This window comes from Thermobia domestica, chromosome 6, assembly GCF_964235325.1.
Source record: "Thermobia domestica chromosome 6, izTheDome1.hap1.1, whole genome shotgun sequence".
Lineage (NCBI taxonomy): Eukaryota > Metazoa > Arthropoda > Insecta > Zygentoma > Lepismatidae > Thermobia > Thermobia domestica.
The window spans coordinates 132,795,145-132,939,323 of record NC_137459.1 but is presented as its reverse complement, the minus strand read 5'-3'; the positions used below and the strand labels follow the sequence as shown (position 1 = coordinate 132,939,323).

General features: G+C 36.6%; 2 protein-coding genes across 2 annotated transcripts; one reads left to right on the top strand and one right to left on the bottom strand.

Moving 5' to 3' along the window:
- The first annotated feature begins 52,193 nt into the window (after window positions 1-52,193).
- LOC145688219 (uncharacterized) lies at window positions 52,194-109,250 on the top strand. Its single transcript, XM_081762124.1, has 6 exons — window positions 52,194-52,336; window positions 57,051-57,163; window positions 79,506-79,543; window positions 86,294-86,364; window positions 105,957-106,069; window positions 107,925-109,250. Exons 1-6 carry the CDS (start codon window positions 52,209-52,211, stop codon window positions 107,930-107,932), a joined length of 471 nt encoding a protein of 156 aa, XP_081618250.1. The 5' UTR covers window positions 52,194-52,208; the 3' UTR covers window positions 107,933-109,250.
- Window positions 109,251-122,303: 13,053 nt separating this feature from the next.
- Window positions 122,304-122,702, bottom strand: LOC145687306 (uncharacterized). The gene has a single exon (XM_081760769.1). It carries the CDS (start codon window positions 122,700-122,702, stop codon window positions 122,304-122,306), a length of 399 nt encoding a protein of 132 aa, XP_081616895.1.
- Between the last annotated feature and the right edge of the window lie 21,477 nt (window positions 122,703-144,179).

Below are 144,179 nucleotides of genomic sequence, written 5' to 3'. Positions count from 1 at the left end.
ATCGTTATACGCAGTTGTTTCCAAAAATTTGGACCTGTAGTAACTAAACGGCAAATAATTGATGGTTGTGTTAATTAAGGCTTTTTATCACGATGAGAAAATCTACAACATAACACGGTTTCAATCATTTTCACCGAAATCCAGAATAGATTATTAGTATCTTCGACTGTTTTCAAGAAAGTGGCCAAACGGTCAGTGATTGGTGGTTGCGCCCATTGAGACTTTTTCTCAGGATCAGAATATCTATAATATATTACGGCTTCAATCATTTTCACCGAAATCCAGAATATCAGTATTTTCGATTGCTTTCAGAAAGTGGTCCTGTACTAGCCAAACGGTCAGTGATTTGTGATTTTCTCCATTGAGACTTTTTCTCAGGATCACAATATCTAAAACATCACGGTTTTAAGCAATTTCATCGAGCCCAAAACACCGTTGACTTATTCTCGTCTCGAAAATGTGACCCTGTAGCGGCCAAATGGTCAGCGACTGGTGGTTACGCTTATTAAGATTTTTTCTCAGGAACACAATATTTGCAACTCATGCAATTCCACCGAAATACAATTTCCTTAAGAATTGTGTAAGGTCGTCTTCAATAGAGTTGAGGTTCTGGCCTGGAATGGGTTTTATCATTTCACTTTGACGGTAGAACCTAGGGTGGGGGAGGAGTCGGATATATAAAAATAAATAAAACTAAATAATTCTTGATCAACAAGATCGATCTTGGTCAAATATGTCACATAGATGAGGTTCGGGCCTGATATAGTTTTTGTCATTTCACTTCGAAGGTGTAACATAGGGAGATATTTAAATATGATCGACAATTACACATATTAGTGTCGAATCCATAATTTTCGGGGTCGCTGACATGACCAGTGACTCTTCCGATGCCGGTTGCTTCCAAATTCAGTCCCGCAACTTGCAGGCGAGAGCACAAGAGATATACGAAAACTGATCAAAAATAACACATACTAGTGTCGAATCCAATTACAGATTTTTCATGGGTACCAAGTTTATCCTTTAACACCCGATGAGAAAAATTTCACCCTCGAAGTAAACTACATCTTATGGAATTTTTTCGGGACAAGCGAGTTATGTCATATTGCAAGGTTACTACTGAAATGATAATTAACGAATTATGAATACACTCGTCTTAGTTATTTTTGAGGAAATTGTAAAAAAAAAAAAAAAAAAAAAAAAACTCTTGAGAAGAACCAGTCCTTCTGAATTTTTTCGGGACAAACGAGTTATACAGTATTGTTATATTACATTATTGAAACATTTCTTTACGAAATATACGTTGACTGGCATGGCCTCTACTTGAGTACATGTAAAATCGTGACGAACAGATCGACAAATATCGAAAACCTATTTTCGATAATATGATACTTAAATTCATTGAAATCATAATATGATAGTTAATTTCGAATTCAATTTCAATTCAATAATCTTTACGTTAGAGAGTCAGACAGAGAAAAATCCTGTTTTTTCCTCCCCTATGACCACCCATCTTAAACCTCTACATACCATTGTTCGTCTCACAAAATTTCGGTGCTCCAAAAACATTCATATAATAATAATAATAATAATAATAATAATAATAATAATAATAATAATAATCCTAAATATGCCATCCTTACATAATGTAAGGATATCTTAGTTACTTAGTTTAAATCTTAAATATCTTAGTTTAAAATGCTTTCTTAGTAATTATTTGAGCAACCATGTAGGAGGGGGTACGACGTTTTATTTTGCCCCTCTCATTTCAGTACCCTTCCAACAGAAAGTAATTTCTGATAAGCAGGGCAGACAAAATGAATAAGAAATATATTTACAGCATCCTCTCCCCTTTCATGTTTGGAATATCACGTAACATTTTTTATTCTACCAAAGATGGCTCTGTGCGGTTAGGGGTAGGTAACTAAAGAAATACCTAATATATAGCGCCCCTTGATTGTAATATGACCGCTTTTTTATTTGTACGAGGGAGCCCCTACACAATCAAGGGTGACGAAAAGAATAGGAAAAGTGTCTATTGATTGCAGTGGCGGATCCAGCACGAACTCCTGGGGGAGGGGCGGGGAAGTGAAACATTCTTTTGATGATGTGAAGCTGTCACAAATTACCACTTAACTAAACTAAACAATAGTGGGGTGAACCGGACCCAGTCAGTTTAAATTCATGTAAAAGTTTAATTTTTGGCTTCATATTTAAGTTTTGGTTTCAAATAAGAATTTTAGTCCAAGTGGTCAATGATCAAATCTCGTGGGGCTCTTCAGTATAGGCTAATACGGCCCCCTTATGAGAAAAGACAAAAATATTTACATGTTTATAACTTTCGAATTTTTCGTCTATTTTAAATAAATATTTTGCTTCGTATTAAAGTGTTGGTTCCAAATGACAATTTCAGTCCGAGTGGACAATGATCAAATCTCGGGGGGGGATCTTCAGTATAGGGGGCTACGGCTCCCCTATGGTAAAAGGCAAAAATATGAAAATGCTTATAACTTTCGAATTTTTCGTCTATTTTAAAGAAATTATTGGCTTCATATTAAAGTCTTGGCTTCAAATGACAATTTCAGTCCGTGTGGTCAATGATCAAATCTCGGAGGGCTCTTCGGTGTAGGGGTTTCGGCTTCTTTATGGGACAAGATTCACGTAGTTGATATTACAAAATTGTTTTGTATACATGAATGGAAACTTGCATCATTTGGTTAATTTTACCTCATATTTTGTAGATTCAAATTCCAAGCAATAGTTACTTCGCAAAGCTAAAAGAAGGCACTTACTAGTTTCATTAAAATGTAATGTCTTTTATGAGAAGTTGTCACGGAGCAGACGAACGAACAGGCACCCAAACGTTGGTTGAGTCGTACGGTTGAAACTCGTTAAGCGCGCTTCAATTATTATTATTATTATTAATAATAATAATAATAATAATATAATAATAAAGCATTCACCGTTTGTGCAGGGGTCCGTGGCTCGATTCCACTTCGCGCCAAGTGAAATTTGAGGTGGACAAATACCGTGTGCATGGGTATGTGTTTTCTTGAGATTTTCCATTTTTCTCCCACTTTCTTCATTTCACCATTTCATTCATCATCATTCTGCCTTAGCGTAGGTGCATAATCGTCCAACGTTAAACTAGATATTGCTTTTAATTTCAATAATAATAATAATAATAATAATTAATTCAACTGAAAGGACTGTAATTTATGTTGACAGCAATTTTTATCATAAATATACAACTATTATAAAAACAATGCTTTGAGTAGAAAGACAATCCTTTCCAAGTGTTAACGAATGCGCACGAGCTAAGACATGTCTCGAGAAAGAGACGAGACGCGCTTTGTGACATCCAAGATAAGGCGAGGCAAATGTTTTGCACACGAGATAGCTTGTAAAATGTCTCGTCTTGTCTGGAATGTCTCGAAAACAAAAGTCTAAGTTTTAAAATTATTTTTCAAGATCTATTCTCTCAGAAGTAGTTCTCTGCCTTAAAATTAATAACGGCATTTGTGATTTAAAAAAGATAAACAATGCCTAAAGTTAATAGTTAACTTTTCGAAAAGAAGCTTCATTAAGGGTGAACCTGGGAGATGTCCACAAACTTCGGGAGATGATTCGTGACATCAAAAGGAGACAAATGGTCTTCTTGCATTGTTCGAATTCAGATTCGTTGTCGAGATACAGGGTTGCCAACTGGTCGTGTTTGAGAAACTCACTGGGAATAAATTCAACTCCAAAAATAAACTACTACTCATATATTTTTCAGGTCAATTGACTTATACCATGTTGTAAGGTTAAAAATTTATTTATGAAGTGTGTACAAAATTCGCCAGAGACTTTTCTGAGAAAATCGTCGAGAAAAAGTCACCTCCAAGAATAAACAACCCTCGAAAATTTTTCTAAGAGAAATATCTGATACTGCAATATAGGGTTGTTAATTAAATATCGATTAATGAAAAATAAACAAAATTGTTAAAACCATTTTTGAGAAAATAGCTTTTTTCGATTTTCGGCTGTTGGTAAACCACACTTATTTTGGGTGGTAGGAAAAAAATCGAAAAGCTCCTGTAGGAATACTATGTAAACCCTAAGTTTAAAATTTGGTGTAGATAAGTTGAACGGTATGGCCTCTAGGCGAGTGCATAGAAAAGCGTACCGAACGGACGGACCAGTAGGACAAGTGTCATCACATTTTCGGTATGTAGACGCCATGAAACATGTAAATCCGTTGAAATCTGAATTTGATATATTATTTTCACAATCACTATATTTTCTTCTCTTTCGTCGCTCGAAAAAGAAAAGCCTGAGTTTACCACAAAAAGTTACAGAGTTTACCAAAAAATATTCAATTACAGGGCCACCGCACTAAACTTTTTCAATTCAATTTCTTAACTGTGTTAGGCCTCAGTTGTTACTGGAGTGTGTATTTGGATAATACGAATAAAATCATCGTATTATTCAAATACATCGAATGTCAGATTATCGAATAAAAAACTTCGATTGAAGAAAATCCACACTACAAAACTAACTCACACTTTGAGCACATTTTCATTAGACATATAATAGACCAATTAATGCAATCATTGTTTATGAAATATGAAAAAAAATCAAATGAGTCATTTTTTTACAAAGTCGTTCAAAAAGAACACGTCAGGAGTAACCTACAATTCTTGTGAATTGTTTCGAACAATGAGTTAAGATATACTTTCGGTTATTAATGACATATTTATTTGCGAAATTTGAACAAAATCGCCTGTCGTTCGAGAAAATTGTCGGGGAAATAACCTTGACCCCCAAAATAAACTATCCGCTGTAATTGTTTTTCATAGAAATGACTTATACTAAAATATAGGGTTATTAATGAAATACTTATTTCTGAATAATCAATAAAATTGTCCGAGTAATTTTTGAGAAAATCGTGAGGGCAAAATAACTCCCCGAATAAACTATATCTTGAGGATTCTTTCAGGTAAGCGAGTTATTCCATATTATTAGGTTTTTAATAAAATATTTATTTTTGAGTACGAACAAAATTGCTTGACTCATTTTTGAGAAAACCGTGGAGGAAAAACACCCCCAAGAGTAAAATACCCCTTGCATATTTTTCAGAACAAACGAGTTTTGCCACATTGTTCGGTTATTAACGAAATATTTATTTTTGAAATATGAATAAACTCTTTTAAGTCGTTTCTGAGAAAATCGCCCAGACAACACACTCCACCAAGAATAAACTACTACTTGCATTTTTAGGACAAACGAGTTATGCCATATTGTTAAGTTATTAATGAAATCTTTATTTATGAAATATGAACGAAAACACTTGAGTCCATTTTGAGAAAATCACTGAGAAAAAACTCAGCCCCTTAGTATAAACTACCCCTTGTAGATTTTTCTCAGATAAATGCCTTATACCACAAAATAGGGTTGCTAATTAAATATTGATTTATAAAAAAAGAAAGAAAACAAGATCGTTAGAGCCAGTTATGAGAAAATATCTTTTTTCTATTTTCATCGTACAAGAAACTACCCTTGTTTTGGGAGTACGGGGGAAATTTTTAAAAAAACTATAGGAAATACTATGAAAATCTTAAACTAAAATTTGATGCAGATAAGTTGAACGGTATGGCCTCTAGGCGAGTGCACAGAAATGTGTAGCGAACGGACGGACGAACTGATAGACATGTATCGAAAACTAACTTTTTTGGTGTTAGGGGCTATAATACGTGTAAATCCGTTGAAATCTCAAATTTGATTTTTTTTTCCAACACCATACTTTCTTCTCTCATTTGTCACTTCAAAGTAAAGGGAACTCAGAGACACTTACTTTTACACATAGACATTTATTGATTTAAAACTGTTTTAGTTTGTGTCATTTCACTTCCATTTGAAAGGTTTTACCATGACTTACGGCATACCAATGACGAGACGGAAGTTTTCAGGAAGTACATGCATTCAGAAGTCTAGACTGCATTACACCTATCAACCTGTTTTTACTTCTGCAATTGTTGACAGTTGTAATTTCGTCCAAACGCTACATGAAATAATTCTTGGTTGACGTCATTGTGTTACTATTTTAGTATTGTTCTCTTCAGACTTGGTTGAAGTTTTGTCTAAACGGTTATACATTTTTTCTTATTTCATCGTTACACATAAGAATAAAATGTTGTGGTGAGTAAATAGATTCGAACCTACGAACATTGAGTTTTTATTCTTCCAACACTTTGCCAATGGATCAAGCTTTGTCTTCACGTTAACGCACGGTTACAGGGTTTATTACGATTTAAATAAAATGGCTGGTTGTTAGTTTCCTGCTCACATATTTCGATAAAAAAAATTCATTCCTCCGTAGGTACGTCGAGCAATGTTTAAATACACATTTTAGGAGAGTGAATTTTGGTGTATAAAATAATTTCATGCCAGATAAAAGCTGGATAAGTTTTGATAACATGTTTCATATGTAGTTCTCAATAATAGGATTGTTGTTCGGGATGACGTTCCAAGGTTCAACATTGACTAGCAGTTTTTGCTATTTATATACTTTCTAACAATATTGGCAGTGGACAAAAGTTAGCCCGTGTTGAAGCCTTTTGCTCCTAATTTAGTTATTTTACTTTATTATTTAACGAATATATTGAAAATTGTCAGCAGACACGTATGCAGTAATTTATTTCGGGAGGGGTCCGACTTCAATATTAGGATAAATTATAATAAAATTTTAAAAGATAATCCCCAAAATTAGGCTAAATTTACAGAAAAGTTGGGATTTCAGAGGGGGTTTGGACCCCCTGGACCCACCCCTAAATGCGTCCTTGTTTGTCAGTAACGTTTCCTCATTTTGAAACCCTCAAAAACTTCGGATAGACTATATAAAGGAAAACGAGTTATTTTCGATGAAATATCACTTCAAGGAGACGAACCAGTTTTATTGCACATGGTGGTATCCCACGCTCACAAGGGCAAGAATTCCTTTCCATTGGTACTCTGCCATTGTGCTCTATCGAAAGGTTAGGTTTGTAAAATATTACTCCTACGAACAAGCATGACTGGCAGATATGAATACTGAACAGAACTCCACAGAAATACATGCTGAACTTACGTTTATAGCTACCCTTTGGTGATTTGCCGTCAAGGTCAATCGAGTGGTAATTCAGTTCCGTCTTTGTTCTTAAGCCATGTTCGTATTACTTCGAACAGTTTTGATAATGAAAAGCATGCCTCTTAATATAACAGACTTCTTTCGCGTAAGAAATCGAAACCTAGTTGGTCAGAGCACGAATTAGGTTGTTCGAGCTCAGTACGAGTAAGGGTTTTTATTACTATTGTTTTTATCTTTTTTATGTGAGGAAAAATCAAATTGTGACATCGCGATATCAAATGTATTTGGTTAGGAAGCTTTGTCTTAGCTAAACTTTATACATCAGTAACTGTCGAAATTATTTGACTAACCGATCACTTACTGAACATTTCAAACACGTCAAACCAGTGGCATAACATGAAGGTTAACCTCTCCTCCGCAGTCCTTAGTTATGCGTCCGTACTTTCAGGAGCGGACCAAGGGCCAGGCAACTGCCCGGGGCGCCAGAGAAAGAGGGGCGCCAAAACAAGCCTCAAAAAGTAAATTTTATAATGTGTTTTCTACTGACGTTTTTGGTTTATATTCTTGTAAAGTAGTGGCAATTACATGATCTTTTTCCATTTCACTATGGAAGAAGAGAGTTTCATAGTAATAAGGGGGCTGTATCGAAAAATGTAGAGATGGCATGTAGAATAAAGACTGCCGGGAAGTAAGTATTGTTTGTTTGTTTGCTTGAGTTTAGCGTTCCACGGTTATGTCTTAATGGCCAAGGGAGATGTGGATACTAATTATAGTGGAATCCGAACCACTTTTATCGTTCAACAGTAATCCACCGGGAATTGGACCCGGTACCACAGAAGGCGGGCGTGCTAGCCACTAGACCAGGGTAGGCGGAGTTCGTATTGTTTATAGCGGGCCATATTCTTTGTGAAGTTTTCCTAGGTAATGGATTTCTTTTTGAAAAATGGTTTTAAAATATTAAAAACACTATGATAAAATGTAAAATATAGGCTAGTACTAGAGGGAGAACGCCAAAAAGTCACTTTGCCCGTGTGAAAATTTAGCCTTCTCCTCCCCTGCGTACTTTCTGTATAGTTTTTGGCCTTGCAGCTTGTGCGGTCCCCACGCCACAGGGTTGCGGGGCGCTATTTACGCCTATGCTTCGAACGTAATTCAATAACTGCTTAAGAAATTCTACCATCAGCGTGGAAACGGGAATATATATTTTTCTAATAGTCAAATAGAACTTTCACTCAGAATGCCAGATGCAATTTTTTAAAGTGGGCTCTGGCTAAGTAGAAGGAAGATCTGTTTCCTAAGTAAGTTCCTTTCAGAAAGTTTGCTATTTCTTTAACGGTGATGTAAATAAAGATACTCATCATTATTAGCCCGATACCAAACCATCCTGGACAAATCCCTCTAGAACAATGATCGGCAAAAGTTTATTGTGCCTAATTTTATAAGCGACTCAAGGGTGAAACACTTGTTAACGAAAGGAATGCTGTGTATATGCTGCCTTGTTTCTGACAAAATATAAAGTGCTTTGTAATCTTTAGACACTTTTCCTATTCTTTCTGTCACCCTTGGTTGTGTAGGGCAGCCTCGAACAAATAAAGAAGAGGTAATATTACAGTTAAGGGGCGCTATAAATATATTAGGTATTTCTTTTGTTACCTAACCATAACAGCCTAGGGTCGTCTTCAGTATAATAAAAAATGCTACGTGATATTCCATTCATGAAGGAGGAAAGGATTCTCTAAATATATTTCTTATTCATTTTGTCTACCCTGCTTCTCAGAAGTTATATACTTTCTGTTGGAGAGCGCTGAAAAGAGAGGGGGAAAATAAAATGTCGTGCTCCCTCATACATTTTAAATTTTGTAACGTGGTTGCTCAAATTATTACTAAAGAAAGCACTTTAAAGTAAGATGTCTAAAGTTAGTACATTATGTAAGGGTGGCATATTCAGGAATAATAATAATAATAATAATAATAATAATAATAATAATAATAATAATACATATGAATGTCTTTGGAGAGCCGTAATTATGTGACATGAATCATTATATGTAGAGCTTTAAGATGAGTGGTCATAGGGGAAGAAAAAACAGGATTTTTCTCTCTCTGCCCTCTAACGTTAAGATTATGTGCTGAAGGTAAGAAGCATCATCATTCTACAATAGGTTGCTTTTACGTAGAATATCAATTACTTGAGTTCTCCTCCTTCGGGCAACTTACCTTATGTAGTAAATTCAAAAACAATTTCAATTTAAGACAAATATTTATAGGGAAAATTAAACATTTAATAGGGAAATCTGTTATCAACATATCCAAACACGTAGATAGAAGACTATGTGGTAAGAAACATTTTGAAACTATAAAATTCTCCAAATTAGAATTAACATTTACTGGAAAATATTCGTTATGCATCAGTGAGCATGTAGTGAGCAGTGAGCACAGGGGAAATAATTACGAAACTGTTTGCAAACAAAAATTAGACACACTAATGCAAATGCGACGACATTTTGTCTTTTTTTGGTATCGTCATGAGTTTTACACATGTTACAATTTGATTCTTTCCCAAATAAAAAATAAATAAAATAACCTTAGTGATAAAAATGACAAAAGTACTTCCACGGTGTTCGAACCCACTACCTTCGGCATACAGACTCGTTGCTTTAACTAACTGAACTATGCACTTTCTTACGTAAACTGAACCTCTTCTACAGTAAAGACAATTTTTCATTTCGTCTTTTCCATAGGTAATTTCCACTATTTGCTCTATCTATACGTTAATATTTAGAATAGATTCATATATTTGGAGTTCCCTGATAATGCATGTAATAAGACATATTAGAACTATTTCGTTAAAATTTTCGTTTGTAGATCTAATCCACGCTTCTCTCAATGGCATAGATGTCGCTGCTTCGTGTTGAACTGAAGAATTCCCTCGCGTTCTTGAAAATTTCCCACTTTAGCAGAGTTGGTAATTCTCGAGATTTCTGTCGATTTAATGTTTTTTGCTTCTAATTTATTTATTTTAAGCTAATATCTAACACAAATATTAAAAACGGGTTTGTTATTAACCTGTCCTGCTGGGGAAACCTTCCAAAATTTTGAACATATAAAGAAAACGGAGATATTTTCAAAAAACTTCAAAATAAAGAGACGCGTCATTTATTTTGCTCATAGTAGTACATGTGAGTGGGCCCCCAAGAAAGTAATTTCCCGGTGGGTCCTTTGGTTGCAGTACGGCGCTTGTAGCCTGTGTTTCTTCTACTGATTTTTGTGATATGACAGTAGTTTCGCACACAGTAATACTGGACTCAACTACAACCTGAAGTCTTGATATCCAATTTTCACATTTATCCTTTCTTTATATTGTTTCGCTGTGTACACGGTCTACATGAATTCCCAAGGATTCTACTTGACTATTCAGCGTACCAATTCTGATTCCACACTTATTTTGTCTGTGATTAACCGCAATTAAATTGTCCTCAAAATCATTCATACAGTTTGAAAACTTCTCATTTTGTTCTTCCGTAACATTTAATTTTTCAACAGACAAATTCTACATTACATTTTTTTATTTCGAATTGTATCTGTTCTGTGTATTTCGCAAAATTCTCTTCGCATGAACGTTTCACCTTACCTACTTCAACTTGCAATTTTTCCTCAAAGTCGGAACGTAAGTCCTCCATCTCTTCCGTAACTTTCTTACTAATGGAAGTGAAACCTATTTCATTTTCTTCCGTAATTTTATCTAACATATTGTGTAACTCCAGATTAGATTTGATAATATTTTCTTGAAATAACTTTAATTTTTCTTTCAACTCTGCGTTGGACTTTTCAAAATTCTCTTTCAACTCCGCATTAGACTTTTCAAAATTCTCTTTCAACTCTGTATTAGACTTTTCAAATTTCCTGTCTACAGTCACTGACAAATCCTTCATTGCCTGAAGCAATGTTTGTAAACTTTCAGTTTGAGACATGTTGACAATTTAAAAACACACAATAATGAAAAAATAACACTAATAATTCAAATACCGTTAATGCATACAAAATCAACTCAATAACCACCCTACACAGAGGTACACGCAAACGTAATCTTAAGTAACTAAATGTTACATCTGTCCCGTTCAAGGGTACCATTCTCTAGCGGTCTTAGGTTTATTTTTCATCGGACATAACTTGCTATTCCTAACATTGAGAGAGAGAGAGAGAGAGAGAGAGAGAGACAGAGAGAGAGAGAGAGATGCAAGGGCTCGGAAAAAACCGGCTTTTTGGGAAAAAACTCGTTTTTTTCTGCTTCGCTTTTTTGTTTGGGAAATTTTAGGCTTTTTTCAAAATTCTGCTTTAAATTGATAAAGCAGACTTTGTTTCGCTTCTCTATAACACAAAAAGTCATTTAATTAGTGGTTGATGCCGATAATAATATAAAACCTCGAAAATAAACTATGAATTTCGAAAAGATATTTCAAACAATTTTTCTTCAACATATTTACGTTATGAATTCCAAAGGATTAACCAATGTATATAACAAGAATTTTTTAACCTCCTATATACAAAAGTAAGCAGGGTTGGCAAGAACCATGGTTGTTTTTGAAAATGTCAAAAACCTGTTTTTGGGGGAAGATTAAACAAGGTTTTTTTTTTTTTGGTTTAAACCAGGATTTTTGATTTAGATATTTTGCTTTATGTATTTATATTACATATTCACAGAAATAAGTTTGTTTCGCCTTGGTGTTATTATGCAACAGTGGGATAACGCTGGAAGAGGTCCCATCAGCTTAAAGAAATCCGGTCAGTAATTTTTTTAAATTGAGAAACTCCCACCCTAGCCATCGGGAAAATCCCGTCATTACTTTAACCCTTTCCGGATCCATGGTACAATATGTCCCATACGCGTTTTTCATGGTACATTGCGTTATTTCTCTTCTATTTGAGCTTTTTCGTCCGGTTTTTTTTTGTGTGTTCCAAGTCCAGAGGCCTTGTAGAAGACATTACGTATGGTTTCAGACCGTCCTTCGTCCAGACATAGGAGGTGATGACGTCATAAGTCAAAAATTTCTTTTCTCATTTTCTAAGCCTATGTTCAATATTTTTTGGCGGGCTTATTTTTCTACGTAGAAGATTGAAATTTTGCACAAATATTCAGTCCACTGAGTAGTATTTACCAGATTTTTTGTTCCGATGTCAGTGCTAAAATAGGGGGAACCAGAGGGGCAAAGGGGAAGAAAAAGGGATTTTTTACCCCAAAAATCCTGTTTTTCGTCAGTTTCCCGCCTTACATACATGATAGGACCACGTGAGTCATACCGTCTGAAAGGCAGTTCCATTCTAAAGAGAACGACGGTCGAATTATTATCCTAGGGTAATTAGGGATGTCTCAGGGAATTTTTAAAAAATATACTTCTATATAGGGAAAAAGTGGGGCATGGTAGGGAAATTTTTCTGGCGGGCCTATTTTTTCACGTAGAAGATTGAAATTTTGCACAAACATTCAGTCTACCGAGTAGTATTTACCAGATTTTTTGTTCCGATGTCAGTGTTAAAACAGGGGGGGGACAAGAGGGGCAAATAGTTAAAAAAGGGAAATTTTTACCCCAAAAATCACGTTTTTCGTCATTTTCCCGCCTCACATACATGATAGGACCAGGTGAGTCATACCGCCTGAAAGGCAGTTCCATTCTGAAGAGAACGACGGTCGAATTATTATTCTAGGGTAATTAGGGCCGTCTCAGTGAATTTTTATCCAAATATACTTCTGTATAGGGTAAAAGTGAGGCATGGTAGGGAAATTTTTCTGGCGGGCCTATTTTTTCACGTAGAAGATTGAAATTTTGCACAAACATTCAGTCCACCGAGTAGTATTTACCAGAAGTTTTTTTTCCGATTTCTGCGTAAAAACAGGGGGGTCCAGAGGGGCAGAAGTTTAGACCAAAAAATCCTTTTTTGGGAATTTTCCCCCTTTACATACATGATAGAGACATGTGAGTCATACCGTCTGAAAGGCAGTTCTGTTCTGAAGAGAATGATGGGTGAAACATGACCCTAGGGTAATTAGGGATGTCTCAGGAAATTTTTTCCCTGACATCATGGTGTTTTGCTGTCGTTTTCGGCATGGTGGGAATTCCTGATAAAATTTCTCCCGCCCTTACTATTCAAGATAGAAACTTGAAATTTAGTACACACATTTAGTTTACCAAGTACTATTCATCAGATTTTTTGTAGGTCTCTACGTTCACACAGGGTTTGGGGGCAGGGGGGCCCAAAGTTGGACAAAAAAAATTTCCATCAAAATTTTCCCTTTGACATCAATTTTCCCTCTCCTGGTATATGGTATGGGCATGGAAGTGATACCATTTGAAAGCCTGCTCTATTCTGAAGAGAATGAGGTATGAACCATGATCCTAGGATAAATAGTGACGATGCAGTAGCTGCTTGACTGAAAGTCTAAAAAATTGCCCAAAATGCCAGGATCCGGAGAGGGTTAAATGTAAAACAATAACGGGAAAATCCTGTTATTGCTTTGCATGTAAAATTTAAAGGTCAACGTATCATAATCAGTACGCTAAAACTGAGGTATTAAATTACAAATTTAGTATGTAGATATCATTGAAAGTCCAATCCAAGCTAATGTTGGAAGCTACGTAGGCAATCGATAAATTTTGCCAATTTCTATCAATATATTTAATCAACCTTGGCTTCTTTATTAAACAGCAGGCATTCAGGCGAGCAGAAATATACAATTTGGTTTCGTTTCGTATGTTTAGGCTTAACATCCTTACGTAATACCGAGGTTATCAAGAAGACTTTCGCTTAAAGTGACATCCGAACCTCTACTTGGTTTACGCATGAAAGAAGGGTTTGGTTCGACCAAGAATTGAACATGGGACACCTTGATTAAAAGGTGAAAAGGAAATAAAACTATTGCAGATGGTTTGGTATCTGGAAATGTCACCATGAAGTTCACACGATTCACATTTTTCGTTCTTTTTATTTTTTTGGTTTAAACCAGTTATTAAAAAAAAGCTGCTGTAAACCAGGAAACCATAAAAGTAAACACTTCTTTTTAAAAATACACAAAAAACTAGCAAAATAGTATGCAGTATTTGTACTTCAAAATATTCCATACCCTCTTTTTGAAACAAAATAAAATTAAATTAAAACATAAGAGAAATACTTAGATTTATATGATACACTTAAAGGCTTCACATCTAGAGCTTTTGGTTCTGTATATTCTTGAAATTCTACAGTTAAGTTTTATATAACCACCATCACGGCTTACGCAATCCACAAGTTTTCTGAATTTTTAACAAGAGGGATTCAACATATCATTACGAAACTCGCCCCCCTACCAAAAAAAAGACCGGAATATAATTAAGCTAAATATAACTGCACAACAAACATGACTCAGTGGATAGCTTTTGCGCTTCTATCTGGAAGTCAGGGATTCAACCCAGCATTCGACCATTCTGACAAAGCTTTTCTTCATTCTATCTGTGAATGTAGAAATAGTGCATGTACTGTGAGTTGGCCGACTTCCTTCCTTATTGTTTTTAAATCGTTATTATTACTAATTACCAGCATTAATAGTTTTGCGAAGGTTAGGGGGGCGGTCTTTCGGACTGAAGCCTGTTCTCCAAAGTTACGGAATGTTTTCTTTAAAAGAAATAAATAAACTGATCTGGATGAAAAAAATATACAAAATGTAGCACCACAACTAAATGAAACACTCGTTTATTTTAATCCCTCACAAAGGTATAAAATTCTGAGCTTGTTAAAATGTATCATCTTTACTTTTCTTCTGATTGTTACAAAAATGAAATAGACCACCCAAATTTATTAGAGTAATGCAAAATGGTATAAAAATACCGAGCTTGTTATAATGGGCCATCTTCCCTTTTTTTTGTGGTTAGTACAAAACTAAAAGGGGCTTTTTCTGCTTGCTATAAAAGTGAATAGGTCACACAAATTTATTCCTTCGTTTATTTGATTAGTACGAAAGGATATAAAATTATCCTTCTTCGTTCCTTCGTTTATTTGAATAGCACAAAAGTTATAGAAATTCTGAGCTTATTCCTTCGTTTGTTTGAGTAGCAGAATATGGTCTTTCTTTGTTTTTCTCTGGTTCGTACAGAAAGTAGAATTTGAGTAGCACAAAATGTACATAATTAGACCTTCTCCGCTTTTTACATTGCTAATACAAAAGTAAAGAAGCAAACAAAATTTATTCATTCTTCAATTTTTTCTACTTGGTACAAAATTGAATAGGTCACTCAAATTTAATAGCACAAAAAGGTACAAATTGACCTTCTTTGCTTAAGCCACTCAAGTTTATTCTTTCGTTTGTTTGAGTTAGTTACAATGGACAAAACTAAATAGGCCACCCAAATTTATTCCTTCGCTTATTTGATTAGTACAAAATGTTAGTTCTTTTCTTTTTCTGCTTGCTACAAAACTAAATAGGCCACACAAATTTATCCATTTGAGTATTACAAAATGATATAAAATTTTGAGTCTGGTTAGTACAAATTTATTCCTTTGTTTTTTTTTTAAATAGTACTACATGGTCAAGAAATTCGAGAAGGCTGCGAACAGTTCGAGTTTCAGGACTAATAATTTTTAATATGCTGGTGGTCGTCATCGAAGTAGATGGAAGCAGCGAGAGCTGAGTCCATAGTCTATCCAGGTTAAAATCCGACGCATGAACTCTCAATTCCTGCCTCAAATAATCTCTTGAGAGATGCTCACAACATACAGTTTCTTCACAAAGCATCTTCTCGAGTTATATGAATTGTTTGAGACCTGGATGATTGAAACGACGCTGTACTTCATTCAACAAATAGTCAATGATTTCGATGTAGAATACTTTTTCGAAGAACTGATACAGGTTCTAGGGTAACTGCTATAGAATGATTATCAGTCTGCTCCAACCTAATTGGTGTTCTCATTAATCTTGATGAAGTGGGCAATTTTAAGTGTAGTCTGTCTGCATTTTCTTTTGCTTCCTTATATAGATGTTTTCAAATGCACTGTTCGTTCGTAGGTTTCTCATAATATTCTCTAGAATCACTTTGTTTTTTTTAGCTCTAGAACCAGAAGCTTCAGAATTTTGAAGCACTTTTGCCAATTATTCGCAAGGTAGAAAAGCACATATACTGGGGGACGTAAAACTTAAAGATTTCATTTCATTTTTTCACATATGCTGACTATCAGAAAAAATATCATTCCGAATTTGTTCATTCTTTTCAAATACCCTTTTAGCATTACTTTTTTTTACCATCATCTGGACCACTTATATTACTGATGACTTTTTTCAACGTGATTTGAATTCATTTGTAGTAGATTGAAATCTGATTAAAGATTTTCATCTAACACAGCAGCGAGTAGGGCAAAGATGCAGCAAATGTTTAGGATGACGCTCGTTGTTAGTTTTACAGGATTCAAGAACAATGTCAGCATTTGTTGTCTCTCGTTTTGCAGAATCCAGGTTAATGATACAAACGTCTTTCACTATGGCCGGTACGCCACACAAAGATGAGCATTTTCGTGCTACTTGCTGAAGTGAAAGATCTAATGCATGATTACTGCAATGAATGCATACAGCTTTTGGATGTTGTGAAAATTATCTTCTGCACACCATTCGCTCGTCCTGACATATTAGCTGCACCATCTTAACACTGGCCGCGGATATTTTCTGCATTAGGTTAAGTCTCGTTAGAATATCTTTCATCGCGAATTCTAATGTTTCCGATTTTGTGCCATGTGGGGTCATCATTTCCATAAATATTTTTTTTGGGTTTGATGAGTCAGAGTCAACACAGTGCACACAGAGACAACTGATCCTTCTTTGAAATATCACTGGTGGAGTCGGCTATGATTGCATAAAATTGAGACTCTTTAACTTCTTCTAAAAAGTCTGTCTGTATTGCATGTGTCATAATCTTCAAAATTTCATTATTTCAATCAGCACTAAGCCAGTTATCCAGTCGATTAATCCATTGGCTCAGAACAGGCACATCCATTTTGCTTTCATCCAGGAGCGACATCAAATTACCCGTATGTCCACTGATTGCTTGACCGCTGTGAGCTAAATATCTAAGACTACTAATTATTACAAGCAGGGACTGTCTTCCTTATTCTTGTTGTTTACGAACTGGGTCGGAAAGCAGACCTGAAATAGGTGTTCTGTTTCTGCACTCATATCTTAAACAAACGGAACGACAAGGGACTTCGCATTTTTCATGTGTTCTGAATTATTAATCCTACCTCATATATTTTTACTCCTCACTATAAAACTTACTGCACTCTGCATATTGTTTGTAAGAACATTAATTTCACTTTATAGAAAATGTATTTAAATGTATTTAAATGTCCTGCACTAAGCCAGTTATCCCGTCGATTAATCCATTGGCTCAGAACAGGCACATCCATTTTGCTTTCATCCAGGAGTGACATCAAATTACCCGTATGTCCACTGATTGCTTGACCGCTGTGAGCTAAATATCTAAGACTACTAATTATTACAAGCAGCGACTGTCTTCCTTATTTTTGTTGTTTACGAACTGGGTCGGAAAGCAGAGCTGAAATAGGTGTTCTGTTTCTGCACTCATATCTTAAACAAACGGAACGACAAGGGACTTCGCATTTTTCATGTGTTCTGAATTATTAATCCTACCTCATACATTTTTACTCCTCACTATAAAACTTACTGCACTCTGCATATTGTTTGTAAGAACATTAATTTCACTTTATAGAAAATGTATTTAAATGTCCTGTTACTTATTTAAACTATTATATTTTTAAACTTTAAAATCTCGCTCAATGACTCGTTTCACATTGCAGACTTACGATTACTTAAACAACAATTTTTTAAAGAATTTACAGAGTTTTGAGAATGTAGACTAATGGAAATAAGAATTTTTAATTTTTTTCCCCTAAATCTTTCTAACATGGGATCAGAAAAAGCGCCCGGTCCCATGTCTCCAAGACAAAAATGAATCTGGAATAGAGAATTTTTTTTACATTAGCAAAATATAGTTCATATAATCACTGTTGTGTGATGTTTTTACAGTTGGAAAGTGAGGGGGCAAAACGAGTATTTTGTACCCTCTAAAAGTTTTAGGGGGGCAGCTGCCCCCTTACCCTCCGGTTCCGGCGCCCCTGATCACAAACTTAAATGCCATTTTTCTGCTTCATTGTCAGATGTGGTCATTGGTTTATTTCAAGTTTTCTCTTGACCTTATAAATAAATGTTCAACAATTCAAAAGCTACACAGTATTATTATTATTATTATTATTATTATTATTATTATTATTATTATTATTACTAATATATATATAATTATACTGTGTCATTTTTCTGAACTAACATTTTATCCATTTCATCTATTTTTGTATAATTAGTTGTATGTTGTTAATTCTATTTGAATGCGCCCTATGCTTGTAAACACATTTTTTTTTCCTTCGGGGCACCTGTGGCTGTAATGCAGTTTGTTTCCAATAAACATATTTCAAACATTATTATTATTATTATTATTATTATTATTATTATTATTATTATTATTATTATTATTATTATTACTATTATTATTATTCGTGCAGTTTTACTGTACGGATCCATAGTATAAATAGTACTAGTAATAGTAGTATTAGTAGGAACGGGTTGGAAGCCCTGCAGGAGTTTGTTCGGTTCTGTACTCTACATAAAATGGGCAAATTAAAGAGTTTTCCAATTTTTTGTACATTTTACAATCTGTGGATCCGTACAGTAAACCTGCACCTTATTATTATTATTATTATTATTATTATTATTATTATTATTATTATTATTATTATTATTATTACTATTATTATTATTATTATTATTATTATTATTATTATTATTATTATTATTATTATTATTATTTATTGGTCGGTGTTTAATAGAAAAGATCGTAATTTTGATGAAGCTGTACGATCTTTGTGGTTTTACAAATTTCCAACCTTGCTGCAAATATAGTTTATACGGATACCACAAGATGTCAATGTTTTACATATACGATGCTGTATGTATCTTTGCACCAGAAAGAACTTTTTATGCGAACACGTTCGCAAACATGAAGTGGGGTAAGTTATTTAAATAATGGTTTCTCCAAAATTTTATATTATCTCATACTATTATGAGAATTATGCTAATTGAAAAATTAGTGTGCAGAGTAAGTGTTGATTGGCTTTTCCTCATATTGCCTGCTTGAAAGTTTTAACACGCATACTTTCCAGAGCTTGTCTCTACAAGTCTCTGAAGCGTTACCTGATAAGAGGTGACGAGTTTTGATTTTCCTTCCTTTTCCACATCCTCGGCCTTTTGCTTTGTCATCCCGTGGCGTACCGTTTCGTCAGACTGATCCAGCCAAGGGCGACTGGTACAACAGGTTTGGCAAGTGAACTGCTGCACCTTGACTACTATCCGAACGGGTAGTCAAACCTACTATATCTAATATATCATTTCATCACCGCACTTTACATTACATTCACCTTTGCTGCCGTATTCACACCATTGGGCAGCCGCCCACGGACGGACCTTTTCATGGCAGACTCAGGCTCAGTCGGAGGTCATAAGAACAAGGGAAAACACCATGGACTACCACAAGTTTTTAGCGGACCCTCCGAGAGCTCTACGAAGGTGAAACTGCGTAAGGATCAATCTTCAGCTCGTTCTAAGAACACAACCAAGCATCATCTCCAACGAACGGACTCAGTAGGATCGATTGACTCAGCAGCATCTGTAATCTCTCATTCCTCCATCCGATCAAGATCACCGCAAACATCTGACAAGAATGATAGCTACGCCACCGGTCTTCAGCATTCTCCTCCTGCAAAGAAGCACCACCTGGATTCAGAAACAGACTCAGATTCAGGACCAATGGATATCGGAGCCACCGGATCCCACACCGACAATCAGCAGCCAGCTTCAACTCACTCGATGCTTCTCACAAACTTCGATCCAAAATTCAACACACCAAAGATGGTAGCTGTCCAACTTCGGAGATACCTGCCAGGGGCATCCATTGCACACATCATCCACATCAGAAATGGCATTATATTGAAGACAACAGATCCATCACTGTTCAGCACGATCAGGAACAAGGTACCGATCGACACTTTTGGCAAAAACGCGAAGTTGGAAGCACTCAACACACCTCGAAGGAAGCAACCTCCACCTTCACGACGCCCAGTCCTTCTTTCCGTAGTCATACGCGGAGTAGATCCGTCGTATACAGATGAGGAGATACAGGAAGAACTGACCCTGGACGGACACACGATCACCAAAGTAATTAGGATTCGCAACGACCGGGGCCCTACTTACATGGTTCGTGTGCTCACCTCACACCAAGAGACTATTAACGAACTGTTAGCATCCAGAGCATCCATCTATAACCACACACACCGAGTAGAGCCTTCACGGTCTACCCCACCTATGCCAGTACGCTGCGAACGCTGCCAGTTATATAATTCACACCACACGGTAGACTGCAAGAATACAAGTAAGTGTGGATACTGTGCCGGACCTCACAATACCCGAGCCTGTACTAATCTTCAACAATCTCCGAAATGCGCTACTTGTAATGAGCAACATCCAACGTACAGCTATAGATGTAAAGCGAAACCAGAACCTGATCAGGAACATCCTGAATTGATCGTCCCACTGCGGCCTCCGGCCCAGGCACATGATCCTCCGCATCCGCTCAACACTCCTGTTAATCTAGATCAACTCCTTACATTCTTAACACTAGCGTTACAAAACATCCATCCGTTTATCAGACCTCACATCTTACAACAAATTATACTTGCGGCCAAAACTACATTCCATGTTACTTTCACTGCTACTTATTCTGGTAATACTGTGCACTTCCATAAATCTCATGCTTCATCCATCGATTAAATTTCTTTGTGTTATGGCTCTAGTCTTCATGTTTCTCAATATACGCTCCCTTCCAAAAAAACAAACTTTTATTTGAGCATCTTCTTCTAGAACACCACGTCACGGCCTTCTTACTTAATGAAACCTTTCTGACTTCGTCTCATGCCTGCCGTTTACCACATTATACAATGATCCATGCAGAAAACACTCTTCCAGCACTACGAGCTAACGGAGGAGTAACCATTGGTTTCTCGCCTTCTTTACCATTTCGGCAGCATCACTACAACACAACGCCCTTACCAGAATACCTTCTTGCCACAGTTTATTTTAAAAATATCGTCGTTACGCTGGCCACTATATACATTAGACGAGGGCACCCCCTTCCGTATCAATTTGTGCAACACATCTCGAATACCTATCGTTCGTATATCATCATGGCCGATTTTAATATGCACAGTCGCACCAATCAGGAAAAAACAAATCTTCAGAATTTCACCACAGCTAACACCACAGGCATTATTGTTCATCTCCCTCAAGCTACTAGCCCAATTTCCGATACCACACCCGACATCGTTATAGTTTCTAATAATCTCATAACTCACTGCACCGTCGAAGTTCTTGACCTTCTCGGAAGTGACCACGCACCTATCAAATTAACATATCAATCACGTTCACTGAATACTGCACGTTCACTACCACCACGGACTAGTTTACGCTTTGATAAAGCTAATTGGGAACAATACCGCTTACACATTTCCCGTCACACCCTTCATCTCACGGACCCTACTACTGAAGAAGAGTTAGATGCTACAGTCGACAGAATCACCACTGTCATTCAAGATGCAAGTAACACATGCATCCCAACTTCTACAACTACTTCATTTACACCTCATCTTCCTCCGCAATATCTCACTCTGATCAAGCGCTCACGCCAGTCTTACAGGGAATTTCTCCAAACACGCAATCCGGAAGCATTACGTCATCATAGACAACTCCAGCGTATGGTCCATAATTATATTAAGGCCTACAAGCTTCGGTGCTGGGTAAAGGCTTGCAATAATCTTTCTGACACTACTCATCCCAGCAAATATTGGAAACGATTCAATATACTATGTGGAAAATCTTCCACACCAAAGTATCCTCTCTTGCTAGGTGACACTCCCGCATCTACTGATACTGCAAAAGCAAATGCTTTCGCCAACCATTTACAAACTATATTCACACCTACCATGTCAGACAACGCTCCCCATGTGGTCGACAGGCTTAACACTTCCTCACCACAACTTCAACCGAATATTCACCATGCACTACCTGCCAATTCACCCATAACAATGCCGATTACCATACAAGAGATCACTCAAGTCGTTCACAACAAACGAAATACAGCCGCTTGCTTAGACAATATAACGTATCGACACATTAAAGAATGTCCTGGCAGTCGGTTGGTCTTACTTGCGCATATCTATACTTTCATATTCCGCACTGGATACTTTCCAGTCTCTTGGAAGACATCAAAAACTCTAATGTTCCTTAAACCTAATAAACCGCCACAGGATGTAGCTTCTTACCGTCCCATACAATTAACTTCTACATTTAGCAAAATCCTGGAACGCATATTAGTTAAACGTTTACATCAGTATTTGACCAATCGCAATCTTATTCCTTTCACACAAGCAGGTTTCCGACCCTCATTCTCTATAAACGATCAGCTCCTCCGACTTACGTCACTCATCACTCAGCAATATAATTCATTTCAACCTTCCTGTCTGGTGCTATTCGATCTAGAAAAAGCCTTTGATAAAGTGTGGCATACTGGGCTCATATACAAACTCCATGCATTAAAGCTGCCAATAATATATATTCGTTTCATTTACAGTTTCATCTCCAACCGCCTCGCATACATCTCTGTGAACAACAGCCTGTCACACCCTATTTTTCTACTCTCAGGCGTACCACAAGGTTCGGCCTTGTCCCCATTACTTTACTTACTTTATGTTGCCGAAATGCCTAGGCTTCCCGATAGGATCCATCTATTTCAGTATGCCGATGATACCGCCTTCCTTGCTTTATGTAACACCATTCAACAAATAAACCATGTCTTACAGATTGCAATTAACCGCTTTACCTCCTGGTGTACTCTTTGGAAACTTACCATAAATTCGGCTAAAACCCAAGCTATTGTCTTTCTCCCGCCACGTCGAAGATCAAAAGTACGTCGAAATCCTCGCCATCTCTCACTTCATGTAGATCATGAACCTATTCGACTCAGTAACAGTCACCTATCTCGGAATTACTTACGATCGTCACTTAACATGGAACAAACACCTTGCAACTATCACGGCGAAAGCATATAATAGACTCAATTTACTGAAACGTTTAACTGGCACGACATGGGGACTTAACGCACAGACAATCTTAAATACATACAAAGTTTTCTTACGGCCAACTTTAACATATGGATTCACTGCATGGATAGCTGCATCAGCTAAATTCTACCAGAAACTTTTGATCCTCGAAAGACACGCTTTCCGCATAGCCTTCCGTGTCCAATTACCTAGCCCCACCCAGGAACTATACCAACGCATAACTTTCCCCACGTTACAGTATTACCTCGAAAAACTACGTCTCACTTACATCAACAAACGCTTCCAAACCCAGCACCCTTTACTTCATGATACTATGCGATACCTTGCTTTGAATCACACACCACAACGTTATTACCATACCACCTTGACTCTACTTTTTACACTCTATCAGTACATTTTACCTCCGAGAGATCCTTCGCTCTTACTCATTTCTGACTACATTATTGAGGCACATCTTCCGCTCATTCACACATCATATCATGCACAGTAACTACCTTTGTTTACTCACTTGGGCTCCCCCTGTTTCTCATCATCGCCTAGAGATGCCCCTAGGCAGAAGATAGTTTCATTTGTCTGACTAACAAAACCCACGTGTTGTCCTGTGTTCGCACCTCGCCTCATTCTTCATCCTCATTACAAACATATCAAAATTTCAGTAATCATCTATATTATTTTGTTCTACTTATCTTGTATATCCTTATATAAATTTTTCTCTATTATATTTTTATTCATATTATATATTTTCCATTTACGTTCAGTTATTTGTTATTGTTATCACTCGCTATATATATGTATGTTTTTTTCCTTTCATAATGGTAAGGATCAAAGTTCCTTACGTCCTTTTGTTATTTAGTTAATGTAAGACGCAATAATAAATAATTTCAATAAAGCGCATAGACCACCAACTGTACCTCGCACCTATAATCCTTTTCGTCACTCACCTCACAGAGGGCATAACCCTCTTATAGGTTGCTAGCCGCTTTGGCTAGCCGGTAAAAAAAATAAAAAAAATAAAAAAAATAAAAAAATAATAATAAAAAAGTTTTAACACGTTCGTAGATGTCTCTCGACAGAGAATCCTGATTATTATACTAATTTTCATTTATATGTACGTTCTTACTTCTTGGCTAGCTTACACACACACACAAACAAACAAAAGAAAAAAAGCTTTGTTGGAGTTTTAAGAAGCCCCGTGTTTCTTATTCTGTATTGTATAGCCCCAATGGAAAGACATTCGGTGTAGGGGAAACTGTTGTACCTTGAGAATAGTGTACCTTGGAACACTCGCATGTTTCTGAGCCCCTGTACTATCTAGTGGTGATTCAATGAACTATATGATGCTTTGTCATTGTCAGACAGTGCCATCGTGGTTTTCGTTGTGCTGAGAAGCGTGTGTGATTTACGAAAGTGAAAAACTTTTTTTCAGGGATAAAACGAACTATTTTAAAATTGAAATATTGTTTTTTAGTTTCATTACTGTTTTTTGTTTGTATCATCTGTAATAATCTATTAGTTCAGGGGGATTTGGTGAGTATTTTCGTGACTTGTTTTTCTACTCTGGATGTAGCGTTGCCATTATGGCGCCATTTTAGCAATTGTCTACAGCCTCTTGTACCATGAAACAGAAACATATCGTGTACCTTGGAACATGTTCCAAGGTACATGAACTCATTGTCAAGTGTATTTTTGAACATTCTTTTATTATTGTTGCAGGAATCGAAATGCCAAGAAGCAAGACAGAAAAGGAAAGGCCTGCCATTAACCCAATTTCAATTAAAAATGCACTCAAAGCAGTCACTGCCGAGCCTGGGGATCGTATTTCAATGCGTGAAGCTTGCAGAGTTTACCAAGTGTCTTTAGCTACTTTATCCTGACATCTGAAATCTTTTAGACAGGGCAAGAAACATTTGAGTATAGTGTGAAATATGATGTTCACAGTGTGTTTAGTGAGGACGAAGGGGAGAGACTAACTACATACATAACAACTGTGGCCAATGACCACATCGATAACCATGAAATGCACTTATCTGTCGAGGCTATTGAAATGGCTGCTGAAGCTGGAGTTGCCATGCTGACTCCCCATGCGCATATTCCAGGAAAACTACAGTCGCTGGATTTGGCTGTTTACGATCCTTTTAAATGTTTTATAACCAAGCTGTGGAAGATTGGTTACATAATAATCCGGGGAAACATTTTGATATTTATTTTGTGGCCGAAGTGTTGGGAACTATCCACGCGTGCCTTCAGCACATCAAATATCACCAGTGGTTTTCGTTATTCATGGATTTATCCTATAAATAAAATCATTTTCTTGGAGTTAGGATTTTTACCAACTTCACTACCAGACCACCGGCAGGATTGTCATATAAGTGATACAGGTGAAAAGGCCAACACTCCGGTGCAAGAACGAAACAAAAGAACGGTGCAAGCTTAGATTTCTGCTGAGGATTTGAATTTGCCTTCTACATCAGTCCTTCCAAAGGAAGTACAACAACCACACCCGAAAGGACAAAGTACAAAATGACGAAGAAAGGGTGGTAAAAGTAGGATAGTAACAGACATCTGAAAAGCAAGAATTGGAAAATAGAAAAGAGCACAAACTACACGGAAAGGAAATAAGAAGCAAGAAGAGCAAAGAAAAGGAAAGAGAAAGCAAGCAGAAAAGTTAGTTTCGAAACGTCTGATGAAGAATCTGAAGGGAACACAAGCCTGCATGAAGATAATGATAGTGATGTTATGCTTGCAGAACTGATGGACACGTTGAATTAGACGAGATCATTGAAGCACATAATCTCAATCCGGATGACTATGTGTTGGTGCATTTTAAGAAAAAAAAACGAAGCATTGAATTTTATGCAGGAAAGATTTGTAAAGTGAAATAAAATTACAACGAATTTAAAATTAAGTTCTTGAAGTGTATTCTAGGTACTGCAAATAAATTTTATGAAGACTCTGCAGGATAGTTTGATATGAATGAATACATATGATATTATAGTGAAACTGCCACGACCTGTGAGGCCAATAGGCTCCAATAAAGTGTCTGAACAATTGTGGCTTCAAGTGAATTTGGTTCTTATGATGTAGTGTAATGGATCGCGTAGGCCAAGATCGTTTCCACGAATAAGTCAATATTTCCTAATTTAGTAATTAATTCCTTATGTTATTTTCTGATAGGCCTACGTCTACTTAACGTGCAAAGAATTAGAACAAAATGTGTACAACACATGTTTAATTTTGTAATTGTTTTAAGAGCCATTGCCCTTTGTTTTCTTTGGGATTTCTAAGAGTAGACTGACAAATAGAATATTGTTATAGTCTTCTTTTCATATTTCAGTTATTGCTACGTTTATGAGTTTTTCAATAAATAAATAAATAAATAAATAAATAAATAAGGTTAACCTACCGATTAAAATTAGGTTCAATATGAAGGTAAAAGCCTATTAAGAGTAAGTATCAAAATTTTTCATTCTCTTTCACACGCTTTTGTATATCAAGAACAACAAATCTCTATATATCAAATAAATCATAGAATAATTATTTGTAATTTTATTTCTGCGAATTACCATATTACAAGTATACGTTTTAAGGCTGTGTTCCAAGGTACAAGAGGCTGTGTTCCAAGGTACATGAGTATTTGTACCATGGAACACTTTCTTGGGAATTTTTCAAAACTTTAAATCATAACGAAAAATAGAAATAAGAACTTAAATAATGACACAATTTCATTCAGAAAACTTCCAAGTTTAAATGCACTGCAATAGAATTGCAGAAATAACTGTTGGTAATATTATATCTTGAAAAACGCAAAAAGTGTTCCATGGTACAACAGTCTCCCCTATATGTTGTAGCATACTTTAGTAATGCATATCCTCATTATTGTTCCATTCAAAAGAAAAGAAATTACCAAAAGCAGGTCTCTCTCCACGGGGGGCCCGGTCCCCCTAATGTTTAGGTAGCCCAATGAAATTTTAACGGTAGGCTTGCGAATGAACTATGTTTAGATCGAGACCTCCTTACATTCTTCGGCTGTCTACCGGCCTAATTAAAACAAACAGTTTATGCGAGTATTTACTTAGGGTTATTTACAGTGCTCGAGAATTTCTCTTATGACAGCCAGGTCTGCTGGGTTTAACATATGGGTTCCTTTTGAAAAATGAGTTTAAATATTAAAATCACTGAAATGTAAAATATAGGCTAGGACTAAGGGGCGGCAAAAGGTCACTTTGTCCAGGTGAAAATCTTGCCGTAGTTCGCCTTTTAGAGACTGACGAATCTTCTTCCGCCTGGGTTGTGCACTGTTTCCATTTCGAGATTTTCATGAAAATAGCCAAGCAACACTTCATGTACTATCAGTGGATTAAACATTACCCTTGGCATTAAATCGATATTTAATATATATATATATATATATATATATATATATATATATATATATATATATATATATATATATATATATATATATATATATACAGACTGTTCCATAATTCGTGTTATTTTCTACAGCGCTGGGAGAAGGTGAAGTTTATACACTATTAATGTCAAATTTGGCACTCTGATTGAGAAATATCTGAATTTTTCGAATTTCTAAAGAAAATAAGAGAAAATTGCCGTTTAGCCCCCCTTTTAGGGGTGTAAACACGAAAGTTCATTTTCCTTATGGGAGATTCAATGTTAAATTTTAGAAGCAGTTTTCTCCAATAATTATTCGTGAAGATTTTGGAGCTTATGAGTTGTATTTGTTACAAAATGCAAAAACACTCATTCACAAAGCTAGTAAAGCCATCTCAAACATTATTTTGCGAAGGTCCCCCTTTTGGGGGGCAAGGGGCGTAAAAAGGTGGTGGGTTATATGTTACCAAAATCCCAAAATTTATTTTCGGAATGCCAATAAGCGTCAGATTAATCACAAATGTCACATAATTAATGCTCCAATGTCCATACATGTAAGAGTGACTGATAATGGGGCTACAGCCCCCTTTAAAAATAAAAAAAATCACCATAAATATCCTTAGTAGGGACATACGAAAAGAGGGTATTTTTGTTAATTAATGTGAAATTTGGCGTCACTGTATCAAATGAGTATGCGTTTTTCAAATCTGGAATGTTATTTTGATAACGCACCGCCTTAGGGGGGCACAGGGGGCGAAGCAATCGATGATGGATCTTTATAAAAATTCAAAATTTTGTTCCGGAAATACCAGTGAGCGTCAGATTTTTCACCACTGTCACAGAATTAATATTCTAATGCCCGTTTGATGTGCCAGTGACTTATATGGGGCTATAGCCCCCTTTCAAAAATAAAAAAAAAACATCATAAATATCCTTAGTAGGGACATACGAGAAGAAGGTATTTTTTTAAAATTAATGTAAAATTAGGCGTTATTGTATCAAAAGAGTGTGCGTTTTTCAAATCTGGAATGTTATTTTGATAACGCGCCGCCTTAGGGGCGCACAGAGGGCGAAGCATTTGATGATGGATCTTTAAAAATTCAAAATTTTGTTCCGGAAATACCAGTGAGCGTCAGATTTTTCCCCACTGTCACAGAATTAATGTTCTAATGCTCCTTTGATGTGCCAGTGACTTATATGGGGCTATAGCCCCTTTTCAAAAATAAAAAAATCACATAAATATCCTTAGTAGGGACATACGAGAAGAAGGCATTTTTTAAAAAAATTAATGTAAAATTAGGCGTTATTGTATCAAAAGAGTATGCGTTTTTCAAATCTGGAATGTTATTTTGATAACGCACCGCCTGAGGGGGGCACAGGGGGCGAAGCATTTGATGATGGATCTTTATAAAAATTCAAAATTTTGTTCCGGAAATGCCATTGAGCGTCAGATTTTTCACCACTGTCACAGAATTAATATTCTAATGCTCCTTTGATGTGCCTGTGACTTATATGGGGCTATAGCTCCCTTTCAAAAATAAAAAAAAAATCATAAATATTCTTAGTAGTGACGTACGAGAAAAGGGTATTTTTTTATTTAATGTAAAATTAGGTCTCATTGTATCAAAAGAGTATGCGTGTTTCGAATTTGGAATGTTATTTTGATAACGCACCGCCTTAGGGGGGCACAGGGGGCGAAACTTAAAATAATGGATGTTTATAAAAATTCCAAATTTTATTCTGGAAGTGTGAGTGAGTATTAGATTAATGACAAATGCCAGAATTAATATTCCGATGCTCCATATTTATACAAGGAAAAGAGTTTCGTTGGATTGGATTGCATTTGATTTGGGTTTAGCGTCCCGTTGAGCAGGGAAGCTATATGAGACGTAGGCTTTAGGTGGGATCCGATCCACACGAGCTCCCACTGGAACTCGAACCCGAGTCTTCCATGCTAAAGGTGTGAAATACGTTTCGTGCCTAGTGGGAAGTATGCACTACTCTTATGAAGGATTACATGGTAATGATGCTTTGTGTTAATTTTATCTGATGTTTTCAATTTGAGGTATACATTTCTTATATATAAGTTCCAGTAGCCATTCCTTGAGTCAATCCATTCTAAGTGATCAAGCATGTGCACCTCGACCATCTCCAAAAAATCTATTTTTTTCATGAATGTTTATCCTATATCAGGGTACTTCAAAACCACAATTGCAACATCCCGTGGCGACGCAGCGGCTTCCGCCATTTTTGCGTTTTCTCGGTTTTAGGCGTTTAGGTTGTCTGGAATATCTCAGCATGTATTTGTACTACCAAATTGAAAACTGCTGGACGTCTCCAACTCGTGAAGAGCTAAAACTATGATTTCTTAACATTTTTGCCCAAAGTCACTTGAAGGGGGTGAAATCAGGGCCTACAACAGCAACATTTTTGGATATTGAAAACATGTTTGGGATGAGGAAACAACTGACTTTGAGGTCTGAATTTATGTGTGCATGTAGTATGTGGTCAAAAGTTAATACACAAAAATTTACAGACCTGTAACTACTCCCAAAGGCCTGAAAAAAAATCGTAAAATGGATGAATAATGCCAATGTGGCATGTCTCACTACCCTATATCTCCAATGGGCCTGGATTAAAAATCTGAAATTTTGGGAATAGTGAGTCCTTTAGTATACCATAACACACAACAAAGCTCGTTTTGTGTTTTTGAGTAGAAGGGGGTCAAAGTATTAAGTAATGACGTCATACTCTAGGAGGTTTTTCGTTCACAAATGAAAAAAAAAATGAAATTTTGAGTTTTACGTCCCACGGTTATGCCGGTTAGACTAAAGGAGACGGTGATGATGAGAGATGAATGAAATGGTGGAATGAAGAAAGTGGGAGGAAACGGGAGAACCCCGAGAAAACCCACGCACACGGTGTTTGTCCACCACAAAGTTCACTTGGCGGGAGCAGGGTTTGAACCCGAGACCCCAAGCACCAGAGGTGAACGCTCTACCACTGAGCCACCGCGGCCCCACGTTCACAAATGAGTAGTGGAAATGGAAAAGGCTGAAAGTGCCAAAAATGGAAATTCGTTGTTGTGAAGTAAAATAAAGTAGGATGAATGGTTAATCCAGTCAAGGCTTTCAAGCTCATTTCTTTCCTCTAGTTTTAACATTGTCTTACCACACCCACAGCAACACTGGTGGAGAGTGCCACTGGAGGAGGAGAGGAAAGTCAAAATGCACCCTTGGCAAAAAAAAAAAAATCCATGAGTAGCCACTCCTTGCTCTTGCTGCTTGCTATATCAATGATATTCAATCCTGTTTATTCTTGTTTTAACTGTCAAATCATGCAGTAGACTGTTGCCCTTCCGTTTCATCTACATTCCGCAGTCAGTGTTTACAGCGGGTAAGTGTTCACTGACTTGACATAGCAGACAACCCATGCAAAATCTCTCTAGACCAATGAGAAATCATGCTACATTTCGTTTACGACGTCACCCTCTTGATGTCATCTTTATGAATGTACGTACTCTCATTGGCCACGAGCGATGAAAATTAATTCTAATATTGTACCGGGTGTGTATGCAGCAGTTACCGGTCAGCTTTTGCTAATGGCACGGTTCAGCAAATGGAAATAAGAAATAAATTTGTGTTTCATGTGATCGTTACTTCGAAGTTATTACAGTTATCTTAAATCTAATTACACCGCATTTCTTATAGCATATAATTCCCTTCCGATTTAACTTTTCAGAATAAGATTGAAAATGGTGGACAACAAGATGGCGAGTAGTAGAAAATGGATCGATCTGGCTCATATTAGACCATATTAAGCCAACTCAGGAGCCCCTGGGAAATCGAGCACCTTGAACCGTCAACCCACGGTCTTTTACGACCTCCATTTTAGGAGTGTATTTGTTCCCTTTTATAAACACTTTTTCAACCCCTTAGCAGAGACTACGAACACATAGCAGAAAGGATAATCTTTTATGAGTACATTTTAAGGGGTGGACTCGTTCCCTTTTATGATGACTTTTTCCACCCCTATTTAAACAGAGCAGAACTAGTAAAAGAGTGTGGCTTATTTTCTACCCCTTACTGAACATAGCAGAAATTACATAAGACTACGAACACATAGCAGAGCAGATAATACATAAGACTACGTAACATAGCAGAGATGTATTCGTTCTCTTTTATGATCACTTTTTCAACCCCTATTTGAACATTTTACCATAGCAGATAACATGGAGACTATGAACACATAGCAGAGCAGATAATACATAAAACTATTTAACATAGCAGGACTGTACCCGCTTCAACCCCTTTTTGAACATAGCAGATAATACATAAGACTACGTAACATAGCAGGGATGTATTCATTTTCTTTTATGAGCATTTTAGGGATGTATTCGTTCTCTTTTATGTCCACTTTTTCCACCCCTTATTTTACCATAGCAGAGAATACATAAGATTCATTCCCTTTTTCAACCCCTATTTTAGCAGACAATGAATACCTATGTAACATAGCAAAGGGGGTGTACCGAACACACAACTGTATTCGTTCCACCCCTATTTGAACATAGCAGATAATACATTAAGACTACGTACTTTTTCCACCCCTTATTTTACCATAGCAGAGAATACATGGAGACTACGAACACATAGTAGAGCAGATAATCTTTAAGAGGTGTACTCGTATGATCACTTTTTTCCACCCCTATTTGAACATAGCAGATGATACATAAGACTATGTAACATAGCAGAGGTGTACTCGCTCCAACCCATATTTTAACATAATAGAAATTACGAACACATAGCAGAGCAGATAATACATAAGATTCATTTCCTTTTATGAGCATATTTTCCTACCCCTATTTTAACATAGCAGAAATTACATAGAAGAGCAGAGAATACATAAGATTCATTCCCTTTTATGAGCATTTTTAGGGGTGTATTCGTTCTCTTTTAAGACCACTTTTTCCACACCTTATTTTACCATAGCAGAAATTACACCGAGACTACGAACAAACAGCAGAGCAGAGAATACATAAGATTCATTCCCTTTTATGAGTACATTTTAAGGGGTGTACTCGTTCTCTTTTATGATCAGTTTTCGAATCCCTATTTTACCACAGTAGAAATTACATAAGACTACGAACACATAGCAGAGCAGAGACACGCATGCGCAGAATCATTTACATTTCCGATTCGATACGCCCTTTGAACCGATTTGAATGAAACTCGGCATATGGGGGTTTTCGGACATGCTGATTACGAATATCATATTTATTTTTACCTTGGTCTTATAGCTCATGTGGGATACGCCCTTTGTATGACACTTACAACCCAATCACTCGTAAACGTAGCAACATATTGAGGTGGTGTTTCCGCATTTAGTAATTGGTCACCAGCAACTACATGTTCCAAAAATACTAACCATCAAGGTCAAAGGTCAAATATTTAAACGCGAATAACTCTTAAACAGAGCAACGTATTGAGGTGCTGTTTCCAAATCTAGTAATACGTCATCAACTACTACATGTTCCAAAAGTACTGACTATCGAGATCAAAGGTCAAATATTTAAGCTTTAATGACTTTAAACAAAGCCTGTGTGACCTATTCAGTTTTGTACCAAGCAGAGAGAAGTGAAGAATGAATAAATATGACTGGCTTACTTCGAGAAAGGAAGCAAAAATATACCATTTTAACTAGCTTAGAATTTTAAATCATCTTGTACTATTTAAACAAACGAAAGAATAAATGTGAATGTCCTATTCAATTTTGTACCAACGAGAATTGCAATTTTATCTAGCTCAGAATTTTATATCATTTTGTACTACTCAAATAAACAAAAAAACCGAAGAAGGATCATTTTAACTAACTCAGACTTTTATACCATTTTGTACTACTCCAATAAACGAAGAATTAGAGTATTTAGTTTTGTGCCAACCAGAAAAAAAGAAGTGAAGAATGAATAAAATTTAGGTGAATTATTTTCTTTTGTACCAACTGGAAAAGAGAAGCAGAGCTACTTTAACTAGCTTAGAATTTTATATAATTATGTACTGTTTAAACAAACGAAAATTGACCATTTTAACTAGCTCAGAATTTATGTAACTTTTGAACTACTGAAATGTTTTATTTTTGTATCAATCAGAAAAAAACAAAGGACATTTTCGTGCTGTTCAAGTAAACGAAAGAATAATTTCGATGTTCTACTTTTTATACCAACGAGAAAAAAAGAACTATTTGAATATTTTATATCATCTTGTACTATTTAAATATACGAAAGAATAAATTTAAGTGACCTATTCAATTTTGTACCAGTGAGAAATGCCATTTTAACTGGCTCAGAATTTTATACCTGGGATAAATTTGAATGGTCTATTTAGTTTTGTACCACCGAGAAAAACAAAGAAATAACTTTTGAACAAACAAAGAATATTGTACCATTTTGGAGTATTCAAATAAACAAAGGAATAAATTTGAGTGACTTATAATTTGTGTCAACTCTAAAAAGGATCATTTATCTAACTCAAAATCAATTAAACGAAGTAATGCATTTGAGTTAGCTATTTAATTTGAAAAACCGAAGCAGGATCATCTTACCTAGCTGATTATTTTATACCATTTTCTATTATTTCAACAAACAAACGAATAAATTTATATTAACCAGAAAAAAGCAAAAAAGGACCATTTTAACTAGCTGCGAATTTTGTATCATTTTAAACTAGTCTAATAAACGAAGGCATAAATATGAGTGAGCTATTTAATTTGTAGCAACCAGAGAAAAAACGAAGAAGGTCCATTTTAACTAGTTCAATATTTCTGTACAATTTTCAACTACCCAAATAAACGAAAGAATAAATTTGGAGAATCTATTTTATTTTTGTACCAATCAGAAGAAAATCAAAGGGCAATTTTATACTTTTTTGTACCATTAAAAAACTGAGGATAACTTGGGTAGTCTAAGTTTTTGTACTCATTCAAAGAACCATTTTAAGTAGCTCAGCTTTTTCATACCTAATGTTGGCATTTAAATATGGGTGTCCTAACCATTTATATCAGGCTTAGATTTTTAAGCCTCTTTTTTGTAATATTTGTACCAAACAGAAAAAAAGCTACACAGATAAACAAAGGAATAAATTTGTAATAACCACAAAAAAGCTCAGCTCAGCTTGATATACCACTTGAGTATCATGTATCATCTTTACTTTTCTTCTGATTGTTACAAAAATGAAATAGACCACCCAAATTTATTAGAGTAATGCAAAATGGTATAAAAATACCGAGCTTGTTATAATGGGCCATCTTCCCTTTTTTCGTGGTTAGTACAAAACTAAAAGGGGCTTTTTCTGCTTGCTATAAAAGTGAATAGGTCACACAAATATATTCCTTCGTTTATTTGATTAGTACGAAAGGATATAAAATTATCCTTCTTTGTTCCTTCGTTTATTTGAATAGCACAAAAGTTATAGAAATTCTGAGCTTATTCCTTCGTTTGTTTGAGTAGCAGAATATGGTCTTTCTTTGTTTTTCTCTGGTTCGTACAGAAAGTAGAATTTGAGTAGCACAAAATGTACATAATTAGACCTCCTCCGCTTTTTACATTGCTAATACAAAAGTAAAGAAGCAAACAAAATTTATTCATTCTTCAATTTTTTCTACTTGGTACAAAATTGAATAGGTCACTCAAATTTAATAGCACAAAAAGGTACAAATTGACCTTCTTTGCTTAAGCCACTCAAGTTTATTCTTTCGTTTGTTTGAGTTAGTTACAATGGACAAAACTAAATAGGCTACCCAAATTTATTCCTTCGCTTATTTGATTAGTACAAAATGTTGGTTCTTTTCTTTTTCTGCTTGCTACAAAACGAAATAGGGCACACAAATTTATCTATTTGAGTATTACAAAATGATATAAAATTTTGAGTCTGGTTAGTACATATTTATTCCTTTGTTTTTTAAATAGTACAACATGGTCAAGAAATTGGGTAGACCACTCAAATGTGTAGCACAAAAAGTTATAAAATGCTGAGCTAGTTAAAAAGGTCTTTCTTCGCTTTTTTGGTTAGCACAAAAATTATTAGTTAGTTAAGTGGTATTTCCTTGCTTTTTTCGGTTAGGTAGAAATTTTACAAAAAGGTATAAAATGATCCTTCTCGGCTTTTCTCTCGTTGGTACAAAAGGAAATAGGACACCCGTTTTAAATGGCACAAAAAGTATAGAATGCTGATCCTTTTCTGCTTTGTACAAAATTAAATAATGCATCCAAATATATTTCTTCGTTTATTTGAGTATTAAAAATGATATAAAATTTTGAGTCCATGTTCGCTTTCTCAAATTTAGCCCTTGGTTTGTTTAAATAGTAAAACATGGCCTGGAAATGAGATTTCTCGTTGGTACAAAATTCAATAAGCCACTCAAATGGTATATCAAGCTGAGCTTCGCTTTTTTGTGGTTATTACAAATTTATTCCTTTGTTTCTCTGTGTAGCTTTTTTTCTGTTTGGTACAAATAATACAAAAAAGGCATAAGAATCTAAGCCTGGTTAGGACACCCATATTTAAATGCCAACATTAGGTATGAAAAAGCTGAGCTACTTAAAATGGTTCTTCGAATGAGTACAAAAACTTAGACTACTCAAGTTATCCTCAGATTTTTAATGGTACAAAAAAGTATAAAATTGCCCTTCTTTGATTTTCTTCTGATTGGTACAAAATAAAATAGATTATCCAAATTTATTCTTTCATTTATTTGGGTAGTTCAAAATTGTACAGAAATATTGAACTAGTTAAAATGGACCTTCTTCGGTTTTTTCCCTGGTTGCTACAAATTAAATAGCTCACTCATATTTATGCCTTCGTTTATTAGACTAGTTTAAAATGATATAAAATTCGCAGCTAGTTAAAATGGTCCTTTTTTGCTTTTTTCTGGTTAATATAAATTTATTCGTTTGTTTGTTGAAATAATAGAAAATGGTATAAAATAATCAGCTAGGTAAGATGATCCTGCTTCGGTTTTTCAAATTAAATAGCTAACTCAAATGCATTACTTCGTTTAATTGATTTTGAGTTAGATAAAATGATCCTTTTTAGAGTTGACACAAATTATAAGTCACTCAAATTTATTCCTTTGTTTATTTGAATACTCCAAAATGGTACAATATTCTTAGTTTGTTAAAAATGTATTTCTTTGTCTTTCTCGGTGGTACAAAACTAAATAGACCAATCAAATTTATCCCAGGTATAAAATTCTGAGCCAGTTAAAATGGCATTTCTCATTGGTACAAAATTGAATAGGTCACTTAAATTTATTCTTTCGTATATTTAAATAGTACAAGATGATATAAAATATTCAGCTAGTTCTTTTTTCTCGTTGGTATAAAGAAGTAGAACATCGAAATTATTCTTTCGTTCACTTGAATAGCACGAAAAGGTTCTTAGTTTTTTTCTGATTGATACAAAATTAGAATATTTCAGTAGTTCAAAAGTTACATAAATTCTGAGCTAGTTAAAATGGTCAATTTTCGTTTGTTTAAACAGTACATAATTATATAAAATTCTGAGCTAGTTAAAGTAGCTCTGCTTCTCTTTTCCAGTTGGTACAAAAGGAAATAATCCACCTAAATTTTATTCATTCTTCACTTCTATTTTTTCTGGTTGGTACAAAACTAAATACTCTATTCCTTCGTTTATTGGAGTAGTACAAAATGGTATAAAAGTCTGAGTTAGTTAAAATGATCCTTCTTCGGTTTTTTTGTTCATTTGAGTAGTACAAAATGATATAAAATTCTGAGCTAGATAAAATGGCATTTCTCGTTGGTAGAAAATTGAAAAGGTCATTCAAATTTATCCTTTCGTTTGTTTAAATAGTACAAGATGATTTAAAATTCTAAGCTAGTTAAAATGGTATATCTTTGTTTCCTTTCTCGAAGCAAGCCAGTCATGTTTATTCATTCTTCACTTCTCTCTGCTTGGTACAAAACTGAATAGGTCACACAGGCTTTGTTTAAAGTCATTAAAGCTTAAATATTTGACCTTTGATCTCGATAGTCAGTACTTTTGGAACGTGTAGTAGTTGATGACGTATTACTAGATTTGGAAACAGCACCTCAATACGTTGCTCTGTTTAAGAGTAATTCGCGTTTAAATATTTGGCCTTTGACCTCGATGGTCAGTATTTTTGGAACATGTAGTTGCTGGTGACCAATTTCTAAATGTGGAAACACAATCTCAATATGTTGCTTCGTTTACGAGTGATCGGGTTTTAAGTGTCATACAAAGGGCGCATCTCACATGAGCTATAAGACACAGGTAAAAATAAATATGATATTCGTAATCAGCATGTCCGAAAACCCCCATATGCCGAGTTTCATTCAAATCGGTTCAAAGGGCGTATCGAATCGGAAATGTAAATGATTTTGCGCATGAGTGTCTCTGCTCTGCTATGTGTTCGTAGTCTTATGTAATTTCTGCTATGGTAAAATAAGGGGTGGAAAAAGTGGTCATAAAAGAGAACGAATACACCCCTAAAAATGCTCATAAAAGGGAATGAATCTTATGTATTCTCTGCTCTTCTATGTAATTTCTGCTATGTTAAAATAGGGGTAGGAAAATATGCTCATAAAAGGAAATGAATCTTATGTATTATCTGCTCTGCTATGTGTTCGTAATTTCTGTTATGTTAAAATAGGGGTTGGAACGAGTACACTGCTGCTATGTTACATAGTCTTATGTATCATTTGCTATGTTCAAATAGGGGTGGAAAAAAGTGATCATACGAGTCCACCTCTTAAAGATTATCTGCTCTACTATGTGTTCGTAGTCTCCATGTATTCTCTGCTATGGTAAAATAAGGGGTGGAAAAAGTACGTAGTCTTAATGTATTATCTGCTATGTTCAAATAGGGGTGGAACGAATTCAGTGTGTGTTCGGTACACCCCGTTTGCTATGTTACATAGGTATTCATTGTCTGCTAAAATAGGGGTTGAAAAAGGGAATGAATCTTATGTATTCTCTGCTATGGTAAAATAAGGGGTGGAAAAAGTGGTCATAAAAGAGAAAGAATACACCCCTAAAAATGCTCATAAAAGGAAATGAATACATCCCTGCTATGTTACGTAGTCTTATGTATTATCTGCTATGTTCAAATAGGGGTTGAAACGAGTACAGCCCTGCTATGTTAAATAGTCTTATGTATTATCTGCTATGTTAAAAAATGGGGTTGAAACAAGTGCATCCCTGCTATGTTACGTAGTCTTATGTATTATCTGCTCTGCTATGTGTTCATAGTCTCCATGTTATCTGCTATGGTAAAATGTTCAAATAGGGATTGAAAAAGTGATCATAAAAGAGAACGAATACATCTCTGCTATGTTACGTAGTCTTATGTATTATCTGCTCTGCTATGTGTTCGTAGTCTTATGTAATTTCTGCTATGTTCAATTAGGGGTGGAAAATAAGCCATACTCTTTTACTAGTTCTGTTCTGTTTAAATAGGGGTGGAAAAAGTGATCATAAAAGGGAACGAGTCCTCCCCTTAAAATGTACTCATAAAAGATTATCCTTTCTGCTATGTGTTCGTAGTCTCTGCTAAGGGGTTGAAAAAGTGTTTATAAAAGGGAACAAATACACCCCTAAAATGGAGGTCGTAGAAGACCGTGGGTTGACGGTTCAAGGTGCTCGATTTCCCAGGGGCTCCTGAGTTGGCTTAATGTGGCCTAATATGAGCCAGATCGATCCATTTTCTACTACTATGGCGCCGTTATGACATGTACTATGAAGATCCCCCTAGGCTTATCGTGTCCCTACAACTGTGAATTAGTGTTATTTACACTCGCTTCATTTTATAAAGGGTAGTAAGGACTTTTCGATCACCCTGTACATGTTATGGCATAAAATGCTGGAAGTTATTTGCAGACTTGTGGCAATAGTATCATTTTATTCAGCCCTCAATAAGTAAATAGTTGGACAATTTTCTTCCAGTTAAGTGGAGGAAATTGCCCTTCATCCCGTAGGATCACGTACCCTGATCTGAAGTATAAGTTGGAACACGAAGCATCGTAATATGATCAAATTTAAATATTCATCCACAGAGAATTCAACCCGGAACAATGTACGATTAGTATGGTTGAAGATAGATCTTCTCAGAAAAATAACTTTTTACAACATACCTATAAACACTTGTGTTTTGGGGGTGATTTGTAGCTAAATAAAACGTAGTAACATAGTGGATCCCAAAATAACATACGTACTATATATAAGCCTAAGCGAAATACATTTTCATTATAGTATTAATGGGATCTAGGGCCTCATTCTGTGATGGTGTTCACAAAATTGACGGATCGCAACACATCCAAAACAATGCAAATACTGCAAATTACTATCACAAGCAGTGGCGTCAGAAGCATTTTTCAGCTGGGGGGGGGGCAAACTGCTGTCTTGAAAATAGACACGGGAATGAAACATAGATAAGGTAATACGAATATATGTTCGTCATGTAACAATAATTTTATTTGGTTGGATACTACTACTACTACTACTACCACTACTACTACCACTACTACTACTACTACTACTACTACTAATAATAATAATAATAATAATAATACAATACAGCTGTAAACAGTTTCGTGGTAGTAAAATTTTCATTTATTAGAAGCGTCTTGGTTTAGAAAATACATCTTTAGATTAATTAATCTAGTGTCAGTTTTCTGCTGGATTTGGTCTGATGCAGAAATTTTCAAGCACTGAAATGACCATTAAAAACATATAAAATTGTAAAAATTGTACTGCTTACAATGTTTATAAGTACAATTTTTACTATTTTATATACCGGTACATATTTTTTACTGTATTGGAAATGACTCCGCGGACACTATTAAAGAATCTTAAAGCTACTTAAATCGCTTGGAAACGAGGAAATTAAAATTATATTTTTAAAAATCCAGATCTGTTGTTGCAGTACACTGTAATATTAGAAATTCCTATTTAGAACTAAAAATTTTTAGTACTTTTTAGAACATTATAAAACAGGCTACATAATCAAGTAAAAAATAACAATATATATTTTTTTTCTACTTACGTGCCAGAAATGGAAAACTGGAATTTTCACTAAAGACTTCATGAAATTTATATAGAAAATTCAATTACACTAATTATCCAGAGTTACCTGTATTTTTTTTACTACCCTTACCTCAGTATATCCTGTTTGTTATTACATTCACCTCTCCTCCTAATGTAATTATATTCACTTCACTTCACACTAATAAAGTACTACACAATTAATAAGGAATAATTCAAATTTATATTGAATTTTAGGTGCTATTTTGTAATATAAAGAATTGGTTATTTAACGCTTAACACTTTCACTTACTTGATTCTAAATTTATTTCTTTTCAAAATTGACCAAAAGTGGCTTTCCTTTCGCTTGTCTTTGATATGAATTATCTTGCAATGGTGTTTAAATATCGGATTGAAATCTGGTCATTATACACATACAACAGCAGATGAGACAATCTTTTCTACGTCATGGAAGTCCTTAAATATATATTTAGACGACGCAAAGAGCTGAATGATCTTTTGCAAGATGCTGAAGAAGCTGTCAAAGTGAGAACGAGACTCTCTAGACGAACAATTTGGTCGAGAAGGCTGCGAACAGTTCAAGTTTCAGGACTAATAATTTTTAATATGCTGGTGGTCGTCATCGAAGTAGATGGAAGCAGCGAGAGCTGAGCCCATAATCTATCCAGGTTAAAATCCGACGCATGAACTCTCAATTCCTGCCTCAAATAATCTCTTGAGAGATGCTCACAACATACAGTTTCTTCACAAAGCATCTTCTCGAGTTATATGAATTGCTTGAGACCTGGATGATTGAAACGACGCTGTAATTCATTCAACAAATAGTCAATGATTTCGATGTAGAATACTTTTTCGAAGAACTGATACAGGTTCTAGGGTAACTGCTATAGAATGATTATCAGTCTGCTAATTGGTGTTCTCTTTAATCTTGATGAAGTGGGCAATTTTAAGTGTAGTCTGTCTGCATTTTCTTTTGCTTCCTTATATAGATGTTTTCAAATGCACTGTTCGTTCGTAGGTTTCTCATAATATTCTCTAGAATCACTGTTGTTTTTTTTAGCTCTAGAACCAGAAGCTTCAGAATTTTGAAGCACTTTTGCCAATTCGCAAGGTACAAAAGCACATATACTGGGGGACATAAAACTTAAAGATTTCATTTCATTTTTTCACATATGCTGACTATCAGAAAAAATATCATTCCGAATTTGTTCATTCTTTCCAAATACCCTTTTAGCATTACTTTTTTTTTTTTACCATCATCTGGACCACTTGTATTACTGATGACTTTTTTCAACGTGATTTGAATTCATTTGTAGTAGATTGAAATCTGATTAAAGATTTTCATCTAACACAGCAGTAAGTAGGACAAAGAGGCAGCAAATGTTTAGGATGACGCTTGTTGTTAGTTTTACAGGATTCAAGAACAATGTCAGCATTTGTTGTCTCTCGTTTTGCAGAATCCAGGTTAATGATACAAACGTCTTTCACTATGGCCGGTACGCCACACAAAGATGAGCATTTTCGTGCTACTTGCTGAAGTGAAAGATCTAATGCATGATTAGTGCAATGAATGCATACAGCTTTTGGATGTTGTGAAAATTATCTTCTGCACACCATTCGCTCGTCCTGACATATTAGCTGCACCATCTTAACACTGGCCGCGGATATTTTCTGCATTAGGTTAAGTCTCGTTAGAATATCTTTCATCGCGAATTCTAATGTTTCCGATTTTGTGCCATGTGGGGTCATCATTCCCATAAATATTTTTTTTGGGTTTGATGAGTCAGAGTCAACACAGTGCACACAGAGACAACTGATCCTTCTTTGAAATATCACTGGTGGAGTCGGCTATGATTGCATAATATTGAGACTCTTTAACTTCTTCTAAAAAGTCTGTCTGTATTGCATGTGTCATAATCATCAAAATTTCATTATTTCAATCAGCACTAAGCCAGTTATCCAGTCGATTAATCCATTGGCTCAGAACAGGCACATCCATTTTGCTTTCATCCAGGAGCGACATCAAATTACCCGTATGTCCACTGATTGCTTGACCGCTGTGAGCTAAATATCTAAGACTACTAATTATTACAAGCAGGGACTGTCTTCCTTATTCTTGTTGTTTACGAACTGGGTCGGAAAGCAGAGCTGAAATAGGTGTTCTGTTTCTGCACTCATATCTTAAACAAACGGAACGACAAGGCACTTCGCATTTTTCATGTGTTCTGAATTATTAATCCTACCTCATACATTTTTACTCCTCACTATAAAACTTACTGCACTCTGCATATTGTTTGTAAGAACATTAATTTCACTTTATAGAAAATGTATTTAAATGTCCTGTTACTTATTTAAACTATTATATTTTTAAACTTTAAAATCTCGCTCAATGACTCGTTTCACATTGCAGACTTACGATTACTTAAACAACAATTTTTTAAAGAATTTACAGAGTTTCGAGAATGTGGACTAAAGGAAATAAGAATTTTTAATTTTTTTCCTAAATGTTTCTAACATGGGATCAGAAAAAGCGCCCGGTCCCATGTCTCCAAGACAAAGATGAATCTGGAATAGAGAATTTTTTCACATTAGCAAAATATAGTTCATATAATCACTGTTGTGTGATGTTTTTACAGTTTGAAAGTGAGGGGGCAAAACGAGTATTTTGTACCCTCTAAAAGTTTTAGGGGGGCAGCTGCCCCCTTACCCTCCGGTTCCGGCGCCCCTGATCACAAACTTAAATGCCATTTTTCTGCTTCATTGTCAGATGTGGTCATTGGTTTATTTCAAGTTTTCTCTTGACCTTATAAATAAATGTTCAACAATTCAAAAGTTACACAGTATTATTATTATTATTATTACTAATATATATATATATATATATATATATATATATATATATATATATATATATATATATATTTGTATATTACTAATATATTATACTGTGGCATTTTTCTGAACTAACATTTTATCCATTTCATCTATTTTTGTATAATCAGTTGTATGTTGTTAATTCTATTTGAATGCGCCCTATGCTTGTAAACACATTTTTTTTCCTTCGGGGCACCTGTGGCTGTAATGCAGTTTGTTTCCAATAAACATATTTCAAACATTATTATTATTATTATTATTATTATTATTATTATTATTATTATTATTATTATTATTATTATTATTATTATTATTCGTGCAGTTTTACTGTACGGATCCATAGTATAAATAGTACTAGTAATAGTAGTATTAGTAGGAACGGGTTGGAAGCCCTGCAGGAGTTTGTTCGGTTCTGTACTCTACATAAAATGGGCAAATTAAAGAGTTTTCCAATTTTTTGTACATTTTACAATCTGTGGATCCGTGCAGTAAACCTGCACCTTATTATTATTATTATTATTATTATTATTATTATTATTATTATTATTATTATTATTATTATTATTATTATTATTATTATTATTATTATTTATTGGTTGGTGTTTAATAGAAAGGATCGTAATTTTTATGAAGCTGTACGATCTTTGTGGTTTTACAAATTTCCAACCTTGCTGCAAATATAGTTCATACGGATACCACGAGATGTCAATGTTTTACATATACGATGCTGTATGTATCTTTGCACCAGAAAGAACTTTTGATGCGAGCACGTTCCCAAACATGAAGTGGGGTAAGTTATTTAAATAATGGTTTCTCCAAAATTTTATATTATCTCATACTATTATGAGAATTATGCTAATTGAAAAATTAGTGTGCAGAGTAAGTGATGAGTGGCTTTTCCTCATATTGCCTGCTTGAAAGTTTTAACACGTTCGTAGATGTCTCTCGACAGAGAATCCTGATTATTATACTAATTTTCATTTATATGTGCGTTCTTACTTCTTGGCTAGCTTACACACACAAACAAACAAACAAACAAACAAACAAAAGAAAAAAAAGCTTTGTTGGAGTTTTAAGAAGCCCCGTGTTTCTTATTCTGTATTGTATAGCCCCAATGGAAAGGCATTTGGTGTATATGTTGTAGCATACTTTAGTAATGCATATCCTCATTATTGTTCCATTCAAAGGAAAAGAAATTACCAAAAGCAGGTCTCTCTCCACGGGGGCCCGGTCCCCCCTAATGTTTTTGGTAGCCCAATGAAATTTTCACGGTAGGCTTGCGAATGAACTATGTTTAGATCGAGACCTCCTTACATTCTTCGGCTGTCTACCGGTCTAATTAAAACAAACAGTTTATGCGAGTATTTACTTAGGGTTATTTACAGTGCTCGAGAATTTCTCTTATGACAGCCAGGTCTGCTGGGTTTAACATATGGGTTCCTTTTGAAAAATGAGTTTAAATATTAAAATCACTGAAATGTAAAATATAGGCTAGGACTAAGGGTCGGCAAAAGGTCACTTTGTCCAGGTGAAAATCTTGCCGTAGTTCGCCTTTTAGAGACTGACGAATCTTCTTCCGCCTGGATTGTGCACTGTTTCCATCTCGAGATTTTCATGAAAATAGCCAAGCAACACTTTATGTACTATCAGTGGATTAAACATTACCCTTGGCATTAAATCGATATTTTATATATATATATATATATATATATATATATATATATATATATATATATATATATATATACAGGGGCGGATCCAGGATATGATCAAGGGAGGGGCTAAACCATATTTTGCCGTTTTATCCAGTGTAAAGCAGGATTGAGGTCCATTTTATCCAGTGTATATCTAAGCGTCAAGGGAGGGGCTATAGCCCCCCCCTTGGATCCGCCACTGTATATATATATATATATATATATATATATATATATATATATATATATATATATATAATAGAAAACTCTTGTTTGTAGCTGCGGCGAATTTCAAACTTGCAAAAAATCTAATATAAATAAAATAAAGAGTTTGTTTGTTTATCTGTGTGCTGCGTGGGGACCAGACGAGTGGACCGAGAGTTACCAAATTTTGGTCAAGTGTACCTTTGTCCAGGCCCCACACCGAGGCGAAGCGTTTTTGTCAAAATGCGAACCAGGGGGCGCGTTTACCAGGACATGCAGAAGTAGTAGAAAATGATCTATATTAGCGTCGAATTCATAGTTTTCGCGGCCGCTGAGAACATTGGTAAATGTCCGATCGCATTAACTCTCAAATTCACCTTATTCGGTTGCTGGCCGGGGGTCACCGTAGGGGGCGAATGCCGAGTTATGCATTAGTGTCAAATCCATAGTTTTCGCTGTCGCTGAGTTCAGTGGTGACACTTCCATTAGCGATGACTTCCAATCTCAGCTACCATTGTATGTAGGCATGTAAAAGTAACCCTAAATGACCGATATTAGTGTCAAATCCATAGATTTCGCGGTCGCTGAAATGAGTGGTGATACTCCCACAGGTGTTGACTTCCAAATACAGCCCACATGTGAAGAATGGGTATATTCAGCTAGTGAATAAATGAAGTAAACTTTAAAATAGATATTTTTCCACAGGTCCCCAAAAGTTGTTTTCTCCCTTCCACTTCTGGGCGCCAGTTTCGTCTTTAAATTATACAGTGTGCCCCAAACGAAATGCAACCCAAACTTTGATCAAGTATATTTTTTGAAGTAAGAATGTTAAGAGACATGATTTTTGTGACGAAAGATAGCGTTATCTATGGAAATATTTTGAGAATAAAACCAGTGATATAAATCTTAACGTTGAATTTTAGTAATTGTTTAAATGATCAGAAGCATAATTCGTTAATTTGCAAATTCCTTATAATCAACGAGGAACAGGAAAAATAATTTCGTGCTAGTTGATTATACGGATCCATACATAAATTCATGAAATATATACTTCTTCCGGCAAAAGTGCACTTTGAACAGATCATTTATAGAAACCCTTACATAACCTAACCTATTACATAGAAACAACAGTGATTCTTTTTCTCCAATGCTACATCCTGAGACAAAAGATTACTATTTCTGCTCAAAGTGTACCTACTGATACACTTTAGAAGGTGCACAAACACCAACCAACCTGTCCTAGAAATCCACTAAAAAAACGTAAATGCTACCTAACAGAGTCGGGCGAGGAGGGTCCGAGCAATAGCGAGGGTATGAGTCTATAGGGGCAAGCGCATCAGCGACGGTAATACGCTTAATCGAGGATTGGGGAAAACTACTGGGCAAGTCTTTACTTTGACTCCAACTGTGACTTTAATCGGTTCTTATAGGTTTAGTAACATTGTGGCCCTTGTACTTATAGTATAATTCTTAACTTCGTATAGTAACATTGTGGCCCTTGTACTTATAGTATAATTCTTAACATCGTATAGTAACATTGTGGCCCTTGTACTTATAGTATAATTCTTAACAGAAGTCACAGTTGGAGTCAAAGTAAAAATTTGCCAACTACTGCTTTCATAATACAGAGATGTGTGATTGGTATCTTCAGTTACCCTTTCAACTTACAAATCTGAAGGAAAAAAAAAACTTGTATCCTGAGTCACCTTCTCTTTATATATACTGTGATCAATGATTATATAAAGGAGAATGTATGCAACATGTTACATTTCGATTTTTGTTTTCTACGTACAAATCTGTGTCGGACGTAACAATGCAACGTACTTCGATTTTACACTTACTGGTCTATTACAATGTTATTACTAATCTATTCTGTAAATTTTAGAAATTGTCAATCCGTCATTACTTACCTTATGGGCGAATAAGTGCATACGAGGTTTGAATTTCAGTAATGTATTTTCACATACATAAGCACCTCACAGATAAGAACACACCATGGTTTTATTATTTACACAATACTCTATTTAAATATTATTACAAATTTCTTCTGTAAATTCTACAAATTTGTAGATCCATATAATCAATGTGTACCAAGAATTAATCGCGGTAAATTTTAATGTAATTGTTTAGTGCGCATTAATATTTATCGGATGGGACAAAACGGTATCTTGTTTGGCAGCGTTGAAAGTTCTAAAGGGTACCTTTTACGTATTCAGAAAAAGCATAATTTAGAAATAAAATAGCGTATTCTGGCGACAATTTTCAAAGATACTACCACAGGTGTAAGTCATGCTCGAACATATTGGGCAATGTGATTTACCAATAAAATAATAAATTGATTTTTTGCAATAATAATAATAAATAAAAATAAGCAATAAATAAAAATAAGTACTCACCTGCAGCTGGCAGCCCGTACCGGCTTGAAGAAAGAAAGGAGGCACTTTACAGAAAGTATTCAAAGTGGCTCCCACGTTCTTCCAGACATAATTTTACGCGCGTTATCATGTTCCGTGAAACTTCCCGAAGGATATCCCTACTAATTGCTTCCGCCTCTGTTTTATCGTTGTTTTTTATTTATTTATTTTTTTTAATTGTTCTATCGTACTCGGGTTTTCGTATACCTTTCCCTTCAAGAAACCCTACAGAAAGAAGTTTAGCGATACTAGATCTGGAGAGCGGGCTGCTCACAAGTTTTGTGGAAATTATTTGATCAAATAACTCTTGTAACATTTCTGAAGTTTCATTAGAAGTATGACACATAGCCCCGTCTTCCCGGAACCAGCAGTGAAACAATGACAGTAACTCACTCGTGCTTCAGTATCAGTTTCCTTTAGTTCTTGTACAGCACGAATTCTATATGGGTGAATTTTCAACTTCTGCATGGCTCTGTGAGCAGTAGTTTTAGGTAAGCCGGATCAGGCTGCAAGTTCTCGAACATACTTTCTTGGAAGAATTTTTCATTTGTAACTCTGCAGTGTGAAGGGTTTCTGCAGTTAGTACTGTAGGTGTTCCTGGGAGAGGCTTGTCACGCAGAGAACCAGAAAATTCGGTAAGTACCTGACCCGAATCAAAATTCCACTGCGAATAAAGCTCTATGTATTTATTCCTGCCAGTACGGGTTGCCAGTTGCAGGTGAGTCGTCAACGCAGGAAGACAACATGCAATTTTTGCCCCATCCGATAAATATTGATGCGTGCTAAACGTTTTCAATGAGAATTACAGTTATTAATTCCTTTTTCTGTTTCTTCCAATTGATTATAAGAAATTAGCAAATTTTTGAATTACAGTTCTGGTCATTTAACCCTTTTGGTATCCCGGCTTTTTGGGGTATATTTTAGACTTTCAGTCAAGCAGCTACTGCATCGTTACTATTTATCCTAGGATCATGGTTCATACCTCATTCTCTTCAGAACAGGGCTGGCTTTCAAATGGTTTCACTTGCATGCCCACACCATATACCAGAAGCGGGGTGATCGTAGCCATCTAAAAACAATCTGATAAATAGTACTTGGTATACTGAATGTGTGTGCCAAATTTCAAGTTTCTAATTTGAATAGTAAGGGCGAGAGAATTTGTACCAAAAATTCCCACAATGCCCCAAATTACCATAAAACACTATGATCTCAGGGAAAAAAAATTCCTGAGACATCCCTAATTACCCAAGGACTATAATTCGCCAATCATTCTCTTCAGAATAGAACTGTCTTTCAGGCGGTACCATTCACATGTCTCCATCATGTATCTAAGGCGAGAAATTCCTGAAAAAATGGATTTTGGGGGCAAAATTTCCCTTTTTTTTCAACTTTTGCCCCTCAGAACCCCCCTGTTTTTACGCAGAAATAGGAAAAAACTTCTGGTAAATACTACTACGTGGACTGAATGTTTGTGGAAAATTTCAATCTTCTACGTGAAAAAATAGGCCCGCTAGAAAAAATTTCCCTACCATTCCCCACTTTTACCCTATACAGAAGTATATTTGGATAAAAATTCACTGAGACGGCCCTAATTACCCTAGGATAATAATTCGACCGTCGTTCTCTTCAGAATGGAACTGCCTTTCAGACGGTATGACTCACGTGGTCCTATCATGTATGTAAGGCGGGAAAATTACGAAAAACGGGATTTTGTGATTTTTTTTACCCCTTTGCCCCTTTGGTTCCCCCCCTGTTTTAGCACTGACATCGGAACAAAAAATCTGGTAAATACTACTCGGTGGACTGAATGTTTGTGCAAAATTTCAATCTTCTACGTAGAAAAATAAGCCTGCCACAAAATATTGAACATAGGCTTAGAAAATGAGAAAATAAATTTTTGACTTATGACGTCATCACCTCTTATGTATGGACGCAGGACGGTCTGAAACCCTACGTAATGTCTTTTACAAGGCCTCTGGACTTGGAAAAAAAAAAAATCACTCGGACGAAAAAGCTCAAATAGAAGAGAAATAACGCAATGTACCATGAAACACCCGTATGGTACAAATTGTACCATGGGATCCCAAAGGGGTTAAAAAATGACTAAAATTCAACGTTAGTATTTGTCTCATTGGTTTTATTCTCAGAATACCGCCACACACAACCCCAACTTTTGTCACAAAAATCATGTCTCTATCATTCATTCTTAAATATACTCGTTCAAAGTTTGGGTTGCATTTCTTTTGGGACACACTACAAATACTGGTGTAAAACATTTACCGTAGTATACAGGTTAACCTTCTAAGATAACAGGAGTTGAAGGTACAATAAGTAAAATTTTCAAGAAATCACTAAATTTGGTGTACATATAGATCTTTACAAGATCTAATCGCATACGAAACTATTTTTTTGATTTTCTGGTGGAGGAGAATGGAGGTCAAAAATTAGGATTTTTTGTTTCTAAGACCGCCTACCTCATATTCTACTCATGGTCTACCTCATACCTACCTCATACCTCATTGGTCTTCCACCCTTTTTATTCAGCTTCTGAATTAATACGCAGCAACAATGGGTGCTTACAGTTAGTGGAAAATCAACCCCTTTCCATCTTACCATACACATTTCAGTGAAACTGTCACTATAAAATTCTGTAACATACCCTGTTTTGGCATAAATTTTGAACACTTGTAACCTTTAGAAGAAGACTGTTAATCAATGTGGTATGATAAAAGCCAGTGAGATAGGTACTATACTCCAAAATAAAACGAAATATTTCAGTTTAATGTCCCACGCCTATGCCCTTCAGACTGAGAGACGGATTAATATAAAGTGTATGATGATGGGAGAATGGTGGAATGCGATTGTGGGAGGATACAGGAATATCCCGAGAAAATCGACGGGGCAAGATTCTAGAACCCAGGGCCGCCTTCCCATTTAGCTGTAATAAAGCCATTAAACAACGTGCCCTGCGGCGCTCTAACCCACCTTCACTCGCTAACGCTCGCTTGGTACTACTAGCATTATTATGTATGTAAGCCGTATGAGAATTAAATATTAAACTTTGTTACAGAAAGGAACAAAACTAGTTACTAATCTGTCTTCTTGCACGAAATAAGAAACCTGTATTTTATAGTTGCAACTGCACAAAATAGAAAACCTGTACGGAATTCTGCATTTTCAATTGTGAAACCAATGTGGGTGCACTAACCTATGCCGTTCAATGCGATATCAAGTGTTTTTTTTTCTATCCTTGTTTCTGGGCATACCCTCTGTCGCTGACGCGCCTACTGGCTGCAAGCGAGTTCCTGCACAGGTACCTTTGCTCCACGTCAGCCCGACTCTGTTAGATAGCTTTCCCACCCTAGTGTACACCTAGCACAATTTGGTTTGTGTTTAATGCATGGTCATTTGTTTTTATGACGTGCTTCCCCGGACGTGTGTTTATACCAGTAAAGGACAGTTCTCGCAAAGTAATTCTGCATGCATAAATATAGATCCTACCCTAAAAACAATTTTTAACGCACTAAGAACGAATTTCGTGATTAAAGAGTTGCATATAAGAGGATAGCATCTAATGATTTCCAAAGCATATCAGTTTGTACGCAATGATTTGGGATTGCGCCAGAATAGTAGTAATCCAGAAAATCTTAGGGAAATATTTAGGGATTTGACGTACTATTGTTAATCTGCAGTAACCTATCTGCGTGTTCTTTGGACCAGACAGCGGTGTATTTCGGCGTTTCTAAGATACTGGGCGAATATCGTATCAGCCAATAAGCCGCCTTTGAACCCCTCCCACACAGGTGCGTCATATGGTGACGGCAGAGGAGCCACTGCTCCCCCCCCCCCCGTCGACTTTTAGAAACATATGCTTTTTAGTAAATTGTATATTAATAATAATAATAATAAAAACATATGAAAGTCTCATGTCAGTGGACAATCTTGCCCCTCCGCAAAATCTGAAATGACGCTACTGCTTTCACGGTAAAACGATGTTAGTTTCGATCAATGTACATTATATATATATATATATAATATTTGCGTAATTTCTTCTATTATTTGTTTATCAGTGTGTTGTCTTATGCATATTATGTCATTGGTAACTTCTCGTATTTACATATTCATTTTAGTTTTCAAATAAACTCAAATAAGAAAGATCAATATTTACTATAGTAGGTGGTAATATTAAAAGTTCAGCATGGCAACATTGTCACTAAGAGTGCTGAAAATGGCGTTCCTACGCGTTGTATGCGGTTTATTATGCTCGTTGCTGTTTGGATTGATATTGGGACAAGTTTTAATTAGAAGTGATGCAGAAGATTCAGAGTAAGTTTTTTATGCATTTTCTTTCTATTGTATTTTTATTTTAAAACATGATACAAGATGAGTTCTGCATACAAAATCTGTTTTTGTTTTGTGAATATTAACACATTATCGGCAGTAATATATTCGGATATATGTATAAATCGTTACATACTTTGACAACTACACTTCTATCGTTGCATCAATATTTCTTACACTTACCTTTGCGCAGATACACAAAATGTGTGCACATTGATACTGGCTACAAACAACTTAATTTTTTCTTTCAGTCGTAATAACGATAGTCGAATTCTCTTTAAGGAAATATAGTGTAGCGATTATCAGTGTTTACCCGTATTGTATATTTGTGCAAGGATGGATGCAAGTAAGGTTAATGCAACAATAGAAGTGCAATTCTCAAATTAAATAATAATTTGTACATATTTTCAAATAATTCTTGGAATTAACTGCTGTTTCGCCGGACCAATTTTAGAAATTTTACCGGATGAATTGGAGAATTTTTATGTTAGATTAGTTACATTACGTTAGAGGCATAAAAACTACAAACCAACCTGTGCTAGGTGGCCACTAAATAGCACGAATTTTATATAACCGAGTCAGGGCAGGGCGATGCTGGAGGGCCCGCGCCTAACGCGGGTCTGCATCCGGAGGGAGCAGGTGGATCTGCGACGGTGGATATACGCGTAAGCGAGGGTAGTAAAAACATGTGGGTTTTGGCAATCATAAAAATCTCAATAGCACTTGTCGTGATTTCATGCTTGCAACGCTTCAATTGTTAACATACAATATAACTTTTGTACACCGTTGAGTTAAAAGTCACATTCCTTCTGAATTATGTTCCTTTGTTTTCCACATTTATCACACACTGTTCTCCTATTCAGCATACCGTATTCTTCACAAAATTTCAATAACTGTCGTTCGTTATTTTTATATAGTTCCACATAATTAACACATGATATGTCACGGCCTTATCATACACGCGTCATTTCCATACTGCCTTTCACGTTACTATATCATACGAAATGTACCTCTCCGCGAAATACTCCTTCCTCCTTCACATACAGTGCCACTTACAAATCCCGTACAAAAATACTTCTTTCGTACCATCCCATTCTATAGCGGCATACTTATATTGATGAAAAATGCATTTCTATTAGCATAACATGCATTAAAGAGCAGCTCCATCACTCATTAACGCTAGGATAGTGTTACTCCTCAATATTACTTCACTTCACTACATTAATTACAATTAAAACTGGGCCACCTGCTATTCTTCACAACATACTACATTGCACAGAAGGACACAAACAACATTGAAATAATTAACACTATCTTGCCCTAATCTTATATACATCTCTAAGCTAACTATTTGAAAACGAGGGTTAGAAAAATCACAATGTGTAACATATATATTTTAGTACCGGTTTTCCAGCTTCACAGAGGTCTAAAAGAAAATTCGGCAGTGCAAATTAATGTGTGAGTAGCAAGTAAAAGACTTAAAATAAGAATTACTGGCTTCAAGGGTTAAATTTTAGAAATAAAATTAGTGAGTTTACGAAACGAATGAAGTAAACCGGTGGATCGAATTAAGAAATAGTCAATATGCTATAATACTGCAAAGGTAATAAAAGTGGCATGCAGATTCAGATTTACGGTTTTTTTTTTTTTTTATTATTATTTATTTTATTTCTACCTATTGGATAATTGAAATGTTTCTTTTTCACAGCTTCACGAAGCCTCTTATATTTTTTCGTCGTGATTTCCTATATTTCTTTTCATTAGCATTGGAAAGCCTGGAGTAGTCCATTTCGGTCTGTTCACCCGCATACAAGTTTTGTATATCTTTCCTTTATAGGTTTGTCTCAGTGTAACTACATATGCTTTCGAGTGCAGATCCTGTCTCACACAATTGCACCGAGTTCTTTATCTTGTTTGAAGTACTGTAAAAACGCTAGTTTTACATATTTCGAAATATTTTTGCGTTTTCATAATGTTATGTACACTAAGCTTCTTTAGCACATAAAGCTAATTTACAGATAAGCTTATATAACGAGTTGTAACATAAAATTGTGTATACTAATCTTTTCCTGTTTGGTTTTGTTTTGGACAAGTGGTATCTATATATTGAAATGCTAGGTTTATATGTTTGTCTCCAAAGAAAAGTTTATATGTTTATCGCCGACCCGAAGCTCATTTTTTCGAATTTAAAAAGAAATTAGAAAAGAGTGCTAATTTTAACCCAGCCTCGTATATACAGGAACAATCTCGAAGCTTTCCTCACCAGTTTGGTATTCTGTGCATGTGTGTTGGTAGGCCTCACTTCGATTCTACGACCATATATGGTCATGAAACGGTTCCTTTGTTCACGTGATAGTAACATGTTTGGTGACTGTTCCATTTTACCTAACTTTCGGGACAATCGCTTTCCACCTACGCACTGTTACGACTGAAAGCTAATTGGACAATAATTCTGGTCCCGATGCTAGGAGTGAAAATCGGGATTTTCCCGGCTGACCATATACAAGCTTTGGTTTGGTAAAAGAACCCTCAGTGCTTTGCACGAGCGCATGGTTGTCACTCGGAAGGGCACCCACGAAGGCGAGTGGGTTGCAGTGTTATAAAGCAAATACGTTATACTTTTATAGATGATCCCCTTGTACGGGTTGAGCTTTGCATGCTAATCGCCGTTTGCATACGTGAGAGCCAACTTTTTAGTTTATTATCAGTGATTGTTACGCCTCCATGTAAAATCATCTTTCTTATTGTGTGCGGAAATTTAACGTGAAGCGACTAGTATGTATGTGTTAGCACTCTAACATTCGTTCGCGATCTTAATTTTGTGTGACAAATTCTGGTTCCAAACCATTGAACAGGGAGGAATAATTACTACAGCTTGGACGATCGCTCATTCCCACCAGTAGAGGACTGCATTGGACTTTTGGGATTATCCAACACACTCCCAAGATTATCCCGGCTCCAGTACAGAAACTTTTCTGTGGACCCCTTTTACGTCCAGTCTGGTTTCGACACCAGGACTTGAGTGGTATTAGCAGCGAACCAACTGACCGGTCGAAGATTAATCGTGAGTAAGTGAAACTTTAATTTGTTGTTTCAGCCACCTTACATTGAAAGAAAATAAATAAAAATAAGAGGTTGACGCGTTTAGAAAAGATATTTAGTGAAAGTTGTATGCTCATTAGTGATCTTTTGATGTCTTTTTAATTTGTGTAAATCATATTCAGTATCATTATATTTTTTACACAGTTTAATTAGGTTTTGTGATTTGTGTCGTAGGATAATTTTTATTCGTTAATATCTGTGCTTAAGTTAATCATCATATTTCTATTTTTTACGGTACTTATGTTTTATCAACCGTCTTTTCCCAGCTTGGGTTTGCGATAAAATATAAGCGCGGATGGAATTGTGATTTGTCGTAGTAAAGCTGGGATAAATGCACTAAATGAGTAACAGAGAGAGAAAGACTGTTACGCTTATATTTACAAAACTCTAACAACGGCAAGACACACGATTCCATGTTTATCTCTGATCCTTTCGACATTGAGGTCTCGAAAATTATGCTTATTACATACTGCATGCAAGAAGAAAGAAGACACTGGTCATATATGAAATGAATTGGAAACTCCAGTTGGAAGTAGGCTGAAATCTTGCAAACGGTGCGAGATATTGAAAAAAATAATCGAAACAAATCTTCTCTTTGTGGTACCTCTTGTCGATTTTTATCAAGACGTCTTTCACTTGTGTCTGTAAAGGGACATGTACAGATGTTGTGAGGAATGACACGGAGATTCATGCTCATATGCGAATGATGCACTGTGTAGAGAGCGCAGGTCCAGCTAGTTAAAATTAAAAATTATAGTATATTATAAGTAAAAGTTTAAATTGGCCGGCTACACTGGTAACAACAAGTATGAATAGACGAGTTAAAAAAAATACTCAGAAATATGCGACACGTTTAATTTGGAGAACTAATTGTACACAATTCTGGAAGCTAAATAAGACGTAGAATTACAGCTTAGAGTAAGATCCAAACCATATGAGCTCCCATCGGTAAATAAAACCGGGTCTCCCGCGCCTACAGGATGATTTCTGTTTTTCTTACAACAAAATGAATGCTGCTGGTAGTTGCCTGTTTTGACACTGTTATTTTATCGCAGATGCAAAACGAGAAGGAGCAAAGGTTTCTTGGTTCACACACTTATCTTGTGGGATACGGTGGCTCAGTGTTAGTTCTTACCTCTGGTGCGTGGGATCCCAGGTTCGATCCTCAGCCAAACAAGTTTGTGGTGGATGACAGCGCGTCCGTAGGCTTTCTCTGGGTATTCCCGTTTCCTCTCTCATTCTCATTCTGTCAATTTCATTATTCACTTATCTCATACTCTTCCTTAGCCTAAAGGGCATAAATGTGGGATGTTAAACTCAAAAATTTCACTTTTCATAATTATCTGAGATTATAGGCATATTTTTTCTTTAGTTTATGGTCACAACTACAAGCAGACGTATCCATCTCCCATCTTACTACAAAAACAAGCGGATCATCTAAATTTAGTCCTTTCTTAAAATATATAAACTCGACAACCGAGAGAGACTTGCTTATTCGAAAGCCCTCTTCTAGATTTGAAAAAGATATCTTTTAATTCTTGTTATGCATTAATTTAAAACTTCATTACAATTATACATGTTTGTTTTTACTTTCCAGGCAGTTTTCGCTGAACTATGACTTCGCGCGTGGTGCATTGAAAAGTTTCTTTTTAAAAGCTGAGCAGCTGTTTGAGAAATTGATAAAGGACAACACCAGACTCAGAGTCGAGAGTAAGTGTTATTTGATCTTATATATATATTTGTGGCTTTGATCTAAAAGGGCCAATATGAAAAGTTTTGATTTTCAGAGAAAGACAGTTGACGTTTCTTTCAAATTTTGTATTAGAAAGTATTTCAAACATGCTTTTAAATAGGGAAAAAAAAAAAAACACTTTCACCATTGAACGGTATACCTATGACCTGTCGGATATTTATAGTTTCATGAATATGTGTCAGCATATTTCCGAGACATCTTTTGGTATTGGCCATTTATTGAAAATTTATACCCGTAGTTTCCTTACAAATTATGCTTTGAACATAACATATTTCACTATAACATGCGATTGCCTTGAGAAAATTGTTGTTTTTGTCCTTGAAGCAATATACACTGGTGTACAAAACATAAAAACTAAACTAAACATGAAGTATTGCGTAGTCGTTGTAGATCAATGCAAGTCGAACAGCATATTGCTAGAGTTCTTCCATACGTGTACAGAAGCAAGACGTTGACAGCGTGACATCAGTGTGACCATAGCACCGAATGAGTCTGCTGATGGTGTGTCAGTCGGAGGGTTGGAAAAAAAAACATGGTTCTTATTGAAAAAACAAAAAAAGCAGTTTTTTTTGTCTAAACCCGGTTTTTTTGGTTTAAATGATTTGCTCTATGTATTTATATCACATATAGACAGAAATAGGTTTGTTTTGCCTTGGTGTTATTATACAACAAACGGGTTATGCTGGAAGGGGTCACATAAGCTTAAAGCGGAACCCGAAACCAGGACTGATTGGCCACAAATGCGATACGTCTGCCGACTCACTCACGAAGGACTCCTGACAAAAATACGTTTTACAGATCTTTACGTACTTGTTATAATTGTCAAGAGTCATTTCAGGAGGACAAAAAGATAAACAGTTGCACAACTGAAACCATTATACAGAATTACATATGGACAATTTTAAAATACTGCACAGTACAGAAGAACTAATTTAATCGAAGTTAGTTCACTACGACTTTTATTAGTCCAAGTTAAACAAATACAACGACTTAATTTGCATATCAATAAGAAAAGTGAATAAAGATACAAATTATTTAAGTCCACTTTGTTTCTGACCTATTTATACGTAGATACCAAAGATACTTCTGATTTCAATAAATGCCTCTCGTGGGGTTTGTATGAACCTCTCACCCCCAAATTACGGCATTTCGATGTATTTTGTCAATAGTAAACATTATTAAAGTGAAACAATATTTAGAATTTTTCTTTGATTTCAATTGCATAACAATAACAACAAACTATAAAAAAGTCACAAAACAAACATTCATAAATCATAAAAAAATGTTGCTTTTGTAGTATAATCTCTGAGTTACGAATGAGGAATTTTAAGTCTGAATGTAATACAGTGCGTCCCACTAGCTTTCGAACCCGAAACAAACGTTATAATTTCTGAACAAATGTACATAAGAAAATGAAATTCACAATACACGTACCTTGTTTCATGCTAAACACGAGAAAGGGTTGAACAGAAGCGCACACGTCAAAGACGTCAAGGCGATAGGTGGCGCCAGGGGAAGTGCTGCTTGGCGTGGTGCGCGTGTGTTAGTGTGACTCGAGTCGCTGCATCGCGAGGATGGTTCTGTACACCGTACAGGAACACGTGTTCATTGTTAAAAAATATTGGATATCGGGATTCAATGTGAATTTGGATGCCGTAAAGGACCATCGAAATCATCAATACATCATTTGGTGAACAAGTTCGAAACAACAGGAACGTTGCTTACGGGACATGGAGGCGCGTGTGCCCGGATGTGTGAGGAGACAGTACAGAATGTGCGGCAACGTCTTTTGCAGTCCCCTAAGAAGAGCCTGCGTCGATTATCACAAGAGGTAGGGATGTCAAAGTCAACTGTGCAAAGAGCCGCCAAAAGAGCCAAGCTGTTTCCATATCGTGTTACAGTCGTTCAGGAGTTGAAGACTACAGATTGGGAAAAGCGCTTGATGTATTGTCGTTGGTTGCAAGCTTTGTTGCATGACAATCCAGGAATCCTAGACTATACTTGGTTCACAGATGAAGGTTGGTTCCATCTCTCCGGTTATGTGAACTCGCAGAATACTCGGGTGTGGGCCGCCGAAAATCCGCATGTATACCATGAGATTCCACTTCATCCCTTGAAGGTGGGAGTTTGGTATGCAATTTCCCGACAGCGTATCATTGGACCCATCTTCTTTGAAGATACAGTAAACACACAAGTTTACTTACACATCTTCAGTGAATTTGTGACTCAGCTGGACGATCAAGAACTGCGTCGCGGTTATTTCCAACAAGACGGAGCAACATGCCATATTTCCAACGTGGCCATGGCAGAAATTGAGTCCTTTTTTGGTGACAAGATAATCTCCAAAGAATTGTGGCCGCCAAGATTCCCGGATTTGACACCACCTGATTTCTTCTTATGGCGTTTTCTTAAAGGTTGTGTCTACAGAAACAACCCACGATCACTGCAAGAGTTGCGAAACAACATTGAGAATGCAATTCATGAGATCACAGTGGAGACTCTACATCGGACTTTTCACAATATGGAACGCCGTGTACAAACATGTCTTGACGTCCAGGGGGGACACTTTCAGCACCTGCTGTGACGGTCATGTATTCAGCATGAAACAAGGTACGTGTATTGTTAATTTTATTTTCCTATGTATATTTGTTCGGAAATTATAACGTTTTTTTCGGGTTCGAAAGCTAGTGGGACGCACTGTATTAATAATATATGGGAGTGAAACGTGATACCCCACAAATGTGTGTTACGAACATTTACACTTCTACGAACATTTTTCGTTTTTTTGGTTTAAACCAGTTGGTTTAAAAAAAAAAAAAAAAAAAAAAAAAACAGGTGGTTTAAACCAGCCAACCCTGCTACTTGTGTTACAACACCATGGCTCGGAAACACTATTTGGATGACTTCACACAGAAGAATCATCGAGAAGCTGGAAGGAGGACAGGGTGTGACGAGAGTGACCCAGGAGTTTGGTATTGCCTACAGCATTGTTTTATGTGTATGGGTAGCTTTCCGAATCACAGGCAACGCTGTGCAAAGAAGAGGTAGTGGTCGACTACAGTCAGCTAGACCAACTAATGGCCACTACATTGTGCAGCAGGCAAGAAGGTATCTCTCTCTATCAACTTATGAAACTTGTTCCTTGCTTTTATTCTTTCATGTTATCTCGTATTTTGAAATTAGAATTGCGTTCATGTTGTTTTCTGATTTTAGTATGGGAGGAGAAAGGGGAGGTCTCTTTACCAGACCTGATTATGACATAAGGTTTAAATTGAATGGCCTAACTACACGATGCTTTTCTTTTCTTCTTTTTTTTAATGCAAAGTGTGCAATCGCCTCCGAATTCATTCTTTATGGTTGATGATAGGCGACATCAAACAGCGCAAGTGGTGGAGCTCTTGGAACGAGAGAATATTCGGCGAAAGGTCTGGCTTACATTTGACCTGACTTACACAAACTTGAATCTCATCGAACATGAGTGGGATTCTTTCAGGGTGATTAGAATTCCCCCCCCCCCCAAAAAAAAAAACTCGAAAAATATACTTTAAAACTTGCATTGAATAGATAACTTTAATGAGATCATAATTAGTTTCTCCAATCATGTTTCACAGTAGAAGCCCAGTTTGAGAATTGGCTTTAAATATGTATTTATCAGATGTGATCTCCATCCAAAACAAAATACCATTGAAAATATGTTTGGGAATAATACGTAACTAATTTAATTCGCGTTCAATGAAATTCGCGTAAACTGTGATCAACTGTAATCTGAGACAAAAGCCAATGTGACTAAGTTGCGTTTTGTTTCTGTAGTACATACTCTCTTATTGCAAACAAATAATAAAATGTCTTTCCACATGTGTCAGTTAATTACAGATCGGAAGTGCTTCGCCTAGAAAAGGATTTCTCAACAGTATATTTGGATAATTATACACACAAAACGAAATATAGTTGCATTAAAAAGGAAACGAAATCTTTTCTTGTGACCATAATTTGAATGAAAAAAAAAAAAAAAACACCACAAACGTCTGAGTTAGAAAAGGAAATTAGTCAAGATCTACTTCCATTTTCTCAACACCATACCTGCATAATTACACACCTTACAACGAAAAATAGTTGCATTAAAAGGGAAGTCTGGGAAACTCGAATTCTTTTGCGTATTTGGTGGAATATGTGATGTGTAATACGCTTATCGCATATTAAAGACATTTTGATCGTAATATATATATATTCGCGGTGGCTCAGTGGTAGAACGTTCACCTGTGGTACATGGGATCCTTGGTTCGATCCCAGCTCGCGCCAATTGAACTTTGTGGTGGATAAACACCGTGTACTTGGGTTTTTTTTCGGGGTTCTCCCATTTCCTACCACTTCCTTCATTCCACCGTTTCCTTCATTTCTCATCATCACAGTCTCCTTTAGCATAGCCAGCATAACGTGGGACGTAAAACTGAAGGATTTCATTTCATTGTTAAAAATATATATATTGTAAGAAAGCAAATTGGCAACTGAAAATGAGATTTAGAAAAACGAAACCCAAAACATTTCAATTCTTTAAAAGAAAACTTTTTATTTCCTTTTAAAACCAGTTAATCTTTGTAGATTCGTTCATTCTTTTAGGAAGATGTTGACTTTCTATAGCTATTACATCAGTACTATTTATCTAAGTATCGTTTTTGATACGGAATTCTCTTCAGAGTGAAATAAGCTTTCAAATGGTATCGTGTGCATGATGTGGGAGAAGTGGAATTTGGGATAAAATGGGGAAGAATTCGCTCTTTTATAATTTGGTGGCCCCTAGAATAGCCTTGTATACAGGTACTCTAACATAATCTACCTTGAACGGCCTATACAAAATGTATATAAAATTCCATTGCAATATCTAGTATAGTTAAGAGAAACATTTTCTCAATCCTGTTTGAGAGTTCCAAATTTCATATACAAATAGGGTGAAAACTAGAATATACAAAATAAAAGTTTCTAAGCACAGTACTGTATATCAGAGTATCATAGTTCGTACGTCATTCTGTTCAGAATGAAACAAGCTTCCCAATGCTATCCTGCACATGTATTCATAATGTACGAAAAACGGGAAATTGTTATAAATAAGGGATAATCCACCTTTAAAAATACTATGGTCTAAATGTAATGCTTATGCCAAATTTCGTTTCAATATCTAGAATAGTTACGACGGAAAATATTTTTCAATCCTGTTTGATAATACAAAAGATATACTATCGGAGAATCGGACCCAGTAAGTAGCTACGCTCTTATCCTTCTAACACGGAACGCATTACACTCAAGTTACACCACCCAATTACCATTCGCTAATAAAAATGCAACCAACTCACATAAATAGTAGGTAAAACAACACTCACATCCCTAGTTTGTGTCAGAACCAAATTATATAAAATTTTCGGGATGTACGGAAGGAAATTGGGAGAGAGTAAGGGGAAAATGCTACAATGCTCGTTTCTTAGCGTGCGTAGTCCTGGCCCCCCACCATCACGCAATTCTTCGAAAACAATTTCAATCGTTTGTACTTCGTTTGCTCCCATTTGCACCGTAGTAGCTCCGTTTGCTCCCTTACCATTCCCGAGAAAATGGAACATTAAAGTGGGGGGGGGGGGCAGAACAACCTCATCCCAGCCCCCACTCAACTAAAAATAATCGCAGAGGGGAACGGATGGTGGCATTCGTTTGTACTTCGTTTGCTCCCATTTGCTCCGCAGTTTCTCCGTTTGCTCCCGTATCGTTCCCGAAAAAATAGAAATTTAAAGTCGGGGGGCCAGAACAACATGGTCCCAGCCTCCCCGCCACCCAATAGCAGAGAGGAATGGATGGTGACATTCGTTTGTACTTCGTTTGCTTCCATTTGCTCCGAAGTTTCTCCGTTTGCTCCCCTACCGTTCGCGAGAAAATATAATTTTAAAGTGGAGGAGCAAAAGCAACATGGTTTTGGCCCCCCATCCAATGGTACAGATGAACGGATGGTAGCATTCGCTTCTACTTCATTTGCTCCCATTTTCTCCGCAATTTCTCAATTTGCTCCGCTGCTGTTCCCGAGAAAATGGAACATTAAACTGGTGGTTCAGGAAAACGTAGTCCCAGCACCTCGAATTGAAAATAATTTCAAAGAGGAACGGATGTACTTGGTTTGCTTCGCGATAGCTACGTTTACTCCCTTACCATTCCCGAGGAAATGGAACTTTAAAGTGGAAACTAGAACAAAATTCTCAGCATCCCACTCAAATAATCATATTGTCATAGGGGAGCGGATGGTGCCATTATTTTGTACTTCGTTAACTTCGATTTGCTTCTCAGTTGCCTGGGTTGCTCTCCATTAATATTTTGTTTTTAGTAGTTTGGGTGTTATGACCGTTGATGGCAATGATTGTCATGATATATGAAATATTAATGACATACATATAGAGAAGGTAGGAATTTTGTTTAATACTCATTTAGATCCAGTGACTTAGTTTTAGTACAAAGGATATTTTTATTATTATTGTTGTTGCAGCGGATAATGTTAACGAATTTAGTTGCACGTTGTCACACTTGGAAGAGGTTTCTGAAAATTATGTGCTTTACCTTTTTAGTCAGCCAGCCAAGCCTCGGAAATGCAATAAAAAATGAACGGATGGCATTTGTGTGTTAGGAGAAGGCATCCACCGTAGGGTCATGGTACATAGATCCCTGTAACACGCATTGCCGGATGCCAGGCTGAATATTTGGGGGACAGTGCCTAAAAGGGCGAAAACAAAATGGTGGACTCCAAATTCTTATTCTATACAAGAACTTCCATTTTTTGCGGTGGATTTCCAATATTTTGACACCAAACCTAGGGTTTTCGGATGCGAGCTATTCGCTTATATCACTTGCTCTGTTCTGAAGATTTTCATAATGGCGGAAAACAAGATGGTGGACACGAAATTTGCATATATGTAAAAACTATTCTTTCCTTTTAATGATTTTTTAATATTGTTATACGAAATGTCGATTTCGTTAGGCAAGAAACTTGTTTCTATAAACTATTTAATTCTTAATATCTTCAAAATGGTGCAAAACAAGATGGTTGAATCGTAGTTCATTTGCATAAACCGCCATCTTCCGTTTTTATAGACTGACGTGTTTTCAAAACTACTGATTTTCCAGATTTTACATTTCTCTTAATTTTTATTTTGTCGTAAGATTCTAAAGAATTGAAATAGGAGGAGGCATCCACCGTAGAGCTATGGTACATAGGTTCCTGTGACATGTCTTTTAGGATTCCAGGCTGAATTTTTTGGAGGGAATGAACACTAAATGACGGACAATACATTCCTAACCTACAGGGAAATGCCCTCTTTAGCAGTGTATTTTTCAATATTTTGGAGTCAAAACTCAAGTTGAAATAATACATGTACAGGTATGTCATTAATATTTCATATCCTATGACAATCACTGCCATCGACGGTCATAACACACAAACTACTAAAATCAAAAATGAAATGAAGTTTTACGTCCCACGGTTATGCCGGTTAGGCTAAACGTGACGGTGATGATGAGTAATGAATGAAATGGTGGAATGAAGCAAGTAGAAGGAAACGGGAGAACCCCGAGGAAAACCACACACACGGTGTTTGTCCACCACAAAGTTCACTTGGCGGGGGCTGGGATCGAATCCGGGACCAAGCACCAGAGTTGAACGCTCTACCATTGAACTACCGCGGTCGCCTACAAAAACAAAATAAACACAAGATCAATAGTTGCCAGTTGCGTTGCATATAGAGTAGTAACATAAAATTGCATTTTCTTGGGAACATTAGGGGAACACACAAACAACTTCGGAGCATACGCAGCAAAAACAAACACTAGCTTCCATTATTTCTGATCTACATGTAGTGAGATAGGGGGAGGGCTCATAATATCTTATTCTAGAAGAAATATAAAATTGCATCTTTTGGAGAACTATAAGGCAGAAAAAAAGAGGAAATGTACTCTAAATCGAAGCGAAGGCAGTACAAAGAAACGCCACTTTCTATTCTCATCTGCGATTAATTTTAGTAACGAGGGGCTTGGGTCAATGTTGTTCCATCTCCCACTTTGAAAGATCATTTTACAGGGAACAGTAGGGAAGAAAGTGAAACAATTCCAGAGCAATTCGGGGCAAATCACGCAAACAATTATTTCTTACTACAATTTTTAGGAGCTTGAGGACTGGGATCACATTAACAGACCAACCGCTTCAAAATTCATCTTTCTTAACATCAATCGGAGTAGACGAGTACTCAGAGAGTCGTGGAGCAAATATTAGCAAACGAGATATAGCCAACATCCACTCTCCTCTGCGATTATATAAGTTGGGAGGGTGCTGAGATCACGTGTTTAAGTTCTGTTTACTCGAGAACGCTAGGAGAGCAACCCAGGCAACGGAGAAGCAAATCGAAGTTAACGAAGTACAAAATAATGCCACCATCCGTTCCCCTATGACATTATGATTATTTGAGTGGGATGCTGAGACAATTTTGTTCTAGTCTCCACTTTAAAGTTCCATTTCCTCGGGAATGGTAAGGGAGTAAACGTAGCTATCGCGAAGCAAACCAAGTACAAACGAATGTCGCCATCCGTTCCTCTTTGAAATTATTTTCAATTCGAGGTGCTGGGACTACGTTTTCCTGAACCACCAGTTTAATGTTCCATTTTCTCGGGAACAGCATGGGAGCAAATGAAGTAGAAGCGAATGCCACCATCCGTTCCTCTGTACAATTGGATGGGGGGCCAAAACCATGTTGCTCTTGCTCCTCCACTTTAAAATTCTATTTTCTCGCAAACGGTAGGGGAGCAAACTGAGAAACTGCATGAGCAAATGGGAGCAAACGAAGTACAAACGAATGTCACCATCCGTTCCTCTCTGCCATTGGGTGGGGGGCTGGGACCATGTTGTTCTTGCCCCCACATTAAATTACTGTTTTTTTGGGAGAACGGTATGGGAGCAAATGGAAAAACTGCGGAGCAAATGGGAGCAAACGAAGTACAAACGAATGCCACCATCCGTTCCCCTCTGCGATTATTATTAGTTGAGTGGGGGCTGGGATGACGTTGTTCTTCCCCTCACTTTAAGGTTCCATTTTCTCGGGAATGGTAAGGGAACAAACGGAGCAAATGGGAGCAAACGAAGTACAAACGATTGAAATTGTTTTCGAAGAATTGCGTTTGGAGGTGGGGGGGGGGGAAGGACTACGCAGGCCGTTTCTTAATATATGCGCATGAACTGTGAACCTAAAGTATCGACAAGCAATACTGATAAACTGTGTTGTTTCCTACGCGGAAACACGTGGCTTAATTTCAAGCCGCAACTTGAATAGACATCATCACCCTATATCTCGAACTCAATGAGCGGGAAGTGCATTTTCTTGCAACTTTATATCCTCTGAACATTAGGAAAAAAAGAAAAAAGAACTTTGGAAAAAGCATATAGGTCCTAGGAGATAGTTGATTATGTGTGTGCGTGACAGCAATTGCTCAAAATGGTTAATAAAACTGCTTTCTTTCATATCTGGCTCCTGACTTGAAGTATTACCTTAGTATTTGCCTGGCATGTTTCAAGGGAAGTTAAAGAAATATTCAGGTTTAAATCCTGTGTGTAATAGGGGATTCTATTCCTATTCTATATTATATAGAATTACCCACCTTTACGTTACTTGACAAAATGATGCACTTCCACCTTTCGAGGAAACGAAATATAAGTAAGTGCTAGATGCAAAGTGTATTCCACGAATCGCACATTGACCTTCACAGATTCCCTTTAACAAGAGAATTCCATAATTTCTCTTCAAATATATCCAATAGAGTGTAACTGTATATAAGTGGTATTTTAAATAGGAATAGGGCTTTAAATGTATGTAAAAAAAATAATAATAATAAAACTCAATTTTGCCCAATAAAACCCACTGGGCTGTTTTCTGAATATTGTCTTTCACAACCATGGATGATATAGGGACATGTCTTGCACCACATCCAGATGTACCAAGGGTCATTCAGCAGAAGTCAACAGCACTTGTGGAGGAGTGGAACTCTATATTACGTCTCATTGCCAACCTTGTGAGTAGTGGGAACACGTTGCGGAGCATGCTTTTTTATTCATTGTGATCTCAGACCTAAGGATCTTTTCACTTCTATAATGTGAAAGGGGTCATCATAAGTCACATTGACTTCAGTGTAAATTATTGTGTATGTATAGAAGTTCCAGTTTTGATCTAATCACGTGTTATTTTCTGTATCATACTGTAGCACTGTTTTCGTGTACGGTTCAAGTTTCACTGATCTAAGCCACTTGGGAGTGACACCGCATGTAAAGCGTATTTGCGTCCTTAACTTTTCACACCAGTGTATAAAGCTTATAAGCGAAATGAAAATTCCAATTCAGTGCAAAAAAAATTGTAGATATTTGTTAACTATTATTATAAAATTTACATTGTAGATCTTACTATTGAAATTAATCGCACTCAGATAAAGTAGTTATATCGTCATTATCATCAATGTATAAAACTTAGACTAACAAACAGTGTATAGAAAGGATAACTATTTTGATGTATGAATGGAAGATCTATAGCCTTAAAATCTTTCTCAGAATTGAAGCTGTGTTTGTAAAACGCTTCACTAGATTCACTGCATCTGAATTAAAAACATTTAATTTTAGATTAATTGCTTTGCCTTTACTATTCGTTGTTTGTCGCACAAAGCTGTAGACAGTAAATTCTTGAAGTTCAGAAATTTTCCTATTGCATTTCAATAACTTCTATGCTAGGATTTCTTGGAAACATTTGAGTAATGTTCGCCTAATCAAGTTTAAGTTCAATGTTAGCTCTCTTCCTGATGCTATTTCTTTACTCGTGGATGTGCAATAGTTTAATACCAGAGATAGCAGATTCGAGTTTTTTTTTTTTTCTCGCGCGCGCGCTTCATTGACAGTTAAGTTAAAAGACCATAATCAGGGCCGGCCTTAGGTGGCACGGGGCCCGATTGGAAAAAATTATGCGGGGCCCACCGTTTTACAACTAACTTATATAACACACACACACACACACACACACATATATATATATATATATATATATATATATATATATATATATATATATTGCGTTCTCCCTGCTGGTCCAGTGGTTAGCGCGTGCGCCTGTGATATACATATGTCATAATAACTGTAAATACCATAGCTTCTTTGTCAATTTGGTCTTACATGGATTGACTTTCGAAATAGTGCGTGGAGTTAGCGTAAAAATATTTCACTTCCGGCTACCAGTCTGCAATTTTACACAGTTCTTATATGTATACCAAAAAGCAGAAAACCGCCGGGAGACACTCGATCCAATGTCCAGAGCTCGTGTGATGACGTCATCAAAATGGCGGATAGCTTGATTCAAAAAATAAGCCATATTTTCGTTATTTATGGACCGATTTTCTTCAAACTTGGCTCATTTTCAAGGAAATTAAATTTACAATAACACATGTTACTAAAATAGTATATTTTATTATACTCCTTCGTGGGTTTTCTCGGGGTTCTCCCGTTTCCTCCCACTTTCTTCATTGCACCATTTCACTCATCTCTCATCATCACCGTCTCCTTTAGCCTAACCGGCATAACCGTGGGACGTAAAACTTAAAGATTTCATTTCATTTTTTACAAATATTTCCTCTAAAATTAACTGTTTTGGAGTTATTTAAGAATGTAATAAATTAATAAGTATTTATTGAAGAAAAATATTTAACTCCGTAACCCTTAGTTTTAGACGAAATACTTAGGTAACGTGTTATATTGTTAATTACCTTTAACATGAGCTATTAATGAAGAAAATCCATCCATAAATAACTGAGATATCACATATAATGTGTTATCTACACGTTATATAACGTGTTAATTACATTATTAAAATGGCGGTCACAACTTCTAACACATAGCGACAAATTCAGCCAAAATACTTCACTTCCATATACTAGTTCCAAATTTTGCACAGTGTTTATATACATAATAAATAATTTTAAAATACCTGGGAGACACTTGATTTAACACGATGAACTCCTATGTTCACGTCATCAAAATGGCCGCCGGGATTAAAAACACAGGTTTGCTTAAATACACTTAACTCTGTTACCAATCATTTTATTGAGTCTTCCAATTGTTCCATTTGAAAGAGCATAAAATAAGCTACAAAAATTTTATTCGATTTTAAATGGTTTATGACGATGACAACGTGGAAGGGGTAAAAAAACAATGTTTTAAAATGGTTGCTGTTGGCTTAATATATTTTGCAATGACATTTCTGTTATTATAAGAGGCGTTAACTCAAGTAAACACATTACATCCATTGCAATGTTGCATGCTTGTATAATTTTTTAAAGAGTGATTCATCTTTAATTATAAATTATACCACAAAAGAGTGAACATGAAAATAAAAATAGTTATTTAAATCTTTTAGTGGATTCAATGCCCTCTTTTTACTGATTGGCAAAAATGAAAAAAAAAATCTTTTTTTTAGGAACAGTAACAGATATTTACAGCAGTTTCTCACAATGAAAACATGTACAGTCCATATGGATTATTAACGCGGAAGCCACAACTATTGAAAACAATGTAAACTTTAAACAAAGTGACAAGTTTGTAAGATTAAACTTAATTTCTGCATTGGCCCTCACAACTACAAAGTAAAGTGCAAAGTTCGTGTATTTTTACACATCGACAGCGTGTGCAAATGTGTTTGCACTTGCATGCTATAAACTCTTTTAGCTTTTCCATGGTGAAGTTTGGGCTTGTCGACCAGAAGGGCTCGTAGTTATCTGCGGTCTTCTTCCATCCCCACTCACAAGGATCCAAGCGTTGACTGTTCCGTTGATGGCTCTCTTCAAGTGTTGCAACAGAGCGTTGCTGGTTGGTCTGTTTCGCTGGGTTAAGAGAATCCGCCTGGCCTCATTGACGGTCTCTGCAGAACTTGATGAATGGTACATAAGAACTACAAAGCGTTGAATGAGTAAAAACGTGTCGTCATTTTCAGAGATGATGTCCAGAACTTGAGAATATGCCGAAAAAGCTTTGTCTACATCTCGGAAAGTCATCCACGTTTTCGATGCAGTGGTTTTACCAATACTTACAAAACTTGACACAGTGTCAGCCCCCGTAAATGCATGGAAGAAAGGCAAAAGATCTGGAACTCCTCGTGGAACTTTGTTGTGCAACTCGTGGATCGGAAGGTATTGGAGGTGCTTTCCACTGCCGTATTCAATCCAAAATTCTTTCAGTGTATTGAGTCTACAAAAGGCATATATAGCAATTACTACCACGTTACTATCAACAGTTTTCACCATGACCTAAGAACAACCCGAGTATTCCATGGCATGTCATACATGAAGTAGGAGACGGGCATGGGCTTCTTCATGGAATTCGGAAGATATAGCTTCAAATGTCGCCTCCATTTGCGACCAATTACCGTCTCTGTAGGTGCAAATGACTTTTTTCCCGGCGGGGAGATCCATTTTGACCAGGTTTTCAGCTAAAAATTCAAAGAGTTCTTCTTTGTTTTTACTGTGAGCAAGGAACTTACTGAAAGATTTGGGGATAACAACATTAGATACATTAGATTTTACATTTATTCTGAGCCCAAACCCTCTCGACTGTCTTACGTCACTTTCTAGGCTTCTTTCTAGGTAGCGGACAAAAACTAGGTCAACTCTTTCCACAGATCTTAATCTCATTAGAATGTATGGTTTAACAATCTGGTTGCAGTACTCTTGAAATGTCCGGCTGGATTTAGGAACAAGCATATGGATCAAGGCTGCTGCATCGATTATGAGCGAAGGAACTGCGGGCTCATGAGCAGTGGTCACCCGAACTCCACTTGACTCGACGATACAGGACACCACGTCGGATTTTTTTTATTGGTTTTCCGAGCTTACCGCGGTCGGATATGGAAGATGGACATGAGCTATTTTCATGGGTAAAGAACTTTTTGACGTCAATTCCCCTTGATTGACTAGCAACATACAACTTGGCAAAAAGAGTACTGTCTTTTCTCGGGTCTACTATTTTCTGCTTGTCTTTGGACTTAACTGTAACTTTCTTAGCACTCATCAAGGGAAGGTTGTTTCTTTTGATGACTTCATGGATGGAAACTTTTCTAAGGATCAACCGATCTTCGACAAACGTATCAAATTGGCTTTTCCCTGTAGCATTTGCCGACATGACGCTCATCGCATTTTCTTCTGGGAGAATGATTTTACTGCTGTTGACTGTAGTTAACTCGTCATCTTCGAATGGGTTGCCGTGTGATTCAAACACTTCAAAAAGGGCAGAAACATGGTTTTCGAATTCCTTATGAAAACTTGGAGTATTTTCATGATGCTCCTCGGAAGTGATGTTACGATTTCAGGTTCCGACACTTTTCGAACTCTCGAATCATGCGGACAACTTCGGGTCCTGCAACCATCCATTGCAATAGCCCCTCCCCTTGACTTAGACGGGATTTGTTGTTCTGCTCACGTAACTGGTAATGTGCCATCCTGGAAAATTGTCTTTTAGTTTTGCAGCCAGATATATTTCCGTTTTGGAACTCACAAAATATTTTGTTGGATGCATCTCTGGCAGTTGCTTTAAGTTGTACAAAAACACTGGCAGCCATCGCGCATAGTATGATCGAGAGCAAACATCCATGGACAAATTTTTTCCAGAGTAGAAATAAAGTCTATCAAACTGCCCTGTCAAATACTGCGGACGTAATCTAAAAGGAAACATTCTAGCACCATGGTGGTCTTCCAGTACATTGTGTGATAGAATAATTGTTTCTTTTCTAAAAATTCGGTAAGTATCAGAAATCACTACTAGCAAAAACAATAGAAATGTTTTTGCGTTTTCTTCAAGTAGAAACTTCTGCCATCTACTAGAAGAAAATGTACGGATGTTCTTTTCATCCACTTCCAAGTTGTCATCGCCATATATACGGTACTTCATAAACCATTTACCTATAAACTAAATCGAATAACATTTTTGTAGCTTATTTCATGCTCTTTCAAATGGAACAATTGGAAGACTCAAAAAAATGATCGGTAACGGAGTTAGTTGTATTTAAGCAAACCTGCGTTTTTAATCCCGGCGGCCATTTTGATGACGTCAACATAGGAGTTCAGAGTATTAAATCAAGTGTCTCCCAGGTATTTTAAAATTATTTATTATGTATATAAATACTGTGTAAAATTTGTGACTAGTATATGGAAATGAATTACTTTGGCTGAATTTGTCGCTATCTGTAAGAAGTAGTGACCGCCATTTTAATAATGTAATAAACACGTTATATGTGATATCTCAGTTATTTATGGACCGATTTTCTTCATTAATAGCTCATTTTAAAGGTAATGAAATTAACAATATAACACGTTACCTAAGTGTTTCGTCTAAAACTAAGGGTTTCGGAGTTACGTATTTTTCTCCAATAAATACTCGTTAATTTATTACATTCTTAAATAACTCCGAAACGGTTAATTTTAGAGAAAATATTTTAGTAACATGTTTTATTGCAAATTTAGTTTCCTTCAAAATGAGCCAAGTTTGAAGAAAATCGGTCCATAAATAACGAAGATATGGCTTATTTTTTGAATCGAGCTGTCCGCCATTTTGATGACGTCATCACATGAGTTCCGGACGTCAGATCAAGTGTCTCCCGGCGGATTCTTTTCCTTTGGTATACATATAAGAACTCTGTAAAATTGCAGACTGGTAGCCGGAAGTGAAATATTTTGGTGGTTTCTGACACTAACTCCATGCACTTAAAGTCATTTTGCAATTTAAGGTTAAAATAATAGGCATACTTGCAATGTGTGTTAATATGACTGAATAAAACATAACCTGCGTATATTTTATGAAAACGCCCGTTATTAAAGACATGAAAATGAATGAATCAACGAGAAAATGAATTCATCTTCATTGTTTCAGTTATACTCAATGATATACGATAATCTTTTGCCTGATGTTTTATTGACATTTCCTACTGATCTTTATGGTATTATTTCAAAAATCAGTGACTTCATATTTGAGATACATTGTTTATATATTGATCACTAAAACACCTCAACTATATTTCAATGATATAATAATAGTAAATCCCAATCAACTGTGTTCACAGCACGAAAACGCACACGAGTCATACCCTCTTTTATTCTGTGAGACAAAAATGTAAATCTGTCGACGTGACGCGTGTACTTCAGTATTCTTCCGCACATAGGTTACACTACGGATTAAATTTATATATTTGCTTTTACATATAGTTTCATTAATAAACTTTGTAGTACTGTTAACACATATCTCAAATTTCAATTTTCAAAAATGTGCAGAGAGAAAACAATGCAATCCTTACTAAATTAAACGTCCTGAAAACTAAAATGCAGTCAGTTTTTTTGAAATCACCCTTCTGTCAGATTTTCTGCTATGATAATGATGATGATTAACTGCTGACTGGAGTAAATGCAATTTGAGATATAAAATCAAAGATGTTTATGAAGACAAATTCTAAGTTTTAATGAAAGAAATGGATGAATGTGATGCTAAACATTGCAAACACATCATTTACAAACTTATGTATATATCGTTATTACGTATTTATATACAGGGGGTTCCGGAAAAGCCGACAAAATTAGCATATGTGTTTAGAACTTCAATACAAAAAAAAAATCTGCAACTTTGATCGAAAATGCTTAATTACAGAGATAGTAATAATAAAAAGGTAAGAGAAATGACCAATTCAGGTAATTACTTTTAATTAGCTCTCTCTCTTCGTAATTAAGCGTTTCCGATCAAAGTCGCAGAAAACCTTTTTCTTGTATTAAGATCCTGAACACATATGATAAGTTGGTTAGTTTATCCCCAGAACACCCCGCATATTTACTTATAAGCTTGATTAAGAAAAATGATTAACGGCAAAAACAGTTTCGAAATATTTTCCCGTTTCTATATTGTGGAGTCGTCTTTCAGCAGAAACTAACTGTAATTTCTCATCATGGACGGGTTCCATTTCCCTTTATAACGTGTTTCCATTTACAAAATGTTTTGGTGAAACCGCTCACCCTGTTCATTGCTTATAGCAGCTAACTCAAATGGAAATACAGACAGTGAATGAATTTTAAAATACATATTTCACCCCTGTGCTTCGCAATTTTTCAAGGAGGTTCTGTACCGGTATTTCATAGTTTTCTTCTCTTGCAAGTAAACTTGTCGAAATCTAGTTTCTTGACCAAACTTGGCAGGGAAGTGTGGAATATCAAGAAATAAGCGTAAGCAAAATTTAAAGTGCTCCGTCTATAAAGACGACCACAGTGGCCATAAACCTGATTGATCCGAATAAGCCATAACAATGTGTTTCAAGTAAAAAAAAAAAAAAAAAAAAAACGCATTAACCGACATCGGGAGGAAGTAGACATCTATTTGATTGTATGCTTATCATGGCCGCCATCTTGTATCGCGCTCGACTGTTTTAAACAGGAAGGGAGTCATGTAACATCAAAGTGGACTGGAATTTTACGGAAAATACAATGATGAAGTCTGTTTCCATAAGTTTATAACTGTAAGACATAATGAAATTGCACGTTAATATGAATTTGTTGGTTCAAAGATTTCTTAAACAGCTCTATCTTTTTGAAAGTAATTCAAGTCAGGGAAACCTAATGTATGTTGGTGAGAACTTCTTGGTAGTTTCTTATGAAAGGTATAATCAGCTTGAAATCGTTATCGACTGCAGACAAAATGAAATGGTGATGAAACGATCAGGTGTCGGACTGGATAGGGTGGCGAGGCGGAGATCTCCGCCTGTGCCCACCCTCTTATGGTGCCCTTTGTCAGAATAAAATAGGCTTAGTTGTATTGAAGAAGAAAATGTTAGTTAATACTTCCGTTATTGTCTATATAAAAATATTATATAACAAAGTTATTGCAGGTTTGCGTAGATTATTTAAAGGCTTTAAGCTGTCGTACTCTCTTCGTTGCGGGTGCCAGCACTGCCAGATATCTTAGGGGATATGTAACAACTCTGTCTAATCTAGTATTATCACAAGTGGCCTTGTGACTGCTGTATGACTCATTCTCTCGTTGCGTTATTTGACTGTGGTAATGATGTAATGTTAGCATTGAGACTCAACATAAGCTACGCTTGCGTGTTCTCAGTTAGGAAAGTAGATGTTAATTAAGGCAAGAATATTGTGTGCAATTGTTTATTGTATTATTTATTAATGTAATTTGACTGTAGTAATCATAGATGTTTAGGTAAAAATAGGAATATTTTTTGATAAAATTTTCTTCAGAATTTTAATATCAAAATTTTGCGCAAATTACGTTTAACATATCTAAAAGACATCTTCACATTCCGTCTTGCTGAATTTTCAGTAGTTATGAAATTATAAGTTTATTTTGGTTAAAAGTTAACAGTCGCTCTTTTGACTAGATCAGTGTATAATCTGCATTGTAAGAACGGAAAAGTATGTACATTTAACGTTTAAAATTTTGCTAGAGTGACAGGACGTTTGGATTTTATATTTAAAGCTCAATAGCTCAATATTTATTTATATTTTAATTTAAAACATTATATGCAGTGGTGCAAGCAGAGCAGAGCAGCCAGTGTAAAAAGTTTGAGACAAAAAGTCGAAACTTTAATGACAGAAGCTCTTTACACAGAGCTATTTAGGGTTTACAACACGAACTTCGAATTATCCACTGTCCCCAAAGATGCACTACTTAACGGCGTGGAAAATGGTCCAAACACTAGCAACAAATTTGAAGTCATTCAGAGAGAAATTTTCTCACCTGTATGGAAACGTTAAAATTTTTTTTGGAAAATTTTAATAGAAAATCGGATAAAAGCAAACTTCACCTTAGGGTAGATGCTGATTTTGGAATGAAAAGGATTCGGTCCAGAAAGCTTTTCTTGGTGAAATCTGCTCTGATGAAGATCCATCTTTGCAAGAAGAAGCCAAGTGGAAGAAGGACCCAGTAGAAACCTTCTACAGAATTTGTGACACCGCTTTTACAAGCGTTGAGGAGAGGCTTATTTCAAGTGAACATTTAATAAAAAGCCTGTTTGGACCCAAGGAGATTTGAAGAAATAAGAAAATGGGTTACCAGATGGAGCCCTGAAAACAATTTCACAAAATACAAACGTGTGTAAAGAAACCCTGTCACGCGAACTCAATTTGCGATTCATTACCAAGATTACTTGAAGAATCTGAAGGATACTTCTACTCGTGACTTTGATGTGGTTCAGTGCTCAGCTGATTCTGGAAATGAAAAGAATGGAGTGAAAACCAAACGGAAAATCAGGATCAGCTGCATACACTGTGCGTTTACACTCTTGTATGAGCTGCAACCCTCCTTCTTACTCTCCCTATTTTACCTTCCTCCTATTTTTATAATATAGGAAAATTAAGGATAAATTTATATTAATACTAAGAAGAAGATTTTTATCAACCCTTAACCTGGTTGTCCTCCTTTCTCTTTTCCTTTAACTTATCGAGAAAGCGAGGTTGCATTCAAATTAGCTCGATTATAATCTAATTAGCCTCGTCTAGGGTAAGACTACTTTAGAAATTTCCCTTCGCGGGAACGATTTTTTAGGAATTAGAAAAACATAGCCTTTCTTATATAATTAACCCTTTATTAGATAAATTATTAAGAAAAGTTGATTTGGTTCAATAATAATAGAAAGTTGTCTACTTTTCTCTAAATTGCTCCCACTCAAGAAAAATTCCTACCTAGTTCCTTAATTGAAATTGCTCTAGAATATATAAAATTACCACTAATAAGGGATTGGACTTCTGAGTAATTTGCCTCGCGTTCTCTTACAAGCTGACAAATCTACTCCTTAATTCTTTCTATCAGCTATACTAATCATTCATAGTATGCTTCACCTAGTTGCCCTAAGCGTAAAGCAACATTCTTATGTGAACTGCTTTACTGGGAAAAAACTAGCTATTAACTTGGGTTTGAGTATGGTTAGGTAAGGTATTTTGGACCCGTAACCTGGATCCTAGGGTAAATCAAGTGGTAGGAAACTCTATCAGCTTCGTCTATATTTCAAGACTCCGCTTCAAAATAAGTTTAAGATCCCTAAAAAGAATCTTATATCAATCAATAGACCGGGTACCCATTTATCACCCTGTGAACAACTCTTAGTTCACTTAAACTCAATTCTCTCTTCGTTCTTATATAAACGAGAGAGCAAAAACTATTTAATCCTGACTGAAAATTCTCTAATTTTCCTACACACTTCTCCTCGCGCCTTACTTATACAAAAACCCATATTCAAATACCAGGAATGTTCACGATAGTTCCTTACGCGATTCCAAAAACATTTTAAAACTGATTTATTAAACTCAAATTATATCTTAATTCGCGAGTCCTATCCTCTATCGAAAAAACAAAACAAACATTTTTAAGTCAGAAATTAATTCCCTATATATTCTAGTGAAAACGGTTTCTCTTACTCTGAGAAACATAAAGGAACGAAAAAAGTCTCCATCACTCTGGAGGATTCCTTTCAGAATGCCCTAACTTCAAATTCCGCCTCTTTTTATAGCTGTTAGGCAAAACTCGGCCTCAGGAACTTCTTGCGGGTAGCGGGGACTATGAGTTTACCTCGGCAAAAAATTTCCTTCTCCTATTTCCAACTACAACGACTCACGTTCCCTGAGAATTGTATCCAACTATAAGAAGTTTCGCTAATTGCATACAAGAAATTTACAAGCTAAAAAAATATGAATAAGAATTAGCACAAATTTACATAGACTATATACATACACACAATATATACGCTTACGTAAATTATTAACCAGGCCTGGTACTCTTAATCTACTAATTATTTATTTGTAGAATACACTATTTATATAATATACAGCAAGGTGTGCCTTGCAGAGCTGACTTTAAATGGAAGCACTTACAGCAATTTATATTGTGTGTATAAATATGATGTGTCTCTTCCAACTAACCCGATCCTGTGAATGCCTGTTTTCTAAGTTGAAGATCATTAAATCAAAACTGAGACCACTTTTAGGGCAAAGTCTATTGGAAAATTTAATGCTCCGTATTACTGAAGACTTCCGGAATTTTTCTGTAGGTTACGGTGTTACTAGAAGCGAGATAGCAAAAAGCTCAAGTGGTCTTAAACGATTACTCATGATGATGTGCTCCTCGAAGTTTTCATCTCCGCATAGCTCTGACAGCGCTAGTCCGACACTGGAAACTATCACAAACCTTAAGGAACTGATGGAAGATAAATGACATATTTTCCATTGGATTTTTCGAGTTATAACACAAACCTTCATAAGCAACCACCTATCCAGTACGCCGTAGTGTACATTCGGTTTTCCTGATTTGATTTGTTTTTTGAAAACGTACATCCACGGGATCTTTTGCAGGAGAGGGCAAAGTTTGTTCTCTGGTTTTGTATTTTTAATATAGCTACTATAAGAGAAAGGATATGTAAAGAAGTCGCACTGAGGTCGATTTATTTGATACCATCTCACTATTCACGGTAGTATCACAAGACATAATCAGTAGGAACGCTAGGAAATTTTAGTTAGTGAGGTGTTCAAAATAATAGAGGGTATGCACCCAGAATAATGATATACATTTTTACACAAAGAAAACAATATTTTTACGCCCAGGGGAATATGTAAGGAAATTTGGGGGAGTGTTAAGGGTGTTGGGGTGTGCAGAATACTCCCTGGACATAATATAGCCTATAGTTTTAGAACAGAAGTTGTAAAAATAAATATACTGCAGCATTAAAATCAGAAAATATTTGCTTATGGCAGGAAACTTAATACAAACTATTCATTTACTTGTTAGAGAGGGACCATACCCTCCCTTGTGGAGTCCATGGATGTGCCTCTATTGCAATATGTTGTTGTGTATACTTGACAACCGAGAGTAGCAAATACATTTAACGGTACCATAGTCACTTGGTTGGGGGCCCCGCGAACAGACTGGCATGTATTAATTACAAGTGTTGGGAGCAAAATTTAGTCATAGAGACCACAACACACTTGTTTGCTCTCGAGCCTAATATGCTGTTAAAATGGCGCTAGAGAGTAGATTAGACTGGGGGTTAAGTAAGCGCCACCAGCGCGGGGCCCGATTGGGAGCAATCGGCTTAAGGCCGGCTCTGACCATAATTACCTCTTGTAGAAAGTGGCCATTTTTTAGCGTTGTTGTTAATAATAATAATAATAATAAAGAAAACTATGCATATAACCTAGTTTTACTATATGAGTTTTATTGTATTTATATTTCAGACTATCACCTGAAGAAGGAGAAGCAGTCCCTTAGTTTGGTAAGTATTATTTTTTGTCTTTTTTGTTGTTGTTAATGAGTTAGGAAGTTGGACTGATTTTGATTTTCCTATCTAACCATAGTGGGTTCCGTTTTTTAGTCCAAACTCCTGTACCGAATGCCGTTCTATCAGTGGAAGTGCAAACTTGGTTAAAGTCAGTCAAGAAACATGGGAGAAGAAATTGAAAATGGAACTTGAAGCGGCTAAGAAGTGTGAACATTGATGTGAAAGAAGAGATTGAAAAGAAACAAAATCTGTGCAATGGGTGATATGGTAAGCAATTTAGGAAACAGTTAGGAAAATGTTAAACAGATTCTGCTAGACACATTCCACAATAACATTGGCAGGATGGAAATAAAACCGAGGAAACCATGGATAACTGAAGCAATGCTTAAGATGGAGGAATACAGAAGGGCAAGATTCACGAACATCAAGTAATACAGAAGGCTGAATAAAGAAAAGGGAAATGAAGAGAGCCAAAGAAATGTATATGGAATAGATACATGAAGAAATAATGAAGCTTCAGCAGCGCGGCAGATATGATCTAATGTTTCAGAAACGACAAGAATTAGGAGAGAAAGCTAACAAAATTAGACGTACGTTTGGAATCGGAGATGAACAAGGTCATGTAGTCACTATCAAAAATCCTTGGAATTTGAAGGAATACATAAAAGATCTGTATGATCAGATATTGCGCCCCAAACTCACCTCAAAGCTATTGCGATCGAAGCAAAGGAAGAGATGGATGATGAAGAAAAAGGGCCCAGTATATTGAAAAGTTTAGTACAAGCCACCAAGGACATGTGAAGGAGGAAGACCACTGGAGACGACGACATACCAGCGGATTAGGGGCAATGCAATGAAAGTACGGACTTCACTTATGAACTAGATCTACCTGAGTCGAGAAGAATGGCCAAAGGATTTTCTTGATACAATGATCGCATTACCCAAGAAAGAGCCAAGCAAAGAAGTGTAGGGATCACAGAACCGTTAGCCTTATTTTCCACACTGGAAATTTTGCGCGCATACTGAACAGCCGGCTGGAAAGTAGGACAGGAGAGATGTTATAGTAAGAGCGGTTTGGATTCCGGAAAGAGAAAAGCACCACAGATGCTATTCGGTTGTTAGGAATTATATTAGAACGAGTTCTTGATGTAAAGAAATAGTTGTGTTTGTACTTCATCGCCTTAGAAAGCTTTCTACTGGGTCAATTGGACCAAACTTCTGAAAATATTTAAAGAAATCTGGGCCAACAGGAGAGAGAGACGACTCATTCGCAACTGTACATAGGACAACGAGTGAAGTTGCGCTTGAATGAAGGAGAAACCAACAACGTGGAGATTGAAAAAGGAGTCAGACGAGGATGTAGTATGTCACTTCAATTATTCAACATTTACATTGCATGGTTAATGAAGGAAACGTTAATGGGAACTGGAGATTTCAAGATTAAAGGGCAGATCATTAACAAAATCAGGCATGTAGACAATACGGTTGTTATAGCTGAAACTGAAGAAAGACTACAAGAGATGTTTGAGAAAATAGTTGACACTGGGCAGCTATATAGAATGGAAATCAAGATCGAAAACTCGAAAGTCGTGAGAATATCCCATGGAAACGCACCCTTACGGGTCAGAGTAGAACAAAGAGAATTTGAAGAGGTCGAGCAATTCAAGTATCCGCCCTTTCACATTGTCCGGCGATTTGCCGGATCCGTTTCCGGCGAATTGCCGAACAAGGTAGAAAGACATTGCATGCAATGAAGCTCTTCTCATATGTGCGGCGGTCGCCGGACATTTATCCGGCGAGCAAAAACAGCCGGATCTCCCCACTAAAATCTGGCGCGGCAGATCGCCATGTATAGCCAAGCGGGACATTACAAGCAATGAAGCTCTTCACATATACGCGGCAAACTGCCGGATGGGTGTTGGAGGAGAAAGCAAGTGTTGCCAGGAAAGAGAGAGAGTGGCTGCGATAATATTGATGCGTGTGTTTTACGTATATACTATATATATATATATATATATATATATATATATATATATATATATATATATATATATAAAATATGTGTGTGTGTGTATGTAGTTATGTTCTAGCCCAATACGCCTGGAGTAATTTTAACCAGACTTGTTACATACAATACAGGGTTCATTATGAAAGTAATGAGCATTGCTTTAGAAAAACTGTTTTATTGCTCCGATTGTTACAAATCTTTAAAATTCCTCAAAATACGCTCCTTCTGCACCGATACACTTCTTGAGACGTGTTTTCCACGCCTGGAAAGCATCTTTAAAGTCCTCGGCTGGAATGGCTTTTAAAAACCTTGTAACATGGGCTTGAATGTTCTGCACGGAGTCCCAATGTTTTCCTTTGAGGTGTCTCTTCAAACGGGTAAACAAAAAAAATCACTAGGGGCCAGGCCAGGACTATAGGGGGGATGGGGGACCACTGGGGTTCTGCTCCGGGCCAGGAAGTCGACGACGGTGAAGGCGGTGTGACTTGGTGCATTGTCGTGGTGCATTGAGTCTTTGATGTCACTTCGAACGCGGGCGACCCTACGTTTCAGTCTCTTGAGCACTTCTAGATAAAATCCTGCGTTGGCAGGTTGTTTTGGTGGCACAAACTCGAAATGGATGGTTCCTCGAACGTCAAAGAAGACAATGAGCATGGTTTTGATTCGGGATTTGCTCATGCGCGCCTTTTCGGGCGGGGGGAGGATGAGGTGTGCCACTCCGCACTCTGCCTTTTGAATTCTGGATCATATTCGAACATCCAGGATTCGTCTCCAGTTACGACCGAGTCTAAAAAGTCCGGATCACTTTCACACAATGCCAACAATTCCTTGTAGCGCAAAACTCGAAGTTCTTTTCGTTCGTTCGTCCACACCTTCGGCACAAGCTTCGCACAGACCTTTCGCATTTGCAGGTCCTCGGTCACTATCCCATGTACCTCAAATGTTGACATGTTTAGGGTGTCCACGATTTGTTGAATGCTCACGCGATGGTCTGAGCGCAACACTTCACGCACACGGTTAACGTTGTTGTCGGTTCTGACCGTTGTTGGACGCCCAGAACGGGGCTCGTCGGCGACCTCCTCCCGACCCTCCTTGAACGACTTGTCATTTTCCGACCTGGGATCTTGACAAACACTCCTGCTTGTAGGCCTCTTTCAGCATCTGGTAAGTTTCCGTAGCATTCTTACTCAACTTGACGCCAAATTTTGTGGCGTAGCGTTGTTCGAGCGAACCCTCCATCGCGCCGTGTTACAACTTGTAAAAACGTGCTTCACGCGGATCGACATCCACACGCTGTCACTGCTCGCAGCAGACCTGACTCCGGGCGCGTTTGGAAGGACAGACCACCCACTACTTTTTTCGCGCCGGCAGCGCGCGCTGCGGTGGATTGTTGAGTCAGGGTAGCATCATGCTCATTACTTTCATAATGAACCCTGTATATGGGAAAATATAACATGTAAAAATAATCGAAAATGACCGATACTACCAGTGTTGAATCCATAGGTCTTGATTAAAGAGTCCAAATCAATATAAATTATTTTTTTCTATGTAATAGGAGATTGGAAGAAATAAATGTCCGGGTAGCACTGGACAAATGAACTTGTAATTCTATAAATTTGTGGTGCCCCAAAATTGAAATATACACCATCAAATATTTCAGCAATATTACATATTTAGTAATAATACCTTTATGTACTTTCGTAAAGCAAGAGAGAATCCATGATGTGATATTTGATAAATATACTGTACCTTATATATTTTATAATTATCTTTAACACCTCTATGGTTGTAATTTCTTGAATGTCCCTTGAATACAGGGACTAGACTAATGCTTTAAAGAGATTTGAGTCAATAGTCATAACGCTTAAAATAAAAAAATAAACCCGAAATACTATAATAATAATAATAATAAATAATGCTTACAGATTAGCCTTGGGCTTCAGTGGTTGTGTTGACTTGGGATTCTGACAGTGGCGGATCTAGCGCAGGGCCGGGGGGCCTAGGCACACAGTTTTCAAGGCGTCGAAAATAATTTAAGCTATTATTTATATATTTTTGAAACTTTATAGTAAACTCATATATACTTCTCATAGTCTGGGGTCTGGCAGCCTCCCAGTTTTTACCTTCTACATCCGCCACTGGATTCTGGTATAGATCTCAACCACCGACTATCCTGAAAGGACTTAATCCTGGTTTTCCCAGTCACAACAGGTGAATACCGGGATCGTATTTTAAATATCCAGAACCTGGCAGCTATTTTGCTCAAGTCTATCGATTGTGGAAATAGTATAGAAAAATCTCCTTCAAGTTACCACTTCTCTAAAAAAAGGTGAACCCATATGTGTCTCTGACTTTTTTTCTGTCTATCTTAACAAGGCGAGTAAAAAGACACTTTTTGCATCTGTCAATTGCAACCACTACAATACGACAAGAGTCACAAGGTTTTGTTTCTTCAGTTGCACAGCAACCCTGCTCGGATATTTTTCATCCACGGCAAAACGCCGGATAATATGAAAGGGCAAACTGCCGGAAACGGATCCGGCAAATCGCCGGATAATGTGAAAGAAGCCTATCTGGGAAGTATTTTGATGAGAGACGCTTACTGCACCAAAGAGAAGGTCAAGAATTGCCACAGCCAAAGAAGTATTCAGCAAGAAAAATCACTCTTAGCTAGCAGGCTTAATATTGAAGTAAGAAAGAACTTGGTCAAGTGCTAAAACGGGTAGGAGAGAAGAGGATCCTTTTAGACAGGATTTTTCGTAGAAGGGCTAGTTGGATTGGACAAATCTTGCTAAGACATTGCTTATACTGCCATATAAGGAAAAACAGAATGAAAGCGAGGAGTAAGAAAAACACAACTGATCGATGATTTGAAAAATAAAAAGAAAATATTAGGAATTAAAAGAGGAAGCTGAAAATCTTGAAACGTGAATTTTTATGGTTCTTCATTTTTTACACCTTTTTACCGGAAATACGAGTCACATTGCGTGCAATAATCGTGCAGTGTGCAGCTCACCTTTTTCAGGCCCAAACGCAGCTTAACAGACTTTATACCTTGTATGTAAACAACGTAACGAAAGTGTTTGATATAGTGCAGTCAAAAATTTAACTATACTGTATGGCATGACAGCTTTATCAAGTGCCAAGTTATGAAATTAGTTTTGTTTAACGTGGTTATTGATCACTACTCGTTACCGTATTTTACCTGGAACAAGCATATGTTACCCGCATCGCATCGCTGGTTTGAAATAAATAATTTAAATGCCCACTAATATTGCTCATCTTCGATCATTTAAAAATTTGTCACTGCTCCTCATCCCCCAAGTGTCGGGGCTGAGAATAGATTTGAACAGCATCCGAAGTGTCATTGTTCATTTCGGCGGCCGCAAGAACTATAGATTCAACACTAATATCGGTCATTTTTGACCATTTATATATATATATCCCCTCCCCGTTGCGGGCCATGGCATCGGAAGTGTCACCATTCAGCTCAGCGACCCCAAAAAATGTTGTTTCAGCACTAATATCGGTCATTTTCGATGATTTTTAAATCTCTCTTCTGTCCCCTCCCCCAAGTTGCGGGTTTGAATTTGGATTAGAACGGGATCGAAAATATCACTGTTCATCTAAGGGACCCAAAAACACTATAAATTGCACACTGATAGTGGCCATTTTCGATCATTTATATATATATATATATATATATATATCTTTCTCCCTCTCCCCCAAGTGGCGGGGCTGATTTTGGATTTAAATCGGATCGGAAATATCATTGTTCATCTGAATGATTCCGAAAACTATGGATTAGACTAATATTGGTCATTTTCGATCATTATTATATATAGCTCCCCCTGCCCCTCCACCGTGCTGTGGCACACGGCATCAGTATTGTCACTGTTAGTCTCAGCTACTCCTAAAACTATGGATTCGACACTAATATTAGTCATTTTCAATCATTTTTAAATGTTGATCCACTTCCCCCAACTATCAGGGCTGAACTTGGATTGAAACAATTTCAGAAGTGTCACTGTTTCTCTCATCGACCCCGAAAACTATGGATTCAACACTAACTAATATCGGTCATTTTTTATCATTTTTAAATTTCTCTCCGCTACGTTTTATCGTCAAAGTGAATAGCTTAAAGTAATCCCTGTCCCTAATCTCATGTGTCTTGAAAATTTGATTGAGATCGGTCGTATAGTTCAGAAGTTATTAAGTTGCAAAAATAGTCACTTTCAGTCTTATATAAATTGATTTTTATGTATCTCCCCTCTTTCACCTCCCCTACATTGCTCCATCAAATTTAAATCATAAAAACGATCCCAGGCCTGAACCTAATCTATGTTGAAAGTTTGATCAAGATTGGTCGAGTGGTTCAGGAGTTAAGTTTTATTTATTTTTATAACCCCGCCCCCAACCCTCAGTTCTACCATCAAAGTGAATAGCCTGAAACCAGCCCAGCCTTGAAACTCATCCATGTTACAAATTTGATCGAGATTGGTCTTGCGGTTCAGGAGATTTAGTCACAAACATAGTGATTTTCAATTTTATATATATAAATTTAATGTTCATAATACTAAAAGTTTTCCGTTTTGCATGCTTTGTTTCATTTTGCTATATCTGCTGGATTTTACTGATCTGATTCATTTAGAATTCCCGCTACGAAATTTTATTTTTTAGCCTATGAAATATAGCTCTATCGTCATCCTTACATTTTTATTATTATTTATTTTTAGGATAAGGAAGCGTTGCAACTTGAAAATGAAAAGCTTCTAAAAAAGCTGCTGAAACTGGAGGAGGAGAAGTTGTAAGTATGCTTTGAAAAGTTCGTACAGTGACCCTTTCTTAGTGTTTGCGATTATATTTTTATTTTTTGGTAGCTCATTTTCCATTTTCGCATTGGAATTTTTACAATGAACACTGTTTACCATAGCCCAATGATAGTACAAAATAAGATGATAGTGAGCTCATCGTGGTACTTGTGGGATATGCAGAATATTGTTATACAGGGTGTTCAAACACATACAGCATTCACGTTGTAGCCTCGCGTAACGCAGTCCCTAACGCTTTCCCTTTGGTGCAAGCGGTCCCGGATTCGATTCCCAGTGGGGACATTCAGTGGAAAAAGTGGAAAAGCTTTTTCAGTCCAGCCATCCTGAGTGGTATTTTCCTCATTTACACCAGGTAGATGCCTGTATGATACCTCACGTAATGATCCCAGACCATTTCCGTCCGCCCGGCGTCGGGATGTGGCGCCGAAATCGCGTAGTTCTTCGGAATTGCAGTCATCCATTAGTCTTCCAGGTTGGGGGTTGTGCCGGGCCGATTCCCCGGCATTTAAAACCTGCGATCGAGCATACCTTCAAAATAAACCTCGGATGCCGGTTGCTCTCCCTGGACGACAGCCTCGTTATGGCCTTGTTTATGCTAACTGGATTTGTATTTGGATGATGCCTGGACCCGGGGCCATGGGACGGAGGAGTGAATCGCATACGGACCCAGCAGGATCGGATGGAGTGATGCCCTGAAAGGAAATGCTAGGAGTCTGCGGTGCGGGAATCTCCAAAGAACCATTGGTCCTTCCCCTTATACGGTGAGACGTGGATCCTCTCGCTAGTGCTCATCAGTCGGCGGTGCAAGTGGCTGTGCCTCCTAGTCACTTCGACTTGGTGTCATAGTTCAGCTTGCTGACAAGGGTCACGCAGGTAGGACCTGCCAGATTCGTTGGCCGCTTCGAACGAAGACTTTGAAGAAGGGAGGACTTCGGGCTTTGATACATTAAGGATTTGTATCATACACCCTACACGGATATTGGCACTATCCGCAGCAAAGAGGAAAAGCTTGATCTCGCACTAAGATATTTAATTATCAAAGATAAATCTACTGACACTGCTGGAGCCCTCAGTAAACTGTCACCGTTTATTGTACATCGGCAATTACAACATATTACGGCGGGTACCTTTCCACCTGGATATATCCGAAAATTGAGAAATGGAACATTACTAGTACAAACTGTCTCTGACACGCAAACCTGATTGTTCTTATCTTGTACCCAGTTAGTGTCTGTTCCTGTCATCGTTGAGCCTCATCGTCAATTTAATACAAGCAAGGGTGTCATTACATGTTTCGACTTCACAGATGTACCGGAGGTTGAAATCTGCGAAGAACTTACGGATAGTCATGTCATTGCTGTCCATCGGATTTCCAGTAAGAAGAAAGGTATATTGCAGCTAACGGACTCCTACATCCTTACATTTGATATGTCTAGCCTTCCAGCACACACAAGTGTTGCTTACCATCGTTTAAAGGTCCGACCTTATATTCCCTTACCATTATGATGATTCAACTGCCAGCACTTTGGTCACTCTGTCCGATCAAGTAATGCTTCTGCCATCTGTGGAAACTGTAACGCACCAGCTCATGGTCAGGCTCCATGTACGTTCTCTGTGTATTAACTGTAAAGGTGCTCATCCCGCCTGGTCACATCAATGTGCCAAATTGCTGGCTGAAAATAAGATCCGTGAACTTGTGGTCCTTGAGAAGATTTATGCTGCTGGGGCTAAGCGCCAACTTCAACCGAAGGTTTTCTTTGGCACCAGATTCTCATCACTTTTGAAGACAACTCGGTCTCAAGGTACCCAAACAGTTGACATTTCTATCCAGACTGATCTTGACGTTCCCAGTGTGCCCGTCTCCTCCAAGGAGTCCCGTGTTACTGTTTCCTCTGCCAAATCAGGTATCTTCCGCTCGAAGCCCAGGTTTTCTTCAGCCTCGCAGCCTACCCTTCCGCAGGATGATGATTTCCTCTCCTCAGACCGGTAAGCAAATTTCTACCTTGCAGCCACCTGCCGCTCTGGCTGCTGGCTCCACCTCGACTGCCTCTCCTTCTCGTTCATAGATAGACCTGTTTTTGAAGCAGTCGAACAGCCAGGCTTCTACCAAACAACTGTCCAAGAAGCAACTCAATAAACAGCTTCAGGCTGTCTCAGTCTTCAAAGGCTGCCTTCATCTCTTTCACAGCTGCTGCTTCTAACCAGCAAAAGAAGAAATCTCCACGCCACGCACCTAGTCTTCTAGCCCGCCTGGAGCAAAGAAACCGAAATATTCATCACACAGTCTCCCCAGTGATAACTAGTCTCTCATGGATGGTATTGTGGATCAGCATCTTGATAATTTCACTCTTGTGGAAAGCCGTCACAAAGAAAAGCGCAGCGCTCCGCTTCTTGTTCCCGACGCTTGTTGAATGTCTCTCCTTCAATGAAATCTGAATGGCTATTACCCACACTATAAAGAATTTAAGCAATTGTTGCCATGGTTTCATCCTACTATCTTCTATCTTCAGGAAACTAATTTTACTGCTACAAGCAACTCAGTTCTCTCTGGCTACACTTTTTATCGTCATGATCACCTTACTGCTGGCCGTGCAGCTGATGGTGTGGCAATTCGTGTTTCTGATGTCTATCACTCTGCTTTCTTACATGTGAATAGTGATTTGCAGCTTTTAGCTGTCCGTGTCTTTCTTGAGGCAACCTGTTACTATCTATTGTGCCTACCTTATTCGCCGTGACGTCTGTACTGCTGCAGATCTTGAACTGATTGCCCATCAGCTTCCATCCCCATTTCTGTTTGTGGGTGATACTAATTCTTACTATGGTTCAAAATGGTTCCATCTTAGTCTTTCACTTATGTTTGGGATTAATTTATGTGTTCTTCTTACCTTCTCTTGAGTTATTCCAGTCTTTTTGCCACTTTTCTAATATTACTTGCTCTGTCTTGTATGCTATCTATTTCTTTGCCTATTAGGTCCTGTACTCTACTTTTGTTTCCTTTTTTAAACCAATACATTGCCGCCCGTTGGATTATTAATAGATGCATTGGTTTTAACCCCAACAATACAGCTAGTGCATTGTGGGAAGTAGTACCAAATGCTCCGCTTAGTCTGATCATTATATTTCTTTGGGTTCTTTCTATTTTCAGTTTTAGTGTATTGTTTTCTAACAACCTGTGAGCTCAAACGCTGGCAGCATAATTCATAGTTGCCCCTAAAATTGAGTCGTGGTATATTTTTATTATTTTTCGTGGAAGCTTATATTTATTACTTGCTATATTTATTAGTAACTTTCTGTCATTTATCACTAATGTAATTTATGTGATGTCCAAAATTTAGTTTATCAACTACCTGAATGCCAAGATATTTGAATTCGCTTACTCTTTTTATTTTCTCTTCTCCAATTTTGATGATTGGGTCCCTTGCCAGTTTTGTTCCGAAAATCATATATATATATATATATATATATATATATATTCTTGGATAATTTTAAGTTTACTTTCTGAACTCCAATCTTGAAATATTCTTATTATTTCTTTTGAATTTTCTTCTATTTCCCTTCTTGTATTTGCTGATGTTATTACTGCTAGGTCATCTACAAAGGCTGTTACTCTATCTACGCATTTATTTTTATTTAATGCTTCTAAACATGGCTGGAATTCAATGGGCCTAGAATAAATCCCTGTGGGCACCCGTTTTGTGTATTAATGCTTATATCTCCATTCTCTTCTTTTATTATTATTTTTCTGTCTTTAAAATATTTTTATTGTGTTCACTAGGTATTCTGATATTTTTAGCTCTTTTAGTCTTCGTACCAGCGAGGGAATCCACAGATTGTCGAAAGCCCCTTCTATATCTATAAACAAGGTTAATACGTACTTTTCTCGCACCTGCGATCCAAAATTTTCTCCACAAAAGCATTTAGAGCGTCTTCAGTCGATTTGCCCCTCCTAAAGCCGTATTGCAAGTTATCTCCTTCAATATTCCTATATTTGTGTAATCTGGAAGCTATTGTTTCTTCATAAATTTTGGAAATATTCCGGAGGAGGCATATTGGTCTGTAGGAGCTTACATCTCTTGGGTCTCTATCTTCACTTTTCATTAATATTATTAATTTTGATTCCTTCCAAGGGAGCGAAAATTCCTCTTCCTTAGTAAAGCATTACATAATTTAGTTAGGGTATCCATATTTCTTTTTTCTTTTTATATATTCCATTTTTTATTCCGTCTAGTCCAGGGGCTTTTCCTGATTTCAATTTCTTTATTATTTGTTCGATTTCCTCATTTGTTACTATGTCTATTTGGTCTTCATGTTCTTTTCTGATAATTTGGTTATAGTCTTCTCTTAGTTTTCGTTGTTGATCTGTTTCTTCATTTACGTCATCTCTTGGAAAGAATTTATTTGACAGTTTAAGTATAGTTTATTCTGTTGTTTTCATATATGAATTATCATTATTCTTTAGTGTAGTTAGCGTTATGTTGTTAATTTTCTGCATGATTAGTTTGTAGGGAAGCCCCCATTGTCCCAGTTCTATATTATTTTTTAGAAATTGTTCCCAACTCTTCTTTTTAGCAGCTAATAATTCCTCTGTATATTTTGTTTCACTAGCCTATAATTTTCTAGTCTTCTTTCTTTAAGTATAGGATTTATTGTAGATTGGTAGCTTTTTCTTTTTGCTTTTGCTATCTTCTTTAGTCTTTCTAGTTTTGGGGACCAAAAGTCATTATATTTTTTCTTTGTCTTGACTTCTAGAATTGATTCCTCTATAGATTTCTTTGTTTTATTTTCTATCTGTTACCAATTTATCTAGGTCGTCGTAGTCACCAATTTGTGGTAAGCACAGGTTTTTCTCGAAAAGTTCCCAATCTATTTTTCGTATGTTATAATTCTCACCTTTTGTTCCAAGGGTAGTATATTCTATGTTAAATGTTATTACTGCATGATCGCTTGTTGTTACATTGTCTTGAACTGTCCAGTTCACTATTTGTTCACTATTGGATAGTACTTAAAGTAACATCAATGAAGGACTTTCCTCTCGGGCCTGCGAATGTTGGTCTGTTACCTTTATTTATAACCTTAAACCATTTTGTAGAATAAAATCTTCCAGGATTTCGCCTTTGTCATCTGTTATCGGTGAGCCCCACATACTTGATTTTGCGTTTGCATCTATTGTAATAATAAAATTAGTCCTTTGATTTTACCAAATTATTGTTTGTATTTTCTGTATGAAATCCTGTATATTTAAACTGTATTGAAAGTAAGAATTTATCAGCCAAAAGGATTTGTTAGCGAAGATTACCTCCGTGCATACTGTCCATTCGTCACAATATTGCGCAATTTTTAGTACTTCAATATTTTTATTCATGATTACCGTTATTGCTTTCGGATCGTTTCCTCCTCTATTATTCTTGCTGTCGGCGGAAATGCTGTTAATTTGCTCTTGCTTGTATGCTTCCTGTATGTTTACTATGTCTATTTCATTGATTTCAACAAATCTTCTTAATTCCATCGTGGCAATTTTTGATCTTTGGGCGTTGTTTTGCCTATTTTTAATTTTGTAAATTTATTATGCATATTTAGTATGGACCAATGCCTCCTTGCCGGACTTGCTGAAGTCGGAATATATTCGTCCATGAGGATTAACGAGTTCTTTGTACACATTTTCCAAATTCCAATAAATTCCCCGTCGTTCAAATGCTTCGTCGATTAAATCTACTAATTCCCATCCGTTCGCCGGTAAGTCATAAGTTCGTAATTCCATCCTGTCTACTTCTTCCAGAACGGGATATGTTATAGATCTACCCTTCTCATGAAGATCCCTTGTTATTTGCCTAAACGCCACTGTTAGTATTTGCTTATCCTCCAACTTGGCAAGCTTATATTGTCTTTCCATTTTTTTCATAAAGTGGCCGTGGTTCTGTGAATATTGGAGATATTTCTGAAATATCTGTGGATGTTGTAATTGTTGAGTCTTGGATTTGCTCTTCTTTGGGTGGAAATAAGTACTTCTCTTCGCCATTTGTGAACGAATTTTCCAGTTTGAGTATTTCCAATTTTTCTTCCGATGTATGTTTCTTCTTTTGGTTTTTCTTCCGATTTTCCAATAATGTAAATTCGCTCTGTATTTGTTTCACTGTATCTGGATCTTCTGTTTGTACATATTTGTTCTTTGTTGTTATATTCTCTTTTCTCTTCCTTCCTAAGAATGCTTCCAGTCTTATTCTGTCTCTTTTAACTTTGCTCGGGGATTTGTTTTTCTTATTTTTACCTTTTTGTTGGATATCTTTACCCATAGTTTATTTTACTAATTATCCTCTCTCGGGCTACTTTATAGGACACACATTTCTTTGTATTTGAGGTTTGACATGTTTTGTGTCTCAGTTTGCAAGGAACGCAAATGTTTTTATTTTTTTCATCACACTCTTCACTTTTGTGTCTCAGTGTACCGCAGTATCTGCATCTTGTTTTATATTTGTTATCACAATATTTTGCGATGTGCTCGAACTCTTGACAGATGTAACACTTAGGCACCAGTGTGATTTGTAATCGATATAAACCTTGTCCTTATTTATTAAGTACTTTCTAATATTAGGTGTAACTTCAATTACCAAGTGGCACTTCTTTTGGTTCTTTTTCCCTGCACGAAATCTGGCCTTAATTTGCTCTTTTGCTTCCGGTAAGTTGTCTTCGAAGTTCTGTTCGATCATTGTTTCCATAATTTCTTCATCTTTCAGATCGGATGGAACACTATATATGATCATTAGTGGATTCCTTTATCTGTTTTCCTAAAAGTTGAAGTTACTTCTAATTTCTTCTTTCGATTTTATTCTATTTATATCTTCCTTGGTGGCGGTTTCCAGTACGACAATGTCCTTCGTGGTTCTCATTCCGGGTTTTTTAAAATTTTTCTTTCCTTGAATCAATGACTTCGACCAGTCTTTGTGCCGTTTATTTGGTGGTTTCTCCTTTGTTGGTCTAAAGATTAGTGCCGATTTTGTCTTAGCCGATACCTCCATAATCCGTTTCTCCTTCTCTGTGATCTTCCTTCCCTGTCTCACCACTTCTGACCATGATATAGACTCTTCATCTGTTTCCATTTTGTCTGATTTTAGGTTGTCGATTTTTTTTTTCTATTTCTCTTAGTTCGTCGTTTAGATTTGTATTTTCCATTTTTTCTTTTAAGATGGAAATTTCTCATAATGTTTTCATTTCCGTGTTCTTCATCATGAGACCTAGTTCCTTTACCTCCTCTTTCAGTTTTTTATTTTCCTTTCCCAGTTGGTTTCCTTTGTCTTCTGATTTCCTCAGCTGTGACGTTTTTTCTTTAAGTTCGCTCTCCATTTTTTTGTATTTGTTTGTCCCTTTCCTGTCTTATTTCTTGTGTATCCTTCCTCAGTTCTTCTATTTCCTTTTTCTGGTCTTTTATGATCTCCTGAAGGTTCTCGATTGTGTGTTTATCCTCCAGTCTTGAACCCTGGTGTCCGATCATAATTTCCATTTCAATTATTAATTTTTCTTTCTGGAGATCCTTGTATCTACTCTGGAGTTCCTCATTTATTTTCTCCATTTGTTGGAGTTTCCCTTCTAAAAGTGTTCTGTCTTTAACCCATACGACCATTCTTTTCTTTAGTTTGTCAAGATGACCCTTCCCCTACCTTTTTCCAATCTAGAAAGCTATCTAAGTAGCTGAGTTCGCTTTCATATTGATCAATTGTGTCAAAGCCGTAGGATGTCATAGGTTTTTTGTAGGTTGTGTCTGGTGATACTTTTCCTTCCTTGTTGTTTTACGCGCCTCCTCTTTTTCCATTCTTGTAGGCGTTGCTTGAGCGTTGGAATGACTAACTGGTGAGTCTTCTCTTGTCTGTTTTTGTTTTCTTACCGATGGTGGTGTCCTTTGCATCATAGTACCCCTTAAAAAGTACGGATAACCCGCAGCGCACTAACGTATGAAGGATTGCTTATACTACACTCGTGTTGATGCTTCTTCAACTTAAGGGTCTTCACTACAGCGAAATTAAACTACCGCTAATTTTTGAGTTTTTCTGTAATATCTTCAAAACAAATAAAAATATTCGAAAAGCAGAAACGTAGTCAACTGGACAATATGATTTTGCATGTGATACCGTTATCATAACTCATCTATCTGCTTTCGATTTGCAACTGTATATAGATTTAGCATTTTTTGCGGGTTCTGCAAATAGCGGTATACCAAAAGCAGATAGGTGAATTGTGGTAAAGTTATCACATGCAACATCGTATCGTCTAGTTCACTACGTTTCTGCTTTTCGAATAATTTTTATTTGTTTTGAAGATATTACAGGAAAACTCTAAAATTAGCGGTAGTTTAATTTCGCTCTAGTGAAGACCCTTAAGATGACTATTGAGAATCTTAATGTTCTCTGATTTACTCCTTATTAGTTATGTAGCCTGTCCTGTCAGGCTGCCACGAGGGTTATCTAACTACCACAAATGACAAAAATCACTCACCTCAACCATTATAGTCCAACAGATGATACGACAGCAATACAGGAAGTGATGATTCATGAGTTTTTACTTTTTAAAGAGTTCTTCTCTTTAAAATAATGTTTGTGTTGGTTTATAATGGTGATTTACACAAAATATTATTATTGTTTTGTGCTTGTTATTTTTAAACCACTTGACCAAATTTTATCCTGATTTCATTGTTGTGTTCACTAAAAACTCACATACACAATGAACACACACACTTCACACGAAACCAGGCTCCTTTTCAGGAGCACGACGAATACACTTCTCCACGTTTATAAAGCCTGTACTCAAGTCCGGTGGTTTGAGAAGATTCATTACGTTATTCTGGACCGACGACGAGCACTCCACACTTTTCATCGTGTACCTGCTGCTGATAATTTGGCTCAGTTTCGCCTCCTTCCAGCTCGCTCTCGCTATCTGATTAAACAAGTTAAACGTCATAGTTGGCGCACTTACGTTTCATATCTTACTGCTCGCAGTTCCATGACTGGAGTCAGGTCACAGCTTTGTCATCTGTAGGGGCATGTTTCTTCTGTTGCAATTCCTGAGTTTGTCATCAATGGTGTACTGGTCACTGATCAGGATAGGATTGTTGCTGAGTTAGGACGTCATTTTACATCTGTTTCCAGTTCTACTCACTACTCAGCAGAGTTCCTCACTCAGAAACAACATACCGAGCGTGCACCACTTCAGTTCCGTTTTTGAATGCTGAACCTTATAATCTGCCTTTTATCGCTGCTGAACTTGATGCTGTTTTGGGCTCTACGAAGGACACCGCGCTTGACCCTGATCAGGATAGGATTGCTCTGTTATACTGTGCTCCGGCATCTTCCTGCAGATGGCAAGCAATATCTTCTTGAACTGTACAATCGTATTTGTCTTCAAGATTCTTTTCCCGCTGCCTGGCTTGAAACATATAATATTCCTACTTTGAAGCCTGCCAAACCTGCCACGTCTAGTGGAAACTACCGCCCGATCGCCTTGACTGGCTGTCTGTGTGAACTTTTGGAGAAGATTATAAATACATGCTTAGTCTGGACTCATTTCCAATCTCCAGTGTGGCTTTCGGCGCTTTCGTTCCACTACTGATCATCTGGCGCATCTTGAAAGTGCTATCCAGGATGTCTTCCGCCATCAAGAACTTCTGATAGCAATCTTCTTTGACCTAGAAAAGGCCTACAACACGGCTTGGCGCTACATTTTACAGCAACTGCACATCTGTGGCTTACACGGCCACTTGGCTCTTTCTCCAGAACTTTCTTCAATAACGTTATTTTAGAGTCAAACATGGATCTACTCTTTCTGCTCACTTTCCGCAGGAGAATGGAGTTCCGTAGGGCAGTGTGTTGAGTGTCACTTTGCTGTCGCGGTGAACAGTGTGATGTCACAGTTCTCCACTCCTGTTCATGGGCTGCTTTATGTGGATGATTTTACGATCTACTGTCGCTCACGTGATCTCTGTACTATTACTCGCCAGTTGCAGTTAGCGCTCAACCGCCTTCACCGATGGTCTGACAGTACTAGTTTTACCTTTTCGTTCACCAAAACACACTGCGTTCATTTTTTGTCGCCTTCGTCACTGTGCCTGTGGACCATGTTTGTTTTCTGGGCCTGCAGTTTGACAGACTATTCACATGGGCTATTCATATTCGATACCTCTAGTAGCGGTGTCTCCGCTCCATGAACCTACTAAGTTTTGTGTCTCATCTTTCGTGGGGTGCTGATCATGTGGTGCTTCTACGTCTGTATCGTGGCCTTATCCTCTCACAAATGGATTATGGCTATGTTGCATATGGTTCTGCCCGACCTTCCATCGTACGTTCCCTCTATACTGTTCATCTTGGACTTCGTCTAGCATTTGGAGCCTTCTGGACCAGCCCTATTTCTAGTCTTTATGTTGAGGCTCATGAACCTTTTCTCTCCCACCGTCCGGATTGCCTGCTCTTGCGCTATTACATCCATATTAGTGAACAACCTGATCATCTTTCAGCATTCGCTATTGAATCTGATACTCGCTATGAACGTTATTAAGCACGACCTACTGCTACTCGATCTTTGTGCATTCGTGGTATAGACCTTGCGACTTCTCTTGGAATGAATGTCCCTGCACTTTGTCCATTAGGCTTCCTGCCCATTCCTCTGTGGACTGTTCTTCCACCAGTCATTAGCTTCCATCTAGCGCAATTCCAGAAGTCTGTCACCAGTAATCAAGAAGGAGTTCTCCTCTTTTCTGGATCAGTACTGAACCTTCACTCTCTTCTACACTGACAGTTCAAAGCATACGGACTCTGTTGGTCGTGGCTTTCTCATGGCTGATCATAGCGCTGGTTCCACGCTCCATCCGAACTCTACAGTGTTTACGGCTGAAGTAGTAGCTATTTTGCAGACTACATTATATTCATCGACACAATCTTCGACATGTTCTCCTGTGCTCTGATTCTAGCAGTGCTTTATGAAGCCTTACTGACGCCTCGACTTTGCACCCACTTGTGCAGCAAATTCTACTTTCCTGACATTTCTTACGTATGGCAGGCTGTGATGTACAATTTTGTTGGGTGCCTGGCCATGTTGGTATTCCAGGGAACAAGCGTGCCGACCGTGCTGCCAAGGAAGCTGTCCTTACAGGACCTGACTATCAATTACCTATTCCTAGCTCATATCTTCGTCCTGTCGTCGGCTGTCATGTCCTTCAGCGCTGGTAGACAGACTGGGACGAACACCTACATAATAAACTGTACGCTGTCAAGCCTCGGCTTGGTGTTTGGGTCACGAGTTCTCGTCCTTTACGACTAGAAGAACGAAAATTAGTACGCTTGCGTATCGGACATAGCCATCTGACCCATGGTTATCTGCTGCATAGGCAGAATCCGCCTTCCTGCACCCTTTATGGTGCATTACTTACTATCCGCAATCTTCTCGTGGAGTGTCTTCCTCTTGCTCCTGAGCGAGCCCGACTTGGACTACCAGCTGGTATGCTTTGCTTGAAGACGATGCCCAGATGATCCTCAAAGTTTCCTCCTTCGTACACTATGCTCAAGTCCTGACTGCTTTTTATTTTCTTTCCTGCAGTCATATCTAGTACTAATTACGGACTGTCCCATGTGTGTTCACCTGTTGCTGAGCTGCTCCGGCAGAGAAGATTAACCTGTCTTTGTATATTAACCAGTCCTTGTGTTTGTGTATTGAGTTTGCACATTTCTTAAATGCTATGACATTTTACCTCCTAAGTGAACTGATACCTTTTATTATGCTATAGACTGCGCATTTAATTTATATTTTTCCTGAAATAATATGCTTTTATTCCTTTTTTATCTTTAATGTCACAGAAGGTGCAAGAGACCTCGCTGTCGATGCATCCAGCCAAACTTCTTTCAATCAATCAATCCTTCCCGATTCCCCGGGCAGTGTGGTCGCCGAGGTACGTCATCCCTCATACGAGACAGGCTTATATGCCATAGATGCCGAAAGCTCCACGCTCCTATAATAATTGAAAATCGAGTTTTTTGAAGTCATTATCACACTAGGATAACTTAGAAAGATTGAGTAAATTACAAATGAGTATAAATTGACCTGAAATTTGACATTTAGGTTAATTTTGCCAGATGGAATTGGAGTGTATTTTCTTAGCTTGGGGGTAGCAAACAGAGCTGAGAAAAATAAACGTGATTAGAAAATAATAGCGGAAAATATTTTTAAAAAGTATTATTTTAACCCCTTGCCATATTTTGACGCGCTGGACGCGTTCCTCTCACTTTTCACTTCCGTATTTTGACGCGTGTCACGCGTTCCGATGTTTGAGCGGCTGTATCCCGCTTGCTGCCAATAGGAGGCAGAAGCTTACAGGTTTCCTGTGCTTTGTGAACATCTGTTAGTTTAAGTAAGCGCCAGAAAAGGCATAGATGTTTACAGCATTGCAAAAAAATTCCGAAAGAAGTCATATGTGAAGGGGTTAATAGGCGTATTTTTATTTCTATACCTATTATCAAAATACAGCAGAAAATATTAAACAAAATTGTAAACAAATAAAAAATCTTATAGAAAACGATTATGATAAAAGAGAAATGAAACTGGTGAAAACTGCAGATTGAAATACAAGAAAGATACTAATACAACAAAATCTGTACATTGAAATGCAATTCTAAATTATGTCTATTGTGAAACCCAATTCTGGTGCGTCACAAGCGATGAGCAGCAATAATCAGAAAGCTTATTGCAAGCCGGAAATAATTTTATGGAGGGTCGCTGGCAAGAGAATGGATCAAAGGAGGGTCGTGATATGAAATAGATTTTCATAAGCACTTCACATTCACTTTGTATGTACTTTGACATCACATTCACTCGACCTCACGCTCATAACATCACTTTGATATCATATTCACATCGCATTACGTTCCTTCGACGTCATGCTCACTTCGTGAGGTTGAGATCGAATGAGCGTGAGTTTCTAACTCGTGAGCGCCGATCTCATGACTTCGGACACCTTTGTGTACGATACACTAGTCACACTACCCTGAATGAAAACTAGAGGCAAGGTTCATGTGAATCTTATTAGTTGATATATCAGAGTCATTTATGGCGAGTGTGAACCAATGCTGGATTTTTCACTTACCTACATATCTATGTACCCGCATACGGCAGTCACTGTGTTCCAGACAGAAATATCACTGACTTCACATTCTTTTCTGGTATCATCGATGACGTTTTCTTCGATGAGCAGATGTCAGGAGTAATCCTGTGAAACAAACTCAGGAATGCATACCTACCTTCAATGATTGCTTAATGTTCTTACTGTTAGTGGGGGTTACGGTGGGTCTGATTGTGCTGGCAGTCATTGCCTTTGTTAGTAGTTAGCGTGACCTGAATGATCTTCCTATCCAGGAACTTCCCCGCATGACACAATGTCTGGAGATACATGTATTATGGGAATCCTTGCCTCTTATTGTGTATACCGACGATAGACCACTGGCATGTCATAACCGTCCGCGAGCGACAAGTCTGCGGAGCAACCGTCTTGCCTCTGCCAATCTTACTATACAGTCATGTTCAAAGTCATTTAATTTCACAGTGGACCTTTACTGGCTCCCCGATCATTGCAGGATCCAGACGCAACTAACACGCACACAAGCTACAGCCTGACTTTTATATTGACCTGCGTACTGGACCTTCAACGAAACTCAGTGTGCCCCTCACGCTTACTACACATTCTGCAGTACGAATTTTGTTCGAATTGGACGATATATTCGAGTGTTCTTAAATGCATTCTCACCTTTGTATATAAGGTTGGGGAAAAGGAATCAAGCTAGCATAGAAAATAATTATTATAAAATAGTAAAAATATTGTTATCCAGCCTACAGTCATATTTCAGATATCTAAAAGATAAGATTGTGTATCCCAGCAAAACGTCCATTTAAATAGCATAGGCACTTCTTCATCTCCTTCTTTAGATTCCTTTAAAAGTAAAAATCTTCACTTTTGGCAATTGTCGTGTGGGTTATTCTCGGAAGGCTCATTCATGCCAAATTTTATTGTTCTAATCCTGCCGGAAGTGTTTAAACACTTCGGGGTGTAGAAGACGTTCCATATAAATAACATGGGAAGGATTTTTCAGTTCCCTATAAAGCCACTTTACAGTTGCAAATTTTTATTTTTGGTGATCTACTTAGGTAACGCTAACGAAAACATACAAGCACACTGAACTTCAAGTTTTTATTCTAATTCCAAGTGCCTAAAATATGAGATTATAGGTCCAAAAAATGGCCCATATAAATAACATGAAGAATTTCAACCCCCCCCCCTTTAGACCCCCTAAAAATTAAACATATTCACTTTTGGCAATTTTCCTGTCGGTTAGTCCGGGAAAGCTACAATGATGCCAAATTTTAGCTTTCCACGGAAACCTCTTTATTTTGTCAGTTCATGTGGTTTAGATATATATATGAAAAATGGAAACACCTGAACGAAATTGCAACTTACCAGATTAATATGGTGTCGGGCCACCTTTCGCCTTCAGAACAGCTTTGATGCAACGTGGGATGGAGGCATAGAGGTCGTGAATGGTAGCAAGTGGAATTTTACACCATTCCTCGTGCAGGGCATCGGCCAGTTCTGAGAGAGAGGATGGAGGTGGAAATCGTCGCCGGAGTCGTGTTTCCAAGACGGACCACAGATGTTCAATTATGTTGCGATCTGGGGATTGGGCGGCCCAGGGGAGGTGTTGAACTTCATCCCGATGTTCCTCAAACCACGCTACAACAACGCCAGCTGTGTGAATGGGTGCATTATCATCCTGGAAGATGGCGTCATTATCCGGGAACAACATCCGGACCATAGGATGCAGGTGGTCTCCTAAAATTGCGACATAATCGTTGGCAGTGATTCGTCCGCTAAGTGTGACCACAGGACCCAATGAAACCCATGATATTGCGGCTCACAGCATCACCGAGCCGCCGCCATGTTTCACAGTTGGGCGGAGACACTGCAGATCATAAGCTTCTTTGGGCGTTCTCCACACATAAACACGGCCCGTGGTTGGGAATAGGGTGAAGGATGACTCATCCGACCATATCACACGTTTCCAGTCCTCAACGGTCCAAGTTGCATGGTCGCGGCACCATTTGCGGCGTGCGAAAGCGTTATGGTCCCTGATGAGCGGTTTGGCCCGTGCAACACGACCCCGTAAGTTCATGTCATGTAATTCGCGGCGGACTGGGATTGTCGAAACAGGGTGGGGGAGGTGCTGATTGAGTTCCTCCGTCACTTGCTCCGCAGTGGCACGACGGTTCTGCGTGACAATGCGCTTTAATACCCGGCGTGACCTGTCACTCATGATTTTCTTCCGCCCACTGTTCCGCTTCCCCGATGTGGTTTTCCCGTGTGTTGTGTAGGTCATAATCACCTTCGACACTGTCCCGCGCGACACACCTAACACAGTAGCCACTGCCGTCACACTCACTCCACATAACCGCGCACCAACAATTTGCCTTTGAAAATCTGAGAGGTCTCCCATTTTACACTATCTCCGTCTGCTGCAGCCACTGGACACTGCTGTTCTACTGCGCCTGACGTAGTATCGAGACCGATCTAACACACCACCACCAGCGGTCCGGCGCTGCGGGCGGCATGACACCACTGCCAACCCATACATCTGACGTGTTGCCAACTACATGTGTTTCCATTTTTCTGATCACCATCTGTATATATATATATATACAATAGTGTGTGTGTGGGTGAGTGAGTGAGAGAGAGAGAGAGAGAGAGAGAGAGAGAGAACATATGAAGTGACATATTTAGATGTTAACAGGTTTTAAGAAATAAACTAATAGAAAATAAAATCCTGAGGTACCAAGGAAATAATCAAATAAAATGTAAATACTAAATATTTATTATGTGTAGTTGTCAACATTGGATCATAATAGTTTCAATGCAGTGTGTCCCTGCATGATGTAATACCAAAATTGTTTCACAGGAAAATAAAATAAATAGCCAAAACACTTGAATGTATGAATTAGTGTATCTGGTGAATAGCCCCTTAATATTACCAAGGAGGGGTACTCTGAGGCCCACAACGTTCTGTTTATTTATAAATAGAAGAAACAAGACACTAAAAACTTAGCAAGTACGTTTATGACGAATCGGGTCAAGCCTGAAAATATCATTTTTTTAAAAATTTTTCTATCGTTATAAAAGTTACAAAATAAAACCAGTTGAGAATGCTCCAAAAGCATTGCCAGAACGAACTTAAAATGAATGGAGATGGAGCGGGAACGATAATTGTCATTGTTCTTAGATGTAAAAGTAAATCTTTTTATCCGCACCTTCTCTTTCTCGCAAAAATTAGCAAAATATCATCTCTCTATGACTTACAGTTCTCGAAATATGGCTACATAAATATCTAGTAATTCGAACTATATTGGCTGATATCTGGGTAACGGTGGCCAGTTGGCCAGTAGAGAGTTCATTAGTGGCCACCGGTTACTATATGGTACCAAAATGTTCAACATCCTCTTAGATATTGATCAACACCAATATGATCTCTGTGAGACTTCCAAAGTGGCCACCGGTTACTATTTGATACCAAAATATTTACTATTCTCTTAGGTATTGATCAACATCAATATCATCTCTCTACAACTTATGGTTCCCGAGCTATGGCTCATTAAATATCTAGAAATTGGCCATTTTTTGGCCAAAATCACGGAAACGGTAAGTCATAGAGAGATGGTGTTGGTGTTAATCAATACCTAAGAGTATGGTAAACATTTTGGTACCGATATTAATTGGTGGCCATTGGCCAAACCAGTAGCCAGTCGGACAGTGTCCACCAGTTACTATTTGGTATCAAAATATTTATCATCCTCTTAGTTATTGATCAACATCAATATCATCTCTACAACTTATGATTCCCGAGCCATGGCTCCTTAAATATCTAGAAATTGGCCATCTTTTGCCCAATATCACGGAAACGGTAAGTCATAGAGAGATGATGTTGGTGTTAATCAATACCTAAGAAGATGGTAAACATTTTGGTACCGATAATAATTGGTGGCCATTGGCCAAACCAGTGGTCCGTTGGACAGTGGCCACCGGTTACGATTTGGTAGCAACATATTTACCATCCTTTTAGATATTGATCAACACCAATATGAAACTCTCTATGACTTACAGTTCCCGAGATATGGCTCCTTAAATCTCTGGAAATCGGCCATTTTTTTGGCCAATATCTCGGGAGCGGTAAGACTGACGCGAAAAATTTAATCACTTTCTCAGTTTTTGATGCTCTGTCGAATTCAGGGTTCAAAAGTGAAAAAAAGTCGCAAGTAACGGACAGCAGACAGGCAGACAGAGAGAGAGAGAGAGAATTCAGTAACGAACTTAAGTTCATTGATAATAATAATTTGTGGGCCTCGCAGCACCTCTCCTCTTCCCCCTCCCTCACATACTTATGGTGTTTCTAGGGTTAATGTAAACGGAAATTGTAAACACCCTGTTACGGAAGTTTTAAAATTTGCAGATACAGGTTACTATTACTGAACATGGAAAATGCTTTTTTTTTTTTTTTTTTTTTTTTTAACATGATAAAAGGAGGGACGGCTTTGCATGTTAATCTGCTTTCAGGGTTTATGTACAAAGGTGAAGTATTGAGGGATTATGTAATCTATAGAATGAAAAAAAAAAGAAAAGAAAAGAAAAAAGATAAACCAGTGAGACGTAGAATTTAACTTGACATGAATATGCCGTAGTACGACAAATTACTGTATGTGCGTTCCTTCACATTTGATTGCTTCGTATAATTACGAAGATGGAAGATATTGACGGAGTAGCATTATGAATATTCCGTAATTAATAAATTTCTTCGTCAGTTTTAAAAATTAGCTTCCACAGTTTCCAAATACTTAAGTGTGATTACTCAATTTCAGTACGATATTTCCTTTGTTTTAATATGACTATATACCCGACGCTAGTTGGCAGCAATAGGGTGCATGCAATTCGTAGGTTTAAAACTGTTGCGACAATGTAATTGCAGCTTACAAACTTCATTGTTATAAGTTAATTATTTCTAAATAGGAAGAAAGCTTTAAGCATATTTAGATTTGAGCATTAGGCAGTTAGTTGTAAATAACTAGAACTCTTAATTAAGCGTGATTTTAACCCGTAGCGTAGGGAGCCGAAGACTTGAGGGAACAACAAATATAAAGAAAATAGATTTGGCAGAACGTCACTTAAGTTATACTTGACATTTTTTTTTTCCCAGCTTTTGTATGTTTTCATGCATGCCGTACGTCCTTTACTTTTTAGGGTCAAAAACCGGAAATAATATTCTTTTTTTCCTATAGGTTTGATGCAAAAGCTCGTCTCGTTTTTTTGGTCTTGGATGACATTGAAGCGCGAAACTGAAGTGTTTGCTTCTTGACGTGTAAAGTATTGCTGTTTATGACAACTTCCATGAGTACGCGGGGGAAAAGAATTGATGATTTGGTTTTGTTGTTTGCATTTTGTGCAGCACAAATTGGGCAGAAACACCTTCGACGTATTGTACTTTTTTATTTCCCTAAAGGCAATAATGCGTCGCAGGCGCGAAAGAAGAAATGTATCGTGTACAGTGAGGGTGCCGTTGACAATTTCACGTACTGTGAGTGCTTCAGAAAATTTCGTGAAAACCAATTAATTTTAGTGATGCACCACGTTCGGGACGACCGGCCGAGGCTGATGGCAATAAAATATTGGTTTTGATTAAAAGTAATCTCCACACAACAACTCAAGAGATTGGAGAAAATCTTGGAATCAACCAGTTAACAGTGTCAAGGCGACCACGTCAACAGCAAGGATAATATAGGGTGCCACATCAGTTAACGAATAAAAATTTGATAGACCGAAATTTTGCCTTCAATTCTTTATTGAAACTCGATTCATTTTTAAAGCGGATAGTTACAGGTGATCAAAAATGTATTGTGTGTAACAAAGTTAGGCGTAATACATCGTGATGTAAGCTCGGGGATACACCTTCAACCATTTCAAAAGCCATTTTTTAGATTCGAAGAAGGTTATGCTATGCATTTGGTGAGACTGGAAGCAATTTTTTTTCTATGAGTTAATACCTGAAAACAAGACAATCAATTCGGACGATTACTGTTCACAACTCACTGAATTAAAACAAGCAGTCGATCATAAGCTCCCTGAATTAGCCAACAGAAATGGTGTTCCATCACGACAGTGCTAGACCACACCTGTTTTTGGCCACCCGACACACTCTTATAACTTGACTGGGATGTCTCGGTTCAAACAGCTCTTTTCCTTGGAAAACCTGAAAAATCACTTGTGTCAGTTCTTTCGCCAGAAACCTCAGTACTATGATCGTGGGATTATGCAGCCACCAGAGAGATGTAGAAAGGTGATTGAACACATACTTTCTTGATTAAATATTATGGTTAAGAAAGCAACCGTTTCTTCAAGTAGTCATAAAAATGGAATGAACTTTTGCATCAAACCAGTATGTTATTGTGTGGACCAAGTAGCAAGTATATATACTTTATATTTATTTGAAAATATGTTTATATTTTTTAGGATAGCTGCGGAAATTGTGCGGAGGTGCCGTGAAGAGCGACAATCGCTTGCAATATTTTTGCAAGACAGTATTCTCGTCAGCCAAAAGTTGCTGAACAGGTTGAATGCAAAAAGTAAGTATTATTGCCAGGATTGATAAAAATCGCTCCTTTTTTTCAAGAGAATCATTTTATCTTAATTTCCTTTTTCCTTAGAACACATATATTTGATTTTAAAAAAATCAATTTAAATTATATTTTTTAAACTGGGTAAACTACTGATTTTAGGTTATTCTTATCATATAATCAATATATATAATAAAAGTAAGTGTAGTTTGTCCGTGCTCATTTTCTCAATAGAATTGGGTAACTCACAAGCACATCACATCACTTTTCAAATTTTGCTTTGTGCTTGCAAAGCCGGCGAGCGGTGAATTAAAAAAATCTTTAAAAAAATGGGTCCTTGTTTCTTTGGTGCTTCTTCTAATAAGATAGTTTTTCCAATATAACACATGAAACAAATAAATTTTTATTTTTTTTTTTCTTTATTTTCGTACCAACTTCTAAAATCCAATATACTTGTGTTCGTGTATATCACATGATTAAATTATGGAACGTAAGTAGAAAATTGGAAATATATTGATACTTACAAGTGCCTATTAAAAATACTTATTTACATTTTCTGCCTATTAAAAAATTAAATGATAAACGTTATTGGTTTGATATTTATAAAAACCCATATCTTGTTTCTTGTTGCCAACTCATGCTTGACCAAAATGAGATTCTGGATGGTAACTAGATCTTGACACAATTAATCTTTGGTTCCGAAGTCTCTTCGTTCATTGTGAAGTTAAATGACTGTTGGAAAGTAGTTGTTTTCTAGTGTAGGATAGCATCACAAATGATCAAAATTTTTAATTTACTATTTGATAAGTTGTGTGCATTGTTGCTTACCATTTGTTTCTTGCCATTAGTATGGGGTTGGTGGCTCAGTGGTGGAGCGTTCACCTCTGGTGTGTGGGGTCCCTGGTTCGATCCTACCTCGCACCAAGTAGATTTTGTGGTGGACAAACACTGTGTGCGTGGGTTTTCTCGGTGTTCTCCCGTTTCCAACCACTTTATTCATTCCACCATTGCATTCATTTATCATCTTCGCAGTCTCCTTTAGCCTAGCTGGTATAACCGTTGGGTGTAAAACAAAGATAACATTTCATTTTCATTTACAATACAAAAGTATATTGAATGACAGACTTAGGTTTATTATTTACTTATTTATAAAGGAAATTTCTTATTTTAAATTTATTTCCAGTGCAACATTTGAAATAAGCATGTTATAGAAAGAAATACCAAAGAAGAAAGGATTCTGATATTTCAAAATTGTTGAATTTACCACTCCCCATCCTTGCACACAAAAAGTACAAGATAATATTTTGATGAGTGTTATAAAGTGCTTTTGAATTAACTCGACTCCGTTAAGGGTCTTAACTACAGCAAAATTTTCGAGTTCTGTAATATCTTCAAAATAAATAAATAAATAAAAATATTCAAAAAGCAGAAACGTAGTGATCTAGACAATACGATTTTGCATGTGATAACCGTTATTACACCATCTATCTGCTTTCGATTTGGAACTGTAGATAGATTTTGCATTTTTTTGCGGGTTCAGTAAATAGCGGCATACCAAAAGCAGATAGGTGAATTGTGGTAATGGTATCATATGCAAAATCGTATCGTCTAGTTCACTACGTTTCTGCTTTTCGAATATTTTTGTTTGTTTTGAAGATATGAGAGAGAAACTCTAAAATTAGCGATAGTTCAATTTCACTGTAGTGAAGACTATTAAGAAAGGTACCAAAGCTACGGAAATAATACATATTGAATTTTACAAGGCCTATTAAGAAGGTAGCTGCAAAACTTACCAACATTAATTATTGTTTACCAGATATTTTGGATTCGTAGCATTTTATAAATTGAACATTTTTCATTGCAGAACAATGAATTCCTTTGCTACGTGTTCATCAAACTTGTGAAGGAAGCAGAGAATGAAAAGGCAATTACCGGTTACACGAACAAAGATAGACTGGAATAAAATTGTATCCTACAGCATTGGTAAAGAATTGAAAAGCCAATGATGAACAGTTGGTTATATTTTGTAACAAGGGTGAAGGAATCAACCATGACTTCACTGTTAATTCTGGTTTCACATGTTTTGTAAATAATAAGTTGATGGTTATCATTTTGTTGATATGAGGATATATCTGAATAACGAACGGAGGGTATAATGTATAAATCGTATGGGTTATATAGATATTTTTTTTTTTTTTAAATAAATGAATTTGTGGCTGAGCGGACTTGTCTTTTAATTCCATGAATGGATCTGGTAATTGTCCTAAGGGCATTTCGCGATAGCAATTGTAATACGCTGAGCTGCCAACCATGATTTTAGAGTTAATTCTAGTTTCACATGTTTTGTAAATAATAAGTTGATGAAGGTTATCATTTTGTTGATATGAGGATGTATGTGAATAACGAACGGAGGGTGTAATGTATAAATCGTATGGGTTATATAGATAAATTTTTTAAAATAAATGAATTTGTGGCTGAGCGGACGTGTCTTTTAATTCCATCAGTGGATCTGGTAATTGTCCTAAGGGCATTTCGCGTCAGTAATTGTAATAAGCTGAGCTGTAAATGAAGTAAAATTATGTGATTTAAAAAGTTGAAATCAATTATTTTAGTTCGAATAAAATTTAATTATTGTTGATTTACCCTTAGCTTCCTTACACACCGTAGCATGTAAGTCGTTAAGTTATTTTGGTTTTGCGTACCTTTACACATGTTTTGCTTACAATTATTTTCTGTTTTGCTTAGTATCATTTAATTCTTTATTGGGAGCAAATTACATTTGTTAAGAAAGTGCTATTTACAAATATGAATTTAAATTTATTAGCTTAAGCTGGCAACTTGCGATTGCCACCTTTCCGAATTCTGCACTTCCATTTTTTTTTCTCTCTAAATGTGAGTGTGTGTGTGTTTTACATTCGCTTGCTTCAGTTAGCACTGAAAATGTCTGTTATTATCTTTTTAAGTTAGAGTTGTATTATTGAATTTTGTTGGATGTTATAGATATGTTAATTTTCGGCAAAAGAGAACTTTGATGTCAAATACAAACTTCATTACTGCGCTGCAAAAGTTTCAGTACATGTACTAAAGCAATCAGAAGTTATAAAGAATAATAATCCGGTTACATTTTTTTTATAGTTAAACTGTAATAAGATGGTGAAATAATAAATTTTTGAAAAAGTGCGTTATTGTACTAAGGATGTTGTGTAATATAGAGGATATGCCCATAGCTGTCTTTATCCCAGTAACTTAATGAAGCAGAAATGAGCATTGGTACAACTGATTAGCTCTTCTCTTTTCTACCATTAATGTTTATTCAAAACATTAATTAATGGTTCCTATGTGTATAGGTTAAGCGCGTACAAACAGAAACGAGAAGAAATTATCAGTAATAAATTTTATTGCAATCAAGTGTTCTACTATCTTTTAAGCCAATTTGAAACGTGTTGCATAGTTTACATTATGCGAACTATATTGTTAAAACATTTCGTGCTACATTTATAGTACCAATCATTCATATATCTGGTAAATGAATAGATCTTTCATAGAGAACCAGAAATACCAGCAAGGAAAATTTTCGTTTTAATTCAAATTCCGTACTTTTGTATTGGTATTAATGGAACAAGATTGTATTAGTTTCTTTCCACTAATTGAAAGCTCTCAATAATAGTTCATAATAATACATCTATATGTTCTTAGAATTTATCATCGTTGCCTTATGAAATCATATAATATATTGGTTGTTTAATTTAGGCTTGTTTGTGATTCTCCACAACAGTGTGTGATAAACAATTAACGTAAATATTATTGTTTTCTTTTACTTATTATCTTGTTTTTTACTTGTCTTTTTGGATTAACGTTCAATTCAAAAACACAACCTGAAAAAGCGCTGGCGTAGAGGACTTAAGAAAACAAAATATTTAAGATCGATTACTTTTTGTGTGTGTGTGTGTTCATTTCTTTATTTTTCAAATAAATAATTTTTAAAAAATGCTGATCACTTACAGCCGCATTTTGTGTCAGCATCTGGTTTCTTCCCACTTCTTGTTCGTTTAATTTTCATGATATAGCAATTTTTAGTTTTAAGTTAAGGGATATTTGACTATACGGTGAGCAAACAGACGGCGGTGGGTGTAGCGAAGCTTTGACATATGCTACATGATTTTGCTGTGTGAGCATGTCCTTTATATTCTACCCATATCAAATTTATGTATTAATTTTTTACTGCTTTTCACGGGCCTAGGACAAATCTGCCAATGACCAAATGCGCCAATCGTAAAAATGGACAAATCTGCCTATTGACAAATCCGCCAATGGACAAATCTGCCAATTACCAAATGCGCCAAACGCGAAAATGACCAAATGCGCCAATTGTGAAAATGGACAAATCAGCCAATTACCAAATCTGCCAATTACCAAATGCGCCAAACGCAAAAATGACCAAATGCGCCAATTGCGAAAATGGACAAATCAGCCAATTGACAAATCTGCCAATTACCAAATCTGCCAACTACCATATCTGCCAACTACCATATCTGCCAATTACCAAATCTGCCAATTACCAAATGCGCCAAACGCGAAAATGACCAAATGCGCCAATCGTGAGAATGGACAAATCCGCCAATTACCAAATCTGCCAATTACCAAATGCGCCAATTGTGAAAATGGACAAATCTGCCAATTGACAAATCCGCCAATTACCAAATCTGCCAATGGATAAGTCACCGAACTATCATTTTACTTTAGATGTATTCTTCAATCATCGTCCCACAGTATTACAAAGAAGAAGAGGAAGGAGAATTTATGAAAGAGCGGAAAAGGGTATTTTAATTTTAATGTGTGTTACTTTTATAAATTCGCAATTATGTTTCAAAATGAATGTTTACTGATGTTGGTTGTTGGAGTTTATTATCCTATTGCTGTATTTAGGTTATATGAGACGTCACGTAACACGTTTGAATTTTAATGCCCTCTCACTGGGAATCGAACCCGAAAAGATTAATGTTTGTTGTAATTATTGGATAGCCAACAAGCCTATTTGGTCTTTCACTTAAGTAGCTATTGCTTCAATTCTGTTCATCCGATTATCTTGGTTCATATGCCATTCACTTCAGAATAAACCAAGCTTGCAAATGGTACTATGCGCATGTGTACATGATGTATAAGAGGGAAATTCAAGGTAAAATTGGGAATTTCCCGTCTAAAAGTCCCTTTGTTCAAATGTAGCACCCCCTGCTACGGCCCCAACTAAAGGCACCCAAATATAATATACCTTTAAAACTACTGTAGTTTATAAATAATATGTGCCAAGTTTCATTGTAATACCTACAATAGTTGTGACGGAAAAAATATTTCTCAGTTCTGCTAGACAATACCAAATTTCATATAGAAAGAAAGTGAGATAACTATAAAATCAAATTAGTCCGAACAGTATTATTTATTTGAAATGAAATGAAATCTAATCTGAGTTTTACGTCCAACGGTTATAGCGGTAAGGCTAAAGGAGACAGTGATGATGAGTAATGAAAAAATGGTAGAATGAAGAAAGTGGGGGGAAACGGGAGAAACCCGAGGAAACTCACGCACACGGTGTTTGTCCACCACAAAGTTCACTTGGCGGGGACTGGGATCGAACCCGGGACCCCAAGCACCAGAGGTGAACGCTCCACCACTGAGCCACCGCGGCCCTATTATTTATTTGAGTATCATGACTTATACGTCATTCTCTTCAGAATAAAACAGGCTTTCAAATGATATCATGATAATATGTGTGTGTGTGTTGTACGAGAAAAGGGGAAATTAGGGTAAAATTGGGAATTTTCCGTCCAACAACAATCGGCAAGAGCAGAGTTGCTCCAGTAGCCCTGATATCGTTTCTCCATCATATATATAACTTGGTAGAAATGTTTCCCATGTTCATCAATGACTGCTCCGCAATTTTCTGGGAAGAAATCTATGTGGGAGTGGAACATATGTATTTTTAGTGATACATTACACCCTATTGCTTGGTAGAAGGTATTAGGTGCAACTCTACTTTCTTATAGTTCTGAGACCGCTCGTTTTCCAAAACATTCGTCACCACTTTTCGGAAAGAATCTCATGCAATCCTCTCTTCATTTTCTAACACTGCATCAAATTCAGGATCATTGAGGAGGCGAATTTGAGTGCCAATAAGGATTCACACCTGATTTTAGTTTCAGCAATTTGTGGAAGTTTACGCAGAATATATTTGAAGAATGTTTTGATGCGTCTATGAATAGCCGCCATTCATTGAGATTATCGTCTATGTTAAGTTTACTCATAAAACCAGTTAGGCCTACATAGTTACAACGTAATATGTCACTTTCCACTGAAACTACTGTTTGGAGATTCTGACCTGTTCAAAACACGAACACTTTTAGATCTTCAGAATAAGCTCCCCACTTCTTGAGTTTGGATGCCAGCAGTTCTGCGCCACTTTTTGAAAACCCCAGGTAATTTAATTCAGGTTGAGTATCATATGGTGAATAGATAATGATATTTTGGTTCTGCAGCAGAATTTGACAATGTGGGTCGACATTGTTCACCTTTTGTTCTTCATCGGGTAAAACACTGGAGTAAGGTACGAGAAGTTGTGGAACCTTTAGTTCTTCAGAGTGTAGCTCAGTGATGAACATTTCAAGGAATATTTGAATTGAATAAGTAGCAGTCCACTTTTTTCTTTTTTGGATATACCTTTAATTGGAAGAACTATGCAAAAATAGCAGTTTGAAGTATGATCTGTCTGTTCTCTCCATATCATTGGAACTGCAAATGGCACGCATGGCCTTTTTCCGTGTAGCCAGTCCCGCAAATTTGTAGAACAAGTATTACAACATATATGTGGTGCTCAGTTCTTGTCCACATCTCCCACTTTACAGCCAAAGTACAAGTGATAGGTTTTCTTTATGATAGGAGCGAAATACCACTTTTCGCTTCACTTCGTTAAAAACAACAATTTGCTCTTCACTGCAAACACATTTACGCGACATGTTTCTGCTTAGTATAGTCATAGAAAGATAAATAATAATAATAATAATAATAATAGCAGCACCCACCCTTCCGCCCAATATACCACCACCACTACGTCCGAGATGGCAAATTGTAACTACAAAATAACGTTACACAACATGTTTTCTCTGTCAAACTCTTCAATATAAACTAAACCGTGAAGTGGTTGATATTTCTTTGTCAGCGATGAAGTGCGAGCAATATGAATAGGCAGAGACTACACAGGAATTTATTTCGGGAGAGGCCCTAAGCTTTTCGGGGGTCCAAATACAATTTGAAGCTAAATTATATTAAAATTTGTAAGATTTAACCTGAAATTAGACTAAATTTACAAACAAGTCGGGGTGTCAAGACCCACAGGACCCACCCCTGCGTATGTCCCTGAGCGTAGCAATGAAACTAACCGTCAAACAAGTTTATTGAAATAAGTAGACAGCTTCTGTTGCTACGAACACTTAAGGGGATGTCTACCCACTTGCAAGTGTTTCAGGATCCCTATAAGATAACACGTAGATATTTCTATGTGAATATTTAACAAGATATTGCACTTACCGTCTCAAAATTTTCCATGATATTTTCCAACAGCAATACCTATATGTTCATGGTTTCTGTTTTTGATTTAATGCCCCAGATCAATTTAGATTAATTATAATGTATACTTCCGTTTACACTTGGCAACGTAGAGGATAGAATTTCTCCAGGAATTGAGAGCTCTCTGCTGAACCTCTAGCCCTAATAGTCTTCGCGTCACGTGGTAGTGATTTATGAGCGCTTCTGGCTAAAAACAAATGTTGTCTCTGTTTCTTCCTTTTTTTTTTTTTTTTTTTTTTTTTGCCAAAACTTGTTTTGGGCAGCTTTGTCCTCAGTTTTGTCCACTGCCTCTATCGAGATAGCAGTTATACAATGGAGATCGTTTGCAGATCTCATAGCAGATAATGTAACATTCTTTGAAGAAACTCGAAGACTGACATACGAACCGCGTGACAATTTGGGTAGGGAATCTGGAGCGTTGCAATTTTGTGTTCTGAAGTCCACCTTATCACACAAAACGAAATGACCATAAACAAGAGACTTGTGAAGGAAGAAGGAAAATGTTCTTAGTAATTGTATCCAATTGTTTCCACATTTTTCACCTTTCCCCCGAAAGATCCCTTCGAAAAGGAAAAAAAATGAAATCTTTAAGTTTTACGTCCCACGGTTATGCCGGTTAGGCTAAAGGAGACGGTGATGATGAGAGATGAGTGAAATGGTGGAATGAAGAAAGTGGGAGGAAACTGGAGAACCCCGAGAAAACCCACGAGCACGGTGTTTGTCCACCACAAAGTTCACTTGGCGGGGGATGGGATCGAACCCGGGACCCCAAGCACCAGAGGTGAACGCTCTACCACTGAGCCACCGCGCCTTCCCCCCCTTCGAAAAGGGAAAGAGGGGAGGGTGATTTTGTGACCCTTGAGTTTTAGAATAATCTTGAAACGAACTGCAAAGTGCACTTACTGGAAATTCTACTGTCGTTGTGCTATAATATCTGTGTTGCAAGAAGTGTGACAAAATGAAGGAATCAAAGAGGAAAAGAATTTGGTACTCTCTCCTTCCAAAAAAGAAGTCTCGCCAAGCTAATTCATATGTGTGGTCGATCTCAGAGTATGGAGTTCAGAGACTGGATAGTTAATATTTACCATTCAGGATTACCTTACAACCAATTAAATTCCATTTTCACCTAGCTTGGGCTGGGTTTGGACAACTCCCTCTTGTGCAGTCGCCTGGACCCAGATCAGGCTCGTATTTATGGACATGTGTCTATTTCCGGATCACTTCGGAATTGATCCTTCGTTAATAACCATTCAAGTTCATTACTATATTTCCTGAATTATCCAGTAATCCTTTCTCCTCCAATCCTTTATCTTTCTTCTTTCTCTTTTTCTTTTCTTCTCTGCCTCCCTCTGCTACTCTTCTTTCTCACTCTTCTTTTTCCTAACACTAACAAAACTGAAAAATGGTGTCGTGACGGGGAGTAGTCGCTATCAGCACGGTCAATAAGTTGTTTCGATAGTTTTTTTTCTTTCTTCGGGAGTCCGATATGGAATGATTAACTCGAAAATGAACATATACAGAAAGAATAATAATAATAAAATTTATTCATGATTTCAATTATCAGATAGGAGAGTATTGTATTTTTTCCTTACTTCGGGCGACTCCTCCTTCCACCCACGAATAAAATTACCCGTATACATGACAATAGGAAGGTATTTCGTTGAAAAATATGCTTTTTGTAGGATCATTTTAATTTCAGGCATATAGTCATTCTACTCCTTTTCATAATGTAATTAATATAGATGTATGCACAGTATAAATATAATGTGTTAGAGATGTAATAAACTATTTCGTTGATAATTGTTTTTGGTAGAATCATTTGAATTTCAAGCATAACGTCATACTAAGGGGTTCCATAGTCTTGTGGTTAGAACTTTTGACTCCTGTTCGCGTGATTCTAGGTTCGATTCCCTACTAGAATACTCAAATCATTGGCGTTTGCCATCGTTGTGAGCCAAGCTGGGGAGCCACGTGATTAAAAGACGTGACAGTCTATAGAATTAATATAAATGTATACACAGTACAAATGTTGTTTGACAGTAGTAAGGTACTTCGTTGATATGTATATACTATTTCTAGGATGTATACATTTCTTTGTATACGACTTTTATAATGTATAATGTATTCTTATAATCAAGAACGAAATTTTAAAATTCTTCTTCTTCTTCTTCTTATTATTATTATTATTAAGTATTCTGCCTTTTGGCCGGTCCTGGGACTGATGAGATTTTTTTCGTTTCTTCTTAATTTTCAGTTTGGACCTTGAAATATTTCTTCCATGTTTCTCGATTTTCAGCTTCTTCTTAATAATAATTAATTATTAATGCTTAATAATAATTAGGCATAACAATGTTAGAAAACTGAAATATTTTAACAGAGCAATTGATTTCCACGAATATCTAATAACAAATTTTACCACCCAAGTGAGATTTATACCACTTGACACTATGGTTCGGAACTCAGGACTATCATATTTGTGTTACAAGGTTATTTTCTAAAGACAGCTGTTTATTAGTCTAAAATCTAAACTCAGCAATACAGCCCACAGGGGCCTGGACATGCCAGCTGGTAAACATTCACAACCTAGAAGATCGTGATCAGTGCAATTACATCAAACAATCCTTTCGTCTTTCTTGGCCAGAGATCGCTACCACTTTATTCGGATAGTTCTCCATTTCTTTCACGATGTTGACTTAACTTCGGAAGTTGTGAGCTTACACTGGCAATCGAATCCTATTCTACGTACAATGGAGACACAATATAACGAGATTCAGCTAAGGAAAAACTCCTAAATAGTCAATAGTAGGAAAAGAAGCTGAGTACTATTCAGGAATGAATTGTTGATCATCTCTTAGGGGGAGGATATTTTCGAGAAAATGTACGCATGGAAAATAATAATAATAATAATAATAATAATAACAACACAGCTACACAAAAAGAATAAAAGTTCTGTGCACCAGACCCCAGGGTATGGATTCAAAATATTTTGGTACCCAGAATCCAAATTTCGAAACCCCAGGACGATTGACCGTGATATTTTTTTAAATGGGCGATAAACATAAGCAAACGTAAAACAGCACTTACGTTCTTCGCCCATAAAACAAAGTTGACACGGTCAAATCGTCCTGGAGTTTCGAAATTTGGGTTCTGGGTACCAAAATACATCGAATCAATACCCTGGAGTCCAGTGCACAGAACTTTTATTTATTTTGTGTGGTTGTGTAATAATAATAATACTGTATAAGGAAAAGGAATGAAGACGTACTAAAGGAAGCTAATGAAGGACGACAGATCATGAAGATAATAGGAAAAAAAAAAGAAACAGCATGCTTGGACATCTTATTCGGCACTCCGATTGGATCACCGTGTTGATAGGGGAAAAGGCAGAAGAAAAACCAGGAAGTGGAAGATCAAGGATAGAAAAATCTATAAGTTTTACGTCCCACAGTTATGCCTGGTAGGTTAAAGGAGCTAGTGATGTTGTGAAAAGAAGGAAATGCTGGAATGCAGAAAGTGGAAGGAAACGGGAGACCCCCGAGAAAACCCCCACACATGGTGTTTGTCCTCCACAAAGTTCACTTGGTGCGAGCTGAGATCGAACTAAGGACGCCATGCATTGGAGGTCAACGCTCTACCACTGACCCACCGCGGCCCGACCAGGGATAGATGCAGTTACGAAGAAGAGACTTTATCAAATTATAAAACAGCTCTCCCAGGGGAGAGAAAAGTTTTAAAATTTCCTTCTTGCGCATCAACCTATGATTGAAGTGTGAAAGATTATTATTATTATTATTATTATTATTATTATTATTATTATTATTATTATTATTATTATTATATCGAGAATGTACTTCTGGGTTTCCTCCTTAAAAAATACACACACTATTTCCAATTATGGTTATCCTACTTTTTACAAATTTATCTTTTTTTTTTCCTCTGTCTTTCATTCCCATCATGCGATGGGTGGGCCATAGAAGGTGACGCCTTTTCTGTGGCCAGAGTGATCAAATTTGTCTAATTCAATATTGGTTTAAATAGTATTAGCTTTCAAGCTACATATATGAGTTCTTTGACTAACTGAATAGTGCACGCCCCTTCTGGCTCACTCGCCACTATTTAACATTAAATTTCAGATGCCTCGATATACTTGCATAAGTTTATTATTTCTAAAATAAACATTACGTAAAAGGTTATTCAAATTGATATCAAGTTTTTCTGACATTTGTATATTACGCATATCTTTCTTAATTTGCATTACTCACATTACCCCAGAGAACGAACAAATTTTAGAGTTCTGGTTTGAACTTCTCTTCCAATAATAAGCGAATATACGAGGAACAAATTTACCATTATTGACGATGCGGAGGGGAGGAGATTTTCTGGACTAAGAAGGAATGTGTGCGGGTGCAGAGCAGAGGTCTGCACGGGCCGGAATTTTCAGCCCGGGCCCGGCCCGTGAATTTACAATGTGAGGCCCGACCCGAGTCCAAAATATGTCTTAGCATTTAGGCCCTAGCCCGGACTGAGCTCTGTGATAATCAAATGAGCCCGAAATAAGCCCGAATTGCAGAAACTTAATTATTTCTTTGCAAAATTGTATTTTTATTTACAGCAATTCGAGGTTTGATTTTGCAGTTGTGTTTTAAAATTCCTCCAGAAAGAACGGTGCAATTTGTATGGTTTTACACTATATTTACAAAGTTAGGCCAGAAAAAGTCCGAGAAATATGATTGTATATTTAAAAATTCACAGCCCGAACCCAGGGGCGTCATTTAGGAGGACAGGGAGAGGCATTTGCCCCCTCCCGAGTTTGAGATTTATATAATTTTATCAATAGCATAGTAGTAAATCAGTGAAAAACGCGAAATTTTACATATATCAAGGGGTCTTGGCCCCCCAAGCCAAATCTGAAATGACGCTACTGCCCGAACCCCTCCCAGGCCCGAAGTGATACATTCTTTGTAGGTCCGAGCACGTGCAGACCTCTAGTGCAGAGGCGTTTCAAGGGGTGGGCGACTGTCCACGGCCTTGCATCTTGAGGGACCTCGCAAAGACCAACGAGCCTAAATCGATTTAGCACTCACTTTTGTCGATGCAACAATAGAAACAAATATGAATTCGGACTTAATTACAGAAAAACAATACGCTTCAAACTAACTTTTCATCTATTCGTATATATTAGATCGCTAGCATACGCGACAGGCGGCGAGTTTATTTTAAAATTGTAATAATGAATGTGTATAAGTCTTTATCGTTGAGATGAATTGTTTTCGATAAATTTTATTATAATTAGCAATTTTTAAAAAAAGGGGGCAGGAAGGACTCGTAAACCTTATTCGCCTTCTGTGCAGATGATATGGTAAAAATCAATACTGGATAATGAAAGTGTAAGTGTAAAGGCTAATATGGAACAGAGAAACAAAAGAGAACTTCTTCAGAAGGGAATTGGGAGGGGAGGGGATGAGAGTACAATGCTGTGACACTAAAAATGCGTCTTGATTTGTATACTTCAACAAACTTTTCTTATTAGATTACGCAATTTCTAGTTTCTTACTCCGATTATTCAAAGTATTCAAATGTTCTCGGAGGGAGTGACCGCCCCTCCCTTTAATCCGTCCGTGGTGTCATTCAGTTTGGCTTTTCGCTACTAATTCAAAGTGCTTTCCGAAACAAGTTGTCTTCTTGTGACAGCAGGGGGTGGAAGAAACAAAAAAACCGTGAAAGGAAGAAAGAAGAGGTTTTGGGCTCTTCCAGTCCAGACCATTCTAACCACTGAGAAGTGAGAATCACAACGTGAATTTTCTGGTAAGAGAGTCCTTTTAAAAGCAGCTAACAAGCAAACAGATGGTCAGCCCTCTCCCCTCTGCAGCATACTTTTTATTCTCTGTTGCCAAACTTACTGAAGAATATATTGCAATTAATCTAACGCATGTAACGTAAATTGGAGACCGTGGTTGGATTTATATGGGTCTTGTGTATTTGTATTAAACATTTCAAGTTATTACCTGCAATACTTTGTTAGAAATTACCATATTAAATTTTACATGTTATCAAATGGAGAGTTAGAAATCTAAGCGGAGATGGTAGAAGATCCCCTTAATTTGTCCAGCAGAGCACATCGGATGATAACGTATTTCTTTGAAACCCGAACCAATCTTCAAAAACGAATTTCATATTCATTATCAGCACCCTCAAATTAGTGAGAATTGATTAGTTTTATCTCCGAAGCATTTTCACTGTTGACCAGTGTTTTCAGAGCAAGTTTCTCTTTATGTAGTTAATAGACGTTTAATGTGGATTAAATATGATCCAAGATTAGTTGATATAAAAGGAAAATTAGTATAATTGAGTTAACTTTTCATCTATTAGTAAACCCACATTAGCAACTACTGTTTTGTAAGTTGTATGCTTTAGTGCATAAAATAATTTTTTGATCTTGATAACAGATTCCTAAAGTGAAAAATATTAACTGTTAACAATCGGATTGTACCTTTTGTTGCTTGATTTCTCTTAACACTGACACACATATTTCCAAGAATGATACGCGTAGTCCTAACAGTCTTCCAATGACGAGACATATATCATTCCATTGATAATATTGAGGTAAAAAAAATGCCATGTAAAAACCCGTGTAAACTTTTCTAGAACATGTACTAAAACATCCTATTCGTAGATATGAAAATTGATGCTTTGTTACAGCTACTTACTGATATAAAAGTGAAACTGAATTATATCGTCATTAACCAATATATAGATACATACAGACACACCTACATACATTTTTTTTTTTTTTTTACATATCATCCTCCTGCGACCCTCCTAGGGATGAAAGGGGTATCTTTCTCCCATAGTGTTTGTTTCCTCACTGTAAGTAATACGTGTACCAAGTTTGGTTGAAATTGCTCCAGGCATTCGAGAGTTATGCTCGAACATACATACATACATACATATATACATCCTTTTTATATGTATAGATAATGCCTTAACAAGTTTGAAGTTTTTAATCTACGTACAGTACAACCTCGTTTATCCGGCCCTCGTTCACCCGGATCTCCGGATAATCCAAAGCGGATTTGTAGAAACTTTTTAAAATTTAATGTTCACATAGATAATAATTTTTAACTATGATAGCAAGAACGTAACCATAAGTACGACAAACATTTTCTTTTTGTTTTGATTAAATGTACAGTTCCTATATAGATTTCACAGTAAATTATGGTAATACTGTACATAAAATGATTCTTATCGAGTTTTAGAAAGCTTTACTCACAAGACGTTGAAGTGAATTGACTCAGGATTTGTTTTGCTTATTATCCATATTATCAGGATTATTCGGATTTTCGATTTTCCAGATTGCCTTTGGTCCCAGATAGTCTGGATAAACATGGATGTACTGTATATAAAAAATACGTATGTATGAACGGATGTAGACCCTATGTGTATGTGTGTATATGTTCTAACATAATTCTGGAACGCCTTGAGCAATTTCAACCAAACTTGGTACAAGTATTACTTACAGTGAGGAAACAAACACTATGGGCGAAAGATACCCCTTTCATCCTTAGGAGGGTCACAAGAGGATGATATGTAAAAAAAATAATGTATGTAGGTGTGTCTGTATGTATCTATATATTGTGTAGCATAACTCTGGAACGCCCGGAGCAATTTTAACGAAACTTTGTACCAGGAAAAAATGTTGTAGGGGTGAGATACATCTATCATCCCCAGGAGGGTCACAGGGGGATCACATATACAAATAATCGAAAATGACTGGTATTAGTGTCAAATTCTTATGTTAGTGTTCGGGGTCACGGAGATGAATGGTGACTCCCAATGCCATTACCGTAAAATATTGCCTCCACTTGTATGGGAAGTGAGGGGGGAGTTAAAAATAAAAAGTCACGGTGAGTATGACATGAACAAAGAATAGATTCAGTCGAAATAAACCGGGTAATCAATCTTTGAAATGAGCATTATATGGGGAGTTGGGGGATTCAAATATTTTGCACAAACTTCGTCATACTGTGCGAAGAACTAGCATTTTAGCTAATATATATAGTGAAACTTGTATAAAACAGAAGGCGGTGGGTCCGAATTTTACTCGAAGGAATAACAGCGATAAGGACTGTGAGGAGTTTCCGTTATAGACAGATTTCAGTTTTATTCAAGTTCCGGTTTCTACAAGTTTCACTGGATATATAATCATAGTCAACCATTGTCAATACAGTGCTGGGTGAAGGTCTTTTCAACTCTTTTCCGCAACAACCTATCTTCCATTTCCACTTAGGGGGCGCGGTGGCTCAGTGGTAGAGCGTTCACCTCCGGTGCTTGGGGTCCCTGGTTCGATCCCAGCTCGCGCCGTGTGGACTTTGTGGTGGACAAACACCGTGCTCGTGGGTTTTCTCGAGGTTCTCCCGTTTCCTCCCACTTTCTTCATTTCACTCATTTCTCATTATCACCGTCTCCTTTAGCCTAACCGGCATAACCGTGGGACGTAAAACTTAAAGATTTCATTTCCATTTCCACTTCCATTTCCTCTTCTGAATGGCTTGTAGTAGGTGCATACACTTGAATCACTTGTAGTGTATATCTCTGGGAGAGTTTGACTTCAAGCCTTGCTACTCGACTACATATATGTACTATCTACCTCAAGGACCTTGTTTTTCAATTTTTCGTTGATAAGAAATCCCACTCCGACAGTCTTGCCACATTCTGATCCTCTGTAGTAGAATAAGTGTCCTTTCTTCAATTCGATTAATTCTTCTACTTTTCTTCTTACTTCGCTCAATCCGACGATGTCCCAGTTGACTTTCTGTAGCTCTTCTTCCAGCTCCTGGAATCTTGCTTCTGAAGCCAGGGATTTTGCATTGTATGTAGCCATGGTCAGTTTTAAATAGCAACCTAGTCCGTAGCTCCGGGGATTCTTAGCACCCTCTGCCTGCATGTGATTCTGAACGTTGCCTTGCCCAGACACAGTTCGGCTTCCGGAGAATAAAGGTCTTCTTGGCTTATTGTGTCCTATCATGATTGTTTAGACAAGTTGAAGGTATTTGGCAAAAATCACCGTGCCTAGCAGGCATGTTGGTCATAGCCCTCCATGTTCGCCTGCCTATCATTAGGGAAACCTGTAAGTTTCACCGTGGACAGGAAGTTACCAGTCTGCACCACTAGGAGGTACGGATAGGACATAAGTGGCTAGCCCAGCCGGTTCCATACGCTGTCGACTAATTCTCAGCGTGCGGGTCTCCTTCTGGTTTACTACTACTAGACACCATTTTGCATATATATATATATATATATATATATATATATATATATATATATATATATATATACCGGGTGATTCAATAAGAATGTACCAGGCCTATATCGCAGCTAATATTGCACGTAGAGCCTTCAAACAAAAAATTGCATCACCAAATCGTATGTGTAGAATGCAATAAAAATAGTAGCGTGACCAGTGGCTTCTCGTGAATACCTCCAACGGGGAGCAACTTCGAAATTTGCAATGCAAAGTGGTATAACTGTTGAAATCGTTCAAAAGGACATTAAATGCCATACAACTTTTAGAGGACAAACTTTGTTATATCCCTTCCCATTTAACCGTTAGAGGCGTTGTTGCAGACTTGTATCTGAGTACCCGTAGCAGGCCTTTATCTCAGCTAATAATGCACATAGAGCCGTCAAACAAAAAAATGAACTACTAAATCGTATGTGTAGAATGCAATAAAAATAGTAGCGACACCAGTGGCGTATCGTGAATATCTCCAACGGGGGTCATCTGCAAAATTTGACATTTAAACAGGGGTTGATTGTGCCTCCATTGAAACAATCGCATAATGGGAGAAACGTCGAGAGGAAACATCCTCGCACCATCTGACTTTCACCTAGTAATGCGACCGTGTTGCTGCCAACGAGGAAGAAATATGCCAAGGTGTTTCCTCTGAACTTAGGTAATTTCGTCACCGGAAATTTTGACATAGTAATTTCGTCACCTGTAATTTTGTCACCAAAATATTAGAATGTAGGAAATTTTGTCATGGTCATTTTTTCACCTTTGTTGAACTAAGTAGAGACAAAGTAAACGACCAAAACAGCTAATCTTATCTTAATCAAACTTGGAAAACAATTCAGTTGGTGTTCGACTCTGGAAAATCGAAGTTTCGGATACTTGACACAAGAACAAACAATAATAAAAGAACATAATGTCAGCTTCAGAAAATGTTAAAAGTACAGGCAAATTGTGTAGCTAATGGATTTATATATCACTATTTACAAATATTAAGTTTTCAAAATTTCAGAACAGAAAATAGAAAAAAATATAACTTGTTATAATGCAATAAGTGTTTTACAGGTTGATTTTCTACTATTCATAACATGATAGGAAACAACAAGCAATTTTTTTTCAAACATTTAGTTCCAGTATTATACGTTATGCACAAAGACTGGAGCCGTTTCTGCAAAATCTGAAACATTCTTTTAGTTTCTTTTTTGGTGGTTGACCCACAGCATCTTGATGCAGCTCAGTTGAAACCGTTTCTTCAACTTGTTGAATTAAGTACTATCAAAATAGTCCAGAAGTTCCAGCTCTTCCTCCGAAGCCTCTTGTATTCCTGATGCACATCTGTTGCGGGAAGAAATGTCAATCCGTTCATTTTCTCCCATAATAGTCATTGCTCTTGCACCGTTCTGTGAATCCAATCTCTTGAACCTTTCTCCACGTTGAGTGAGTCAGGTGAAAAAAAAAAAAAAAAAGCAATTCTGTACACGAGTTGATAATATTTCTGTGATAGAATTACTGGAAACTTTTATCTCTTATCTCAAATACGGGTCTAGGATGTTTCGGTGTAGGACATTTCGCTGTAGGGTGTTTCGGTGTAGGATGTTTCGGTGCTGGACGTTTCGTTGTACGGATGTTTCGGTGTACGGACGTTACGGTGTAAGGACGTTTCGGTGTAAGGACGCTTGGCTGTAAAGGACGTTTCGGTGTATAGCCTAATATTTGATTGCATTAATCATATGCTTGTAATGAACAGTCATGAAGTGTCATAGTGTAGTCACTCTGCAATAGCGTAAACTGATTAATATTGTAATTGAGTCTCATTGTTATTGCTCAGTCTCTTCGTAACATCAGCGTATTTTTTTTTCTTTTTTCTGACTTCATGTCCGCCAATTAACTTATGTGTTCCATTTGAACAGCACTAACAAGGAGACTTACGGAAGTGTAATTTACTGATTTGAATGAAACTTTGCAAACTTGTAGAATATCAAAAACTAATCGTCACGTATATTTTTTTTTATTTTGGCAATGGTGCGGATTTAAGGGTAGAAACCACCCTTTTAGAGGTGGCCTCCAAGCATAAACAGAAAATAATCATTAAAATAGAAGATTAAATGATACAGCCAGCTTACTGCCAAGGCGGTTTTAGGACAGGTGATTCAGAACCTGACGTTAAAATTACAAAATTCAAATTGGCGGATCCAATATGATGATTACTATTACAAATAGTCTTCTGGTTTGAAATGTTCTGCAGTTAGCCAAGAACAATTATAATTGGCAGGGACTACTGAGAGAAGGTGCACACTGACGCGAAACCCCTTTCTGTACTTATTTTAACAGGACGTTTGATTAAATCTATAGCCCAAAAAGTTAGAAGCCAGTACCAATGCATTTGTCGCGAAGAAGAAGCAACACATGTTATTGGAAAAGAAAATATTTATAATTCTGATCAATATGGTTTCATTTTTAAATGTAGACGGGACGTACTCTAGTGTTTACAGAGACACAAACAGTGGAAAGTGTGGCGCAGTCAGTAAATTCTATGACTCATAGCTACATCATACAGCCTATAATTTCTGTAAATAGTGTTTTGTTATCACCACTGTTAATTGTTTTGTAGGAAAACAATGGAACATTTGGTCTTGTAGTCCAACACAACCTCTTTAAATTTGTAAACATCCTTGTAAAAACATCAAATCCGGAAAAATTAACATCAAGTCTTGTGAGATCATGGTTCCAAGAGATTTTTCTTCAAGCGTCTAATCCAAAGTCCATTTTGTTATTAGCTTCGTGGAGTGGTCACATCTCATCAACTTTGAACCTATTTTAAGAACAAAAGAGTAACTCATAATATAAACCATTTCTGCGGGAACAACTGGTAGGATTCAGGCTCTTCTTGTGCTCTTTAGGCCATTAAAAAATTTTCTTGAGACATTTATCTGACACTGTCCTTCTCTACAACTATAACATCAATTTACATCTTCGTAATAACATAATTAAGATCCCAACACTGATTCATAATCAGTTTTCTTCTCCTAGATTTGCTAATCTTATTCGGTATGCATGATATAAAAGCGGTTATTTTGAAGAAAAACCTCCTGTGTTTGAAAATTTCCTTTCAAAGATTGTGCAGCATTTTGCGATTTGTGCACAGTTATTGCCGTAATAAGGTGTGTGTGGTGTACACAATGTTTATACATCACACACTTTTTTTTACTATATATCATTACCGTAAAACGTTTTCCCAGTCAATTCATAATTATAACATTTGAGGATATAAGAAGTTCTGACATAGAGTGAAGCGAGGGGACCCACTATAAATAAGTAACCCCTGTCAATTACAGCAGCATTTAATTTTTTATTTATTAATTTATATTTTCTACTTCATGAATTTATTTCTCCGTAACGAATAATTTTCATTTTGAAGAGTGGACATTTCGATGTAAACATTGGAACTTTTACACCGAACCAGCCTCACACCTAAACGTCCTTACACCGAGACATCCGTGCACCAAAACGTCCTACACCGAAATGCCCTGCACTAAAACGTCCTACATCAAAACATCCTACACCGAAACAGCCATATTCCCTCAAATACGATATCTGAAATATGTAACTCTTTATTTAATAATAATAATAATAATAATAATAATAATAATAATAATAATAATAATAATAATAATAATAATAATAATAATAATAATAATTATTATTATTATTATTATTATTATTATTATTATTATTATTATTATTATTATTATTATTATTATTATTATTATTATTATATTTCGATTTGCTTCAGTTGAAGATTAAAGAAAGCAATTTCAAAAACTTTTCCGATTCATTCATTGTACTTGTATTATATTCTAAAAGACACTGGTGATGATATTATCGTGACAAAATTTTCGGTGACGAAATTACCTATATGGTAACATTTTGGTGACAAAATTACCAGTGACGAAATTACCGTGACGAACTTTCCGGTGACAACATTACCGCCGCCCGTTTCCTCTCGACGTTTCTCCCATTGTGACCAGAGAAAAACAAAAAGAGGGAATTAAGCGAAACCTTGCATGAAGCAACTGTAGGAAAGGGGACACCTAGCCACGTATTGGTTAATATCACCGGATGTAAAATGTTGCCAACTCAACACAAAGTTGTATTTTTTGAATAGCACTACGTTAAGTTATTACAAATTTTAAGTCTATATACAAATCGAAAACAAACAATACCACTTTTATTGTTCAGTGTTGCAAACTAATTATGCTATAATATCACAAAAATCCAGAAACATCCCAATTTTGGAGGTCTCTATAACAGTGATGACGCAAGTGAGACGGATGGTGCATCGCACATCGAAAGCACCTTAGTGTCGAATACTATGGTCAGCATATGGTGTATTTCTATCAAACAGAAGAAAAAAGCTACAAGGAATTCAAAACTTGACTTCTTGCAAAGGGCTTTATTTCGAAAAAGAGCTGAGATAAGTATCACATCTAATTACGTTTACAGCAATTTGATATTTTACACCGTTTAGGAGATATAATAATGAATGTTAAAGTTGGCAATACTACCAAAAGTCATGAAATTAGGAGAATATGTGGTAATCACAACTACCAAAAACTGTTGGTCAAGTATCAAAGGTGCGAAAACAAGCAACGATCGCTTTATAAATTTCTTGCAACTGCGTCATTTTAAAAAGTATTGCCAACTGTAACATGTATATATGATGTCTAGTGATGGGTAAATTCCCGGGAAGATATTTTCCGGAATATTCCCGGGAAGATTCCCTAAAATGGGAATTTTCCGGGAATTTATCTACAATCACAAATAAAATTGCATTCTATTACTATATTATGATTTCAAAGTTAAATTCGTTTCTATATCACAGTATATTATTACTCTTGTTCCCAGCGGAGCCTTTAAAATGTATATTCTGAACGATGTTATTTTATTAATATTTTATTATATTTAGAGAGTACGCATAAATCTATATTTATTTACAATATGTTCTACGAAAGTACATATGTTTCAAGAATGGTATAGTAAGTCGACATACTTTTAAACCGCTAAAACGTTTAAATTTACATGTAAGTGGATTATCTGAACTTGACTCTACTACTGATATAAACATATTAAATTTTTAAGTGTTATAAACAAATTAGGTTGGATAAGTGCCAGAAGACACATGTCCCACCATTTTGTCAACATTTGCGATTGCAAGATACTTTCTTATCTTTATAATTTTGCATGTAATATTGCCATACACGACATTTTTTCCTGCCCATTTCTCGAAATTTCATGCTTTAATTCACATGTAAGAGAAGTCCGAGTACCTCTTCAGAAATTCGAGTCAGAGACAGGAGAGAGACCGACGTCTATTACTAACGGTGGTTCAGGGTTTATTAATAGTACTTCATCTCTATTTCTACATAATTCTACATTACTTTACAAAATGGATTCTTTTCATCATTTGTAAATTAGTACTTTGCTACTTTTGGCTATTGTTTAGTTTGGTGGGTCCAGATTTTGCACCTACTTTTTTTTTTTTTTTTTTTTTTGCGATATTCTATTCCGATGCGGTTGTTTTATGGTTTCATACGTTAAATTACGTTACCAACATTAAATTCAGACAGCATTGCCGAGTGAGAGTTAGCGAGTGAAGGCGGGGTAGAGCCCCGCAGGGCACGTTGTTTTCTATCTTCGTTACCAACAATTCACTTTCTTTTCTCACATAAATCACTTTCACTTACCTTTACGGTTTGTACAAATCCCCTACTGCCCTAAACAAAACTGTGTTCAATACTTTCTTGACTAATTGAACACCACTATCAACTCATTTGTTTCGTAAATCGTCCTACTTTTTGCTAGTTTTGGGCCCCCAATACTACACAATTACCCTACCTTTTAGTGCAAATGGAAATGGTACTTAAAAACTCATATTATTAATTATATCAAGTACAGTCAAAAGAATTTTAAATTTTTTAACCTCCAAATTCTTTAAAATCTAGAAGTAAATCATAATATATTAAAATAATGTAATTAGTCATACGGTTCTTATAATTTGGAAGATAAAGTAAAGAAATGGATATAAATTCCTTCCCGGGAATTTATAGGCCAGGGAAAAAACCCGGGAATATTCCTATTTTTTTAAATCCCTTCCCACTGGGAATATTCCCACTGCCCATCACTAGTAATGTCCAAGAGGTCGGGCGCCCCAAAATATAACCTCAGTGCAGAAAGTGGCCAATCACTTCAGCAAATAACAAAAACATTCATTTTTAACAGTTATAAATTCATCGAAATTAACACATAATTACAAGCAAATTATCTCTCATTGCCTTAGAGCATGTACGATTTATTGAACTTTTACATCATATGTCTCTCCGGTCTTCACAAAATAACCAACTTTTTAAACATATAGGGGAGACCGGGGCTGGTTGGCGAACTTTTCATTCTTTATTTTTTTTATGAGCAGATTGTGCACTGTATTGCAATGTAATGGATGTGTACGGACAGACCAATGTTTCCTCTAATAAATTCCATTTTTGTTTTTGTTTTGTTGCTTACAGTTTTCGAGAAATAATTTTTTTTCTTTTAAAACGGAGTATGCCACCGACCCCTACTGAGGGTCTGGTTGGCTGATAGCGTGGGGCTAGTTGGCATTCTTTTTAAATATAGCAAAGCACACAAAAAATTGGATTTATTAGAAATATACGTTATTTTTCTGAATTCTATTATATATATTGCAATGAAGTAGGCTATTTGAAGTTTGAAATTACTTTTATTCACAACATTTAAAAGAATCAGCATTATGAAATATGAAAACTTCTTTCTTTTATTCTAGCTTGGTTGTCATGACATTGAAAGCTACAAGATTATCAAACCACATCAGTTTTAATATGATTTGGTGTAGGTTAATTCTTCATATTATTTCAAAATGTAATTAAAATAACTGAACTATCAAGAAAGGTAGTTTATTTCCCGCTGTTCACAAAGTAGCTAAGAGAAACTAAGATATGTTTTAGCTGAATTATCGAGAAATGCAATTTATTTCCAACTTTCCACAAAGAAAGAAAAAGCAATAGAAAGAAAAAGCAATAGAAGAGAAAAAGAAAACGATGAAGAAAATAATTATAATATTTATAGCACGTAATCTAACAAGATAAAAGATAAATAATGTTTCGGTCTCTATATGGTGTAAATGGTTGCTACGTTGTACTACTAACCTAACGGTTGAGAGTTCGATTCTGTTGTACGCTTGGGTTTCCTTTCTTATTTGTAATTTAATAAAAGATTGTTTCTGTTTCTGTCTTCAACCACTAATAGGTGTGGCCAAGAACGTATCCAAACAACCCTTTAAACCTTTGCCAGGCAGTAATTGTCTTTTTAGTTACACTTTGGTGTTATGTCGCCACATCTACAACGACAGATAAGAGAGCGCTGTGACGAACTAGATCAGTTCTTCATTTCGAATCGAAATTATAACAATTTGTTTTCGTTCTCTGTTTTACGAAAATACATCTCGTACAGAGCGGAACAGGCTTAGGCACCAGTTTTGAAAAATAAGTCCCAAAGTTTAGTAACTTGAAGTACACGAAACAAATTTCTTTGAGTCAGTCGAGTGCGCTACAAAGTCGGTAACATTTTACATGCGTGAGATTTAAAGTTACACCTTTTCTTATTTTAGAAAAAGTAACCCTCATAGGCATTGTATTATGCTCATCGGTTAAAAATATACTGCATGAACAAAGCAAAACTTGAAATCTCTACCCGATCGAATCAGCGAACAAAGGAGCCGTCTGCGTAAATGTAAACAATTCCTGTTCTTCGAAAAAGTGTGGTACTTTTTATTTTGTTAATAGCTTTCATTTGTAGTTACATGATGTACCGTTGGGGAAAATAGGTGAGGATGATGCAAATGATTTTCTTAATTGCTTTTGAGGTGAGTGACCTCCATATCACGTGACATTTTATTTTTTGCATTGTTTCTAATAATACTCTTGACCAAAATGACCGCGTTGTTAAAATATGGTTCCTGAAAAAGAAGAAGAAAATGGTCCCTATGGCCCCTGTAGAATTTTTATTTCTTTCGTATTATTTATAGTAATACTCTTGGTCAATATGATTGCGTTGGTAAAACCAGAATGACGTTATGTTTTATTTCTTACGTATTATTTATTTTTAACTCGATCGTTTTCATTTATGAATACTCTGGACAATCTTTGATTGTGTTTATATTAAAAGTTCGTCGTTAACAAGTTGATGGAAAAGAAGAAGAAGAAATTGGCCCCTGTAGAATTAGTATTTCTTTCGTATTATTTATAATAATACTCGTTGTTAAAATATGGCCCCTATTGCCCCTGTAGAAAAGTGTTCCCTTTAGAATTTTTTTTTATTTCTTTCGTATCTTTAATCTCTCGTATTATTAACAGATTTGTTTTCATTTCTGGAAACTAAGGGGAATAAAATGTAGAAAAAGTAAAAATTGCAGTATGAACATATTAAAAACTCGTTGTTAAAATATTGTTCGTTGTAGGATTTATTGCAATAAATCAATATGGAACTCAGGAACCCTTTATTTTATATTACTTCTTTTTAAATAATCGTTATTAAAATGTATCACAATAAAATTTATTTTTAATTGGATTGTATGTGTAACATACTCCGTCGAGCAGCTATACTGTGATTGCATAAAATTAATTGAGAGGAAAGAAACTTTATTTATGAGGGAGATTTTTATTTATTCGTAATATTTAAAATTGTTATGGAATAAAATTCGGAGGGAATAAACTTTATTCATGTTTGATTATTTTTATTTGTTCGTCCGTGAAGGCTACGTTCTTTTACGGAATGCGTAAACTCTCCGTTGATATGTTTCGATGCTGTATATGTACTGTATACAAGGATATGGAGCGCTGTGCTGATACGTCCGCCTCTGCCGGACTCAAGGAACTGACTGAGGTCTCACGCTCTTTTGAACAGGTTGCGTGGAAGGGGTGGAGTGAAAGTTGCTGTTGTAGGATAATGACCTTACCGTCACGTGTAGAAACATGACGCTGTGATGAACGCTAATAGAAAAGGAGAACGACCTCGACGTGGCAGGAAGGATAGTGTTTTTAAAATATTAGATATCGTAAATGAGGACACCTAATATAAACAATATCGCGTACCATTTGTCTTTACTTGCATGTCATGTGAATGACCGGCACTGATGTGAACACATGGATGAGATTAATGAAATGTAATTGAAATAGAACAACACACATCCTTTTTTCTGAGAACATATGAATGAAAATCTTGTTATAGGTGAATGACTGGAACATGATGTGAGATCGTGAATAACCTTAATGGAATGTAATTGAAGTGGAATACCATAGATATCTTTTTACGGGCATGTGAATGACCGATCACGTGCATGATATCTGCGTGTAAGACAGCACGATGTAAATAGAATAACCATACGAATGAATTTTAAATACATCTTCATCCTTCCGCTAGGGACGTGAAAATTGTAAAGAGAATGTGAAAGTAATTTGATCTTACATGTGAACGTTTTATTAAAAAAATATTTTAAATTTAGTAGGGACTGCTTTAAAAAAATTGTTTTTAAACTATCACGTGTTATGACGTCGATGGTAAAGTTTTCTTTATATACGGGTATGTTGAGAAGACTGATATAGAGTCGGCATGGAGTCTTTCGAAGTTGAAGTAGTGTGTGAAATAGAACTTTGTAACGAACTGGATTGGGATTCAACCTTTGAATTTCTTGAATCCTCGTATAAAAGGTTTAAACCCTCGCAGGATACTTATTCTTCACTCGAATCTCCAGACCTTTATGCAGAGGAAAAAACTTATTCTTCACCGGAATCTCCGGATGCTATCGTAGAAAAGGGGATCATCAAGTTGAGGAAGGATCCAGTACTAATACCAACTTCGTCAGTGTGATCAGCGTCAGCAGAAACAGAAACATCAGAAAATCCTAACATCACAAGCAGGAACAGCAGCAGCACCAGAAGTTCCAGCATTAAAATTGAGCTTAAAGGGAAGATCCTCATCTCTCGACTTAGTTGAGGATGAGGAAGAAGAAATCTGCCATATATATGTGGAGCTGAACTTTATTAAACCGGATTCTCCTCCTGGAAATGTTTCTAAATGTAGTTCCGGATGGAATTTTCTTCTGGGCTTCAGAACGCATTCAAGAAATGAATCACTGTCGATATTAGTGCATGTTAGTGTAAAAACTGTGGTTGCAAGTATGATTTGGTGAATGAAAACTGTGTTGTAGTTACTATTGTGAACTGGAAAGAGAAAACGCTATACTCTCCTATGGTTGCTGTTTAAGTGATTATAATTAACTTGGGCACAGACGTGTATTTATCAGTAGATAGACACTAGAATCAGAGGCCTGGTGTAGTATGGTAAAAAACAATGTGAAAGGAGTGTCTGATGTGTACGTAAAAAGACAAGATTTTTTTTAAAAAAATGGAAACATGTGTTACAAACAATATGATAATCTATTGACAAAAGTCGAATATCTTCTAGAAGTGACAGAAATGTTATTGGAAAAAGATAAATGTCACACTTGTAATATGTGTGATTTTGTATATCTATCTATCTTTGTGTATATATATATATATATATATATATAGAGTTGTATGTTTTTGTTTCTTTTGTATATATCTTATGCTCTCGTATATATTTTCATTTACTATCTCGTTCTATATGCAAATAAATGTACACAAACATAATTTGTTGAATTTTACTTAATAATAAAAAACTTTCCCTTCAAAATCCCAAGTAAAATGTAATATACTTATGGTATACGAATTTTATTTAGAAGGTAAAACTTTAGTTTCATGCTGGAACTGGTGAAACTTATGATATACGATTTTATTTCTACAAGGTAAAACTTTATATTCATACTCCCAAAACTTATGGTACAAGATTTTATTTTTTAAAAGATGAAACTTTATTTTCAGCTTAAAATTTTTATTCTTTGGTAATTAATTCCTTGGAGTATTCGTAATTCAAAGGGAAAATATTAAACACGTTGCATGGTGAAATTATATATATACTCCAGGAATACTCCCCATATTATATATATATATATATATATATATATATATATATATATATATATATATATATATATATATATATATATATATACGATTTTATATATGTATGTATATGATTTTATTTTTAAATGTATATTATAGTAGTGTAAAAAATCCCGATTTGGAACAGAAGAGGCCAATCCAGGTCTCGTCTTATAGCAAGTGCTCAACTTTCCAGTCTCACGTGACACGTGATACCACACGTATCACCCAGCTATGGAAAATCGAACACCCCGAAAATTCGTTCTCTTTTATGACCTCATTTTAGGGATGTTTTCGTTCTCTTTTATGACCCCATTTTAGGAGTGTATTCGTTCTCTTTTATGAGCAGTTGTTTCAACATAGCAAAAATTACATAACATAGAAGAAAGGCTACAAGCATTTTTAACATAGCAGTGGTGATAAAAGAATTTGGTTTATTTTCCACCCCTATTTTAATATGGCACAGATTACATAAGACTATTTAATACAACAGAGAATATGAGCCAATAGGAGGAGTGTACTCGTTCCCTTTCATCAATCCCTATGTAAAATAGCAGAAATTACACAGAGACTACGAACACCTGTTTTCGCAACATCCCTATGTAACATAGCAGAACTTATTTTGTTTTTCGGGGGTAGCTACCCCCTACCCTCCTCCTTTCGCATCCAGGGCTTGGGACCGGCAATGGCGGGGTTAAGAAAACATACTATCGCAGAGATTAAGAAAATAACAACAACACACACAGACACACATGGTTTACGGAGAACTTAATCTCACGCCAGTGACCATCACACACATGGTTTACAGAGAACTTAATCTCACTCTAGTGTCCATCACATTCTCGTAAACGAATAAAGCATAATATCATTAGCATCAGTAGTAGTGAGTGAGAATTTGTTTAAGAAATCACGTAGTGAATAACCAGACGCACGACATGCTAGATATAGAAAACAGTATTGTCCGCAAAAATTCAGACAAATAACCTTGAATTAGTCTATTATTCCATGTATAATAAAAACAGTTTCTTTTTAAAAAATACTTATATGATATTGTATGTAGGGGGTATACCATAGCTATCGAAATGCTCTTCCACACGCATATTAGATATAAAAATCGCAACCCAATACTCACCAGGCATAATACTAGAAAGAGTGTTTATAATTATGGCTGCCGGAAATGTGTGAATAAATAGAGGTAGTTCATCTGCAGCATATACACCTATAAAATGAATTTTAGGCAAATTGTGTTGTAGTGCCTCATAGAGTTCAAGGGTATTTAACATTTTTGATTAATTAATATATATTTTTCTCTGGAAATCAATTTCTAGATCTGAGGAGAATTCACCGTAAATAATTGCTGTTACAGGAAATGGCAGTGCTTCTTTAAAATGAAACTCTAATTGTACATTTCCTTGACGTTGTGGACTAGTATCAAATGTAGCACTAGCACGTGAATCGGAAGTTAAATCAAACACCAGTAGAGTATAACCATTAGGATATTCGACAAGTGAAATATCATTACCTTGATTAGAATAATAAATAACAGAACATGTAAATAACATACTTTACATTATCTGCTTGTATGTATAGCTTATTATCAAAATCTGGTTGTAGTGGTTTGGATGGTACATTCGTTCCATCAACATATAGTGTAAAAAATGACATACTAAAATGCTTAAAGTTAAAAGGATTTGTCTGATAAGTACCATTGAAACCAGTATGAGTAACAAACCCAATAATAACACTTTTAGACACTATGCCGGAAAACAGATCTGGAAGTGTACTATCCATAATTTCTTGTGGTAAAGTTTCTGTCTTCACCTGCACTTTCTTTATAGAATATTTTATTCTAAATTTAGGATTTTGCAATACTTTATTTTGTGCTATTTTAACCGGGGGTGATACATCAACTTTTTTCACAAGCAATGTTGCATCTGTAATTACAACTTTTCCATCAGCATCTGCTTCACCCATTATACAAATGCAGGTTTAGCTGGAATTAGTTTAATAGGCAGTTGTACACCATTCAGTAGAAATTTCTCGTGATTGAAAATATCAGCATGAATATAACCGAATAATTCAAATGACTAACTTAAAGGAGTGAGAAGAAAACGTTGTTTAAATCCTAAATTACTATCGGTCACACTGTCCATATGACCTGCAGTATCTTTAAACCAGTTGATTGAAGATGCGTTGATTTAGTATTAGCATTATAATTTTGTCGTTTATCAATGTACGATCCATATGGATATGTATGAGAGGAGTAGGAAATAAGTTGATTATTCAAATATATTTGTACCTCGCTGAACATTGCATTGAGAAAATCATTTACAGGACCAATTTTCTTATCGGCAGAAGTTAAATTAGAACCATCTCTTTTAGTAATTTTGCCTTTAATATGTAACATTGTATGAGATAAATCCATATAGTCGTCCCCATGACCAGGGGCTACGAATTCTATTGGTGCATTATCAGATATTGAAGCCACAGCTTATATGGAAATATTTTATTACCTATAATACTTGTTTGAAAGAGTAAACCCGCAAATAAATCTTATTCTGATTTCATACACTCACACTGCATTTTTCTTACTATTAATACTCACACAAGTTAAATTTACAATTCCGTATTACGTCTGCGAAAATGTAATTTTACACATACACTGCCATATTGGAAGGGAAGTTGATTGCCTGTATCTCTTAAATCTCTTATCTCTTAGATCAATAATAACTTGATCAAACTGTTTACTTTGCACGTGGACATAATGAGGATTTTAAAAAATATGTACATTATTAATACCATACTCTGTAATATTTGTATTTATAATACGTAACAACGGAGCTATGTTATCACTAGACTTCGGATCGACATGCACTAAAAAACGGCAAAATATGCATGCAAATATGCGCTAAAAATAACGAAAATATGCACTGAAAATATGCAAATATGCACCAAAAAGGATAAATATGCACCAATAAAAAGCTAAAGTAAGCGAGAAATTTTATCATCTTTAAAGAAAAAACTTGTATTGCTTGAACTACATATACTTGGTATACAACTATGATGCATTCATACTACAATAAACAATTATATAATTTTCGGTATTTTCTGGCAAAAGGCAATTTTCGGTATTTGTCAATCAAAACATTAGTGTACATCGAAAATGTTCCTTTCGTGTCACGGATCGTTAAGGGACAGTATTTCAAAGAAACCATGTTACTTGCCAATAAATCTGTAATTCGTGCATCGATGTTCCCAGGAACACTTTATTTGCATTAGACAAGAATTTTATGCCAGGTTTTTTGCGTCTATTGACTGTGCTTTTCGAAAAAAAAAACGTTTGTCCAATTCTTGGCGGAGCCTGTTTCGTTATTGAATCAAACAGCTCAAATGCACTACAATGTCCTAATCATCGCTCTTCTCATCTCGTTATGATCTTTGAAATTGAACTGAAATGAGTATTGATAAACACAAGTTCGCTTTTAATGTTTTTAGTGTCCAAGGCTTCTTTTATATATTTGGTTTCTTCGGGTTCAAACAGCTCAGTATGTAAAATTGAAATACATCTACCCCATTTATTTATTTATTTTTACAAATAAAAAAATAGAATGTGCCAAGTATTTGTGTATAAAGACTAAATATACTCAGAGAAGTAAATAAACATTTCTCGCATAAATATATACTAAAACCTGACTAGCGAAATTGAACAGGACTTGTAAATATTTCCCTTAACCCTTTCACAGAGGAAGTCGACTTTTGTCGACAGAACCAAATTTCCTTAACATGTGAATGTCGACTATAGTCGACGTGTTAAAATTTGTTTGTCCGTATCTTGGCTTTATCGAGAGTAGTCGCCAAAGTTGTACCGTTCATTTGTGTTTGTGTTCTATTGTTTTCGATAAACAATAGAAATCACACAGAAAACCTTTGGCGACTACAATCGACAAAACCAAGATACAGACAAATTTTAACATGTCGACTATAATCGACATTCGCAGGTTAGGGAGTTTTTTCCGTCGCCTTCCACAGTGAAAGGGTTAAAGGTTTTAAAGTTAACGGACATAGATCTATGCAAGAAAATAAATAATGGACATAGGGAGATAAAATGTTATACATTCCCTATTAAATTACAGTATTTAGTTACGCTACAAATTCATACACATAAAACTTACAGTGAACAAAAAAAAACCTACATACATTTTCCAAGGCCAAGGCAAAAAGTAGATGATATTATGTCCTTTTCAGCGCTCCTCCTTCTACTTTTGGCTCCCTTTGATCTATTGTGTATATTATGCTCCTTGTTCCATGTCTCTAGACCAGCTAGAGAAATAGTTACTGGTTTGGAAATTACTATATAAATCGCACTTCGTTCAAAAAGTTGCACGGTATCTAGGGCTTTATATGGCGCTAGTCTATAGGTTAAATATGTAGGGTAACAAGTAAATGAGGACCTTTACAGACAACGTAGTTCATATACCTAACCTCTCACAGAATGTCTAAAATTTTTCTAAACGCTGCATTCCGGAACTTGAAAATTTCCGTTAGAAAGTATATTTAAACATCCGTTATTCGCAACACAGGTTCCGACTAATCAAGAAAATTTAACACTTATTTCACCTTTAAATTCATGGGACCGTGAAATATTTCCGTTTATTAAAGGGCTTTTTAACTGTATTAAAAGCCTGCATTCAAAACCCTATGTTCTTGTTTAAAAGAAAATAAATCCACTTCAAATTAATTTTTGTATCCAATTATGTGTTAATCCTAGAATATTTTCTTCTAGCGTGACATTGTCCGTTTAAAACAGTAAGAATTCACAATTTATAATATTGATACTTTAAATGGAATAAACTGATTTTTAGCAAGACATGGAGCATGAATAGGAAGAAAGTGAAGTTATCGAAAACATAACAGAAGCCTTAGTAGGAAAGTTACGTTTCGAGAGACTGAGGTGCATATCAAAGCAACACAAGCTTATATTTAAATAATCTCATAAACTCCTTTAAGGAAAACTCGGTAACTTATCTCAAAAAGTCACTGCTGTGACAAGTTTTAGATTTTGTAAAGCAAATATTTCAATTAATTGTAGAGCATATTTTCAAAAGGGTTGTCCATTTCTTCCCGAAAAACTTTTAAAAAGGGTTTCTTTGGGATGATCTCTGTCGAATACGCCCCCCTCCCCCAAAAAATGAGTTGTTTCATACTTGCAGAACTCCTTACCAGACTCGAAACTTATGAAAATGTAAGAAGGCCAAAAAATAGAGCGCTGCTGAAGTGTAAGCTCTTGCTGTCGAACAAAATGGAAATGTCCTCTCCTAAAAACAAGCATATTTAGTCTGAAAATATTACTTGTTTAGCACACGGTTTGCAAAATATATTTTTTCCTTGAATTGTTAACGTCTCTCGACCTCAACCCATTGTTTCAGAGGATCCGTTAATTCTAGTGCTAGATTTTCAAATTTCAAATTTAACTAGCTCTCAGAATTTTGTCCATTTTGTCCAAGAAAAATTTTATACCATTTAAATAAAAGACGGAAGGCCATTTCAAAGTTTGGGCCACTTCGATCACCAGTCATACGACATCTTCAAATTCGAATTTTAAATAGCTCAGAATTTTGTCCGGTTTTTGTACATTGGTGAACCACGAAGTTTTTTTTACAATTGAAATAAACGAGAGAGGACCATTTCAAATTTTGGCCACATCGATCACCTTCATCGTAGCGCGACATCTTCAAATTCAAATTTTAACAAGCTTAGAATTTTGTCCAATATTTTACATTCTTGAAGCACCAAAGTAGTGATGATTTAGTGTGGTATCCATCAAAGAGATGCCGCGCCATGATAAGATAGTTTATCGATTGTTTAATTAAGGATAAAGGCAGATAGTGAGTATCGAAGGAGTTGATGAAATTGGGTCAGGTTTTTTTTCCTGGAGATAGATGACGAAATAATGTTAGGATAGGTTGAATGACCACTACGAAGGTCACAGTGTATGGTCCCTACCGCATGGCCCCTGTGCAGGGCCACACCACATGGTCCCTGGAAATGACCTACAGGACCCATGGCCCCTACGCTTCATTAGAAGCTACGTGTTAAAAAGATGTGAGCATATTTTTATTGTTTCGTATGGCAAGCTATACTCCTTGCTAAAAAGGTGGGAGCAGATAAAAGGAAATGGTTCCCTTCCCTTCCCTGAGTGCATGGACAGTGGATGATCCCCCAGGACCCATGGCCCCCATGCAGGACCCATACGAACAGCATGTGAGAAGTGAAAAATATAGCAAGCTATACTCATACACTATGTGTGTGAGCAGATAAAAGGAAATGGTTCCCTTCCTTGACGGCATGGCCCCTGGAAATGACCCCCAGGACCCATGGCCCCTATGCCGGACCCATACGAACAGCATGTGAGAAGTGAAAAATATAGCAAGCTATACTCATACACTATGTGTGTGAGCAGATAAAAGGAAATGGTCCCTGGTTCCCAGGACCACACCGCATGGTCCCTGAAAATGGTCCCCCAACCCATGGCCCCTGGAAATGACCCCCAGGACCTATGCTTCCTATGCAGGACCCATACGAACAGTATGTGAGAACAGTAGAAGCTACCTATTAAAAAGGTGGGAGCAGATAAAAGGAAATGGTCCCTGGTTTCCAGGACCACAGTGGATGACCCCTGGAAATGACCCCCAGGACCCATGGCCTCTATGCAGGACCCATACGAACAGTATGTGAGAAAAATAAACGCTACCTGTTAAAAAGATATGAACATATTTGACCCATACGAACAGCATGTGAGAAATTTAAAATAAGCCCCCCCCTCCTACCCCCTACTACAAGTATACTATGAAAAGGGTAATATTTATTAAAAACATTTTTCTTACTTGTGAGCTGAAGACTAAATGGCACAGACACCCTTCCTTGAGAGCCGATGAAATTGAAATGAACGAGCGAAAAGCCGTTTGGCTTGGCTTTAGTGACGTCAAGATTAACTTTGTACCGTATCAGAATGATAAAACTTATTTAGACTTTACTTATTTACAAGAAACACAGATTACTAGCAATCATCTACAAACATTTGTATGATTTGAACTTAATCAGAACTCTGAATAACAATCACGTGCGAGGTTAAAAACCTTTATAATCGACAAGCATGAGTGATATCTAACAGAGTTAATCACAGATGGATCACGAGTTTATGTGTCCGAGTTTAAATGATACTGATGATAGAGAAAAAATAAACCGATAATCACGAGAACTGATGGGTTATTGAACGCTTGCCCAATTACAAACTGAACTTGTATTGGTAAATATATATAAACAATTTGGAAACGATATTACTTAAAGATAACCAGAGAACGGCAAAAACATTTATTTTGTTATTACAATCTAATACGAAAAAAATAAACTGCAACTTTAGAGATTAATGCCCCGAACTGAACAATTATTATTATTGTATGGATTCAATGTCCACAGTGAGAACATTGAGCATGCCCCGCCTATATGGAATAAAGCACACGGACTTATGGGAAAAAAATGGTTCCGCCTATACTAAATAAAGTGCTTATATATAAATCCCTATGTTCCCTTTTTTCTTTATATTATAACTGTTGCTACTGAGAGTGCCTTTTATAGTAATTAATTGTGTGACTGCGTGTGTGTGTGTTTGCGATTTCTAAATAGTTTGGACGACCAGCGAAAATTGTAAGTTATTATTGTAGTTGATATATATATATACATTTACACATATTCACTGACGCGCCTTTTGTATATTAATATTTAAACCTAGGGCTAACGAACAAATGTAAAATTGTAATTTACTTTAAAAGTATAACACATAATCGTTAACGTGCCGCACAGGCATTTACATTGAAACGTGAGAAAAAAGTAATTAATTGTAAAATATTTTAACATTAATGCCGCGCCTTTGTTCGAAATGCTATTAATGTTGCGCGCTTATACAAAGATTTATTTTTTAATTATAGCAAGCATTTACGGAAATAATTTTAAAATGCCATTGCCCCTAACACGTGTTGGTTACGCTTTTGTTATAATTGCACTTACGCGAAAGCGAAATAAAAATTACTGTGTTCACCTAACACATGTTGGTTGCACTTTTTAAAATTGCACTAACGCGAAAGCGAAATAAAAATGAACTGTGTACACCTAGCACATATTGGTTGCACTTTTTAAAATTTGACGTACGCTAATACGAATATTTAACCCAAGGCGACCACCAACTTGAAAACGCGTTATAAAATATTTTTAGTATTAATACTGCGCGCTGGCATCCATTTATTTATTTATTGATTATTACCTTCCGCGGACAAATTAGTTGCCTAGCACAAAAATTAAATTGCCTATCTATTATTAAGCTAGCCTAAGATGTCTATAGTCGCTAACGCGCCTTTACTTGAAAACCACATGATTTTTACTAAGCTAACCTAAGCTGGGTATACTTGCTAACGCCACCTATCGTAACGTAACCATCGCTAACGCGCCTTTACCGTATAACCTAACTTAACGCAGCATTGTTCACCTTTGATAATAATGTATAAACTAATTATTATTATTTTGTTTTAACTTGTTGCTACGCGTTTGCTAATACTGAATAATTGCTTGGAAATAACTTAAATGCACACCGGCTTTGCCCTGCCCTGCCCTGCCCTGTTTACATGTTGCCGCGTATGCTTTTTTCATATAGATTGACCGCAACTGCTATGTATATACCCTGAACTTATTTGTGGAAACAAGTTAAATGTATACCTGTTTTGCACTGCCCTGCCTACTTGTTTGCGCGTATGGTTTTTATAGACCGAGCCCTAAATTTAATTTGCACATGTACACCGACTGCTACGGCTTGAAATTAATAAATGTACGCATGCTTCCGTATAAATGCAGACACATTTTTCCACATGTACACCGACTGCTACGCATTAACATTAATAAATGTACGCATGCTTTCGTATAAATGCAGGCACGTTTTTCCACATGTACACCGACTGCTACGCCTTTAAATGTATTTATTGTAATTATTGTACGCATGCTTCCGTATAAATGCAGGCACGTTTTTCCACATGTACACCGACTGCTACGCCTTTAAATGTATTTATTGTAATTATTGTACGCATGCTTCCGTATAAATGCACGCACGTTTTTGCACATGTACACCGACTGCTACGGCTTGAAATTAATAAATGTACGCATGCTTCCGTATAAATGCACGCACGTTTTTCCACATGAACAGCAAGTGGTAAACATTTTTTATGAATTTAGTTTTTTACTCACTGCTATATTCTCATGCACCTACATTAACAAATACGAATTATAATTTGATTTTTAAAAGAAGAACAAGAACAACCTGCATTTGGCTAACATTCACATGGCGGAAACATTGTTTTAAATAGTGTAGACTAGCATCATTTGCTTAACACACATAGCGACGTTTATATTTTAATAATAAATTAACTACACATAAAAAAAAATAAATAAATAAACTTATGTAGAAAAAAAGTTTTACCTTTTCAAAAATAGTTTAATATAACAACGTGGAACGACAACGATGTGGACTTATCATAAAGCACATGTTCTAACATCATTATCATAAGTTTGAGAATTTACCCACTAGGAGGCACCACTAATGAGGCGTTGCGATATCGTATGTAACTTTTGCAAATTGCAAGTGTCTTTAATAATTGAAATAACTTATTAATAATTGTGTTTTTACTAAGAAATGGTAATTTTTATGTTATAGTTTATTTACAAGAGCAGAAAAAGTATATGTGTTGCCTAGATTGTAAAATAAAAATAAACGAAAATGCTTCAGGTCAATTTGTATTGTAGCCTGTAGGATTATGAGCCGATTCAGTACCCTTTATGATATTTAGACTGCAAAACACAGACTACAATGTAACACATTTGCTTATTTTTGGATTTTGCGATAAATTATTAACGCAAACTAGAATGCGAAGACAAGTTAATAAGAGACAATGTGTTAGTAACAGACAAGATAGGGGGGCAAACTAAGAATAGTCAAGGTGTTATACTAAAGATGGTCAGGGACTATTTAGGTAATAATTAAAGGGTAATTAGGGGATACTAAGAATAGTCAAGGGGTTAT

Bases quoted from the DNA above. Each gene is read 5' to 3' on its own strand.
- LOC145687306 (XM_081760769.1), bottom strand. From the start codon at position 122,702: ATGATAGGACACAATAAGCCAAGAAGACCTTTATTCTCCGGAAGCCGA.
- LOC145688219 (XM_081762124.1), top strand. From the start codon at position 52,209: ATGGCAACATTGTCACTAAGAGTGCTGAAAATGGCGTTCCTACGCGTT. The intron at 57,164-79,505 runs GTAAGTGTTATT...TTTATATTTCAG, and splicing joins CACCAGACTCAGAGTCGAGA to ACTATCACCTGAAGAAGGAG. The intron at 86,365-105,956 runs GTAAGTATGCTT...TATATTTTTTAG, and splicing joins AAACTGGAGGAGGAGAAGTT to GATAGCTGCGGAAATTGTGC.